A 144,179-nucleotide genomic window follows, 5' to 3' on the forward strand; every position below is an offset into this window, starting at 1 on the left:
CATCCTGGCTAACACGGTGAAACCCCGTCTCTACTAAATAATACAAAAAGCTAGCCGGGCGACGTGGCGGGCGCCTGTAGTCCCAGCTACTTCGGAGGCTGAGGCAGGAGAATGGCGTAAACCTAGGAGGTGGAGTTTGCAGTGAGCTGAGATCCGGCCACTGCACTGCAGCCCGGGCGACAGAGCGAGACTCCGTCTCAAAAAAAAAAAAAAATGCTATATCCCTTTAAAAATTTTTTATCCCTTTAACCTCTTTTATATCTTAAGATACAAAATATATATGTGTATATTTACAGATATAGATACACGCCTATATACACATTTACATGTATACAAAATATGTATGTATGCATATGTGTGTGTGTATATATATAGCACTTTGGGAGGAAATATATATATATTTATATATATATCTCTATACACACACACACACACACGCACACACACACAGTACATAGGCCAGGCATGGTGGCTCACACCTGTGATCCCAGAGCTTTGGGAGGATCACGTGAGGCCAGGAGTTCAAAACCAGCCTGGGCAACATAGTGAAACCCTGTCTGTACAAAAAATAAAAAAATTACTGAGCATGGTGGTGCATGCCTGTAGTCCTAGCTACTTGGGAGTCTGAGGCAGGAGGATTGCTTGGGGCCAGGAGTTTGAGGTTACAGTGAGCTATGATCACACCACTGCACTTCAGTCTGGGTGACAGAGCGGCCAAAATGAAGTTCAATCCCTTTGTGACTTCCGACCGAAGCAAAAATCGCAAAAGGCATTTCAATGCACCTTCCCACATTCACAGGAAGATTATGTCTTCCCCTCTTTCCAAAGAGCTGAGACTGAAGTACAACATGTGATTCATGCCCATCCAAAAGGATGATGAAGTTCAGGTTGTATGAGGACACTAAAGGGTTAGCAAATTGGTAAAGTAGTCCAGGTTTACAGGAAGAAATACGTCATCTACACTGAATGGGTGCAGTGGGAAAAGGCTAATGGCACAACTGTCCACATAGGCATTCACCCCAGAAAGGTTATCACTAGGCTAAAACTCGGCAAAGACCGCGAAAAGATCCTTGAACGGAAAGCCAAATCTCCCCAAGTAGGAAAGGAAAAGGGCAAATACCAGGAAGAAACAACTGATAAGATGCAGGAATGAAGTAATCTTATATACAAGTTTTGATTAAAACTTGAAACAGACAAAAAAAGAAAAGATATAGGCTGGGTACAGTGGCTAACATCTGTAATCTCAGCACTCTGGCAGGCTGAGGTGGACAGATTGCTAGAGTCTAGGGGTTTGAGGTCGGCCTGGGCAACACGGCAAAACCCTGTCTCTATAAAAAATACAAAAATCAGCCCCGTGTGGTGGCACGCAAATGTATTCCCAGCCACTTGCGACACTGAGGTGGGAGGATCGCTTGAGCCCAGGAGGCAGAGGTTGCAGTGAGCTGAGATTGTACTGCTGCACCCCTGCCTGGGTGACATAGCAAGACCCTGTCTCAAAAAAAAAAAAAAAAAATTGTGTGTGTGTATATATATATATACACACACACACATATATATAATGCAGATGTATATATATAAAATGTAGATACATATAATATAAATATATGTAATGTAGATATATACATAGATGCAGATACAGATATACACATAATTTTTAAATCTTATTTCTCTAGTTCTGATGACTTAACCAGCTGAAGATCTTGCAAACTCTCTCAGGAGAGGTATCCAGGGATCAAACCAGTCTCTTCCACGACCCTGAAAGGAGAACTTGCTTAACTGACTCTCTCTCTTCAGTTCAAGGCCTTTCCAGTTACGCCACGGTTTCTTAATCAAGGTTCTTTGGAGTTCTTCATGAATGGGTTTCTTGAGATCTCTGAACCCTTTCGAGTTATCCTCTACATTCTATCTGTGGGTGCATACACAGTGTTTTCCTGGGGAATCTGTTGCTTTTGTTTGCTTCTCAGTGTCTCTGACTAAAAATATTTCTGAAACACTAGCATTCATCACTTGAAGCCTTAGGCCTCCTGGCCACCAGGAACAGCTATAATTTCATTCTGAAGGAAAAGCGAACTAATCTTCTCTCCTAATGACCTGGGGAGAGTTCGCTTCAAGACACCAAAGTAACTTTTAGTAACATACCATGAACACTGAGCAAAAACTAATCCACCTAATCTCCTTTGGCTTCCAACATCACTTGGCACCTCAGCGCATCATCTTGAGGAAAGTCAAACCTGCCATTCTTGGCCACCAGTTCAAATATAAGCCACTAGACTAAATGTAACTACTTGTCTGACATTGACGCCATCAGCAGTACCATCCTCTGCTTCTCCTCTTCACAATCACCGGAGCTCTGAGACTAGGGTGAGGCAATGTAGGTATGAAGGAGCTGCTCCTTTCCCACCCTGCACTTGTACTTGCTCAACCCAAGAGTCGGTGCTTCCTCACTTTTTGCACTCTAGGCACATCCCTTGTCTCACCCTAATCCCAGCTCTGTGTCACCAACTATAATGCATCCATTATGTTCTGATGGAAAGAGCATCAGCCACAGGAGGAGGGAAGAGGTACTAGTAGATTATCTGCAGAGACAGTAACCTAAGAACTAATTAGGGAAAATGAAGGAAGTCATTGCAGAAAAGTGGGATAGCAACGATTTAGTCTGGTGACAGGAAAAGAAGTAAAGGATCAGATATGGGTCTAGGTGAACAGGATGAAGCCAAACAGCTTAGAACATGGTGAATAAAACATGGATTCTGGGGCCTGCTCTTATCAGGTGCTGGTAACTGGCTGGGCAAGACAACAGAACTCTCGACTTTATCTCAGCCTGTTTTCAAAGAATCACGTTATAAAGTGTCCTGGTATGGGGAAGGGAGAGAAAAATCAGAAAATCTCTATAGAACTAAAATCTGTATGTTAATTTTTTCAATTCTGTGAAGGCTTTTTCTTATGAGATTTCTGAAGCTGGGCCAACTAAAATTTAAGGGCCCTTGCATGACTGTTATCTTTGCTGAGAGAGGGTGTATGTTAAATTCCACCAAATTAATAACCTATATTTGCGTAATGTCTTACAGGTTACTACGTTCTCTGACGCTGTCTTTTTAAATCTCAGTCATTTCTCTTTGCTTTTTGCCCATTTCTGTTCCCATTTCCTAAAACTCTTTCTTCTAGCCTGGTTGACACTGATTATTTTTTTAAAAACAGCTTTATTAAGATATAATTCACATACCATGCAATTCACCAATTTAAATTGTACAATTCAATGGTTTTTACTCTATTCAAAGTTGTACAACCATCACGACAATTTTAAAACATTTCCTTCACCCCGAAAGAAATCTTGGACCCATTAGCAGTCTCTCTCCATTTCCCCCACTAATCTCCCTAGCCATAGGCAGCCACAAATCTACATTGGAGGGGGCCCATTCTGGACATTAATTTTTAATTGTTATTCGAAAGTGCCCCTGTAATCTCAGCACTTTGGGAGGCCAAGGCGGGAGGATCACTTGAGACCAGGAGTTCGGGACCAGCGTGGGCAACATGGCAAAACTCCGTCTCTACAAAAAATACAAAAATTAGCCAGGCGTGGTGGTGCGCATCTATAGTCCCAGCTCCTTGGGAGGCTGAGGTGGGAGGATCACTTGGGCCTGGGGAGGTCAAGGCTGCAAGTGAGCTATGATCATGCCACTGCATTCCAGTCTGGGTAACAGAGTGAGACCCTGTTTCAAAAAGGAAAAAAAAAAAAGTGCCCTTGGGGATTAGGAAGTCTTATTTTGGAACTCCTGACCCCTAAATGGTGGACATGTATGATAAATCAGAGAGCTGTGACAGAAATAGCTGGGGAAGGGGAAATAGTATTTATTTAACAACTACTATGTACTAATGTATATCATTACTTTCACAGCCATCCTATGAAAGAGGTATCATTCAGCAGTTGAAGAAGCTGAGGTTTATAGAAATTATGTAACCTGGCCTGGTGTGGTGGCTCGTGCCTATAATCCCAGCACTTTGGGAAGCTGAGGTGGGCAGATAGCTTGAGCTCAGGAGTTCAAGACCAGCCAGGGCACCATGGTGAAACCCTATCTCTACCAAAAGTACAAAAATCAGCCAGTCATGGCGGCTGGTGCCTGTCGTCCCAGCTACTTTGGGGGCTGAGGCGGGAGGACTGCTTGAGCCCAGGAGGCGGAGGTTGCAGTGAGCCAAAATAGCACCACTGCACTATAGCCTGGGCAACAGAGTAAGACTGTCTCAAAAAAAAAAAAAAAAAAAAAAAAAAGAAGAAAAAATAATTATGTAACCTGTCAAAGGTTATAAAGTTAGTAACAAAGCAAGATTATAAATCTTTGTTTTCTGACTAAAACTTATTCATCTTCTTTGCACCAGAACAGGGGTTCTCGCACTTTGGTGGGCATGAGAATCAACTGGAAGGCTTATAAAACACAGAATGTGGAGCTCCACACACAGAGTTTCTGATTTACTAATTCTGGCGTGGTGCTTAAGTGTTTGCATTCCCAGATGCTGCTGCTGCTGGTCTGACACTGCACTCTGTTGTGCTGCCTAACAGTACCTGAGAATGAATTGATTAAGGTCACAGAGCTGGATGTGACTGATTAAGGTCAGAGAGCTTTAACATCATCCAGCCATCTTTTCGTAACAGTGCTTATGATCTGACAAAGCAATTGCTGATTGATAAAAGGTGGAAAGTAATTAGAAAGGTAATACAGAGAACGAAAATGCTTCGGATACATGATGAGGTGTGATAACATCTATTTTTCTGGCTGGGGAATGAGATAAAAAAACAGAGAATTGATCATGGTGCGTGAAGCACCTAGAGTTAGAACACTTCAGTTGGGTGCAAAATGTAACGTTCCTTGTCTAGTTCAGAACCCATGGCTACTTAAGGGGAGAAGGCAGGCAGACAAAGGACTGTCAACAGCAATGTCTCTTATTGTTCTTTGGCTACAGCTGCACTTGCATACTCATGCTGACTTCATCCCCAAATGTTAACTAGGCCAGAACTTGATCAGACTGAAATCTGTAAAAGAAAAAAAAAAATCATCACAGATACCAAGAAAATGTATTTCCTTGGATCTGTTCTAACTCTGAATTTTGTCAAAAATTTCGATTTTTTTTAAGTAGGAGGGGAAGGAGGACAGTTCAAAATCACTTAATTCAGAATCTGCAGTGTAATTGTTATGGTAGGCTCAAATGCGATTTGAACATTCCTAGCTATGGGATTCGGTGACCAAGCTCCCAAGAGAGGATGACACAGCACAGGGAACAGCACAGGCAGCCTGCCTTGCTTTGTAGGGGGCAGAGAAAGTCCTTGTTGAGGTCACTGGAGCTGAGAGTACTCTTCATAATTTAAATGGACACGGGTAATTTCCTTATATGTAGGCAAGCCAGCCCTAGGGATAGGAAAGAGAAAGAAAAACAGGGAGTACAGAGTACAGATGGCTGCCCTCTGCTAATTAGGCCTTACCTTTATATAGAATGCTTTTGATTTTTTCAGACACTTTCATGTATATTAACTCATGCACAGAGGTCAAATATTATAATTATTAAACAAAGTGCAGAGAAGTATGGAGAATTAACTCAGTTAATGAATTAGCTCAACTAGGTAATAGGTGTATCTAATACTAGGATTAGACGGGGACAGTCGCTCTGGAATTCCAGGAAAATGAAACATTCAGAAATAAGTGTAGTATCCACATTAATGCTATCAAGGGAACAAGCCTTTCCTTCCAAAGTGACAGAAATGAAGTTTACTTGTTGGTGTCTTCTTACTTCATATTCATTCATTTGTTCATTCATTTACCATGTACTAAATGCTTCCCACTTGCTTGTCATTCTGCTCAGTGGGCCTGGGAGATGAAGAAATGAGACATTATCTTTTTCCATTTATTGAGGCCCTACAAGGTGCCAGAAACTGTTCTAGGTGTTAGGGCTATAGTTTTATATATATATGTATACACACACACACACACACACACACACACACACATATATAAATGTATAAGCCAGTGTGGAGTTAAGTCAATTAAAATTAACAAAGCAAAAGGAAATAAATCCTATAATAAAAATGCCTTGATGGATAGAGGGATGGGTAGATGACCAGTTATGTTTTAAAGCAAGTATATATATGGTACGATGTTTATAATGATAGAGTCTAGGTGGTGGGTATATTGGTGTTTGCTGTAAAATCTTTCAACTGTGCTTGAAAATTTTTATGATAAAATATTATGGAAGAAACACTATAGGAATGACAAGGAAGGTGCAGATTTGAGAAAAGTTTATGAAAGATATGACATTCTTCCATTTTTTTAAGAGACAATCGATAGAGGAGTGCAATGGCATGATCACAACTGCAACCTCGAACTCCTGGGCTCAAGTGATCCTCCTGCCTCAATATCTGGTGTAGCTGGGACTACAGGTGTGCACCTGTGTTTGAAGAAAAAAGGTCCATGCCCAGCTAATTTTTATACTTTTTGTGGAGATGGGGGTCTCGTTATGTTGCCCAGGCTGGTCTCGAACTCCTAGTCTCAAATGATCCTCACTCTTCTGCCTCCCAAGATGTTGGGATTACAGGCATGAGCCACCCCACTGGGCTTTGGCATTCCTTTATCCTCCTCTTCTTCTCCTTAACTACCTAATATCCCCAAGCTAACCCTCAGTTGTAGGTTCAACTTCCAAATTCCAATGGGTTATAAAGAGTTCTACAAAAGTCCATGACAACTAATAAATCTATCTAGTAGAGAAAAGACCTTTTGGAGAAGAGGCTAACTCTAGGACCACCTAAAACTCACCCACTCCATAGCTATTTGGTAAGGCACACCTTTAGGAAACTTCACCTAAATGCCTGCTTCTGGGTACCAGGTAGTGGCCACTCTCCCCATCTTTGTTTCCTGTCTGAGCTGCTACAGAGTTTGATGTTAGATGGTGACATAAAATACAGTTATCCCTAGATATATGCGGAGGGACTGGTCCCAGGACAGTCTACATGTAACCAAATCCACACATAAAGTCCCACAGTCAGCCCTGGGGAACCTGCACAAATACTGTATTTTCCATATGCCTTTGGTTAAAAAAAAAAAGCTGCATAAAAGTGAACCTCCCAGTTTGAACCTGTGTTGTTCGTCAACTGTAATTTAAAAGTGAAAAAAGGTTTGTGTTTTCTGGTATCCTTTTTTGTTTGTTTGCTTGTTTGTTTTTTGACACAGGCTCTGGCTCTGCTGACCAGGCTGGAGGGCAGTGGGGCAATCATGGCTCACTGCAGCCTCGATTTCCCTGGCTTGAGAGAAAATTATTTTTTTCAAAATAATTTTCAATTTAAGGTAATTTACTAAGTTTCAAAAGATAATGCTATCGACGTAAATTCTGTTTTAGATTGTAGGCCCCATCAGCTCATTGATACCAGTCCCAAGTTCAGATAAGAAGAGACTGGAAGTTACTAGGCTAGTCCTGCCTCTCTCACGTATGTCCCAGCAAAACTTCTCTTTCCAGTTTCAGCCCTTTAGAGACCTTTTTTCTTCAAACACTAATATAGGGCTTAGACTGTACCAGCACTGTTCTGAGAACTTTACATATACGAATTCATTTAATTCTCACAAAAATCCTGGGAGGTATTTGCCATTATTATTCCCATTTAACAGATGAGAGCACTGAAGCACAGAGAGGTTAAGTAACTTGCTCAGGGACCTGGATGTGAATGCAGAAATCTGGCTCCAGAGGTGGAGTCTGAAACTGCCTTTCTAAGTGACTGATTGCCAATCTCTGGAAAATCAGTTCAATTGAAGGTATTAATGGATCAAAATGTCAGTATGTTTTCAGATACCCTAACTCCATAGGAAGCTCAGTGTATGGGATCTGAGATACTGTAGTTTAGAAGGGAATTGCTTTTCCAAGGGAGGGCACCCTTCAGATAAGCCCCTCAAACTGCCCTTCTGTAGAGTCGCACGAGGACAGGCCTGCTAAAAAGGATGGCGCTGGGGGGTTTCCAAGACAGGAAATATCTAAAGCCAGAGGCTGACATATTATCTTGGCGAACGGGAGAAGGGAAAAAGAACCCTCATTTTTTGGAAACACAAGTTTTTAGTCTGGATAATGGGTAAATGACATTAACTCTTTGTTCCACCCTAATCTTCCAAGCTTGCTCAAATTTTGCTTCTCAAACCTGGGCCATTCCTTCTTATTCAATTTGCCTATTAATTCCTTCAAGCTTTTTATCCCTTCTGAAATAGGTGGTAGCATACCAAATTGAAATACAGAACAGCCTGTTTCTTTCCCGCAGGGTCCGCTAGGGCGCGTCGGAGAAAGGGTTAACCGGGCGGGTGGGAGGGAGGGTCCGGCTCACACCTTTCGCAGAGACCTCGGGCGGCGGCGGGGCCCGGGAGGGGCGGAGGCTGGGGCCAGACGCCTCGCCGCCTCCGCCTCGGCGAATAGCAGCGCGCTGCCCGCCCGGATTGGAGCAGCAGCATCACGCTGACCTCTGCCTGGGATGTAAACGGGCCCGGCCGCTGCGGGCAAAGGAAGGCTCTTGGCTCCTCCGGGAAACCCAGCCCCATCACCCGGCTCTGAGCGGCTCGCAGGCGAGCGGCAGCAGCCTCGGCCCCGGCAGCGCCCAGCGGCGGCTGCGGGAAGCGGAGGGAGGCCGACGCGGGCGCGGGCGGGGAGCGTGCGTCCGTTCGCACAGGCAGCGGGAGGAGGGGCGGCGCGAACCATGGCCGGGGACAGCGAGCAGACCCTGCAGAACCACCAGCAGCCCAACGGCGGCGAGCCCTTCCTTATCGGCGTCAGCGGGGGAACGGCCAGCGGCAAGGTACGGCGGGGCCCCAAGCCGCGCTCCCCTCCCGGCTCCGGTCCCGGCGGCGCATGTGGCCGGCGGCCGCGGGCCATGTCAGTTGCTGCAGCCACCGCGTGGCTCGCGCGCCTCCGCTCCCGGCCGCGCTCCAGCGCCAAGTGCGCCCCGCGCGGCCTGGGGGCGCTGCGGCGGGGGCGGGCGAAGACTCGGGCCATGGAGGTTCTGGGGGTACGCGGCTACGATCGCAGGGCTGGAGTGCTCCCCTCGCTTTTCTCCCCCTGCGTTAATAACTCGTGGCCGGGGTCCTATGGGGGAAGGGCAGGGAAGCGGATGCTTATTGTTTTGCAAGTCCAGTGTTGGGGGAGAGGGCTTTCCGCAGGACCCCCTACGAACCCCCGATGGCCCCCCCACCCCCCACCCCAGCCCCGGTCTGGCACAGACGTGTTTGCCCAGCGGCGCAGCCCGGTGCTGAGGGCGGAGCGAGCCGGGAAGCGCGGCCGGGAGGGCGAGGGTGGCGGGAACGCGCGAGGCGGCATCCCGGGGAAGGGGAGCCCCGTTTGGGGCTGCACTCAAGGGCTGGGGATTACAGGGGTTTCCGGCTAAAAGCCTGAGAGCCAAATAGGTGTGCCGTGACATTAATGAAACGGTAATAGTAGGGGCTTCTGTTTTTTAAGGTTATGAGAGGAAACGTGGTCGACTTCAATGAGAAAGTTGTACTGGCTCCATGCTCTTCGGTGTCCGGGACGTACGCGTCTTGGATCCACGGAAGGGGGTCATCGTATGGGCGTCTGACACTCTTAGGAGCCTGTTTCCTTTGTTTTATCAGCAAGGCAAGAAGAGACGAGGGAAATGACTTCCTAGCTTTACCCGGGGCTTTTTCTGCAGGTGGAGAAGGGTGGAGTCCTCCCAGATGCTTCTTTTCTTTGCTCCCCTAACAGCCTTTAAGATGTGGCTACTTGTTTTTCCCACCGTTTAACACCCTCCAACTTCATTTGGAGCACGGGTTCCTCAGGGGACCCTGAGAGCTGGGTGCTGGTGTGCGGGTTTGGAGAGGCGGGATGATGCTTCCCCGGGCTGGGGAGAGCAGAGCAGGAAGGCTGGTTGGCGCCATGAGGAAAGAGCCACGAGGTTTTCGCTCCCGAACCGACGCGTCCGTAGCCCCTCCTCCATTTTGGTTTTACGTTTTTCCCTCCAGGTCTGGACGACTTTAGCGCAAGGAGCCCAGCTAGACACGGCGGCTGGCCCTGGGGAACTTCTTTATTGATGAAGTTAATCTCGTCCCTAGCTCCCAGGGTTAGGAATCGGCCTGCTTTAGGTCCTGAAGTTTCTGTTCTGTGTGCTCCCTGGTTGAAGGCTTTTAAAAAAAATTTGTAATTTTTGAATGTATTCTTTACTGTGACTTATACTGGTAATTCAAAGCAAAACCAGAATGCTAGCCCTTTCAGAAAGCTTTACCTGTTCTTTTAGAATTATTTTTGCCCTTCTGGCATTCGCCTGTTGGATTGAGAGCTTTTGTGTGTGTGTGTGTGTGTGTGTGTGTGTTCGTGGCTGTTTTCCCAGCCCTCCTAGCACAGTGCCTGCCTGGCATGTAGTGGGGTCCAGATTTTAAGCTGAGGTCCAGTCCTCCTAAGGTGGGGAGGAGACGTAAACTTGCATATGAGCTTTTAGAAACAAAATGACCTTGGTAATCGTCTAAATAATTTAGTTACCATCAGGGTGAAAACTGCCACCCTAGAAGGTGAATAACTCTGTTCTTCTTGTTGTGTATTTCTCAGTCGTCACCTGTTCTAACTTGATAATCAGTACAAGCTTTTGGTGTTACTTGGGTAAAGTGTGGAATGGGAATAGTGGTGAGCCAATATGGGAGTAGCTAATTCTCTGCCTCCTAAAGTGCTGGGGTTACGGGTATGAGCCACTACCCGGGCTGGCTTTTTAATCTTTATTTTTTGTAGCGACTAGGTCACCATGTTGCCCAAGCTTGTTTGTACATTTTTGACATACAATTGATTGTTTGTCATCCTTTAAGATTGTTGATATTTTTGTTATTAAAAAAATCCAAGACTGGGCCTGGTGGCTCACGCCTGTAATCCCAGCATTTTGGGAGGTGGAGGCAGGAGGATTGCTTGAGCCCAGGAGTTTGAGACCAGCCTGGGCAACACAGTGAGACCCCGTCTGTATAAAATGAAAAATGTGGTGGGTTGAGAAAGTTATTTTGACCTATGTTAAAAACCAGATTCTCAGCTTGGACAACATAGTGAGACTTGTTCTCTACAAAAATAAAAAAATTATCCAGATGCGGTGTTGCATGTTTAGAGGCTGAGGTGGGAGGATTGGTTGAGCATGGGAGGTCGAGGCTGCAGTGAGCTGTGATTGTGCCACTGCACTCCAGCCTGGGTGACAGAGCAAGACCTGTCTCAAACAAAAACCAAAAAAGATTATGGCTGGGTACAGTGGCTCACACCTCTAGTCCCAGCACTTTGGGAGGCCAAGACAGGAGGATGACTTCAGAACCAGCCTGGGCAACAGAGAGAGACCTTGTCTCTAAAAAAAAAATAAAAATTAGCCATGTATGGTGGTTTGTTCCACCAGCTACTCAGGAGGCTGAGGCAGGAGGATGGCTTGAGCCTAGGACTTGGAGGCTGCAGTGAGCTTTAGTGCCACTGTACTCCAGACTGGGCAATGTAGCAAGACCCCATCTCAAAACCAAATGAAACCAGATTCTCATTTTTCCCCCAAAGGACAGGTGTAGTGACAACACTAAAAGGGGGGAAAAAACCCAGGCTAAACTTCTTTGCCTGCATACATACCTGTGACTTTTAGGTATCGTTCTGTTTCCTTTTTATTGCCTGTTCCTTGTTCCTGTGACCTCTTCATTGGACAACTGAAATAGCCTCTGAATCTGTTCCATTACACTGTCATCAGAATGGTCTTCCTTAGGAATAGCTCTGGTTGTGCCATTTTCCTTTTCGGAAACCTTGGGTAAGTCCCCATTGCTCAGTACAGGTCAAATACATCAGTACAGTACAAATCCCCTTGGCCCCTGAACGTGGTCCCAGGCTATTTATTGTTTTTATTTTTATTTTATTTTTTATTGAGATGGAGTCTCACTCTGTCACTCAGGCTGGAGTGCAGTGGTGCCATCTTGGCTTACTGCATCCTCCACCTCCCGGGTTCAAGCAATTCTCCTGCCTCAGCCTCCCGAGTAGCTGGGATTATAGGCATGTGCCACCACGCCTGGCTAGTTTTTTTGTATTTTTAGTAGAGGTGGGGGGTTTCACCATGTTGGCCAGGCTGGTCTCGAACTCCTGACCTCAGGTGATCTGCCTGCCTCGGCCTCCCAAAGTGTTGGGATTACATGCATGAGCCACCATGCCCGACCTTATTTTTCTATACAGCCAAATGCACACAGACCATATTATTGAACTGCCTTCACTTAACATTTTGCTCAGTCGTCTTCTTTTTGGAATGGCCTTTAGGCTTTTTAAGGCTCAACTCTGTTAATACTTCCTCGAGGGAGCTCTGTTACCTATTTCCTTAATGAGAATTATTTTTTTTTCTTCTGCTTCCATAGACTTACCATATCTTTCTTGGCTTATGCTTATTTGTTGACTGCTTCTTCCATTAGAGTATGTGTTCTGTGAGAGAATACTTTTTCTTAACCTGTTTAAGTGCTTGGGATTGAGGGGAAATAAGGATTTTAAGGAACCATGAGAGAAGGTCTCTGTCCTTAGCAGTTTACTGTTTCTAAATTTCTTCCACTGTTTTTATCACCACGTCACTTTATCATTAAAGCATTTGATTATCTATTCCCTTTGAAGTCAGGCACCAGTCTTCCCTACTGGTAGATGACAATGGAAGATGAGGTTAGGGGAACTTTTGACTTAGTGATAGGACTGGGATTGGGATCTAGGGTTTTATGTTTTATTTTTTATTTATTTTTGGGACAGAGCCTTGCTCTGTCACCCAGGCTGGAGTGCAGGGGTGCGATCTTGGCTCACTGCAACCCCAGCGATTCTCCTGCCTCAGCCTCCCGAGTAGCTGGGATTACAGGTGCCCACCACAATGTCTGGTTAATTTTTGTACTTTTAGTAGAGACGGGGTTTCACCGTGTTGGCCAGGCTGGTCTCGGTCTCCTGACCTCATGATCCGCCTCGGCCTCCCAAAGTGCTGAGATTACAGGTGTGAGCCTCTGCACCCGGCCAGTTTTTTTTTTCCTTCTTAAAATCTGTATCTGTTTTGAACTTTCTCCACAAGCAGTGGCCTCTTCGTGTGAGTATTTTTAGGGAGGTTGGCCTGCGTGTGACCAATATAGGACACGAGAGGAGATGCCGTCCCCTCTGAGGTGTGGACTGCCACCTCAGTGCAGCTTGGCCATGAGTCAGCATCTGCTTTTGGAGTGCTTCAGAATGTGCTCTGGACCCGTGTCGGCTCCCACTGCCCTGTTCTGGAACCTCGGTCGCCATCCCCATCCAGCCAGATCACGTTATTCCACACCCTCCTATCAGGTGTTCCCGGGACTGTGGGGCTGGTTTGTTCCTTCTGCTGTTTTTCTCAGAGCTGGCATTGTGTGTTTTCCATCACCTCAAACTGCTGCCATGGCGGGGAAGGCCTGGTGTGATCTGGCCCTTGGGACCTCCTTCCCTTTCCCCCTCTAGCTAGTACAGCCACACCCACTCTCGGCATGGCAGGCTTTCCCCCAGCCAAGGATGTCCGCACTTGCTGTCTGCTCTGCCTGAAACTCCAGCTTTTTCACCGAGCCATGCCTAGCAGGATATCTGGTAGAATGAAGAAACCCTGGGTCCTGCTGCCTCCAGTAGTTCCTCTCCTGCTGCCTTTCCTCAGGCTGTATTTCTTCTTTGTTCCTTGAGTGTCTTTGAAGTGTGGTTTCTGATGCTCACTCTGTCTGTGGTCACCTACCAGTTCACTACATAGCATTTGCTTTCATGTCATTTCTTTGTCAAATCTTGCTTTTATGAGGTTCTGTGGTGGGGACAGATTGTCTTTGGGAATTTCACTGCTGAAGACCTGACCTTTTTTGCTTGGTAGTGGTGCTGTTGGAACTACTTACGGTCTCTAAATCTTAGACTTGTATTTCAGTGTTTTAAAATCCATAAAAAAGGGTTGAGGGTGTGCTTTTATATGCGAGTGTGTATGCATATGTCTGTATGCTTTCATGTCCCATTAAACCATTTCAGTCATTAAGCTGATTTGTCATGAAAGCATTTGATCTTTTCATCATATATATAAAATATATAAGCATAACCCATATATAATTATGACATACAAAGTAGGAATAAAAAAAGAAAAAGGAAACATTTAGAAACATAATTTCTTTAATAGTATAAAATCTTTCGATTATTACTAAAATATTATTTGTGACTGAAGATTGAAAGATGTTTTGTTTTTAAAAATCTTGTTTAATACTTGGTGATTCTTGGATGGCCTTGGTGGTGGTAGTTTTGGTGATCATTCAAGACTGAAGGTTTTGTTCTAAGTTTAGTCTTCTGAATTTTTATTTAATGATTGTCATATTTGAAAAAGTTACCCCTAAAAACATCCAAGTAGAGGAAAGTTATCATTTTATAGTACTTACTAAATCATGATGTTCCCATCCTCCAATTATGCTATGACTTTTCTTTAAAACGAGCTAGAATATGTTCATCTTGTAGTCCTAGCTACTTGGGAGGCTCAAGTGGGAAGATTGCCTGAGCCCTAGGAGGTTGAGACTGGAGTGAGTCTTAATCCCACCATTGCAATCCAACCTGGGCGACAGAGCGAGACCCTATCTCAGAAAAAACAAAAAAAGTTCCATTAGTACACGATTTAATATAATAACCTGAAAAATATAAAGAACCATATAAAGCCCTCCAGCATTAGACTTTCAGGCCTCATAAGCGGTAATTTGATTAGATGAGGGGGCAATGGTTCTAAATGTATGCTTGAGAATTTTGAACAATGAGAGAAGGTAACAACTCTGAAAACAATTTGCTTTGCCAACTTGCTATGAGCAATACTCTTTCCATAAGATGAGTTTTTTCTTTCTTTTTTTGTTTTTTTTTTAAAGCAGTTGTTTTTACTTGGTTTCTCCCTGTGAAACTATAGGAAAGGTGTCAGTATTTCTGTGAAAGCCCACACTTGACCTTCAGTACCCTATGGGACAGGGGACCAGCAAGCAGTACTTTTTATTCCTGTGATATGTAGTGTTTGGCAAGAATTTTGCCTGACACATACATGGCAGAAACATAAAAATTTTGTGTGGGTTGTAGAGTTGTGCTTCTTTATTTCCTTATTCAGCCCATAAGTATGCTATTTGGTCTGACATTTTTACCCTTTTTTTTGGCTGACTAGCAGGGAGCAAGGGCTGTTTTGTCATCTCAGCTAGCATGCTGTGCTTTCCCTTGCCTGTCTTGTAGAAGTCCAAAGTTCCGTGTCTCTGGGATTGCTTTTCCTTGGGAGTGGAGATGAGTACTGTCTTTGCCTTTCGCAGGCTTCTAGTCTCCTAGGCTGTCTAGATAAATCTTGTGGTAGAATGGGCTGACAACAGTGCTGATTTTGGACTATGGTCTAAAAGACGTTTTTGCATTCATAACCACTAAGAGAATTTTGGAGAATTCTTCATCCCATTTTGCACATATAATACATATATTTTTATATGTTATAAAATATAATATATTTTGTATGTTATAAAATGTTTTTATGTTATAAAATATATATATTTAAAATTAGTTATTATTATTATTGTTTTAGAGACTGTGCCTCACTATGTTGCCCAGGTTGGCATGAACTCCTGGCCTCAAGCAGTCCTCCTGTCTTGGCCTCCCAAAGTGCTGGGACTACAGGCATGAGCCACTGTACTGGGCCCCATCACATATTTTTGACATCAGTTTTTTTCATTGTAAGTAAGGAGTTGAAAAGGAAGTAATTTCTGATATATTGTAAATATACACTTAAAAACAACAATTGTTTCATTTTTTAAAATTATCCGATGAGTTCTAACTACTGTAATAATTTGACCTATTGTCATACATTTTAAAACCTGTAGATGAACAAGCTCTTATTTGAGTCAGAAATGTTCACTTTTCTTTTTTCCTCAATCATTTCAGTTCTGCTTCCCCTGCAAAATATTAATTTAATTTCATTTTTTTATGCTTGAAAATATTTTATTTGTCACTCTATCATATGTGACAAAAGTATACATTAAAATTTTATTTCCTGTTCTCAGAATCTAAGTATTTATTTCTTTTGGATTGCATTACTACTGTACTTATTAGTACAAAATTCACCAAAACAAATGGATACCGCCGGGCGTGGTGGCTCACGCCTGTAATCCCAGTACTTTTGAGAGGCCGAGGCAGGTGGATTACCTAAGGTCAGGAATTTAAGACCAGCCTGGCCAACATGGGGAAACCCCATCTCTACTAAAAATACAAAAATTAGCTGGGCGTGGTGTCGGGTGCCTGTAATCCCAGCTACTTGGGAGGCTGAGGCAACAGACTAGCTTGAACCTAGGAGGCAGAGGTTGCAGTGAGCCGAGATTGCGCCACTGCACTCCAGCCCGGGTGACAAGAGCAAGACTCTGTCTTAAAAAAAAAAAAAAAAAAACCAAATGGATATCTTATACATTTTTTTTTTTGAAGAAAGCATCTTGATGAGATAGAGCCTTCCACCCCGAATTATTTGATGATTCTGTGGATAATTACTATTTAATACTAGAATAAGATTTTTCATTTGTATAGCTCTAAGCTTTAAGGAACCCTGTTGACATAAATAAGTAGATGGAAATGGAAAGAATATTGTTATATCAAGGTCAATCAGACTCAGTTTTTACCTTTGAAATTATATGTCAAAATACAGTGGATTTTTATGAATCAACTAGCTTGCCATTCATCTCCTCTAATTTTGTAGAAAGCAGGAAAACTGGAAACCTCCAGACCTGTAAAAGGAATTGTTATTCCATCATTAAGTCATTCATCTTCCAATATCAGCTTGAGTATTTTAGATCACCCTTTTGCATGGATTCAGAATGGAGGGGTGATGGGCCTTTATTTTGTAAAACGAGAGAAGCCGGATTGTGAAAGGGTGTCCCTGCTTTCACTTGGCTCGGGAAGTTTTCACGTACCCTAGTTTGAAGACAACTGATTTAGGTAGCTTGGTGTCTTAGTCTGTTTTGTGCTGCTGTAGCAGAATACCTGATAATGAACAGAAATGTATTTCTCACAGTTCTGGAGGCTAAGGAGTCCAAGATTGAGGGTCTGACACCTGGCCTTTTTGCTGTGTCATGGTCATCCCATCCTGGAAGGCAGAAGGGCAAGGGGTGGGGGTGGGGAGGAGAGAAAGTGCGTGTCCTCATGCACAAGAGGTTCAAACAAGGTTCCTTTTGTAAGGAACCCGCCCCTGTCATAACGAATCTGCTCACATGATAAGGGCATTAATCCAGTTCATGAGGGTGGTGCCTTCAAGATCCAAACACCTTCCATCAGGCCCCACTTCCTAACACTGCCACATTGAGCATCAAGTTTTCAACACATGAACTTTAGACGACACTTTCAAACCACAGCACTTGTGTTCCAGCCCACTGTTGCCACTTACTTATTAAGTATCTGTATATTCATCTACAGAAGAGGGTCCTTACAGCCCTTGCATTTTCACAGTTCTGTAACTAGCCTTGAGTATCCTATGATTGTTACCACTGGCCACATAAAGTACTTCTTGAATCTGAACCTGTGTAAGTGGTAGACATTTATAAGCTTTCTTTGGTGGGATTCTGAAAGACTGACATCCTCTGCCATTTGCTAACGTTCATCTCAACTGGATACCGGTTAGATTTCCTGAAGGTCCTGGTACCCTGTATGCTTACTGTCACTTGCAAACCTTTGCAGGTGTTGCTGTTTGCTGTTTTTGGGTCCTCCTCTTCTATGTTGCTAAAGCATCCTAAACAGACCTCAGTTACAGAAATTTTTTTCCCTGCCCTGTGTGGTCCTTGCTTGTTTAGTCTATCTTTAGGCTGAGCTCTCAGGATCAGGGACTTTGTTTTACCTCACTATTGCCTGAAGGTAACACATGTCCAAAAACAGGAAGGATGAGGAGGTTCCCAAATGTTTGTTGAATAACCAAATATTAAGTATTTTTTTTCCCAAACTCCGTGTATCATAGGAATTTCAACATGTCCAGTATTGAACTCCTCATCTCACCCCTTAAACATGCTCAATCTTTAACCTTCACCATCTCAGTTGATGACAGCTTCATCTTTCTAGTTGCTCAGGCCTAAAACCTCAGGGTTATCCTTGACTACTCTTTCTTCTGTAGTCTCAGACTGTCTAGAGAGAACTTACAACGAATGGCTGGTAAGAGTGCTGACTTTGGACTGTAGTCTTCAAACATGTTTGCATTCATAATTGCTAAGTCACTTGGATCCAGTCCATTAAGAAATCCTGTTGGCCCTGCCTTCACAACGTATCTGCAGTCTGAGCACTTTTCTACTCCTTTGCTTCTACCCTGGTCCAGGTCATCATTCATCATCTGTCGGTTGCATCATTGCAGTTGTCTCCTGACCCATCTCCCTCTTCCTTCTTTGTATACATGTTGTATTCTCATAACAGCCAGAGTGATCCTGTTAAAATGAAAGTTGGATAATTCCCTGCTCTGATACAACCCTGCAGTGGCTTCCCATTTTACTCCTAGTAAATTAAGTCTACAACAAGATGGGGAGGGCTCTACAAATGGGTCCTTTGCACGGGCTGTTCATTCTGCCAGGGCATCTCTTGATACCAGTGTCATAACCACCTTCCCTCCTTCAAGTGTTGCTCACGTGTCTCCTTCTCATGATCACTATTTAAAATTGTAAACATTACACACTCAAATATCTGTTGAATGGTTGAAGAATGAATTACTTTGCTCAGTTACCGCTTCTAATACTAGTTTTAACATTAAACCTGTTGCTGGGGGATGTGGATAGTTGTCCCTTTGCTGTTCACATTTGTATTTCCTTCTGGGGTACCATCACCTGGATAAGATTGCTGGCACGTTGTCAGTCACTGAGCTTGGTCTTGTAAGTGTGCATGCTAGATGGCTTAGATGCCTGTTTAATGGTGCATTAAAAAAAATCAGGCTGGGTGCGGTGGCTCATGCATGTAATCGCAGCACTTTGGGAGGCCGGGATGGGTAGATCATCTGAGGTCAGGAGTTCCAGACCAGCCTGACCAATGTGGTAAAATCCCATCTCTACTAAAAATACAAAAATTAGCTGGGCATGGTGGCGGGTGCCTGTAATCTCAGCTACTTGGGAGGCTGAGGCAGGAGAATCACTTGAACCAGGGAGGCAGAAGTTGCAGTGAGATCATGCCACTGCACTCCAGCCTGGGTGACAGAGCGAGACTTCGTCTCAAAAAAATAAAAAAATAAAAAAAAAAAAAGAAAAAAAAAATCAGAGAGTGACTTTAACTTAAACTTTTAACCTTAAATTCTTATTGTCATGCTCTTAAAGAACTGTCACCTATTTTGTTTAACTTAATACTTTTAATTGAGGTAAGATACGCTTTTTTTTTATTAGTCGGTGGCTACATTTTTCTCTACCTCCTTTTGTAGAGAAAGGAAACGTTTGAGAGCAGAAAGAATAGAATATTGAGTGATACACAGTGTTTGAAAGAGAGGTAGTGAATACTCTTCAGGAAGGAAATGCAAGCTGAGGGAGTCCTCCTTGTCTGACTACAGAGGGAGGACACAAGCCGAAGTGGGCATGAGATTGGCCATTTGGTTTCTGGAGGAAGGGGTCAGGAGACATCCGTTGTTAAGGTGGAAAAACTTGTGTTTTGGATGTGTCTTCTGGGAAGAACTCAGTCCTAGCCTGCCATGAGGCTCTGCTTGCTAAGTCTTGGTGGAGTATAAGGTGTTTTTTTGGTGTGATAGAATTGAAGCTTTATAATGTCTCCACTTCGGGTTAGGATTGAGAATCCCTGGTTTGTTCAGAAAATGCTTCCTTGAGGTAAGCCCAGGAAGCTTGATGGAGTGGAGAACATGCGTGGGTTTTGGAGTCAGCCAGGCTTGTGTTAACATTCCTGCTTGGCCACTTCTTTTTTTTTTTTTTCTCTTTTTGAGACGAAGTCTCGCTGTGTCGCCCAGGCTGGAGTGCAGTGGCGCAATCTCAGCTCACTGCAAGCTCCGCCTCCCGGGTTCACGCCATTCTTCTGCCTCAGCTTCCGAGTAGCTGGGACTACAGGTGCCCGCCACCACGCCCGGCTAGTTTTTTTTTTTTTTTATATTTTTAGTAGAGACGGGGTTTCACCATGTTAGCCAGGATGGTCTCGATCTCCTGAGCTCTTGATCCACCCGCCTCGGCCTCCCAAAGTGCTGGGATTACAGGCTTGAGCCACCGCGCCCGGCCCCTGCTTGGCTACTTCTAATCTGTTTCTTCTGAACCTATTCCTCCATCTGTGAAAAGGAGATGATGTCTGGTTTGGAGAGGTGTTGGGGTTAAACGATAAAATGTATGTAGAGGTATATGCTTCTGCAGCGGGCCGGTCACTTGCCAGTACCATGATTCATGTTCTGTGCAGGCGTGCTGTCAGAACAGGCTCATTGGCCAACCTTCCCTCCCTACCCCTGCCCCAGACGGAGTCCTGCTGTGTTGTCCAGCCTGGAGTGTGGTGCGATCTCGGCCCACTGCAGCCTCTGCCGGGTTCAAGCAGTTCTCCTGCCTCAGCCTCCCAAATAGCTGGGATTACAGGTGCCTGCCACCACACCCAGCTAATTTTTGTATTTTTGGTAGAGATGGGGTTTCACCATGTTGGCCAGGCTGGTCTCGAACTCCAGACCTCAGGTGATCTACCCACCTCAGCCTCCCAAAGTGCTGGGATTGCAGGCGTGAGCCGCCGCGCCTGGCCCTTATTGCTTCTTTAATCCAGATCACAAATTGCAGTTTTTGAAGCATCCACCCCTTCCTGCTCCTGAAAGAAAAGGTCCATGTCTTTGTTCATTCAGCCATTCATTCAGTAAATATGTGTTGATTACTTACAGTGTGTCAGACACTTGTGAGGTGCTGGGAACACAGCAGTGCATTAGAGAAAGGCCCTGACCTCAGGGAGCTTGTATGTTTAGGTCTGACTCATCTGTGTTAATCCAGTGCCCAGTGTCATGGTAGGTGTTTAAGCGTCTGCCAAACTGCATTAAGTAATACTCCCTTTACTGGTTTCCTGTAGCAGTCATTCTCTTGTGTCATGGTTGGCTGTTTACACCTGACTTCCAGATTCCAGGATCCTGGAGTGTCAGTTATTCCTCTTGTGTCCCCAGTCTGGTGCACAGGAGGGCTTCAGTGTGATTGTTGAAAGTGTGCTAAATGCCAGGTAAATGCTCCAGCGATTAAGTGCTGTCACAGGTCGAGAGGAGTCAGAAAGTGTTAATGACTGTGCTACAGCTTTTCTTGCTAAAGTCACCAGTAATCACCTAGTCTGTAAATCCCGTTCAAGCTGTAGATTCTTTACCTTGACTTTCTGTAACACTTGACAGTGCCCTTGTCCTCTGGGAAACTTTTCTTGGTTTCACTGCTCTTGGCTGGTTGGCTTTCTTCACTCTCACCATTTTTCTCACTCATCCCTGGGCCCTTTTCTGCCTATGGCTGTGTCATGCCTCAGAATCCCCTTCTTGGTTCACTGGTTTTTCCCCCTCCCTATTCTGTATTCTCCATTTGTCAGTGATTTGAAGATTGGCTGTTTCCTGCCTTGAGTCCTTTCCTGGGTTTCTTTCTCATTTATTCAGCTGTCACTGGGCATTTCCACATCATGTTCTTAACCAGCGTTTATCCAGAATGAGACTCCTGACAATACCCTGCCTCCTCCTGTTCCCAGCCACAGACCTGCTGCTCTACCTGTATTTTCTCTCCACACAGATGCACAAGACAGAAACCTTACAGTCATCTCTGTCACTCCTGCACTTCCACATTCTCCCACATCCATCCCGTCTCCTGGTGCAGTCAGTCTTCCTTTCTGAATTTCTCTTGAAATAATTTCTCCTCCCAATCCGCATCCATATTTCCTGCCTGAATGACTCTCCACTGACTGATTTCCCAGCTGCCAATCTGGACCACCTCCAAAACGTTCTCTACATTGCTGCTGGAGTGATCTTTTAAAAGTGCATCTCCGATGCTGCCTGTCCTTCCTGTACATTCTTCAGTAGCTCTTCTTTGCCTTCAGTCTTGCCGTCATCCTTTTCTTCCAGCTAAGCCACAGGAGGCTTAGTCCCTCTAGCCTTGCTTCCTGTCACTCCCTTCTTGCCATATCGGTCCTCCCCCACCCTGAGTTGTCAGCACTTCCAGTTCCCAGCTCTTGAGAGCTCACCTCCAGACTACTGCACGTGTTGATGCTGCTGCTTCTGATGTGCCTCTTTTGTGTGGTCACTTTTACTCATCCTTCAAACACCTCTTCACCTGTCACTTCCCCTAGGAAGTGTTCTGTCAGTTCACTGCAGTCTGAATTGAGGTTTGCATCCTGTGTTTTTCTTTCTCTAACACCCCATGCTTTTCTCTTCTCAGTAGACTGAGTTTAGGGTCACTGTCTTTATCTCTGTCCGTTGTGCCTAGAATATTGTAGCTGCTCACACATACTTGAGTGAATGTATTCAAGTCTTTTTTTTGAAACCACGATTGTGAGATTGGTTTACCTGGGAGTTCATCTGGGTCTTTTTTGTTTCTCATTCTCATATCAGAATTTAAGATTTGAAAACTTAATTTCACATGTATAGTTTTGGGAAAAAAGTCATCTTTAAATGAATGCTACATTTATAGCAAAAATTAGGGACATGACTGAGTTTCAAGAAGTCGTTAGCCACAGATTTTTTGAGGGATGGTACAGGCTTTTAACTTACTAGAAAGGACAACTTTTGGTTGGGCTTGGTGACTCAACGCCTGTAATCCCAGCACTTTGGGAGGTCAAGGTGGGAGGATTACTTGAGGCTGGGAGTTGGAGACCAGCCTGGCAGCAGAGTAGAACCCCCATCTCTACAAAAAATAACTGATTAGCCAGGTGTGGTGGCATGCACCTATAATACGAGCTACTGAGGAGGCTGAGATAGGAGGATCTGTGGAGCCCAGGAGTTTGAGGGCGACAGATGGAGAGACCCTATCTAAAAAAGAGGAGAACAACCTTTATCATGTTTTGCCACTTTTTATTCTTAATCAGAAGTAACATATGTTCTTGTAAAATGTTGATTTAATACTAGTGGAGTGCCTACTGCAACTCTTGATTCCACTGCCTTATTTTTTTCTTATATCACTGATATCATTTGAAATAATTTTGCATGTGTTTATTGTTTATCTCTTTTCAGTGTATTTCTTTTGGTAACAGCTAATACTTCCTGAGCACTAACTATATACTAAGTGCTATTGTAAGTGTTTTATTTGTATTAATGCCTTTATTTCCTCTCACAGCCCCTTCAGGTAAGGTACTCTAATTATCCCCAATTTCAACACAGGAAGACTGCAGCCCCAAGGCGTTAAGTACCCACTGTGCCATAGCAGAGTGCCAGGTGGGGCTGGCATTTAAACTCCTGGCTTCGGAGTCCAAAAAACCTACTCTGCTCCATTGAATCTCAATGCAAGCCTGAAAGGGCACATATGCCTTCTCCTGCAGTGCCTGCACCTAGAATGGCTCCCTCCTCATAGTTGACATTCAGTGTGGATGAACACGAGGTATTCCAAGTAAGAAGTAAAAATAAAATCCTTCAGCACCTGTGGTACTGTGATATAATAAGAAATACGTATTTGGTCTCATTCCTGGCACAGAGCTCCTAAAACCCTTGTGGATAGGGGCATTAGGAGAACCTCTTGTTCTAATGTGTTCCTGACAGCCCCCAAAACTTTTGTAATTTCCTGGGTGATAACAGCTCCTAAATCCCTTAGAATTTCCCACGTGATAGGAGCATCTTTTGTTCTAACAAGATAACTGTGGTGGGCTCCTAGATAGCCAGGATGGTGGCTGGTTGCCAGGGGAACCAGCTATGTGATTACGGTGTTAGAACTTTCAGTTCCATGCCCCTGACCTCTGGGGAGGTGAGAGGGAGAGGGGGGCTAAAGGTCGAGCTGATGACTAATGGCAGCATTGTGATCAATGATGCGTATATAATGAAGTTTTCAGAAAACCCCAAAAGGACAGTTTTTGAATGAGCATCCAGATAGCAGAACAGGTGGGAGTTCCTGGAGGGTGACTGCCTCAAGAGGGTGTGGAAGCTTTGCGCCCTTCCCACATGCCTCGCCCTTTGCGTCTTTTTAATCTGGCTGTTCCTCTGTTTCCTTTGTAATCTTTTTTTTTTTTTTTTTTGAGACGGAGTCTCGCTCTGTCGCCCAGGCTGGAGTGGTGCAGTGGCCGGATCTCAGCTCACTGCAAGCTCCGCCTCCCGGGTTTACGCCATTCTCCTGCCTCAGCCTCCGGAGTAGCTGGGACTACAGGCGCCCGCCACCTCGCCCGGCTAAGTTTTTGTATTTTTAGTAGAGACGGGGTTTCACTGTGTTAGCCAGGATGGTCTCGATCTCCTGACCTCGTGATCCGCCTGTCTCGGCCTCCCAAAGTGCTGGGATTACAGGCTTGAGCCACCGCGCCCGGCCTCCTTTGTAATCTTTATAATAAATTATAAATTGTTCCCTTTATAATAAATGGGTAAACATAAGTATTTCTTTGAGCTCAGTGAGCCACGCTAGCAAATTAATCGAGCCTAAGGAGGGGTCATGAGAACCCTGATTTAAAAGCCTCTGTCAGAAGCACAAGTCACAACCTGGGACCTGCCATTGGCATCTGAAGTACGGGGCAGTCTTGGGGACTGAGCCCTCAGCCTGTGGGATCTGGCGCTCTGTCTAGGTAGATCGTGTCAGAATTGAATTCCAGGACACCCAGCTGGTGTCTGCTGGTGAACTGGTTGGTTGCTGGTGGGGAGAAATCCCCACACATTTTGGTGACCAGAGGTGGAATATTCTCTGCACAGTAGAGGGTAGGAAAGGCACTTTGGTGTTTTTTCTGTATCTTCTTGGCTCACTCTTCCTCAGAGGTTAGTTGCTATAATTTGTTTTCCTCATAAAGCTTTTCCTTTTCAATTACAAATATATATTTATGCACAGATGAAGTACTTATAAAATGAATGTTACCTCTCTTGGGAAACAGACTTTTTTTTCTTCACAACTCTTTGGAGAGCATGTCCCTTGAGATGTGACATTATTTTAGCTTTGTAACAATTAACTGGATCTGAGTTGTTTTACATCAGCTGAATATCAGTCTCCTTGCGATCTGGGAAATATTTAAGTCTCATCAGCAGTATTTTGGGGAAAGGGGTGCTCCTGCAGATGGCAGCTGCTGTTTTCTGTTTGTTTGTTCATTGATTGATTGGTTGGGACAGGGTCTCGCTCTGTTGCCCAGGATGGAGTACAGTGGCATGATCACTGCTCACTGCAGCTTCAACTTGCTGGACCCAAACAATCCTCCTGCCGCCGCCTCCTGAGTAGCTGATACTATAGGAGTGTGCCACCATGCCCAGCTAATTTTAAAATTCTTTTTAGAGATGGAGTGTCACTTTTTTGCCCAGGCTGATCTTGAACTCTACACTCCAGTGATCCTCCCGCCTTGGCCTCCGAAAGTGTTGGGGTTACAAGTGTGAGCCACTGCACCCAGCATTCTGTGCTTTCTCACTGGATGTCATGCCCTGCAAAGAAAGTTGACCAGGTGCAGTGGCTTATGCTTGTAATTCCAGTGCTTTGGGAGGCCGAGGTGGGATGATCACTTGAGCCCAGGAGTTCCAGACCAGCTTGAGCAACACAGTGAGACCTTGTCTCTACAGAAAATTAAGAAAGAAAGTAAAAAAATTAGCTGAGTGTGGCACCTGTAGCCTAGCTAGCCACTCTAGAGACTGAGGTGGGAGGATCACTTGAGCCCAGTAGTTGGAGGTTAGAGTGAGCTATGATTGTGCCACTGTGCTCCAACATTGGCAGTAGGGTGAGACTTTGTCTCTAAAGACACACAACAATTTAAAATTTATTTAATGTCCCTAGATTCCTACAGGTATTGAATTCCTATGGGTATGGGATTTTGACTGTGGTCTTTTCCTAGTTTCTATAACTGTGCTGATAAGGAAAAAGAGACTGCCCTTTTTTAAAAAAACAAAACAAAACAAAATATCTGAAAGTTGGTCAAGTCTTATCTTTCCTTCTGTTTCCCTCTGATGGTAGCAGACAGTTTACCTGTAGGGCAAGAGTTTTTAGATTAGCCTGGGATCCATGGATAGGCTTCAGAAGGGCTATCTATCTTATGAAACTACACATAGAGTTTTGTTAAGTGTGCATTTCACATTTCACTGGGGAGAGTGTTTCATGCCAGATCCCAGGTTGAGGATAAGCACGAATCCTTTTTGATATAGGTGTATTCTTTGTCAAGTTGGCAACAAGGATCCTGGAAGCTGACTTGATTTAGGAATTAGAACGTGTTTTTCCTTTTTATTCCTATTCCCAGAAAATTATACCAGTGGGAATAAAATGAGAGAGGGCAGTTTGGACTGTTCCTCAGTGAAGAACAGGGGTTCATACTCATCAGGTGGATGTATGGGCTCAGCCTGTATATGGGGGCACCTGTTCAGATTAAATCTCATGTTGTCGTATGACAGCAATGTCATGACTGCCTTTGTCCCCTTGTGAGCTTTGTATCATGTAGAGTGGAGATAGCTCACACCCTTATTTAACTGGCCATTTTTATTTTCAGATGCTGCTGCTGTGAAGTGTATGTGTACTTGTATATTGTTAAAAATTTAACATATAAATTATTACTTTGGTAAGAGTTAAAAAAAAAGTATATAGTATAAAAAGACAAATCACACCGTCTAAGTGCTGCCACTTCCTAGTGAAATGATCTTGGGCAAAGTTACTTGCTGTGTGTCAGTTTTCCTCATCAATAAAATGGGTACCAAAGTAGTACCTGCCCATATTGTGAGGATTGTAAAGATTACATACAATAATAAATAATATGGAAAAGGCAATTGAAATGTTTTCTGGTATATGGAAAACAGGCAATAATTATCTCTTTTGATGGTGATGGTATTGATAACAATAATGATACCTAGAAAGGCCTGTAACCAAAAATCAGTAGTCCTTCCTTCTTTACCCCATCCCATGTTTTAGAAACAACCACTTTTAAATCCTCTAGCTATTTCTTTTATCTCCAAATTTGAAAAAATTACATTTTCTTAATTTGCATCACCCCCTCAACCTCGACTATGTTAAGCCTCTTTATTGACTTTCTCTTTTAGAAGATCAGATCAGGTTTTTAGTTTTTTCTAGAGACAGAATCTCACTGTGTTGCCCAGGCTGGAGTGCAGTGGCTATTCACAGACATCATCATAGTGCATCCTTGAACTCCTGGCCTCAAGCACTCCTCCTGCCTCATCCTTCAGAGTAGATAGGGCTACAGGCATATGCCACCATTCCCAGCTTGAAGATTAGGGTTTTTTTGTTTGTTTGTTTTTTGAGACTGAGTCTTGCTCTGTCACCCAGGCTGGAGTGCAGTGGCGTACTCTTGGCCCACTATCTCTGCCTCCTGGGTTCAGAGTTTCACCATGTTGGCCAGGCTGCTCTCGAACTCCTAACCTCAAGTGATCCGCCCACCTTGGCCTCCCAAAGTGCTAGGATTTACAGCCTTGAGCCACTGCACCCGGCCGAAGATAAGGTTTTAAGTGACACCTCCTGCTTCCCTACACTTTTCTTCATCTTCTGACGCAATTATATCAAGTTTTGGTTAAATAGACATTTAGTGTTAACATAATGATCATATGAACATTTAACTGCTAATCTGAGTTGAAAAAGTTGGGGGAAATATTGTTTGTTGATTTTAATTATGAGTGAAGTTAAAGGTTGTCATGTGGTTGTAGCTTATTTAGGTTTATTTTATGACTTGCTCATTTTTCTCCTCAGATACTCAATTTTACCTTATTGGTTTGTACAAGCAGTCTGGACTCAGAAAGTATTGGTGGAGGTTGAACTTCTTGAAGAAACATTGAGCTTTTGCTGGGCGTGGTGGCTCACGCCTGTAATCCTAGCACTTTGGGAGGCCAGTGCAGGAGGACTGCTTGAGGCCAGGAGTTTGAGACCAGCCTGGCCAACATGGTGAAAACCCATCTCTACTAAAAATACAAAAATGAGCCGGGTATGTTGACGTGTATCTGTAGTCCCAGCTACTTGGGAGGCTGAGGCAGGAGAATCGCTTGAATCCGCTGAGGCGGAGGTTGTAGTGAGCTGAGATCGTGCCACTGCCCTCCGGCCTGGATGACAGAGCGAGACTCTTGTCTCCAAAAAAAAAAAAAAAAAAAAAAAAAACCAAAACACACACACCAAAAAAAAACACCTGAGCTTTACATCCATAGATGAGGAGTTTGGAGTAGAAATAGATGACCTCTTATCTGTGTCAGCTTTTGATACTATCTGCCTTTCATGTCTTTATTCTTCTTAGGTTGTCATCTTAGCTAAGGCTTTCTACCCATAGAAATAAGCCCACCATATTTCAGAAAACGTGGTGGGTCATAGGAAAGCACTCAGATGGGACAACCTAGTTGGATTTGGTACAAAATGAGCCAGATGTGGGAAAAGGCAAATTAACATGATTATGAAAAGTAAGAATGGTGGAGCTGGGTGCGGTGGCTCAGGCCTGTAATCCCAGTTTGGGAGGCTGAGGTGAGAGGGTTGCTTGAGGCCTGGAGTTTGAGATCAGCTTGGGCAACAAAGTGAAACCCCATTTTTAAAAAAAGATAGTAGGGAAGAGCAGAGGTTTCTTGAAAGTGCACTCAACAAAAGGATTAGGCTGATCTAATAGTTGGCATGTCAGTATTGATACAGTTTTCCTTGGTACAGTCTACCCAGAGTGGGGGAAGGGGCAGAGCATAAGGATAGAGGGGGGAGTAGTGGTTTTGTGGATGTCAGGTGTTTACCACCAAACTAGATGGAGGTGGTCAGGTGGTGGAGAGCTTCTGCTCTGAGAACCTGACCGAGAAGCAAAACATTGTCTCTGCGTAGAGTGGACTCGGGACCAAAGCAGATTTCTCTGTGGGGCTATAGTGAATGAAACTGTCCTGAAGCCAGCCTGGTCTAGGGTATTCTGGCCTCTAAGATTGAGAGGGATGGTGGGCAGGGCAGTGGGCCAGAGGTGAAGTGAGATGAGGAAGGCCAAGCCCTTTTCTCCTGAGGAAGCCAGTGCTAGGGCACCAATTATAGTTTTACACAATGCCAGCTTCCAGCCTGCATAGAGAAACATGAAATTTCTGCTTAAAACGGAGTTCCTTTTTCCATTTTTGGCTCTAAACTTTTTGTGTTGGGAGTTAGGAACCAATTTTGGAGAGTGATTGTAGTGAGGGAATCTGGAAAACCTGTGAAAATGGAAAAGCTCGTTTTAGACAGGAAAAATCTGTCTCTTGGAATGAGTAGCAGAGGGTTTTCTTGCTCAAGGTAGTTTTCCTTTCTGTTCTTGGTGTGGTGCCTGACTCCACATTTTTCACCCAGCTCTTAAACAGGTTTTGCTGAGTAGCTGCAGGCAAGTCATCTTCTCTGTAAATTAGATGTAGTTAATAACACCTGTTACTCAGAGAGTGACTGGATTAACAGGTAAGAGTTTGGACTGGAGTGACCCAGAAATGGTATGAAATAGTGAGAAGAACCTGAGATCACTAGATGTCCCAGAGAAGACACCTTCCTTAGATCTCAGTTGAGGAGACTGAACTAAACAGCCTTTGTTCATTAAAAAAATTTTTTTTTATTTTTATTTATTCTGAGACAGAATTTTGCTCTTGTTGCCCAGGCTGGAGTGCGTGTTGTGATCTTGGCTCACCACAACCTCCACCTCCTGGGTTCAAGCGATTCTCCTGCCTCAGCCTCCTGAGAAGCTGGGATTACAGGCATGCGCCACCACACCTGGCTAATTTTGTATTTTAAGTAGAGATGGGGTTTCTCCATGTTGGTCAGGCTGGTCTCGAACTCCCGATCTCAGGTGATCCGTCTGCCTCAGCCTCTCAAAGTCCTGGGATTTTAGGCGTGAGCCACCGCACCTAGCCTTATTTTTTAATTTTTAAATTTTTCTTAGAGACAAGGTCTTGCTCTGTTGCTCAGGGTGGAGTGCAGTGGCGTGATCACAGCTCTCTGCAGCCTTGAACTCCTGGGCTGAAACCATCCTCCTGCCTCAACCTCCCAAGTAGCTGGGCCTGCAAGTTGCACATGCCACCACATGTGACTAATTTAAAAAAATTTTTTTTTTTTTTTTGAGACAGAGTCTGGCTCTGTCACTCAGGCTGGAGTGCAGTGGTGCAATCTCGGCTCCCTGCAAGCCCCACCTCCTGGGTTCACGCCATTCTCCTGCCTCAGCCTCCCAAGTCGCTGGGACTACAGGTGCCCACCACCACGCCCGGCTGATTTTTTTTTTTTTTTGTATTTTTAGTAGAGACGGGGTTTCACTGTCTTAGCCAGGATGGTCTCGATCTCCTGACCTCGTGATCCGCCCGCCTTGGCCTCCCAAAGTGCTGGGATTACAAGCGTAAGCCACCGCGACCAGCCTTCAATTTTTTTTTTGTAGAGATTGGGTCTCGCTATGTTGCTTGGACTCCTGGGCTTAAGCAATCCTCCCACTTTGCTCTCCCAGTGCTGGGATTACAGGCGTGAGCCATTGCACCCAGCCTAATCAGCCTGTGAAGTCCCTTCCAGGTCACACAGGGTGAATCTCGGGAAGGCAGACTGGAGATTCTGCTCCTTCTGTTATCTCTGTCTCATCTTTAGAGCTGGTCCAGTGCACCTGGGTGTCTCTGAGATCATGCGCCCCCAGGGGCAGCAGTAGTGAGAAAGACGGTTGTGAAAGGCGCATTGTCATGATAGTTTTTCTTTCTGTGGTTTATCCTTATTTCCTGGCTTCGCCCACAAACACAGATTCTCAGCCTCTTTCTTGCCTTTGTCTTATTTTCTTTTGAAAATTTATTTGGAAGCCCTCATTTTGTGCCCATGTTTTTTTTTCCTGGATCTGGATGTGGTTCATAGGAGTGACCTCAGCCCAACATGAGTACCTTGTGTCGATAGTCTGGCTAATTTAACATTCTGAAAGACCTCCTTATAGCCTAATAAGAATCAAAGTCAAGCTGGTAAAGCTACTGTTGCTACTCTGTGCATGCTGCTCCCCCGCCCCTGCAATATTTATTAAAATGTGACCGTCTCAGAGCCCAAGGCTTGAAGCTGCTTATGGATTTTTTTTCTTCTAAAAAAAAAAAGAAAAAAAACAGGATACATGTGCAGAATGTGCAGGTTTGTTATATAGGTATATGTGTGCCATGGTGGTTTGCTGCACCTATTGACTCGTCCTCTAAGTTCCCTCCCCTCCCACCCCCAACAGGCTCTGGTGTGTGTTCCCCTCCCTGTGTCCATGGGTTCTCATTGTTTAACTTGCACTTACGAGTGAGAACACGCGGTATTTGGATTTCTGTTCCTGTGTTAGTTTACTGAGGATGATGGCTTCCAGCTTCACCCATGTCCCTGCAAAGGACATTATCTCATTCCTTTTTATGGCTGCATAGTATTTCATGGTGTATATGTAACACGTTTTCTTTATCCAGTCTATCATTGATGGGCATCTGGGTTGGTTCCAAGTCTTTGCTATTGTAAATAGTGCTGCACTACACATATGTGTACATGTGTCTATACTAGAATGATTTATATTCCTTTGGGTATATGCACTGTAATGGGATTGCTGGGTCAAATGGTATTTCTGGTTCAAGATCCTTGAAGAATCACCATACTGTCTTCCATAATGATTGAACTAATTACAACAAAAGCCAAAATTGATAAGTGGGATCTAATTAAACTAAAGAGCTTCTGCACAGCAAAAGAAACTATCATCAGAATGAACAGGCAGCCTACAGAATGGGAGAAAATTTTTGCAATCCACCCATCTGACAAAGGTCTAACATAGAATTTATAAGGAACTTAAACAAATTTACAAGAAGAAAGCAACCCCATCAAAAAGTGGAGAAAGGATATGAACAGACACTTCTTGAAAGAAGACATTTATGTGGCCAACAAACATGAGAAAAAGCTCAACATCACTGATCATCAGAGAAATGCAAATCAAAACCACAGTGAGATACCACCTCACACCAGTCAGAATGGCGATTATTAAAAAGTCAGCAGACAGTGGATGCTGGCGAGACTGCGGAGAAGTGGGAATGCTTTTACACTGTTGGTAGGAATGTAAATTAGTGCTTATGGTTTTTAAAAGGCTTCCAGAGCAGGGGACCCATATATTTAGTCCCATAGAACACATCTCTTAACCTACCTCTTAGCATTTCATCTATCCTTCCTTATATAAGTTATTTCTCCTGGAGTTGGGACAGGAGGTGGCTTGTTATTTGGGTAGAAAGGAGAAAGAATGGGTGGGTATGTGGACAAACGGCGTGGGGAAATAGATGGCATGGGAAGTGTTGCCACAGCTCTCTGGAAACTACTTGAGTATTATGATTAATGGATGGTCAAACATCTCTCAAATATTAAAGAGTGGTCTTCCCTTAAAGGTTATTGTTCCCAAGGTTATCTCTCTCTTGGTGCCCTGGCTCTGGTTTCTTTTCTTCTAAGTTGCCCCTTTGATTACTTGTCATGTGAATATCAAGGCCTGATCCTTCTTCTGTGTGAGTTCCAAGGGGCCGCCTTCCCGTGGAGTTTTGCAGAATCATATGTGTCATAGAGAACAGGTTTTAATATTGGGCTGCTGTTAGGCTTTAGGGCTAGTGCCAAGAGGCCCCAGAAAGAGCTGAACCTACTGATGAGGCCCTTCCCAAATCTAATCAGAGATGGGGGAAAATTTGGGTGCTGGGAAGAGCAGATCATCTCAGTGATTTTAATGCCCACCTTTATTTGCAAAGTGAAAGGATAAATATGTTTCCCTCTTGTATTTCCTGCCCTTCACTTGTCAGGCATATTTGATATATTTTTTTGTTTTCATTTAAAAAAATGCCATAAAAACCATGTCAAATATGCCAAATATTTATTTTTTAAAAAGTAGGCCAAGTATTATATCTTTCTGCTAAATCTAGTGGATTCTCTCTCGCCTACCCCCTCTCCAAACAGGTGTTTGCAGAAAGGCTTTTTTTTTTTTCCCCCCCAGAAAGGATCTTTACCCAGAAAGGAATTTTAAACCTCAGAGTTGTTCTGCTTCACATCAGTGCTTTCCTCACTGAATGTCATCCTTAGCCAGAATGTATTTCATAGAGTGTTCCTCCTCTTTACACTTTCCATCCTTTGATGCCTTCTGACCCATGAAAATGATGAAAAGTATTTGTTTCGGGCCCCTAGTATTACCAGGTTTAGGCACTATTGCTATCCTGCATCTTTTTCATTCTTATCTCTGTGCTGTAATTCTATCTCCCTTCTTGAGTATTTCACAACTGGAGACAAGTGAGTTTCTTCCCTAGAACTCTTAACTTACCCTAAGTATAAAGGTCTGGGTAGACACTCAAGGGCTTTTGGAATGTCCACTCATGGGAGCAGCTGTATTTTGTTACTAGAATATAAAGACCTCATCTTTCAAAATTTCTTTCTTAACAGTTTTAGATTCTTGGATGCTGAACGTTCACCAGTTCTTTCAACTAGATCTGTGTAGTCAGAATTTCATGCTCTTTGGGAAGTCTGAGAACGTTTAGGTGCCATTCCTACCTCCTCTCATTTTGGGGTTCAGATTGTGAGTCCGAATGCCTGTTGAGACTTTCTGAGAGCATAGGAAGCACTGGAGCAGCGGGCTCTGGAGTGGGTTCACCAGGCACCTCAGAGCACAGTAGCAGGCTGAGATGTCTGTGTGACCCCACACAAAAAGACTGTCTGGGAGTTGGAAACCGCTTCTCCCCGTGTGTTGCTTCCTGCTGCTGGACGTGTGTCGCCACAGTAGGAGGGGCGATGGAGAACAAATTATGTCTGCTCCTTGGATATTAGTTAACCTCATTCAGATGATTCTAGGTGTCCCATGGGGAAGTAAACTGATTTCCCGGGTTTTGCTGTAGGACCTGATTAGTCACATACTGCAGAGAACCAACATGTAGCATAAGGCGCCATTGCCAGCCTGACCAGTGTAGTAGGAAACTGGGTCCCACTTCCGCAGCCCCCAGCCCTGTCTTCTAGAGTTAGACTGTGCATTGCTCACTAGGCTTCCTTTTTTAAAAATAAATAAATAAATATGTCTTTTGGATCTCTTTAGATTAGAAAAAATCTGTATTTGACTTTCCTATGTTTGTCCTGATTTCATTCAGTCCTTCACTCTGAAGCAGCTCCCCCACCCTCCCCACTTAGCTCCTATCTTACTTCACCGTATCTTTTCTAGTCCTTAAATACTACCTTCCATGCCTTGTTCTGGTCCTCGAAATCTTTCCTTTATTCTCCTGTTTTTCCTACCAATCCCCAACTCGAACAGAACCCTACTGTAGGAGAACATAACTGAGAAGAATTTAACTGGGTTTGAATAATTAAATAAATTCCCGTATGAAGGTATAATAAATAATTTTCTAGATACTTTGTACACATGACACTGAAAAGAGAGGGATAGATTCTATAAAGTAGCTCACTGGGGGAAAATTACCATTGCTACATTTTCAGCCTTAAATTGTAAGGAGTGCAGATGGTTAGCCAGCCTGTGTTTCTCCCACCCACCTTCGTTTTAAACTGTCTTACCCTAGAGAGATGGATGCTTATAAAGTAAATGAAAAAGACTTTACCTTTAGAATGACATAGATTGTGATTGACAGGTCCAGGTAGCTCTTAGTATGTGAAGGGGAATAACAATGTGTTAGGCTTTCTTAATTCATTCCATAAACACCTATTCCTAGTTCTTGTCTGAATCTCCATTTATTTTGCAGCAAAGATGTCCCCAAATAAGATGGTTATATATAGCAACAGATTCTACTTCCTCACATCTTGTTTCAGGACAGCTCACTCAGTTTTTTTAACACATTTCAGTGGGCCCAGAATCCATCGTGGCAGGAAGTCAAACTGTTTTTACATGTATATTCGGTCACTTCCCAGTTTTTTCATTTTTTTTTTTTCTTGCAAGCTCTTTCTGTCCGGGCTGAGACCCACATACATCTCAGCCAGCTGAGTTGGACATTCCCGGGTTTCTGTTGGTGTCTGAACATGTGCAGAGCAGAAGAGTATGTGCTACTTGAATCTTGCTGTGCGTGAGCTGCTGGAAGTTGCTGTGTCTGACTGGTGTGTAGAAGCTGGGGCTACTGTGATGGGGAACATGAATGTTCGAGGAGTACAGGTGGATGTGGGGTGGGGACGAGAGCTTGTGCATCGTTACAGAGCCAGCCTGGCCCTTTGGAGACTTGGAACCGCGTTTCCGTGTCCTGGCCAGTGTGAACCCTTGGGAAAAGTTGCAGAGTAGAGAAATCCAAATACACTGAATCTGTTCTCTGCTTGGCCTTTTTACACCCTGGTGCAAATTGACTAACCTGTGGTTTTTGATAATCTCTGTCCAGTGGTTGGGAATCTGTCCTGTCTATAGCATCTGAGTGTTGTGAGAATAAAATGTGAAAGTAAGTATGAAAATATTTATAAACCATAAAGAACTCCCCCATGATAAAGTGATGTGTGTCTTCCAGTGTAGAAGGTTTTATCTTTTCTTTATCTGTATATATAAAAAACATTTATTACATATTATAAGATACATATGTCTGCACTTAGATGATAAAACTAAGGCCCAGAAATGAAAGTATCTTCCCAAGCTCACACAACTAATCAATGGCATAGTCAGTGCTTGAATATTCTCTTTGAATTCTGATATCTAGTAAGCTCATTGGGGCCCATTGAAGCAGTAGCCAAATTATGGTACTAAGTACTATCTGATACATTAATTTATTCAGCAAACATTAAGTGCCTGTTGTATGTATCCCCAGTTCCTGGTATTTTGGGTGTTAGGTGAATTTTGTTTGTCATTAAAATTTCCTCCCCCCACCCCCACCTCACAAGTAACTTGTAATGAGCTTCAGAGGCATTTAGCTTTTAAAAAAAAAATCTTCATCCCTCTTTTTAACCACACTGCCCTTGGTTCTTACACTACCCTTGGTTCTTAGTCTAAAAATTTAGTTGACATTCCTGTGTGTTTTTATCTTGCAGTTGGTCGGAGGGTTATTTATTAGGAACAGAGATTTCGTATGATTTCAGTAAGTGAACCAGGAGTTGTGATACATGATTATATTAAATTGCTTATGGTTAGTTTTTCAGAAGGTGATTTAATTGTTAACCTTCCTAAGTCTTCAGTCTTCGGCTTATCCAGTGGGAGCTGGAAAGCTTTAATAGGTAAGTTTATTGGAACACACTTCCAGAGTCAAATGTCACTCTTGGCAGCTGCAGATGTCAACTGGGACAAGTATTCAGAGCCTGAGAATTAAGGATATATGTTAAATATGGCCCTCATAGGCGGCCACAGGTTTTTTTTTTTTGCAAACATGTTGACACAGATGAGGCTCAGAAGACAGGCATACATGTGTCTTGCCTTCATTCTCAGCAGAGAGAATGTTTTTAGGGGCTTGGGAAAGTATTTCAACTCCAAGAGAGGACTCATAGTTACTAGAATCTTCACATCTGCTTTCTCAAGTGATCTTGAGTCAACCACAGTCTTGTGGGGTAGATGGTATTATTCACCCCTCCTTTGTTACCTATTAACATGACAAAACTAAGACTCAGAGAGGAAGTGCCTTCCCCCAGCACATGCAGGTAGTCAGTGGCACATCCAGTACTTGAACCCTTTTCTCTCTGAATCATGCTTTGTACTAAGCTGATCAGGGTCCACTGTAGCAGTAGGTGACTTACGGTACTAAGTACCATCTGATACATTAATTTATTCAGCCAACATTGAGTGTCTGTTGTATCGCTAGTACTTGGCATTGCAAAGATGAGTAAGGCAGTAGACAGATAACTGACATAACCCATGACAGTGCAGTTGCGTAAGTGGCATGATACGGAGTGCAAAGTACTGTGGGGATACCCATGAGGGAGCCACAATTGCCTAGGGTGGGGAGTTGGAGGAGGCAGATGACAGGAGGTAATGACTGAGCTGGAGTTGGAGGGATGAGCAGGAGTTAGGCAGATTGCAAAGGGGTGTGCAGGCACACGCAGGGTGGCATTTGCAGACAGAATCGGAGGGCTTGGAACAGCAGTGTGCGCTCACACCCGGTACGTAGCAGGAGCGAGAGGCAGGAACAGCAGTTTGAGGCCAGCTTGACAGCCCTGGGTGTGAAGCGAAGCATTTGAATGATGTCCCATTACCACTGTATACCACATGTCCTTCCCCTGCAGCTCTGGCTGACATCTGTCATTCCACCCTACTCCTGCTGGCCTTACTTTCTCCCTTTTACCTCTCTCAACGTTTGCTTTAGGCTGTCAGTGTTTACTGCACCCCATAAAAGGTTAGATCCTCCCAGCAGGACAGATCTGACTACTAGGAGAGACTGTGTCTGCTGGGGGGATTGAGAGAATTGGTACAGAAGGAGTTTTGTGGATCATGACATCTAGAATTAGCACTCTGGGAAAGAGGGAGTAAGCATGGTAGTAGGATTGGAGAAAGGTGTTTTTCCTTTCAGACCATTACAAAAACTCATGAGTTCAGGATATATCAGATGTGTGAATAAGGCGGATGTTTGAAGACCCCATTAGCATGTAGTGAGTTTATAGCCACTGTGCAAGATGCTTCTTAGAGATTGATAGTTCATGCACTTTTATCCCGAGGTGCGAGGTCCTAGATCTCTGTCATAGTGGAGAGAGTAGAGGCTCAGAAAGGTTAAATAACCTGCCTGAAGTTGCTCAGCCAGCAAGATATGGAACCAAGGATTCGCATGTGGGGCGGCCAACCTCTTCCTCCATACCCTGTGCCTCCTATGTGTGTAGGTGGGTCTGTCAGTACCACCCTGGGTGTTCCACAGAATGGCTGTGGTTCCCAGTCCGCCCCATTGGGAGCCTCGCCTACAATAGCTCGATTTGCTGACAGGTGAACAAACAAGCAGCCAGCTGCTCTGATAGGCCTGGGAACTTGTCCCTGGAGAGAATGCCCAAGTCCAGAAAGGTTATGCCGGGTCATGAAGCAGAAATGTCTGGACATGTCACACAGTCTGCTGAGCCAGCAGTGCCTACTTCATAGCCCTTTCTGTAGGACCCCTGTGTTGACTCCCTGCCTGGTACTTATCCCTTAGCCCAGGAGAGGCCCCGTGGGAGGAGGGAGAGTTGCAGCGACTTCTGGACTCCTGGACTCTGGGAACTTCCCCTTCCCAGTCTCTGAGAAGATGTTCACAGTGACCTGGCCAGGGTCATTGCAAGAAAGAAGATGGAATGCTGATGGGGCAAGGGTGACGGGGAAGCCAGGTATTCCAACTGTGTTCAAAGCAGTGACAATTACTGTGGGAGTGGGTTCTGTTTTATATACTCATCATTCTGAGGCCTTCAGGGACTGTTTTGTTAGCTACATGACTGTTGAAAGGACTGCGTAAACCAGGAATCAAATTCTGTAGATTGGCATCTGCTGGATAAATAATCTGCTGGGATTGCTACAACATGTTTAATAACCGTGTTTTGAAGAATGAAAAAGATAAGACAGTTCACTGAGTTGCAACGTTTATGACACAGGGAATGGAGGACTGTAATTAAATCTACATAAAAAGGCCATGTTTTCCAAGTGTACTTTGAACTTCTTGGGGCAGGTGTTCTGAGTGGTGCATCATCTCATTTTTCCCGGCAGAGGAGGCTGCTGGCAACCTGGGAATGGAGGTTAACAACATCTGTTACCCCTGAAGTTTCTGGATGTCTAGAGGAGGACCCCCTGCCCCCGCCCCAGTCCAGAGCTGTTGTCTCCTTCCTGTGTTGGAGACTTGCTGCCGGTCCTCCACTGATGTCTGAGTTGGTTAACCTTAACTGAACCCCTTAACTTTCCTTTTTATATGTATTCCAGCTGTCAGTGAAGTGACATTCTGCCCTCTGGACCCAGATCCCTGAACCCTCTCCTGCATTTCAGACCTAAATAGCACCCTGTCAGAAAGATCAGTGGGGCCGGGCACCGTGGCTCACGTCTGTAATCCTAGCACTTTGGGAGGCCAAGGCGGGTGGATCAGCTGAGCCCAGGAATTTGAGAACATCCTAGGCAACATGGTAAAACTCTTATCTGTACAAGAAAACCACAAAAAATTAGCAGGGTGTGGTGGTGCATGCCTGTGGTCCTAGCTACTGGGCAGGGAGGAGTGGGGAGAAGCTGAGGTAGAAGAGAATCACTTGAGCCCAGGAGTTGAAGGCTGAAGTAAGTCATGAGTGAGACCTGTCTCAAAAAAGATCAATGGGTTGGAAGTGAAAGTCTCTTCCCAAACTCAACTCTGGGGAAGAAGCTCTTGCCTTCTCTGGCCCTCCCCTGTTCACCTTGTCCACCCTGCCTTGCCCATCACAGCAGGCCTCCCGTTCCACTGCAGTACCCCTCCCCACTAGTCTCCGTGTGCAGGACCAGTCTTTACTCTTCTTTGGGTTGCTGTTTGCGTCAGGGCTCACAGCTTTGAAGGAGGCTCAAGCAAGCATCCTATTTTGCTATAGTCCAGACCGCTGGACGTTGATAAGTCCCCGCCTTAACTCTGTGCACACAGTTGCACTGCGGGGCTGATTCAGGATGCCCAGCCTGTGTCCCACTGCTTGTTTTCAGGCTGTGTTGGTCACACCTGCCTGCTGCCTTTCAGGATCACCTTCTTAGTTCTTTGTATCCACCTTTGTCCCTGCTCTCCACAGCCTTGTCTTGAAGGCCACATGCCACACCTTTGAAGCTGCCCTCTTCCTGTTGAAGCCTTCCTTGCTTTTCCATTTGCTTTTCTACTGTTGACAAAAGTAGAGGGGATTATGACCTAGGGTAATAATTCATCTCCCTGCAGTTGTGCATGATGTTTGTGTGGAGTGAATTCTTTTTTTTTTTTTGAGACAGGGTCCCACTTTTTCAGACAGGAGTGCAGTGGTGCAATCGCAGCTCACTGCAGCTTTGACCTCCCAGGCTCAGGTGATTCTCCCACCTCAGCCTCCCAAGTAGCTGGGACTACAGGTGCACACCACCGCACCTGGCTAATTTTTTGTATTTTTAGTAGAGACAGGGTTTCAACATGTTGGTCAGGCTGGTCTGGAACTCCTGAGCTCAAGTGATTCATACATCTCAGCCTCCTGAAGTTCTGGGATTACAGGTGTGAGCCACAGCGCCCCGCCCCAGAGTGAATTCTTAACCTTATCTCACATCTGTTTGCTATTCTTGACTCCTTTGTTTCTGTTATAATCTTTAGAGCTGTGGTGGTCAACTCCAAGAGAGTAGGGACCAAGTCTACATGATTTGTGATACTTTATTGGGAGGAAGTATAATACTTGAAACTGCTTTGTTGAGAAAAAGAAAAGAAAGCATCTGTCCAGTCTGCTATAATAAAATAGCTTGGACTGGGTAATTTATAAACAACAGGAATTTATAGCTCACGATTCTGGAGTCTATGAAGCCCAAGTTCAAGGCACCAGTAGATTCAGTGTCTGGTGGGGGCCCATTCTCTGCTTCATAGTTAGTGCCTTTTATGGTCCTCACTTGGTGGAAAGGGCAAAAGGGCTCCCCCAAGTCTCTTTTAAAAGGGCGCTAATTCCATTCATGAGGGCCCAGCCTTCATGACCTAATCACCCCCCAGAGGTCCCACCTCTTAACGCTATTGTTTTGTGGATTAAGTTTCAACACGGGCATTTTAGGGGGACACAGGCATGGCAACCTTAGCAGCAACTTGTCATATAGTTTGTATCCTAAAAACAGTAAAACTCAATAGCTCTGGTTTCTTGAGTGTTTATTACATGCCTACTAAGATAGACATTCCCTACCTGGCCATTTTACAGATGAAGGAACTCAGGTTAAAGGAGGGTAACAACCTTGCCCAAGGTCAGACAGCACATCTGGATTCAGACACCAGCTTGTGTGACTCAGGCTTATTTTTCTCTTCACCATGCCAACCCTGCCTCTAGCAAAATACATGCCGATTTCATGATACCACTTTTAATTTCAGCAAATTATGTTATCATTTACAGTTCACTGATAATTAGCTGGAAGGTCCTTGGAAGGTAGAAGGGGTTCTGATCATCATTTTTTATTCTTTCATGACTTCCACTTGAAGGTCCTTGCTTACTGAAATGAAAGCCATAAGTCCTCTCATCACCCTTGGTAGAAGGGTGCTAAATCATCCTTGCTAAATACTTGATTGAAGCTGTTAGTCATCTGGTTTGGCTCTCATCAATCTCTTTGTTCATATGCACAGTCTCTTAATCTCCGTTTTCCCTTTCTTGAGAGTACGGTAGTCTCAGATGAGAAACTTCTCTAAAGCTAATTTCTTCACCCCAGTCCCGGAGTGTCTGTTCATGCTGCATTCTAAACAAGTGAAGAGCAAAGTTGCTCTTGCTAAGGCAGCCAGGGTCAGAACAGTGCTGCTTCCAGATCAGAAAACATCCATAGGGTGTAGTCTGGCCCACTCTTGATGCAGGCACAAGGCAGAGACGAATGGAGATGACGGGAGGTCCTTTGGTGTAAAAACCTCGTCTGCCTGGAGCGTCAGGGTTAGCAGTGTTTCACAGCCCGTCTGAAGTGCCAGCACTTGGGAAGACTTCAGAGAGAGATGTTTGGGAAGTATTTCAAGCACTGCTTTGTGTCCTTAAGGAACAGTGAGTGAATGGCCCGCTGCAGGCTGAGTCTGATGTCAGTTTTTTTTTTTTTTTTTTTTTTTTTTTTTTTTTTTGAGACGGAGTCTCGCTTTGTCGCCCAGGCTGGAGTGCAGTGGCCGGATCTCAGCTCACTGCAAGCTCCGCCTCGCGGGTTTACGCCATTCTCCTGCCTCAGCCTCCCGAGTAGCTGGGACTACAGGCGCCCACCACCTCGCCCGGCTAGTTTTTTGTATTTTTAGTAGAGACGGGGTTTCACCATATTAGCCAGGATGGTCTCGATCTCCTGACCTCGTGATCCGCCCGTCTCGGCCTCCCAAAGTGCTGGGATTACAGGCTTGAGCCACCGCGCCCGGCCTGATGTCAGTTTTTGACTTCCGTATAGTAGCATATCAGGTGGCAGCTGGCTGCAGCCCAGCCCCCACTGACTTTAGGGCCAGCCAAGTGGGTTCTAGTTTCAGCCCACAGGTCTTATGTCGTTGCCGAGGGACCTTTACAAGACACTTAAACCCTTAGTTTCCTCTTGTAAATGAAAATTTTAAAAAGTGCCTGACACAGAGAGAGAGGCCATCAACAAATGCTGGATACCTTCCCTTTCACTTCCCTTTTTATGGTTTTTGAAGTTTGGAAAAGAAGCTTGTTAGATTTGTGTATAGAAATAAAGAATAAATAATAGGACTTCCCTAGGTAGAAAAGAAAAACTATTTTTTTAGGGATTTTGTTAGGCATTTGCCTACTTAGAGATCATTCTGGTGGTCTGGTTCTCAGCTGTCCCCAGCCAGATGGGGAACATCGGAAACATACTATGTGCGAGCCAGTGGGTCCAGAGACAGCTATTGTGATGTCCATCAGAGGACACTGTCTTCTCCAGTGCCAGGTACCAGGTGTACTAAAGATCTGCTTTGCAGATTGACCCTGATAAGGATTTTATGCACTTGAGGGCTCATCTCTGGAGACACACGGAAAATTAGCAAGGCAGAGGTTTGGAGTAAAGAAGTCTGCACAGAGTGAGCAGGTTGTATGTTGGAGAACAAGCCATGTTGGCCATTTGTTGTGAATGGTGTGAGGAAAAATGCTTCAGAAATATAGGCTTTGCTGGATCTGCAAGCACCAGCATTTTTGGTGTTCTTTTTTACTTCAGTTTTAGATTAGAAGCAGTATTGTTTCCTGATTTTGTTAAGCAGATCTTCAATATTTCATCAGCAGTATGGGTTAAGTTGGCATTAGAAACTATGCTGGGAACCACCCGTTTGTCTGGGAAAATGTGTTCCCAGTATTGCACAGTGAGTGAACTTTTCGATGGCAGTGTGTTTGTAAGTTGGGGACTGCCTGTAGGGCATTTTGTAAAGAAGAGAACATTCTTTTCAAACCAAGGGCTTCTGAGAGATAAAGGGAGTTGTCATTGGAACCAGATGCTAAAAAAGCTTGCTTGAAATTAGTTTTGATTTTACCTTACTACAGTTGAGCCAAAATAACCTCCAGCAGGGTGTTCTTGCAATACAAAATATTAGCAGTAGACTCATGGAGGTCACCTAGTGGTTCCTGATTGCGAGTTTACGGACTGATTTGGTTTGTGATGAAAATTACATTCTCTGAAATTTATATAGAAAGCATGTATTATATATCACTTATATAATGTATTTGTTAAATATGGCAGTCACCTTATGTGTTTTACAAAAAGTCATGTAGTTTTTTAATAGTTCCTGCCTTATTTTTTTTTTCCTTTTTTTTTTTTTTTTAAGATGGAGTTTTGCTCTGCAATCTCGGCTCACTGTAACGTCCACCTCCTGGGTTCAAGCTATTCTCCTGCCTCAGCTTTCCAAGTAGCTGGGATTACAGGTGCCTGCCACCATACCTGGCTAATTTTTGTATTTTTAGTAGAGACAGGCTTTTGCCATGTTGGTCAGGCTGGTCTCGAACTCTTGACCTCAGGTGATTCCACCTGCCTTGGCCTCCCAAAGTGCTAGGATTACAGGCATGAGCCAACATGCCCGGCCAGGTCCTGCCTTATTTTTCAATATCCAGGTACATGATTCCACATATCAGGGTCCTAGATCTGCCACCTCTTGTGCATTCTTTGGCTTTTGTGATGGTCACACCCAGGGTGCCAAGTGAGAATAGATTTTTTAAAAATGACATTTCAGAAACAAACGTTTCATTATTTTTTATAGGTGTCAGTATATTGTGTATGGGGTTTAGGATTTCACCTCATTATGCTTCAGCCTGATTATTGGGTATATAAAAAGTAATTAGAATAGAATAGTATAAAGAAGAAAAAACTTTCATGACCCAAACCTAACCATTAACTAACAGTTAACACTGTTACAATTCTTTCTAAACTTTAAAAAATATATGTATGGAACCTATATGTATAAGTAAGGTTTTAGGTAAAAAGGTTTTGGATAAAATTGAGATTTTAGTTTTATTTAATTTTTATTTTTTAGAGACACAGTCTTACTCTTTCACTCAGGCATGATCATAGCTCACTGCAGCCCCGAACTCCTGGACTTAAGTGATCCTCCCACCTCAGCCTCCTGAGTGTCCAGGACTACAGAGGTGAGCCACCATGCCTGGCTAATTTTTATTTTTTCTACTTTTTGTAGAGATGAGGGTCTCACTGTGTTGCCCAGGTTGGTCTTGAACTCCTGACCTCAATTGATCCTCCCATCCTAGCTCCCAGAGTATTGGAATTACAGATGTTAGCCACTGTGCCTGGCCAAAATTGAGATTTTATACACACACACACACACACACACACACACACACACAAACACACTTTTGATAATGTATCCTGAACATCTCCTGTATTACCAAATATTATTCTCAAACATGTCCTTTGGTAGCTGTACACATCACATCATATGTGTAGCGTACTAAAACTTACAGCCCCATTATTGGTGACCATGTAGTTTGTTAATCCACTTTTGTGCAATGACGGGCATCTTCCTAAGTTAATTTTTTGTTCTTTAATTATCTCCTTAGGATAAATTCCTAGAAGTGGAATTCTTTGGTTAAAAGACTAGACGTTTTTTATACTCCTGCCAAACTGGTGTGCAGAATTCTTGGTGCTTGCTGTTGGCAGCACTGTGAGTAGTTTCCCAGATGCAGTGTGTTGCAGGGGTGACAGTACTGAAAGGCCCCCCACCCCCTGCAAAGCATGGCAAGTGCAACAGCAAGATCTGCGATGGCAAACACCAGGAAGACAGTCATTCCCATCATCTTTTGACATTGCTTTTTTCCCCATTTTTTTGGGAGGACAATTGGTGTTCTTTGTCAATTCAGCCATATTTATTTCTTTTTTTTAAAAAATGTACCAAGATAGACTTCCTATATTATATTGCCTTTTTAAACGCCTTTCTCGCACAAAAAAGAGAGCTACCGACAGACTGTCCATTCCGTTTCAGTAGGACGCTCTTCAAACAAAGCCAGTACCATGAGGATACAGTAAAGGAGGTCTGAAATGAGCATGCCCCTGATCACCAGCCAAGCACTCTGATGACAGAGCTTGGAAGCCAGGGTCTGGGGTAAGCTAACTGGGATAACCACAGTCGTTAACGACAGATTACGGAAGAACACTCGCACAATGAGACTTTGCTTTCATCAACAGTGACAGAACTCAGGCCAGTTCTTTTGATTCTAAAAAAGTGTGAGATCAAGCCCAATGCTTACCACCTGCTAAGCAGAAAGATCTGATCCCCTTTCCCAAACCAGTTATTTGATGTGAGGCTGGAAATGGAAGAAGGGCGTCTAAAACTGAGTGGTGGGCTAGGTAGTATGGGGAATAGGGAGAGGAAGAAAGGGAAGAGCAGGGAGCAAAGGTACTTTCAGGGAGCAGTATTTTAAGTCTTCCTGCAAGAGGAAGTTAACTGGGAGATTGGAGTATAGGCTGTGCTCTTAGCATATACCAGGAAGTAAACACCTCTTAGGAGGCTGGCTTGAAGTTGTGAATTAGTAATGCAAGCTATTGATTTTTTTTAAAGTATTTGTTAAGAGTGAATTGATTTCTATAGCTGTGAAAATGGCTGTAGGACAAGGTCTCCCCTGCCCAATTGTGGTTTCAGGTGCTACTTTTCACCACTTTGAACCTGGAGGACATCTTGGTTTTAGAGACTACCTGAAAAATGTGACTTAGGTTCATTGTACTTTTATTGAGGGCTTGGCGCTGGAATAAGTGTACACAGATTGCTAACATAAGATCCCCGCCCTTGATATATTCAGTTTAGTGGCAGTGAGAGGAATAATATAAATAGATAATTTTATTGTTCTGGCAAAATATACATAAAATTTATTTTCAAGTTTAGAGTTCTGTGGTAAGCTCATGTTATGCAACCGTCACCACCATTTATTTCCAAAGCTGTTTCGTCTTCTCTAACTTACACTGTGTATCTGTTAAACAATAATTCCTCCTCATCCCCAGGCCCTGACAACCACCACTCTACTTTCTGACTCAGAATTGGACTATTCTAGATACTTTAGTTAAGTGGAATTGAGAGGTGACAACATGCTAGCAGCACTTGCTCTCGGCACCTCCTCAGCCTAGATGTCTACTCTGGCGGAGCTTGAGGAGCCCTTCCACCCACCACGACACTGTGGGAGCCCCTCTCTGGGCTGGCGGAGGCCAGAGCCAGCTCCCTCTACTTGCTGGGAGGTGTGGAGGGAGAGGCGTGGGTGGGAATCAGGGCTGTGCGTGGCGCTTGTGGGCCGGCCAGCGTGAGTTTCGGGTGGGCGTGGGCTCGGTGGGCCCCGCACTCGGAGCAGCCGCATTGAGGGGCTTAGCACCCGGGCCAGCAGCTGCGGAGGGTGCAGCGGTTCCCCCAGCAGTGCTGCCTCCAGCGCTGCACTCCAATTCTCACCGGGCCGCAGCTGCCTTCCCGTGAGGCAGGGCTTGGGACCTCAGCCCACCTTGCCTGAGCCTCCCCAGAGTGCTGCCCCCTGCTCTGTGGCGCTTGGTCCCATCAACTGCCCAAGGGCTGAGGAGTGCAGGCGCAGGGCAGGGGACTGACTGGCAGCTGCGCCTGCAGCCCTGGACTGGGATCCACTAGGTGAAGCCAGCTGGGCTCCTGAGTCTAGTAGGGACTTGGAGAACCTTTATGTCTAGCTAAGGGATTGTAAATACACCAATCAGCACCTTGTATCTAGCTCAAGGTTTGTAACTATACCAATCAGTACTCTGTATCTAGCTAACCTAGTGGGGACTTGGAGAACTTTTCTGTCTAGCACTCCCTGTCTTGCTGAAGGATTGTAAACACACCAATCAGCACTGTGTGTCTAGCTCAGGGATTTTAAATGCACCAATCAGCACTCTGTCAAAATGGGCCAATCAGCTCTCTGTGAAATAGGCCAATCAGCTCTCTGTAAAATGGACCAATCAGCAGGATGTGGTGGGGCCAGATAAGGGAATAAACGCAGCCTGCCAGAGTCAGCTAGCAACAACTCTCTAGGGCCCTCTTTTTTTCTTTGGGTCTTTGCAATGAATCTTGCTGCTGCTTGCTCTTTGGGTTTGCCCTGCCCTTGTGAGCTGTAACACTCACAGCAAAGGTCTGCAGCTTCACTCCTGAGGCCAGCAAGACTACCAACCCAGGGGGAGAAATGAACAACTCTGGAAGGGAGGAACGGTTCCGCAACAACTCTGGACGTGCTGCCTTCAGAGCTGTAATACTCACCGTGAAGGTGTGCAGCTTCACTCCTGAAGCCAGCCAGACCACGAACCCTCCAGAAGGAAGAAACTCCAAACACGTCCGAACATCAGAAGGGACAAACTCTGGACACACCATCTTTAAGAACTGTAACACTCACTGTGAGGGTCGGCGGCTTCATTCTTGAAGTCAGTGAGACCAAGAACCCAACAGTTCGGAACACAGAATCACACACCATTTGCCTTTTGGTGATTGGCTAATTTTACTTAACATAATTCTTCAAGACTCATCATACTGTATTGTATGTCAGAACTGCCTTTTTGAGGCTACATATCATTGTATGTATATATCAGTTTATTCAGTGGACACTGGATTATTTTCACCTTTTGACTATTGTGAGTAATGCTCTTATGAACATGAGTGTATACAAATACATACCTCGGAGGTATTGTGGGTTCGGTTGCAGACCACGGCAATAAAGTGAATATCGTAAAGTGTCACACAATTTTGTTTTGTTTCTTTTCCAGTGCACATAGAAGTTATGTTTACACTATACTATAGTCAGTTGAGTATGCAGTAGCATTATGTCTAAAAAAATTGCAGAGACCTTAATTTTAAAATGCTTTATTGCTAATGGTCATCTGAGCCTTCAGCAAGTTGTAATCTTTGTGCTGGTGGAGTGTCTTGCCTTGATATTGGTGCCTGCTGACTGATTATGGTGGTTGCTGAAGGCTAGGGTGGCTGTTGCAGTTTCTTAAAGTCAACAATGAAGTTTGCCATGTTGACTCTTCCGTTCATGAAATAGTTCTCTGTTTTGTGTAATGCTGTTTGAGGCATTTTGCCCATGGTCAAACTTCTTTCAAAGTGGGAGTCAATTTTACCATTCAACCAAGCAATCAAAAAATAAAAAATAAAAAAAATAAACATCAGTTCTCTTAAACCCTGCAACTACTTTATCAACTAAGCTTATGGAATATTCTAAATCTTTTGTTAGCATTTCAACAATGCCTACAGCATCTTCAGCATTAGCTTCCATCTCAAGAAACTACTTTCATAAGAAGAAACTTGTTTATCATAAGAAGAAACTCCTTATTTGTTCACATTTTATTATGAGATTGCAACAATTCAGTCACATCTTCAGGTTCCACTTGTAATTCTAGTTCTTTTGCTAATTCCACTACATCTGCAGTGACTTACTACATTGAAGTCTTGAACCCCTCAACATCATCCATGAAGCTTGGAATCTACTTCTTCCAAACTCCTGTTAATGTTGATATTTTCACCTCCTCCCATGAATCACAAATGTTGTTAATGGCATTTAGAATGGTGTATCCTTTCTAGAAGGTTTTCGGTTTACTTTGCCCAGATCCGCCAGAATCATCACTTTGGCAGCTATAGCCTTACAAAATGTATTTCTTTACAACTTGAAAGTCAAAATCACTCTTTGATCCATGGGCTGCAGAAGGGATGTTGTGTAGGCAGGCATGAGAATAACATTAATCTCCTTGTACATTCCCATCAGAGCTCTTGGGTGACTAGGTGCATTGCTGATGAGCAGTAATATTTTGAAAGGAGTCTTTTTTTCTGAGCGATAGGTTTCAACAGTGGGATTCAAATATTCAGTAAATCATGCTGTAATGAGATGTGTTGCCATACTGGCTTTGTTGTTCCATTTACAGAGAGCACAGGCAGAGTAGATAGAGCATACAAGGGCCTTAGGATGTTTGGAATGGTAAATGAGCATTGCCTTCAATTTAAAGTCACCAGCTGTATTAGCCTCTAACAAGAGAGCCATCCTGTTCTTTGAAGCTTTGAAGTCAGGCATTGACTTCTCTAGTTGTGAAAGTCCTAGATGGCATCATATTTTAATAGAAGGCTGTTTCTTCTACATTGAAAAAATCTTTAGCGTAGCTGCCTTCATCAGTTATTTTAGCTAGATCTTCTGGATAACTCGCTATAGCTTCTATATCAGCACTTGCTGCTTCATCTAGCACAATATGTTAGGGATACCGTTTCTTAAGCCTCATGATCCAGCCTCTGTTAGCTTCCAACTTTTCTTGTGTGACTTCCTCCTTTGTCTCAGCCTTCACAGAATTGAAGAGAGTTAGGGCCTTGCTCTGGATTAGGCTTTGGTTCAAGGGAATGTTGTGGCTGGTTTGATCTTCTATCCAGACCAAACTTTCTCCGTATCAGTAATAAGGCTGTTTTGCTTTCTTATCATTCATGTGTTCACCGGAGTGGTACTTTTAATTGCCTTCATGAACTTTTTCTTTGCATTCATATCTTGGCTGACTCCTTGGCATAAGAGGCCTAGCTTTTGACCTATCTTGGCTTTCATCATGCCTTCCTCACTTCTCACTAAGCTTAATTATTTCTAGCCATTGATTTACAGTTAGAGACATGTGAGTCTTACTTGAACACTTAGAGGCCATCGTAGGGTATTAATTGGCCTAACTTCAATATTGTTGTGTTGCAGGAAATCATAGGGAGGCCCGAGAAGAGGGAGATAGACAGTGGAATGCTTCAGTCAGTGGAACAGTCAGAACATATACATTAATGGATCCAATTTGCCATTTTACATGGGCGTGATTGGTGGCACCCCAAAACAATTTCTGTGGGGAAAACAAAGATCAGCCTGTTACTGTGTCTATATAGAAAGAAGTAGACATAAGAGACTCCATTTTGTTCTGTATTTGAGATGCTGTTAATCTGTAACACAACCCCCAACTTTGTCCTTTCAAGACACATGTGCCGTGGTGACTCAAGGTTTAACAGATTTGGGCTGTGCAGGGTGTGCTTTGTTAAACAAGTGCCTGAAGGCAGCCTGCTGGTTAAAAGTCATCACCATTCTCTTATCTCAAGTACCGAGGGACACATACACTGCGGAAGGTCGGAAGGTCGCAGGGACCTCTGCCTAGGAAAACTAGGTATTGTCCAAGGTTTCTCCCCGTGTGATAGTCTGAAATATGGCCTCGTGGGAAGGGAAAGACCTAATCGTCCCCCAGCCTGACACCTGTAAAGGATCTGTGCTGAGGAGGACTAGTATAAGAGGAAAGAAGGCCTCTTGGTAGTTGAGATAGAGAAAAGCATCTGTCTCCTGCCCGTCCCTGGGCAATGGAACATCGCGGTGTAAAACCCAATTGTATGTTCTATTTACTGAGAAAGGAGAAAACCACGTTAGGGTTAGGGCTGAAGGTGGGACATGCTAGCGGCAATGCTGCTGTTTATGCACTAAAAAGGTTTATGGAGATGTTTGCATATGCATATCAAGGCACAGCACTTTTCCTTAAATTATTCATGTCACAGAGATCTTTATTCATATGTCTTATTGCTGACCTTCTCCCTACTCTGATCCTATTATCCTGCCACTTCCTCTTTTCCAAGATGGTAAAGATAACAATCAATAAATACTGAGGGAACTCAGAGACCAGCGTCCTCTGTACGCTGAGCGCCGGTCCCCTGGGCCCACTTTTTCTTTCTCTTTGTCTCTGTGTCTCATTTCTTTTCTCAAGTCTCTCGTTCCACCTAGCAAGAAACGCCCACAGGTGTGGAGGGGCAAGCCACCCCTTCAGTTACAATAGTAATAGCAAAGATCACTGATCACATCACCATAACATATATTATAATAATGAAAATGTGTGAGATACTGTGAAAATTACCAACATGTAACACGGAGATACAAAGTGAGCACATGCTGTTTGAAAAATAGTATTAACAAGACGTGCTCCACACAGGGTTGCCACAAACCTTCAATTTGTTTAAAAAAAAAAAAAGTATCTGTGAAGCACAGTGAAATGAAGTATGCCTGTATCTACTTGAGTTTCTACTTTCAGTTCTTTTGGGTACATCCCCACAACTGGTATTGCTGGGTCATATGGTAATTCTATAGTTTTTTGAGGAGTTCCTATACTGTTTTCTACAGTGGCTGTACCAGTTTACATTCCTGCCAGCAGTACACAAGAATTCCTTTTCTTTGCATGCTTGCTGACACTTGTTATTTCCAGTTTCTTGCTTTAAAAAAAAAAAAAATTAATTGCTATCCTAATGGGTATGAAAGAGAATCTCATCATGGGCCTTTTTTTTTTTTTTTTTAAGAGATAGGGTCTTGCTGTGTCACTCAGGCTGGAGTGCGGTGTCAGCTCGCTGCAGGCCCACGCCTTCCAAAGTGCTGGGATTATAGGCGTGAGCCACCACCAGCTAATTTTTAAAAACTTTTTTGTGGAGGTCTTGCAGTGTTGCCCAGGCTATTCTTGAACTCTCAGCCTTAAGCAATCCTCCTGCCTTGGCCTCCTAAAGCACAGGAATTATATTAATAGGTTGAGCCACTGTGCCTGGCAAAAGATGAAGTCCATCTTACCTATTTTTTTCTTTTGTTGCCTGTGCTTTCAGTATTACATGTAAGAAATCATTGCCAAATCCAATGTCATGATGCTTTATTTCTATTTTTTCTCTTAAGACTTATAGTTTTAGCCCTTAAAACAGGTATTTGATCTGTTTTGAGGTGGTGTTTTTGTTTTTTGTTTTATGTATGGTGTAAAGTAAGGAAAGTTCTAACTTTTTTTTTTTTTTGACATGTGAATGTCCAGTTTTCCCAGTACCATTTGCTGGACAATAATTTTAATATGTGAATGAAGATACTTCTGCTCACAGGAGATTTTGAGCCTAAGTATCTGGCTGCAGGGTTCTGCTTTAATATGTAGGAGGAAGAGATTCAAGCCTCTCGCTCTATCACCGGCAGGCAGCACACTACAGGGAGCTTCCCTGAGGGAACTTTCTGTGTACTGTTTCCTAGAAATCTGTAGGAACCATTTCAAGTGACATGGAAGGAGGTTATTAAGGTAGGACTAGAAACATGTATTTATCGTGCTTTTTAATATCCAGTCTTCAGTTATATATGTGTTATTATTTTACAGAAGGCTTCATTGGACAAAAATTCCTTGTTAGTCTTTTTTTTTTTTTTTTAGAAGGAGTTTCACTCTGTTGCCCCAGCTGGGGTGCAGTGGCGCGATCTTGGCTCACTGCAACCTCCGCCTTCCAGGTTCAAGCCATTCTCCTGCCTCAGCCTCCCAAGTAGCTGAGATTACAGGCATGCACCACCATGCTTGGCTAATTTTTGTATTTTTAGTAGAGTCAGAGTTTCACCATGTTGACCAGGCTGGGCATGACATCCTGACCTCAAGTGATCCGCCAGCCTTGGCCCTCCCAAAGTGCTGGGATTACAGGCGTGAGCCACCTTGCCTGGCCCGTTAGTCTTTAGTATGGTGTTCTTTTTGTGTAGGGGGAGTGAATTTTGTGTGTGTGCGTGCGCGTTTGCTTATTGTAGCTATTTCTCATGGTATGGAAAAAAACAGGATTTCATACTCTTAACAGGATACCCTGCACGAGGTGGGAAAATATACCTTGTGTTTTAAAGAAAAATAGTTTAACAAATGGCTTTCATCTGTGATGTACTCCAGACTTGCTGCCGCTTCATGCTCTTCCAATTGTGCCACAGGCCTGATCCCTTAGCATGTGTGCAGCTGTGGGCTAGAGGGTTGAAAGCGGTCCTGTTTCTCTTTCCTGGTGAACTCCACAGGGACACAGCTGCAGGTCTTTTTGTAACGCTCTGTATATGCACAGGAAGTCCCTTACAACCCACTCTGTTAGATCTCATTTCCTTTTCGGTTATTTGCCCTCTGTGCTCTCTGGGTGTCAGCCTGGCCTGCCTTTTCAGGGTTCAAGGAGTTGCTGGATTGGTGCCCTCTTGTGGTCTGCCTTTGATGTGTTTGGGATTTTGGGAGCTGAAGGCAAAGAAACCGTAAGTGAGCCACCGAGGAGTAAGGAAGACATGACATTGAGATAACATAGGGAAGTTAAAAAAAAAAGTCTTTGGGTGAGGAAATTGTTTCTGAATATAACATGATAAAGTCAGTTTAGGTTAATCAGTTTAACTGTATCAATAAGAAATTTGTTTGCAAAACACTACATAAAAAGACAGCTAACTAGAAAGAATTTGTGATACAAACGAGAAATGGCCAGTTTTCTTAATATATAAAGAGCTTTTATAAATCAATAGGAAATAAAAGACCAATAACTCAACAGACAAGTGCAGATAGGATATCAACAAACCAGTTCCAGAAGAACAGAAGCCTTTTAGGCATATACATAATCTTTTTTTTTTCTCTCTCTCTCTTTTTGCCAGCTGCTCTAGCCAGTTTACTTATTTTTTATTTTTATTTCTTTGAGACAGGGTCTTGCTCTTGTCACAAAGGCTGGAGTATAGTGGTGCAATCTCAGCTCACTGCAAACTCCATCTCCTACGTTCAAGCGATTCTCCTGCTTCAGCCTCCAAAATAGCTGGGATCATAGGTGTGTGCCACTATGCCCAGCTAATTTTTGTAGTTTTAGTAGAGACGGGGTTTTGCCATGTTGGCCAGACTGGTCTTGAATTCCTGACCTCAAGTGATCTGCCCGCCTTGGCCTCTCAAAGTGCTGGGATTACAGGTGTGAGCCACCGTGCCTGGCCATCTTTTAGGCATATAAAAGATGTTTACCCTCACTTAAAATAGGAAGGCAAATTAAACAGACCAAAGGTTAGATATTGTTAAGAGTAAGGGGGAAGTAGTACAGTATATATAAATCGATGGTGGGGGCTAGCTGGGCATATGTATGGAAATTTTGAAAAATGCAGATTCTTTGCCCTAGCAAATCCACTACTGGAAATCTATTCTACAAATATGTATGTATGTCCATACATTAAGTTCATTTTAGAAAAAGTTGAGTCATAATTTATGTCTGTCAATGGAGGACTAGCTACAGTTCCTTCATATAATGGAATACGTTGAAGCCCTTGAAAAGGAAGCAGTCTTAAAAGTATTGACAGGAAAATCTTTGAGATACATAAGTGAATGAAGGTGCAGACAGCATGTATTAGTGTCTGTGTTTGAAAAAATTCATTCACACGTGGTTTTATATGTAGGGACTGTCTCTGAAGGGTTGTACGTGAAACTGAAAACAGTAGCTGCCAGAGAAGTGATCAGCAATCTGGCTGGGAGATAGAGTAGGAAGGAGACAGGCTTTGTGCCTTATACTATTTTGTACCTTGTGAATTTTGCATCATGTTGGAGATGCAGAAACCAACCTCCTTGAAAAGGGCAGTCGAGAGAAGTAGAGTAAGATATTTATTCAGCACAATGTTAATTATAAAAAGTAAAGTAAGTAGAAAGACCAGAGTAGGAACTACCAAAAAACAAACCAACAAACACAGAAAAGAAAACAAAAAAACCCCCCCAGAATTTCATGTCTGGTTTTAGGTTGCCAAGATTTAATAATGAAGAAAGGACAGATTATAGAATTCTGAGATAGAGAATAGAGAGATTAAAAATAAAATATAATTATCTTAAAAGAAGTCAGTATACAATTGACTGAATATACTTCACCCCTTACTAGAGGAATATCTTTCCCACCCAGGGCGGGAAGAAACTGATGGCCACCATCTTGGAGACAAGCTACCATGCATGCATATAAACATGGAAAATTGCTTGCCAGAATGGTAGCTACATTTATTTCTAGCAGTAGGACTTAGCCAATCATTTCTTTCTTTTACTTGTACTTTTTAGAAAGCAATTATTACGTTCATTTTTTAATAATGAGAAAAAGTGAAGCTTTCCATTTCTGTGTAATTCTTTGTATTTTCCTGACCTTCTCTTTTTTCACTTCCTGCAGTGTGAAAACCCTTTCTCCCATTGGGCTGTCTTGGTTCATCATCAGTAAAACTTCCGTATTCTCAACCCTTTCTTTTGAGTGTCCTTTACCTTTTCTGTCAAAAACTTACTCTTTCCTGATTTCCCTGTTTTCCCTGCCAGGCCTTGGAGAAGCTTTTCCCACATGCTGCTTATATTTGGGCCTTAGTGCCTAGAGGTGGGAGGTGGTGCTTCCTTCTTACTTCCTATTTCTTTCAGACCATTCTCCCTCCCTTCCTCCTGCCTAAAACCCCAGCTTTGGATGTCACATTACCAGAGCCACTCACTACTCCTGAGCTCTTTCTCTGTGATTTTATCTCCTACCTTACTGTCTCTTTCTTTCCCGTATCATTCCTTCCTTTAGTTCTTGGCAATTTCAGTGTAAACATAGGTAATCGACTTTAGCCATTATCTCTCTGTACCTTAGACCTTATCATTACCAGTAATTGCAGTCCTCCATAACCTTAATTTAATGCATCCCATCCTCTGAGGACAACCTTCTATTTTATGAATTTACTTCTCTACTACTTTTATTTTAAAAACAAAAGAGACAACGGTAGATGGAAACTTGATTCTGCCTTTATAAGCACTGATTCTCTGTGCTCCACAATAACCTGGGCCATTTCCTGGACCACCCAGCCTGCTTCTTGAGGGAATGCTTTGTGATTTTGATTGTTTATAGATATTATGCTGGACCCCTGTTGACTCCAGTAGGGATGACACCATGTTTGAGAGACTGAAGAAAAGACCTGGAAATACCGAAAGAGACATAGGGTTTATTTGGGGGACTCACATACAGAGCTGTCCAGTGACGATGGGCTTGGCAGGAAGCATGCTGCTACCTTTTGTAAAAAACATGTAGAGTATATAGCATTTTCGTTTAGCATCCTCCACCTGGCAGCCTCCCAAAACAAAGGGTCTTCATCCCCTGCATTAAAAGGGATAGGCCAGGGGTTTGGATGTCTTTAATAGATAAAGAATGAATCTCCAGGTTGGCCACTCTCGGATTTCTCAGCCTGGAACTCCAAACCAACACTCTTCTCATTCTTAGGATATGCTTCAGTTATGGCTATCAGGTGCCTCTGCCACACAACAGAAATATATATATATATTTTTTAAACGTAAGAATTCCTTTTCTTCCATCTATACGTTGTTAAAATGGAAGATTTTTTTTTTTTTCTTTTTTTACCAAGGACATGAAAGGCCTTGCAGTTGCTTGGGCATGCTAGGAGAGGGTGCTGTCCTTTGCCCTGGTGTTTTCTTAGGTGGCCGTGGCAGGAACACCAACTCTAAGGAAATGGGTGCTTTTTCTTTCTTTCCTGGAACATAATGTATAATCACTAATGTGTTGTTTTAATTGTGTAGTGTGGTTTAATAGTATGATAATGTAGTTTTGTGCTGTTTTATAGATGTGAAGAAAATAAAACTAATGGGAATGAATCAGTGATGAAGTTTTCAACTGAGTTACCAAAAAAAAAAAAAAAAAAGCTTCTTAATGGAATTTCCTGGAAAGATTTGTCTAAATGAAAATTTGGTGGATCTTAAAGAAGATAATAATTTTTATTGAACATATAGTTTGTGCTAGCCACTATCTTAGGCATGTAGCTTATTAACACTTACGGCCCATTTCTGGAGTGGATATGGTTACCTACAGTTTAAAACAAGGATGCCAGTGTTCTAAGAGGTTGAGTTGCCCGAGATATCACTAGTGTGGTAGAGTCAAGAATCAAGCCAGGTCCTGTGTGCCCTGCTCAGCCTGACTGTAAAGGACTATGTAGGGAAACTCTCTGAAACCACGTTTTTCCTCTACTCTCACACCACAACAGTTAACACAGAAGACTTCTGTGACCAATTGTGGTGAGAGGGGGGATTTCCTCCCACAGCTAGGCACAGACACCAGTTGAGTGTCCTCCAATTTACTTGCTACACTATTTACCTGGAGAGTGTCAAATCCCACAGGTTGGACACTCAAGTCTCTAAGACTGCCCGTGCCCCCTGTAGACATGCAAACCTGAGCTTCTGGAACTTCTGACTTCAGGTTGGGATTCCCATAACCTACCCCCTCTTTGGGTTTGATTAATTTGCTGGAGTGGCTCACAGAACTCAGGGAAACACGTATGTTTACTGGTTTATTATAAAGGATATTTTGCAAAGGACACAGAGGAAGAGACGCATAGGGCAAGGCCTGGGGAAAGAGGTGTGGAGTTTCCAGCCCCTCCCTGGTGTGCCACCCTCCAGGAACCCCCAGGTGTCCAGCTCTCCGGAAACTCCGTGCACCCAGCCCTCTTGGATTTTTTGAAAGCGTTCCTTCCTACAATGCTCAGCCCTCTCAGGGGAGGGTTTGAGACCCACAATCTGAAAGGTGCGGAAAGATTAGATTCCTGCCTCGTGCCAGGTGAAAGGAAGGCAGGAAAGAGATTCTGTTTCCTGAGGCCTAACACACCCAACAGTATCACAAAAGATTGTAACAAGGGCTGTGGGAGTTATGAACCAGGAACCGTGGCTGAAAACCATTATAAATCATAACACCACAAGGACCTATATTTTGCTTTTTAGAACATTGTAGTAGGTGGGTAGTTTTCATCCGTCTTGCTTCTTGAAATCCATCTTGCCCAGAAGTTTATTGGGCATCTCTATGGAAACACAACACCTCTCTTAAATGGCAATTTCACACATCTGCAGCCTAATAATTGCTACTCATTTTGAAGACCCTGAAGCACACCACTGGATCTGGAAGTGACTTCTTAGTCACCAAGGAAACAGTAGATTAAGTCCTGTGCTCAGTATAGTTTTACTTCTAAGTTGAGTATTTAGTAAGTATGATAAATTATTAACCAGGATATTTGATGAGGTAGACACGCCTATATTCCAGACAGCAGCGGTTTACCATTAGAGCAAACAGAACACACCAGGAAAAATTCTGCAGGACAAGTTTGTAAAATGGAATGATACATCTTTATGACATACATCCTCTGCAAGGAGATAAAAACAGTGTATGTACAGAGTGTACATAAATAAAATTTGAAGAAAGTACTCACATCCTCTGTGATTTAAAAAAAAGAAATTGAATATACCCATTAAAAAAGTGACAGGTGTATTAGTTTTCTATGGCTATAGTAATAAGTTACTACAATCTCGATGACTTAAAATGACAGAAATTCATTCTCTTTTAGTGCTGGAGGCTGTAAGACTGAAATTTAGGTGTGGACAGCATTGACCTCTTCCGGAAGATCTGAAGGAGACACATGCCTCCATCCTGTCTCCCAGCTTCTGCTGCTATTCCTTGCATCACCCCAGTCTCTACTTTCACCTTTACATGGCTTTCCCTCGTGTCACTCTGTCTTCACCTTTACTGTTTCTTAGAAGGACATGTGTCATTGGGTTTAGGGCCCACTCTGATTCAGGATGATCTCATCGCATGATCTTTAACTTAATTACATGTGCAAAGACCTTTTTTCCAAATAAGGTCACATTTTGAGGTTGGGGGAGTTAGAACATGATTGTATATTTTGGGGGGCAACAATGTAACCCTCTTATAGCTCGTCCACTGGCCCCCCAAAATTTGTACTGTGTGCAGAATACGTTCACCTCATCCCAATTAATTATTAACACTGCTTTGTGAGGAAAAATTAAGAATTTTGAAAAGTGAGAGGCTAAATTTCAGGGGTAAATAAAAAGACAAATGGCAGAAGATGGATGGTCGCTAATCTTTTTTTTAGATAAACATTTTGTTTTGAGATAGTTGTAGGTTCACAAACACTTGTAAGAAATAATACAGAGAGATCCCATGTTACAAAAGACACCAGGATGTTGACGTTGACACAGTGAAGATACAGAACATTTCCATCACTGCTGCTGTTTTGCTGTTTATTACCTGCCCTGGATTTCCTGCCCCTCCGCCGCTCCCTGTCCCTAACCCTGGTCCACCACGAATCTGTTCCACAATTTTATATAAATATAGCCATACTGTGTGTAACCTTTTGGAATTGCCTTTTTTTACTCAGCACAGTTCTCTGGAGATTCCTGCAGGTTGTTGTGTATCAGCAGTTGTTCCTTTTTATTGCTGAGTAGTAGTCCCATCGTATGGATATACCATAGTTTAACCATTAGTCTAATGAAGGCCATCTGGGTGGTTTCTAATTTTCGGCTCTAACAAAGCTTATGTGAACATTTGTGTATATATTTTTGTGTGACTGTGTTTTCATCTCTGTGGGATGAGTACAATTGCTGGATCATATGGTAGTTTAGTTGCATGTTTGTTATTTTTTTAATATGCTTTTTTAAAGAGCAGTTTTAAGTTCCTAGCAAAATTGAGTAAAAGATAGAGATTTCTCTGATTCTCCTTGGCCCGACACATGCACAGCCTCCCCCATTATCAACACTCCCCATCAGAGAGGTAGTTAGTCATAGTCATGAACCTACATTGTCACATCCTTATCAACAAGTTCATAGTTGACATTAGGGTTCACTCTTGGTGTTGTACATTCAGTAGGTTTGACACACGTATAATAACATACTATCCACCATTATAGCATCATACAGAATAGTTTCACTGCCCTAAAAAAATCCTCTGTGCTCTGCCTATTCATCCCTGCCTTTCCCCTAACCCCTGGCAACCACTGATCTCATTGTTGTCCTTATAGTTTTGTCTTTTTTAGAATGTCATATACTGTAGTTGAAATCATACAGTATGTGACCTTTTCAGATTAGCTTCTTTCACTTAGCAATATGCATTTAAGGTTTCTCAATGCCTTTTCATGGCTTGCCAGCTCATTTTTTTTTCTTTTTTTTTTTTTTTTTGAGACAGAGTCTCGCTCTGTCACTTGGGCTGGAGTGCAATGGCGCGATCTCGGCTTACTGCAGCCTCCACCTCCTGGGTTCAGCTGATTCTCCTGCCTCAGCCTCCCGAGTAGCTGGGACTACAGGCATGTGCCATTACGCCCACCTAATTTTTGTATTTTTAGTTGAGACAGGGTTTCACCATGTTGGCCAGGGTGTCTCGATTTCCTAACCTCATGATCCGCATGCCTCGGCCTCCCAAAATACTAGGATTACAGGCGTGAGCCACCACGTCCGCTGCCATCTCATTTCTTTTTGGCACTGAATCACATTACATTGTCTAGCTGTACCACAGTTTACTCATTTACCTACTTTAGTACATCTTGGTTGCTTGCTTCCAAGTTTTGGCAATTATGAATAAAGCTTCTTAAATACCATGTGCAGGTTTTTGTGTGAACATACATTTTAAACTCCTTTGGGTAATGCCATGCTGGATTGTATGGTAAGACTGTTTAGTTTTATGGGAAACTGCCAAATTGTCTTCCAAAGTGGCTATACCATTTTGCAGTCCTACCAGCAATGAGTGAGAGTTCCTGTTGCTCCACATCCTTGTCAGCACTTGGTGTTGTCAGTGTTCTACATTTTGGCCATTTTAATAGGTATGTAGTGATACCTTGTTTTAATTTGCATTTCCCTGATGACAATAGATGTGGAACATCTCTTCATATGCTTATATGTCATCTGTATGTCGTCTTTGGTGAAGTGTCTGTTAAGGTCTTTAGACCATTTTTTGTCAGGTTTGTTTCTTACTGTTGAATTTTAACAGTTTTGTGTTTTTATTTTTTGGTATATTTTGGATAACAACCTCTTTCAGGCATGCCTTTTGCAAATTATTCTCCCAGACTGTAGCTTGTTGTCATTCTCTTGGCAGGGTCTTTTGCAGAGCAGACCACCATGCCTGGGTTGAGGTTCATTTTTTTGGTCAATGGATATCCATTCAGTTGCTTCAGCACCATTTCTTGAAAAGGCTGTCCTTCCTCCACTGAATTGCATTTGCATCTTTGTCATATCAGTTACTTATATTTGTGTGGGTCTGAAATAAGAGATTGGCCCATATCTACTGATTATTGTGTCGGTTTCACAAATTAATAAAAGAAAATCATCATATTCATAGGACGTTTGCTTTTTATTATTTAATATTATTATTTTGTCAGTAGTAGATTAGCCCTGAAAATTTATGATGACTTTCAGTATGATGAACTTACTCCTCCTTGTACAGTAACATGGTCTGTGTGGCTTTGGGAGTTCTTTTTTTTTCTCTTTTTTGATTCTTGGAGTTTTGGGGCCCCGGAGATGGTGGTGATGAATGATGAATTCAGCAAAACTTAGAAAGGAACAGTCGAGGGAATTGAGACAGCCAATAGAGGACTTGAACCCCTTTCTTCAAATGCTATGACGAATAAATAATAAGATTGGTTTTCAAAGATGTGAAAGAGACTCTCAAAAAGGAAGGGAAGTGGGTGCTTGGCATTGCTTTCTCTTTCCTTCCCCTGTTGCTCTGTATTTGGGCATTAGATGTGGGTGCTGGAGGAGAAATTAAGAAGAAATTTTTAAAAATCTTGATAACTAGACAGTCTGATTTCTGATTTTCCAGTTTGGATAAGCATTACTGCATGGAAGAATTAACTAAAATATACTTTGTACAACAACGCACTGTTGTGCTGTTACATCCACATTAAATGTTTACTCATGTGTGGCCTGCAATTTGGAAAGATTCAGCGGAGGATCCAACTGGCACATTGTGCTCTCTTGATCTATTCAGTTTTTTAAAGACGGAGGAAAGTCAGCTTTCGTTTTGTGTCTCATACCCAAGGACTTCAGTTCTTTCTTTCAGTCCATAATTTCTGTAATAAGCGTATTATCTTTGCTCAGTAGACCAGTCCCTAGCAAATGGGTGGGTTTTGGCGTGTCACCCAGGATAAGGGGCCCAGTTTGTTGTTTTTCACTATCCCAATTTGCCTCTTAACGCTCAAGTAAAAGGGGAAAGAAATAGACCCAGCCTCACTTGCACCCACAAGTCAGTAATAATTAATCTTCTAGCAGGTCTCCTTTTTGTTTCTACCTCTTGGAGAGGGCATCATAAGCGGCAGTTCACCAAAGTTAGCAACAAGCCTGGATCTATTCAGGTTTTTTTGGCGCGCGCGCGCGCGCGTGTGTGTGTGTGTGTGTGTGTGAGTGAGATGCCTTTTGTGTTTGTCCTGTGGGGACAAGTACAAAGTAGGATCCATAGATTCCATATTCAGCCTTAGCATAAAGACTGAAATTAATTACTATTCTTTATGGAATAATTTTTAATTCAATTGCGAGGGATACATTGCCCCTTGAATCTCAAGCATAGCCCTATTTTGTCTTTGCTTGGTGGTAGCTGTTAACCAGGCTCTGGGTGAGCGTAGAACTTGGTCTCACATAAGCCGTGTAGACACCTCTTTGCCTTTTTGTTTAAGATGATGTAGCAGGCTAGGCGTGCTCCCAGCACTATGGGAGGCCGAGGCGTGTGGATCACTTTGGGTCAGGAGTTTGAGACCAGCCTGGCTAACATGTTGAAACCCCATCTCTACTAAAAATGCAAAAAATTTGCTGGGTGTAGTGGTGCACACCTATAGTCCCAGCTACTCGTTAAGGCAGACGAATTGTTTGAACCTGGGAGGCGGAGGTTGCAGTGAGCTGAGATCACTCCACTATACTCCAGCCTGGGTGACAGAGTGAGACTCCGTCTCAATAAAATTAAAAAAAAAAAAAAAAAGATGATGTAGAAGAACCATAGTTCTCATTTTTGGCCAATTTGTCTTCCAGATTTTCTCCGTCATGTTTACCTATACCTTTTATGTGGTTATAGTCAGAGTATTTGTACTATATTCTCCATTATCTCCTGTCCTCATATTTATTTATTTACTCAGGGTGTTTTTTTATTTTCCCCCTATCTTGATCAATTTCACCGTAAGTTTGTTACTGGGCAAGAGGGTAGACATGTTGATTATTACTCTACTGCTTTTTAAAATGGGTTTACCAGTTCACAGCACAACAGCCGGCATGAGTGTACCAGTTTTGATGTGGTAAAGTTTTAAACAGTTGGTCTCCTCATTTCTGCTCCCGAAAGCACCCACGTGGGCTCATGTGTTTCCCAGAGGATTAATCCCAACCCCCTTAAGCATGGACTTAGACACCATTTTCAACCAAAGGATGAGCTGTAGGGGATCAGAAGTGACCTACCTTTCTCTTTTCTTGATGAAATATTTATCAGAAAAATCAACTTCTAAGAAAGTCCAACAAACATGTGCTTTGCAGAGCCCCTCAGGGAGTAAATTACAGAGCCTTGCTGAGAATGTTTTGCTCCTGGTGGTTCCAGTGTATTCAGTATACACATGTTGGCTTGTGGCTCTTTTCTCATCAGAAGATTTCCATCCCCTTCTGATGAGGTGGCAAGACAAGCCAAAGCAGTTGTGTGGTGGCGAAGAGCACGCATCCTGAAGCCAGCCCACCTGACTTTGAAGACAGGCTCAACTGTTTTTCAGACGTTTGACTTTGGTCTGAGTCACTTAATCTGCTTCTCTGACTCAGTTTCTTCTTATGTAAAATAGGGATAATAAGAATACCCACTTCATAGAGTTGATTTGAGGATTAAATATAACCAAGTATATATGAAGCCCTTAGAATAGTTCCTGGCATATAGCATGTTTTGTGTGTTAGCTATTATTATCATCACTCAGTTAATTTTGAACCACTTAATTTCCAGGTGCTGGTGAGTCTAAAGAGCAGAGCCAAACATGTAATTACATAAACCCAGAAGCGAATTTTTCAAATGTCTTTTCTAGTAATAGAGCTTAATGAGATTGGCACTTTAGGGAAAAGTCCTAGGAACCCGTTTATGTTGGTGACTGTTGATCAACCAGAAGATTTCTCAGACGCAGTCTAACATCTGCGTCTTTCTAGGCTGGACTACCTTTGCTGCACCAGCAGATGGATCAGGAGTTAAAACTGGGAGCTTCTGTTGTGGGGAATCTTCGTCTTCTACTGTTAATAACCTTTTGGGTTTCCCTCTCCTGGGTACTACTTTTCTCTATGGAGAGCTTGGTCTGTGGCACAAACAGGTGCTGAAAGGGGGAAGATACACCTCTGGATAAATATCTGGAGGTAGGCAGGTGACAGAGTGCCCAGTGGTCTGGGGACACTGGTTCAGGTGAATGTTCATCACCTTACCCTTTAAAACTCACATGGAAATGGCTTGGCTGATAAGTTACTTGTGGTTCCTGGGATAATTAAGGCAGCCTGATAGACCAGGACAAAGGATTTCCTCAGCTTTCCAGAGAACGTTTCTACCAAGAGCCATGTACTAAGGAGTGCTGGTTATGTGGGTGTTGACATCAGTATTAGTATCACTTCTGTTGAAAGTGACAGAAAACTTCTAAAACAGGGTGTAAAGATAGTCTACCTCATTCTTTCAGAATGTTTGTGCTGCTGTAACAAAATACCTGATACTGTGTAATTCATGAAGAACAGAAATTTATTTCTCACAATTCCGGAGGCTGGGAAGTCCAACATCAAGGTAGTGGCAGGGTTGGTGTCTGGTGAGGGCTGCTGTCTGCTTCCAAGGATGCACCTGGTTGCTGAATCCTCTGGAGGGGACTAATGCAGTGTCCTCACATGGCAGAAGAGCAGAAGAGAATGAATCCACTCCCTCAAGCCCTTTCATAAGGGGCCTCATCACCTCCTAAAGGCCCACCTTCTAGTACAATCACATCAGCAGTTAAGTTTCAGCATTTCAGCATGTGAATTTTGGGGGGGACACATTTAGACCTTAGCACTCACTCTTTTTTTTTTTTTTTGAGATGGAGTCTCGCTCTGTCACCAGGCTGGAGTGCAGTGGCGCGATCTCAGCTCACTGTAACCTCTGCCTCCCGGGTTCAAGCGATCCTCCTGCCTCGGCCTCCCAAGTAGTTGGGATTACAGGCACATGCCACCACGCCCAGCTAATTTTTTGTATTTTTAGTAGAGATGGGGTTTCACTATGTTGGCCAGGATGGTCTCGATCTCTTGACCTCGTGATCCGCCTGTCTCGGCCTCTCAAAGTGCTGGGATTAGAGGTGTGAAGCACTCACTCTTAATGGCTCTCAGCTCTAATTGTTTGAATCTTGGGCTTTTATTTAGCTGCTCTCCAATCCTTAGCATGATAGCAATGCTGCAAGGTGGCTGCTTGAGCTTCAGCTATCAAGTCTTCATTTGAGTCAACAGGAAAGAATGTCAAAAAAGGCAACAGTTGCATAGTCATGAGGAACTGCAAAGGAGGCTGAAAATGCATTTTGTGTGCCCAGCTAAAATTCAAGGACCGATGGCTTGAGCCCAGGAGTTTGAGGTTGCAGTGAGCTAAGATCACACAACTTCAAAAAAGACTTCTGATAAATTTGGACATTTCTGTTTAACAGACATTTGGGAGACACACCCCCACCCCCCACCCAGGTGCCTGAGAAGAAAAACTTAATCACACTCTTGGTCCTTATGCTCCAAAAGCTCTTCGGTTATTTGATTGACCCATGGCTGCTTTTTGGTACTGGAGAGAGAGCCTTATTAGTAATTTAGTGAGTTTCTAATTTAGATCCTGTATGTGATGGGGTGGGTGGGTGGTGGTGATTATATTGTAGCTAGGAGCTCCTAGTCAGCAATGCATGGGGTCTAGGGCCATCCGTGACTTCAAGAATCGATGGCCTAGGGCAGCCCACTTGGGTCCCCTTACACACTGTGGAAGCTTTGTTCTTTTGCTTTTCACAATAAATCTTTCTGCCGGGGTGGGGGGCGGGGGCGGGGAGGGGGGAAGAATAGATGGCCTTGCAGATATTCTGGGGAAGCATTTGAGTGACATCTCTCTGTTGTGCCACTTAACCAGTTGAATAGGAAGTTGAGCCAGCAGGTTTGAACCTTGTTCTTAGTTTTAAACCAGGGCAAATTACTGGTGCTTTGGTTTTCTAATGCTTGTAAATTAGAGCTTCTGAGCCTTGTGGGGAGCAACCCCTACCCACAAAGGAGTGATGTAATGTCTGGGGGCCGCGATGGTTTCTTCCTTTGAGATGGATACCATATAAGCTAGTGGTGATACTTACTTAATGATAGTGACAGGGAAAGCTACTGCCAAGAGTAATTGATGTGACCCACACATAGTCCCAGAGCCAAGGAGCTAGATGGGGTCTTCCTGCCTGAGGAAGCCAAGCTTCTGGCGTTCGGGCATTCTTCTCTGCTGTGATGTTTCCCATCCTGGAAAGCAGGAAGGAAATGATTAATCAGTGTGCCTCACCTGGAGCTGATTGGCTGTGGTTGCTAAGTTTTCCTCCCTCTGAGCAGCCCTCCCTGTGATTCTGAAGCAGCTCATCCAGAGTGTTACAACAGACATCTTGATGGGATTCAAAAATGTTGGGCAGCATGGTTATCTGGTCTTCTTCTGTAAGGATGACTGTGAGATGTGCCAGCCCATTCCTTTAGGGACACACCCAGCCCGACGCCCTCCCGAGGGCTGCGCTGCTCTGAGCTGTCCAGGCTTGGGCTATGTCAGGTTCTGAGCACTGAAGTGTAGTGGAGGGTATATGACAAAGAGGCGTCAGAGCCGATTGCCCTGCTTGTTTTCTTTTACTCATCCAGTGGTCTTGGAACTGGACAAGAGGATTTTGTGGATTCGATCCTGGAAGACGCACACTAGAACTAGCATAGCAAGATTGTGTCTAGGCTGTCAGAGCCACCTCCAGAGTGAGAACGAGTTTCGAGAACTATCCTTTCTGTAGCAATACAGGAACCTGTGCTGGCTCAACAGCTGCCCTTTTGGAAACTGCCAGCTGAAGGGGCCTGTTGATAAGCTGTTGACTGCTACTGTGGCTTCCCAAATGGGAGGTCTCTGCTAAAGGAGTTCATTGTTCAGCATGTCTAGTGGACCCTGGCTCCTAACAGCTGGATTCTTTTGAACATAATAAACATTTCTAGAACAGGTTTTCTTGGTGGGCTTTTAGCTTCCTTTTAATAGGCACATCACTTGCCTGCCTTTAGTTCTAGAAGTTCAACATAAATGTTGACTTTAATGATGCAGTGGGACAAAACAGTATTATATTTCTCATCAGTTCCCTCCCTGTCTCCCTTCCCCTGTCATTGTTTTCCAGAGTTAGAGTACGTTTATGGAGAACATTGGGGTGGATGCCAAAGCGGCTTATGTTCTAAAATCGTGAAAAGAATTGTGCAGTTGGAGTTAGACCTGTGGTTTGAGACTCAGCTTTGGGACTGAGCAAATCATTTCATGGGATCAGTTTTCTAAGCTTCAATTTCCTCATTAGGAAAAAAGAAGACAAAGTAATATTTCTTTGTAATAGAATTAAATGAGATAATGTCTTCAGAATGCCATATAAGTAAAGAAATTGTGAATCACCTGCACTGATTTCTTCCATAGGTTTTTTTTTTCCTTTCTGAAAATACCTTGTATTGACCTTCGCCTAACTTTGTATTTGGACAACAGGCCACAGTCCTAGCAGACCTTTAACCCTCCTGACTCCAATTTCAGTAATGTGTTAGAAGTGGCAGGGACAGAATATATTCTGGATTCATTACACTAAATATAGAGATATATACAAAACGAGGCTGAACTCACACTCCAGTGGGCGGTGTCAGTTTGCCTGTGAGACAGCGCCATGCAGCTGCAGCCACTAAGTGTCTAGGCACTGGAGACGGACTGCTGGAGTGGGAATCCTGGCTCCATTCGACCTCTCTTTGCCTCCATGTTTGCCATCTGTGGTGTGAGTGTGATAATAATTCCCATCACATAAGCTTGTGGTATGCACATGAGATCATTTTGAAGTACTGAGCCTAGTACCCAGCATATAGAAAGAAATGGGGCTTTTATTATAGTAATACTAATTTTTAATTGTGGTAAAATACACACAACATAAAATTTACCATCGTAACCATCTTTACGTGTACATCTCGGTGGTGTTGAGTATATTCACATTATTGGATGGCCAAATTCCAGAACCCTTTTATTGTGTAAAACAGAATAAGACAAAGTATATCCATTCAACAACTCTTCATTTTCCCCTCCCCTCAGCCCCTGGCAACCGCCATTTAACTTTCTGTTTCTGTGAATTTGACTACTTTACATAGTGGAATCGTATGGTATTTGTCTTTTTGTGACTGTTAGTATAATGATTAAGTCTTAGCCCACTGTAACAGTTGTACCCTTTCATGTTTTAGATTTCTGTAGGCTCAGGATTGCCTGCCTTCTCAAACCCTGGTTATTGGTGGATTATTTCTCTTTCTTTTCTTTTTTCTCTCCTATTTTTTAGAGATAGTCTTGCTTTGTTGCCCAGGCTGAAGTGCAGTGGCATGATCATAGCTCACTGCAGCCTTGATCTCCTGGGCTCAAGCAGTCCTCCTGCTTTAGCCTGCCACACGTAGCTGGGACCACAGGCACAAACATCATGCCTAGATAATTTTTGAATTTTTGTAGAGGTGGGGTCTCACAGTGTTGCCCACCCTGGGCTTGAACTCCTGGGCTCAAGTGATCCTCCTGCCCTAGCCTCTCAAATCACTGGGATTATAGGTGCACGCCACTGTGCCCAGCTGAATTATTCTTAAGGAACAAGATGACACTTCAGAGCTCAATTTCATCCTTTTGAAGAGAGGAGCAGGATTAGGCAAAAGGAGAACACAGAAATGATAGTGAAAGAGATACAGAGGTGAGCATTAAGTAAGCAAAAGAGCATTTATTCAGGGCAGAGTAGAGTCTCTTTGTGGGATTCCTTCTTCCCTCTCTGCCTTCTTCCCTACCAGGTAAAAATTCAAACCTACACAATAATAGAGAGGATGATACAACCAAACCCTAGGGACCTGTCAGCCAGATTCAACAGTTACCAGATTTTTTAGGGCCCATTTGTAACATGGCCCAGGTGGAAGAAAATGCCTAAAAAATCTAGATTAACCTAGAGGCAGGTGTTTCTTTGCTTATTTGTGCAATTTTATTTATGTCCTTCCTGATAAAGGGCTTCTTCTGCCTTGGGACTTCTTACTGTCTTAAGGTTGAGGTAAAGAGCCAGGACTCTATGAAACCGAGTTACTTTAACTTCATCCATGCAGGAGAGCACATGTGGCTTCTAAGGGTGGTCATAATGGAGTGTTTGGCGCAGGGCCTGTTGCCTAGTAAGTAATCATTTATACTGTCAGCAATGGTGGTGTGTTTGTAGAAGGGAAGGGTCACCAGCCAGGTCCTTGAAAACACGGGACTGAGATGTGCAGCTGGGGGTCAACACAGTTATACTGTATCATTGATCAAGGATTGGGATGAACGCTGATTTTCTAGAATTGCACCTACTGTATGTTCATTATCCCATTTTACTGGCCATTGTACAGGTTCTATCCTCGATTGTGCTGAGTTAAGGGAAACAGTTGTTTATCTGCAAAATTAGGTAGTGTAACTTTTTAATATGCTTTTTTGATGGTGATGGGATTGCCATTTACATTAAAAACATTTTATGGGTTTTAAGTATAAATAAAAATACCACAATTTGAATAACTAGAGAATATATATTTGGCTTCATGGATCACTTTGTTGTTTTTGTTCTTTGGAATTCTAGGAGGAATTCTGTCTACTAATAAAGGCTGTAGACTTTACCCTCCTACAACCTTAGTATGTAAGAAACGTCCTAAGATAGATGCCTGGGAGGAAAAGGAAATTGAGGGCCTACAGATGTTTAAAAACTTATAGTTTATAATTGCATAGAGCCTTTGATTTCTCCACCTCCCCCCTCCCCCCGTCCCCATCCATCTGTAGTACCCAGAGAGCCTTTGGTTTTGTTGTAATATTTTCACTTTTGAATCTAGTTTATCATATGAATCTGTTTTCTGTTACATTTTGGGGCATGGGAGGATCTGTGTTCCCAAAATCCAGAGTAGTTTTAAATGTTTTTCTGCGTCAATATGCAAAAGTATCATGAAAGCAAAATAAATTGAAAATAATTGAGTCAAAATATTATTGTTCCTCCAAAGATCCTTACTTAGTCGTGTGTCACAACTTGTATAACAGGACGTATTTTGCAAACCTGTTTAGTTTGCACTGACTTGTGCAACAGGAATGGCCAGTTTTCCTTATGCCCAGGGCAGTCAAACACAACTTTATAAGAATTGTAACTTTAAAAGATTTCATGTTTGTGTGTGTGTGTGTGTGTTGTTGTTAAAATCAGTTGGTGAAATAAATTCAATAGTAAAACTTCTAAGATTGAGTCATTAAACCTCTAAATATGCTGGGGGTTTTTTCTGTTCTATTCTGTTCTTTTTTTTTTTTGGATACAGTCTCACTCTGTTGCCCAGGCTGGAGTACATGGCACGATCTCAGCTGACTGCAACTTCCGTGTATTGGGTTCAGGCGATTTTCCTGGCTCAGCCTTCCGAGTAGCTGGGACTACAGCCATGTGCCACCATGCCCGGCTAATTTTTGTATTTTTAGTAGAGGCAGGGTTTGACCATGTTGGCCAGGCTAGTCTCAAACTCCTGACTTCAGGTGATCCACCCACCTTGGCCTCTTAAACTGTGGGATTATAGGCATGAGCCACCATGCCTAGCCTAAATATGCTGTTTTTCATCTCTATTATCCGGTCAACCAGTTTCTTTCCTCCTTTTTTGGAGACAGGGTCTCACTGTGTTGCCCAGGCCGGTCTCAAATTCCTAACCTCAAGCAATCCACCCCCCTCAGTCTCCCAAAGTTCTGGGATTACAGGCATGAGCCACCGTGCCTAGCAGGTCAACTAGTTTAATTAGAAGACTTGGGTTATGTCTTCTACAGCTTATGTAATATAGACATGTTTATTTTTAAATTAACCTTTGTATGAAATGAAAAAAGAAATCAGTTATTTGATAAATACAATCCTTCACTGCCTCATTCTGTTGAATGCACTTGTTTCATAATTTTCCTTTTATGAAGAGCATATGTTATCGAAGGGAAAAAAGGGGCAGATACATATATTACTATGTTTTTTCTTTTTTTTTTTAATTTTAGGATACATGTATTACTAACAACACACACAAAGCATGTAGGTTTGAGTTCATTTGGAATTGTCTTCTCCACTCTTGGTTGGGATACCCCTAAATTGTTTTAGATGTTGGTGGTGTTTGTGTTCTTTGTCACCCTGTCTATGGTGGCACACATTTGTGAAAAGGCCACCTGGTTTACTGTAGGTGTGGAGAAGTCCATGGCTGTGGACTGGAGCAAAAGTAACCAACAGAAGTAGGATTAACGCTGTGAGCATAGCCTCCTGCTAACTAGCTGAGCTTTCTGGCCGTGGTTTTTGGTTCCATTGATATAAAGAGATGTGCAGGGGCTGAGTGGCGTTCCATGCGTGTGCGGTCACCTTGTGATTCCAAGACACTGTGGCCCCTCAGCACATCCTCACCGTGCCCTCATTCTACTTTCTGCTGCTGCTGCCTTTTTTGTCTGTCTATACCAGGGTGCAAGCAGGCAGGATCAGTTAGCCCTACCTTTATCAGTGGCTTTCGGAAAGGATCTTCTGGAGGAGGAGGAGGTGGTGTGTGCTACCCTCCTTCCCCCACCATCACTGCAAGTACCTGAGAGTAGTAAGTTGTGTTAAGGAAAGGGAGGAAGGGACTTTGGGGATCCTAAGACTTCTCTGTCACAGGCGTGTCAGGTGGACTCTTCTCTATTAGCCTTTTCTTTCTTTCTTTTTTTTTAAATTTAACTTTTAAGTTCAGGGGTTTGTTATATAGGTAAACTTGTGTCATGGGGGTTTGTTGTACAGATTATTTCATCACCCAGGTATTAAGCCTAGTACCCATTAGTTATTTTTTCTTATCCTCTGCCTCCTCCCACCCGCCACCTCCAGCAGGCCCCAGTGTGTATTGTTCCCCTCCCTGTGTCCATGTATTCTCATCATTTAGCTCCCACTTATAAGTGAGAACATGTGGTATTTGGTTTTCTCTTCCTGCGTTAAGTTTGCTGAGGATAGTGTTCTCTAGCTCCGTCCACGTTCCCGCATAACACATGATCTTGTTCTTTTTATGGCTGCATCCCTTAGCCCTTTAACTCATCATGCGTGACAGCTGCCTTTGAATTCTTCCTTCCATAGCCCCTTCTTGTAAGGTGTGCATCAGCTTAGTTACTCCGGGGACTTCCTCTGTACCACACATGCCCTTTCTCTTATTCCTGGGTGCTCTCTTCTCTCCTCACAGTCTTCCGTGTGTGCTAAGATCGTGCAGCTCCTGGGGCAGAATGAGGTGGACTATCGCCAGAAGCAGGTGGTCATCCTGAGCCAGGATAGCTTCTACCGTGTTCTCACCTCGGAACAGAAGGCCAAAGCCCTGAAGGGCCAGTTCAACTTTGACCACCCGGGTGAGTCGGGGTGTTAAAGGGGGTATGTATGTGTATTGGTGTAGGGGGAAATATTTTTATTTTGCTCATGAGGAAGTTGCTTAACCTCTCAGAATCTTACTTCTATCTAGAACGTAGGGACTTGACAAACTACCTTGCAGTGTTATTGTGGGGCTTATGTGAAAGAAGGAATTTTCAGATGCTTCATGTAGTGCTTGGCTCATTAAATACTGATTGAATCTGTATCTGAACAAAGGTGATTTTGTATGAGCCTGGGACTCAAGATGGGCCAGACGTGGGGTCGAACATACAGAGCTGGTCCTTCTGCTGCCTCTGTTCTGAGGCAGCCGTCGTCAGACCCTCCTCCCCACGTGGACATGTGTGTTCAACCCGCTCTGTGGCAGAGAGGGAGGTGGAGGGGCAGGGTGGCTGCCAGAATGGTTTTTGCCCTGCAGCCCTAGATCAGCACACTGCTCCTTTAGCTGGCTTGGGTTTCTTAAAATTGTTAGAAGCAAACCGTGGCATGGTGCCTATTGTGCGCACTCCCCCAGTCACGGGTGTGCTTTCCAGGTTAGTTTAGCATGTGCCAATCCTAGGATGATAACAGCTAAACTTGGAGAGGGGAAAGACCTGTCTGAAGTCAGGGATGGAATGTCAAAGGAGAAAAAAAAGAAATCTGTTTGTCAGAACTCATGTATACACCCTATTTTGAGATACAGGGAGCTTCCATTCTGCTTTGGGTAAAAATCCAGCTTTTTAGGGAGCAGTATGATTACCTTTAAAGTATGATGTGCCCATATACATGTTTATGAGGATGTCCTGTGTATGATTATAGGAGATACTATTTTAAAATTAAGAAACATTTTAACAATTTGATATTTTTCAGATGCCTTTGACAATGAACTCATTCTCAAAACACTCAAAGAAATCACTGAAGGGAAAACAGTCCAGATCCCCGTGTATGACTTCGTCTCCCATTCCCGGTAAGTAAGCTGTTCTGGGCCAGGGATGACACCCGCTGCTCCCCAGAGCATCCCTGGTCTGCACTGAGACCTCCTTCCTTACCTCCTGCACTTCAGACCTCTGTCCTACCCCTGCCTAATGCCATTCCAGCCAGTCAATGGAGTGAGTGGTGGCAGCAGTGTGTGCTGTGGAATTGCAGAGGTTGGGGAGTTCATCTGGGCGCTTCCTGGAACAGTCCTGTTGTCACGATTCCTTAACTCCGAAGGATGGGATCGTGATTTGAGCTTGAGGGACTGTATGTGCGTTCTGATCCACATTCCAGTGCTGTTGTTCCTGGAACAAGATGTAAGGGGAGGGGTAGAGGAAGGGCAGGAAGAAGAACAAAGAAAACTGTTCTTTCTGCTGTCCTGGTTTACTTGGGATTGGACAATGTGGAGAGGCACGAGGTCACCAGACTGTGATCTCAGAATTAACCAAGCCCTCCAGAAAGCTGCTCAGTGGAATCAAAGCAGTCCTTTCCAGTGAAACCTCAGTTTTAGTGCTCCTGATTAGGAATAGAGGAGCGGCCACACTTCCACCTCATCCTCCTTCCCTCTGAGTGGTGGGAATGGGCTTCTAGAGGATTGCACTCCTGCTGGCCAGACCCCAAGCTCCTTCAGAGCTGCACAGAGCGTCTCAGACCTCAATGTAGAATACACACATCTTCCCGTGAGTCTGAACTAGAGAGCGTAGTGAAGATTTGGTTGCAGGAGGAAGATGAGAAAGAGAGAGAGAATGAGCATGCATGTGTGTGCATTGAGGTGTAGAGGGGGCTGTTTTGGTGCTTACCTCCATGCCTCACCAGAATCTTCTGAAACACTTCCTTCTATGGGCCAGGTTCTTCTGTGTAGGAGAGAGAAGAGTAAAGATCAGGATACCATCCTCACGCTTCCCGCGTCAGTCTGTTTTCCTAACCCAACCACTGCAGATCATGGAGGAATGAATGAAGGCATTTAGTATAGGATTTGGAGCTTACATGAACATTGGGGCTGGGAGACTGAAGACCTGGAAGTTTGTAGCCAGAGAATCAGACAAAATAGTCCCCACTGACTCTAGCCTGAGGCACTGGAGCAGAAGCTGGGGTTCATGGAAAAGTCCAAGAAACCCCCACGTCTGGGTTTGCAGCCTCAATCTAGGAGCTTGTGGACTGTTTGCAAAGTTTCCCTGTCTCATTATTACCATCTCCTGAATATCGTGGATTTTGCTTCACTCTCACCTTCTAAGTCTCTTGTTGGCGCAGTAACCCGGAAGCCTGTGGGGAAAGGGATTCTGAGAATTGTAGTTCTCCCTTAGGGGGAAGTGCTGGTGGTGTCAAGAGACATTCCAGCCCACCACTTCCCAGGTGAAGAGTTAAAATGCAGCATGATGGCTAAGGCAAGGGCCTGCAGAAGAATGTAAAGGAGGGAGGAAGAGCAGGGGATTCAGAGCAGGTTGTATGGAGGAAGTGATATTTAAGCTTTAGATAGGAAAGGATAAGAAGTTGTTTGGGAAAAGGATTTCCAAGGTGCTGGGCATTTCAGAGCTGGGCACAGATCAGCTTGGTCAGGGCCTGGCAGAGGAGAGGTTTGGAGGAATGGGAGTGGGTGTGTGGGAAGGCAGGCAGGCTTCAGGTCATGAAAGGCCATAGGCGGCAGGGCCAGGAGCACAAACATTTTGTCAGTAGGGAGCTACAGACGGCTCTACTGTGGTAGTGGAAAGGTCATTGTGGTGGCAGGAGGAGAGAGTATCTGCAATGCCATTTGTGAAGACGCCTTTGGAACAGCCCCAGTGAGAGACGAATAAGGGCCTGAAAGAAGGCAGTGGAACTGAGCGTGGTTGACGGAAGCCAGGGCCTGCCCGGTGCAGTCTAGGAGTGGAGGAGAGAAGTTGAAGACCTCGTGCAGCACGAGTTCCATCAAATTCATAGGCCAACGAGAGAAAATGCTGGTAGAATTCCCAGTGCAGACATATTTCACGTTTCCTCCTGATTTATCTCATACCTTATATTTTAAAACCTTGTTCTTTAGTGGCTTAAAGCTCATGCCCTAGAAACTTTCACTGATCACGCTAGACCCATAGCCACCCCCTTCCCACCTCCCTGCAAATCTTAAGGGCCACTTAATTGGACATCGAGCCATTCAGGGTTAACTGATTCCATCCCACCCATGGACGTTTGGTACAAATAAAAATTTGCTGGGCTAAAATGAAGAAGATGCTTACTTGTTGCCATTACACTTCTCTGAGCATCCTTTTCCCCATAAGCCAAATGAGATGGTTAGACTGGGTTATCTCAAATGTTCTAATCGGCTAGTTTCTTTTTGGGACTTCCCATCCAGACCCTAAATTCCTAAGTGGTATATTAAGCCAGGTATGACTCCTTGCACATTCTGGTCTAGTAGTTGCTCAATAAATTTGTTGTTGTTTTTTAAAAACTCTGAGCTCTTATGACAGTTTTTAGACCTGCATGTGGACTTGGGAAATGATTAATTCTAACTTTCTTAAGGCACCAGCAACAAATGAGGCAGTTCATTTTCTCCTTCTGAAGGAAACCCACTTTTCCTTTTTAGTATTTATCAATTAGGCATCCTAAAATGCTGTTAATATCTAGTGTCAGTACAGATTGAACATCCCTAATCTAAAAATCCAAAATGTGAAATGCTCCAAAATCTGAAACTTTCTGAGTGCCCATGTGATGTTCAAAGGAAATGCTCGTTGGAGCATTTCAGAGTTTGGATTTTCATATTAGGGATGCTCATTGTAGATCCTTTCTCCCCCTGCCATATTAGGGATGCCGTAAATATAATGCAAATATTCCAAAATCTGAAAAAAATTCAAAAATCCTAAACACCTAAGCATTTCATATAAGGGATACTCAACCTGTATATGTAAACTTAGTGCAGCCATTGTGTTCTCTGTTAGTGTGTTCAAGTGGAATCTCGCATGTACATTCACTTCATTTTTAGACAGAGTGCTCCCATCCTCTCCTTGGTGTAGGGCAGTTGCCTAGAGAGCGGCTCACTATTTACCCATTGGTCCTGTTTTCTGAACTCTTCTAGGTTGTCTTCTTATCCGCAATGGGCACACCATTTTCTGGCGGCTGACATTCCTCTAGACTGGTGCTTCTTCACCATGGCCGCATGTTAGAAATATCTTGGGAGCTTCTAAATAGCATTGAAGTTCTAGCTCCACTTCAGACTTGTGAAATCAGAGCTCCTGGGGGGTAGGATCCAGGTAGGGATATTTTTATAAGCTTCCCAGATGGTTCTGATATGCATCTCAGATACACCACAATTCTAGGGCATTTCCTAATCCTAGTCCTTTTCTCCCGTCTTCCTCCTAATCCTAGTTCTTTTCTCCCGTCTTCCCTGCGCTGTTCTGCCACTTGCTAGCTACCCCAACAGTGCCTGCCTTAAAACTCATACACAAGCCCCGTGGTCCAAGCTAATAAGGCATCAGGGAGTGTTTGTGGGAAGGAGTTCCAACGGCACCCTCTTGAGCTGGCCGTTGATAACTGACCTCCTTATGCTCGCCCAGATGGAACTACTGTTTTAAGAGACTTTGTTTTATTTGGTTTGCCAGTGTGCTAGTCAGGGTGATGGAAAAGCTTGCAGTGATGATTATGACTCTATTTTCTGTGAATTTTGAGCAAGAGGCAGTTGGTGACTTGTAAGGTGGGCACAGGACAGAATCAAAAGACAAAATACAGTGAAAGCTGCAGCAAGGCAGAGCTGAGCACAAGCAGGGCCATCTGTGAAAGCCCATCACCGAACCGTTTAGCAATGTTTCACCCTTCTTGCTTTTTGAAAAGGCGTGTTGGCTGGGCTTGGTAGCTCATGCCTGTAATCCTAGCACTTTGGGAGGCTGAGGTGGGTGAGTTGCATGAGTCCAGGAGTTAGAGACCAGCCTGGGCAACATGGTGAAACCCCGTTTCTACTAAAAATACAAAAATTAGCCTGATGTGGTGGTGTGCATCTGTACTCCTAGACACTTAGGGGGCTGAGGCGGGAGGATCGCCTGAGCCTGGGAAGTTGAGGCTGCAGTGAGTCCAAGATTGTGCCACTCTCACTCCAGCCTCCTGGATGACAAAGTGAGACCCTGTCTCCAAAAACAAAAAAGAGAAAGAAAAGTCATGTTTACAATTAGTGCCTGCCCTAGGCTTCCCAACCATGTGGGTTAGGTGGATGAAGTCATGCATATTTCTGCTTTATTGATAAGGAAGAGCAGCTCTAGGGAGCTCAGGATTGACCTGTGGCCACTGCATTGGCTTGGGGTAGAGCCAGACCAGACAGACCTCGGGATTCTGTATTTCCTCACAAATGCTTTCTCGTCTGTATCCTCTTTCCCAAAACTTTTCTTTATTTTCCCTCCTTCCCTTCCTCTCCCCTTCTGTCCTTTCCTCCCTCCTTTTCAGCTGCCTCAGGACTGGCGGGGAGGGGGTGGGGTTGTTGAGAGAAAACTGTAAGTTTCTGTTTTTAAAGTTCAGAGTGTTAGGTTCCATAAATGCCAGGCATGAGAGCATTCTGGAGACGCCTTCAGAGAAAAAAAGAAATCACATCTGTTTTTGTCTGCCTTTATTCTTCATTCAACAGCAGGTTTTTTTGATTCCAAGGAGAAGGATGTCTGCCCTGTATTTCTGTTTCATGGTGAAAGCTCAGAAGAAGTGGTCACAGGAGACCTTTGTCCCAGCCGTGATCACCCTTGGCTCTTTGGTGGTGGTGTAAGGCTGTATTAGCCGAGTCTTGAGCTCCTGCTTGAAGTCTGTGGGGGCAAGGAACTCAGAACCCAGCCCAGCCAGATGTTCTGGCCCTTGTTCTCTGACCCTTGCTAGCCCCTGCCTGGCTTGGCCCATTATCTGCTCTGTGCTTTACAGGAAGGAGGAGACAGTTACTGTCTATCCCGCCGACGTGGTGCTCTTTGAAGGGATCCTGGCCTTCTACTCCCAGGAGGTACGAGACCTGTTCCAGATGAAGCTTTTTGTGGATACAGATGCGGACACCCGGCTCTCCCGCAGAGGTGCGTTCTAAAAGCCCCAGGTGGCCCTGTTGGTGGCCACCTCGAGGGCAGAGGACCTGGGAGCCTATGACAGGACCCCACCCCCCGCCCCCCGAGTCTGAAGCCCATGCCTTCCCTGAGGCAGCTGTGTGTCGCATGGTCCAGCGGCTGCGTCAATCCAGCCCCAGGATATCCTGCTGCCCAGACACTTGGTGACATTTGAGAAGGGATTAGTCACTTACTGTTTGGGATAACGAAAGACTTGTGAGGTCAGAGACTAAATAAGACATTGATGTCTGGTTTTGCTGGGAAAAGTTTGATTAAATGCTTAGTTCCTTGCAATTTGTGCACAAGACATCAAAATGAAGATGCTCTGATTTGGGGAACTAACTGTAGGACCCCTGAGGACAGGATCCCCTGTGCCTAAAGCGCTGGGCAGCTCATCCTGTTAGCCTGCTTCTCTAGCCCTTTATTTTCCAGCAGGCTTTATGGAAGCATTACCACTCTTTCCAGTCAGCTCAGGAGGGAAGTCAGCTGTGCCCTCCGCAGGCCGTGCTGAGGGTGGGCCTGCCCGTGCTAAGTCCGCCATGCCTGCGTGCTGAAGGTACAGCGATGCCCCTTGGTAGAGGAGCCCAGCCTGTGAACTGAGCTCTCTAGGGTATTAAGCAGAGAGTCTGCTTCTACCAGGAAGGAGAGATTGGGAGACCTCATGGAGGGAGAGGGGTTGGGACTTGGATGTGGTGTAGCAGGGTGGCGATATAGGCAACCCATGAAGGTGCACAGCACAGATGTACAGACAGTGGCTTGTTCTGAGAATGGCAGGAACCTGGAATGTTCAGAGCGTTGTACGAAGAGACACGAGAAAGCAGGTTGGGGTCTGGTGTTAGAGACTGAGATCTCTAGTCTGGGTCTCGGTGGGCAAGGGAAAGCTACTCTGAAGTTCTGAGCAAGGCAAGTGAAATGGCCACTGTTCTGTGTTGGACACTGGTGCTGACAGAGGAATTGTAAGTGAAGCCTGTAGCTGGAGCAGCTCTTTGGAGACGGCTCTGCTGATCTAGACACGAGGCAGGGTTGTGGTCCTTAGGTGGGTGGGAGAGGGGAGCAGAGTTGAGATGAGAAGAGTATTAGCAGAGTTAGATGACCAGGACCCAGCAAGGGCAGTGGGTGGGGGTGACTGAATAGAGGAATGAAAGGTGAGAAGGTTTGAGTCTCCGATGTGTGAAAGAGGCAGGGAGACACAGGAAATGATGAGGTTAGCTCCTAGTCACAGGACACATTATTGACAGTTTCAGATTTTATAAGCTCTATCCCAGAGACCTCTGACTTCAAAGTCTGGGTACTTTTCTCCTTTCGGTTCATGAAACAGATCTGTAGTTTATCCCATTTAGCACTGTAATTGTAAGGACTATTAATGAGACCAGTATAACCTATAGAAACAAGTCCTGAGCTTGGCCCTTCTAAGTAGTAATAGATATGCATGCTGTTAAGTCAGTCGGAGCTACATCCTGCTCCCGCGTGGGGTGGGGACAGTTAGTTTTGTGTGATGGAAAAAAGAATGGAATGGGAGGGGCCTTTTAGTTCTAGCAGAGCTCCTCCCAGCTAGCTTTGTGACTAGGCTCTTGCGCCACCCCGGCTTGGGTTTCTTTATGGATAATGCAGGGCAGACAGGCCTGCTTTTAGTGTCACGACTTTGGCTGGGTAAGACTTGCATAGATAATTGAACCCTGAGCCTGACGGCCCCTCATGCTTCTACCCCAGGGCCTGGCTTGTCACCTTAATCCACAAACTCAGGCCCTACTTTGGTTGATCTGCTCAGTGTCCATGTCAGCTTGTCAAATTAGAGAGGTAGCGTGATACACAGGGACAGATAAATTTTGGAGTCAGGTGAGCTGGGCTGAGATCCTGGTTTGACCACTTACTAGATGTGTGACCTTGGGCAGATTGTGTTTAAACTTCTTTGTATCTCATTTTCTTATTAGAATGTGGTCTTAGGGTTGGTACTTCTGCCGTAGTTGTGAAGATGAGAGGTAATGCAGGTAAAATGCCTGGTGATGCATAAGTCGATAAATATCTATGTGGCAGATCAGAAATCTGCTTCTGCCGAAGGGGTTGGTGCTGTTCATTTTCTGAATTTTCTGACAAGACTGGTTAGGTCCTTCAAGGGGATCTGCTCAGGTAATGTCCTCAGGAGCTGGTGATGTCCAGGCTGATGCCATCACTAGTCCAGCAGTGGTACTCAGTGTCAGGGATGCAGTGCTGCTGAGGGAGGCCTCACAGCAGGGAGTGCAAGAACCAGCACAGGAGATTGGAACCAAGTTTTGAGCAGCAGCAATGACGCTGGAAATAAAGTGCATCCTAGTGTCTAATTCAAACAGATCATCACGGTGTGGGTTCAACAGAACATTTTCCCTTCCTTTCTTGCATGGGATTCTTGTGTGAAATGGGAGCAGTTCCTACGGTGGTGCTGGCCCTCTCCTGGGGTTTCTTAGGGCCAGCTCTGCCTCTCCGCCTTCTCTGAACAGGCTGCCTGGGCAAGGCTCTGCTTTCTCATTTCAGATCTGCTGACTTCACATGTCACCTACTGCCGAGTCACTTTCCTGATGGACTCATGGGACTTTTCTGCATGCTATTTCTACAAATTCATTCTCTCTCCACGTAGGACAAAAAATATGCTTGGCATGTGCTTTGTGGAGTGCGGGGGTGCTGGGGTAGGGAGGCTGGTTAGTCAGAAGCAGCTGTTGAGTGAGCTTGAACATTCCTGGAGACTTGAGTTAGCTCCATGATCTTACCCGTCTGTCACATCCTCCTGGGCATGTGACCTCCACATTCTGAGTTGACCCTCATGTGGGAGAAATCTGTATTTGAGTAAAGCAGCTCTAGAGACTACCTCCTTCCTGATGGAAACCCTTGACATTCTAGGGATTGGTTTCTAGCCTCGTTTGCCTTCATCTTCTCTCTCAGCCCTTAATACAGGGACAGGGAAGAAGCGGGGCAGGGAGATTTAGGATGGCTGATCCCTCATCTTCCTCATGCATCATTCTCTGGTTCACATAGAATTAGGGCTGTACTGGGCCTAGGGAGATTCAGCCTGTTCATTTACTATAGAGTAGCACATTTCCTCATCAGATTTTTAAAGTGATTGACTTCACCATTGAGGAATTGTCTTTATTTTGGGTCCTTCTAAGTTTTGTTCTTGGTTTTTGGCTAACCAGAAAGAGCACATCTGGGTTTGGAAGGGCTGACATGGAAGCCCAGCAGGGAATGTGGGCAGACTTGTAGCTTCCTGCCCTGTACCCTGTCCTCCGAAAGGGCCTGTCCTGGCCCAGCAAACGTGCTGGGGTCAGAGCAGTGATGGAGGAGCTGGTTTTTGAGCCCCTGGGGTTTCCAGTTTGTGCCAAGACCTTGTTTTGACTCAGTCCTTGGCGCAGCCCTGTTTCCTGACTCTGCCTGGGGAGCAGGGCCTTTCAGTGCAGGGAGGTGGCTGGCCCTCTGTTGTTCTTGGCTCAGGGAGGCCCAGTCTGCCTGAGGTGATCGTTCTATCGGAGGTTCTTGGGGAGCAGAGGTGGGCAAGGCCTTTTGATGTTGCGTGTTCCCAGTGTCTGGGCAACATTCTGACCCATTCCCCATTTGCTTTTCTAGCATAGAAGCTGTAGTGAGACTCTTCCTTATCTTCCTTCTTCTCCCTCCTCACGTTTGTTGTCCCATGTGCTTGTGGCCTGCTCTCCCTTACTGTGTGGCACCCCGCCCTTCCAGCTGCCCTGCAGGACTCCTTTTTCCCTTTGCTCACCCTGCTCAGCTGGGTCTGACCTGCTTACCTGAATTCGAGGTTCCCGCCCTCCCATGGCGTTGAGCAGCTCTGTCAGGGAGGCACCACCCTCCCAGCGTGCCCTCAGTTTCTGTTGTGGTCGTAATAATCATAGAACACATGCTTATTGAACATGTGCTAAGGCGCCAGCTATGGGTGCTGAAGAATTTTATGCACATCTCTGTATTCCTGAATAGTAATATTTATATTTGTTTATTAAATTAATATTTATGAGGAAGGTACCATTATTGTTCCTGTTTTATAGTTAGGGAACTTAAGATTCACAGAGGTTAAAGTCACTTGTCCAAGGTCACAGAAGTAGGAGTTATTGGGGTCAGGATTCAGGTCCAGGGCAGTTTCCCCCGCCCCGAGCCCACAGAGGTAGAACAAAAAGCAGCTTTTGGGCTGTAGAAGCTTCACTGTGATTTACCTCCTCTTCCTACTTTCTGCATGACCAGCTTCCTCTCGCCAATGACAAAACAACTGAAGCCACCAGGTCTATAGAAGGAAGGGGGCTGAAGGCCCAGGCTGAGGGCAGTAGGAGGACTACGTGACAGGGTGTGGACGTGCACTGTGTGTGCGTGCGTGTGTGCACGTGTGTTTGTATGTGTGCACGTGTGTGTGCGCGCGTGTGCTGGGAGAAGGACAAAGCTTCCTTCAGTGCTACAGCCTTCGGCAATTGTCTGAAAAGCATGTGTTGCGAAACAATCCTAGCATCAGGCGTTTGCAGAGCTTTAAGTAAAAGCTGCCCAAGCACGCACAGAGTGCTTGTGTGTTTGTTTTTTCCTAGCTGTGATACCTTTTTGATCTGATTTCCTTTTTTCTTTGGGCTTTATCTGGAGATGTGTGAAGAATTGGAGGCCGTGCTGGCTGTGTGTTTTGGCAGTGCTACTCTGGTTAGCCACGTGTGCCCGAGCTCTGGGGACTTTTGGGGGGTGAGCCACGTGGCAGCTCCTCAGGGCTCCTTCTTGGCGAGTCTCCCAGCAGATCTGCCAGAGCAGCAGGTCGGCAGCAGGAGCCCAGGGCCAGCGTTGCAGGGGTGGGGAAAACCATTTCCTGGCTGGAGAAGGCTGCTGCCGGGCTGGGTGGGCAAGTCCTGACACATTAGCGACCAACCAACTGTTTTATTACCAGGTCTCCCATGGAGAAAACACTTCGTAAATCGGGGAGCTGTTACAAAAGTCAAATGGCAGCATCATTAGTGCCCGGCTTTCTGGAAATGTGGATTTCCTGGCAATTTTCTAGCCTTCTCATCTTCTAGACTTCCTGTCAGCCTGGATCATAGCCATGACAGCCTCCCAGTTCCCTGCCCTCTCTGTGCGTGCATCTGTGCATGTGTGTATAAAGACAGAACTATTTAGACACATGGCTTTCAGAAGTTCCGTCACAGATATACCCCATGTTCGTTTACAGTGAGTTTCACCCCACCCTTGAGTCTGTTCACTGAGAAGTGGTTGGGAAAGAGCTGAAGAGCCACTACAAATGATTGTAGATGGATGCGGTAACTTTTTGGGGTGAAAGATTTAGCAGCTCAGATGATAAGATTAAATTAAGATAACATTTACAAATGACATCTGCAAAGGGAGGCAGTTTTAATTAAGAGAATCTCCTTCCAAACTCCCCACTCATGGGGAAACTAAGGCTCATGTGCAGCGGCAGAACCAGGGTGATCAGTCTTCTATTTATTGACAGAAGATTCTATTTAATAAAGAGTGTATGGGCTGCCTGTAATTCCAGCACTTTGGGAGGCCGAGGCAGAAGGATCACTTGAGCCCAAGAATTCAAGACTAGCCTGGGCAACAAAGCAAGACGCTGTGTCTACAGAAAAAAAAAAAAAAATGGCTCACACCTGTAATTCCCAGCACATTGGGAGGCTGAGGCAGGCAGATCATGAGGTCAGGAGATCGAGATCATCCTGGCTAACACAGTGAAACCCTGTCTCTACTAAAAATGTAAAATAAATCAGCCAGGTGTGCTGGCAGGTGCCTGTAGTCCCAGCTACTCAGGAGGCTGAGGCAGAAGAATTGCTTGAACCTGGGAGGCAGAGGTTGCAGTGAGCCAAGATTGCGGCACTGCACTCCAGCCTGGGCGACAGAGTGATGAGACTCTGTCTCAAAAACAAACAACAACAACAAAAAACCGTTAGTCCATTGAGGTTGTGTGTGCCTGTAGTGCCAGCTACTTGGGAGGTTGAGGTGGGAGGATCGCTTGCTAGAGCCCAGGAGGTTGAGGCTGTAGTGAGCTATGACTGTGCTACTGCACTCCAGCCTGTGTGACAGAGCGAGACACCTTGTCTTAAAAGAAAAAACACTTTTAAAGAAAAAAAAAAGGAATGGTAAAAGCCCCTGGGTAAAACTGAGCAGGGGGAAGAAGGTAGAAGACAGAAGATGGTGAGTTTGTTGTCAGTTTGGGCTTCATCAGCGCCAGCCCACCATTCTCTAGACCATGGTTTTCTTATCTTTCACTGAGTGATTTTTTTTTTTTTTTTTTTTTTTTTTTTTTTTTTTGTGGCAAACCTCTGTGTTTGAGGTAGGTGGAAATGGTTAACCATGGCTGGGTCCTCTGCCTGGCCTGGGCTCCATGCTGCAGAGGGAGCATGGGTGGGAGCTGGGAGCAGTGAGCTGAGCAGCGGGTCGCTGGACTTCTGAACACAGGTAAGTGCATGCAAGGAGGCAGCGTGCAACCCAGCCCTCCGTGAGCCCAGATTGCTTCCTGTTAACAGTGAGCTCTCCAGGGCTGCCCTGCTTTTTTTTTTTTTTAAATTCACACTGAAATTTTGTTTGGATCAAATGTTGCTTAAAACAAGAAGGCTGTTGGCCTCCATGGACAACCTTTTGTTTCAAAGAGCATTGTTATCATTGCCACGTTTGACCATTGTAAGATGTCAGAATGTAACTTGTCTTTTTCGAAGCCGCTGCTGATCTGCTCTTGGTCAGGCCTCTCAGGATTCCAGCTTGAGAATCATCTAGAGTAATTGTGGAGCCTGTGGGAGCTAGGTCCACCCCATGAAGGGCGGGTGTGCGCTGGCTCCTACACCGTTTTTTGATTCTTCTTTTCCCTTCTCTTACAGTATTAAGGGACATCAGCGAGAGAGGCAGGGATCTTGAACAGATTTTATCTCAGTACATTACATTCGTCAAGCCTGCCTTTGAGGAATTCTGCTTGCCAGTGAGTTGTGTTCTCGGTTTGTTTTTGTTGCATGTAGAATTTAAAATGCGATGATACAAATGAAGGTATGCAAGTTGGTGGAGCTCCCCTGCCCGAATCTCACTCCTCTCTCTGAGTGATCCTCTGTCCCGAAGTCCTAAGAGAGGGCAGCCCTTGGCCCTTGTGTCCTCTGTGTTCTCCAGGAGCCCTGTCCTGCTGTTCTTTCTTTGGGTAGCCCTGTAGGGTCCTGCCAGTCCTTAGGCAGGTCATTTAATTCCCAGCTAGTTCTAGACTTCTTGCTTGGTGGGATCATGGTATGAGACTCTTTACTGAGGGTGTGTCATATCCAAGGAGAGTCCTCAGCCATTTGGATCTCTGAAGGGCCTGCAGTGGGTGAAGTATGGATGCACTGGGTCCTATGCCCCGAGGTGTTCCCCTCTGAGCCTCTCCCGCCATCACTGGTGAGCCCTGCTTTGAGCTTGTCTTTAGCTCCCATTTGGGGACTGTCACGCCTTACTGGAATAAGCTTCCTTCCCTTCACCCTTGCAGACGCACCAGTCCTTCCTGTGGCAGCTAGGAATTCTCTAGTGAGGTGGCTTTCAGAGAAGGAAGAACGGAGGGAGTTGGCCCTCAGCCCAGGAAAGACAGGAAGGGGCATGTTGAGGGAAGGATACCAGAGACAAGAGGTGTGGTGTGGTGGGGCTGCAGAAGGAGAAGTATTTAACTCAGGAGAATCCTACTGAGTCACTGAGTCTTCTCCAGCTTGGCCAAACCATGGTCTGGCTCCTTAATTATTTATAGTTAAGCTCTGAGATGAGGAGGAAGGGTAGGAAGAGGTTGGGACTTAACCTGGTCTTGGTTGAGATATACTGGGAAGGCTGGAATCTCTGAAGACAATGAGAATAGATTTAGAGTAAGACTGGGTATTGGAATTTCCCTGTTTATTCTAATAAACTTCATTCTTTTTCTTCTGGGAAAATATGATCCTCAAACTCTTTGTTTCTTCAAGGATATTAGTAGCTTTTACAATAACCCATACTTGACTTTGGTTTTAGATGCGGGACAGGTGGACTTTTTGAGCCAACTGAGTAAGGTTGATGCCCTATCCATTATCCTGGAGACTACTGGGTTACAAGAGTAGGTTACTGGGAAGAGACCAGAGAGGGCTAAGGAGCGATGAACTTCTTTCCACCCATTTATCTATCTGAGGACCCCTCCTGTTATTTTTGACTTAATAAGAATACAAGATGAATTTATTATTGGAAATCAATTATAGTTAACTGTCAGTTTTCTGCTGTTTAACTTAGTTGTAACAAAGCTAAAATTTCTGCATAGACATTTTCTGAGTTATTTCTGCTTGCTCCCACTGTCCAGCCACTGTTTGCTCAGGGAAGATCAGCTCATTCCCGTGTAAGCCAGGAACTTGGACCTGATCAGTGTCTGCTCAGTTTGACTTGGGTTTGGGGCTGACACCGTTGCCTTTCAGCAATCCTAGGGTGGAAGCTGCGCAGAGTAAGAAGCCCACACGCTTGAGGTGTGGTTTATGTGGTCTTATGCTAGACTGAGTTTATATACCAGGATGCAGTTATTTGTAGAATGGTCTACAAGATCTCAGTAAATTTGGAGCAACAAAAAAGAAATATGCCTCTTTGTGGCCTTTCTTTTTTAAAAAATTTGGGTAATAACAGAACCTATGAACTGGTCGTCAGTGAAGAATACTTTTTCTGGTTTTACCCTGTGCTAGGAGTGAACATTGTCATGTTTTAGACTATGCGTAAAAGTCTGAGGTGAACCAGTCCCCTGGAAAGTTTGGATTTTTCTAGTTCATATTTGTCCTAGTGGAATAGAGGCAATTAAGTGTTTGGCTTCAAAGACCATGTTCTCTGCGTAGGTCGTAAGCTGAAACAGTGTTAAGCGTTAGAAATGAGAACTTGGTTGGGAGCAGTGGCTCACGCCTGTAATCCTGAGACTTTAGGAGGCCCAGGTGGGTGGATCGCTGGAGCCCAGGAGTTTGAGACCAGCCTGGGCAACATGGTAATACCCCCTCTCTATAAAAAATAACAAAAAGTAGCTGGGTGTGGTGATGGGTGCCTGTAGTCCCAGCTACTCAGAGGCTGAGGTGGGACGATCTACCCAACTCAGGAGGTCAAGGCTGCAGTGAGCTGTGATGATGCCACTGCACTCCAGCCTGGGTGACAGAGTGAGACACTGTCTTAAAAAAATAGAAAAAGAGTGAGAGAGAACTTGAATAAAAGCTAAATTCTTGTAATGTAGATAAAGTGGATAAAAATCCATTGTAGATAATTATAAATTGAATTATGAATTGGTTTTGGATTAACCACTCAGTCTAGACCATTTTTCCCTCACTGATACATAAAAGTCTTCAGTCCTTTGTTCTTATTTTCCTCATTCCCTGCTTATCTTCTTTCATTCACAATTCAGCTAAACAAGGCACTTCCTTAGGTTTCCCCAAATTTCTATTAATAGATGCATTCACTGTGAAGTTGTAAACAATATTATATTTGAAGCCTTAAAAGCTGCCCCTCTCAGCTCGCTAGTATGAAGGCTGCCCTTTCTTCATGTTCCCTTGGAGAGGGGCTTGCGCCAGTTGTCTCTGAACTGTGTTAATGCATTTTAACTGTCTTTCTCCACAGACAAAGAAGTATGCTGATGTGATCATCCCTAGAGGTGCAGACAATCTAGGTGAGTCCCGGCGGAGTGTCATCCTGGAGTATAACGTCTGCCCTTTGTCAGTCATAATTTGGGGCAGGACGTGGTGACCATACAGGGCTCTGCAGACCTGGCTGCCCTGCTTGTCTGTGATTGTGAGCCAGCAGAACCTTTCCACCTACATGTCTGGCCTCGGGAACAGATCGCTGGGTGTAGGCACCCTCGTGTTATGGGGACAGACAGGTACTTGTGCTTCTCTGGCAGAAATAGAGGGCTGTAGATTACCTTTTACTATCACTTCCCAATGATGACACTTGGATACTTTGCTTCTGAGGCCACCTTTTAGCAAAAGTAGATTCCCTCGATCTAATTTAGAGTGACCTGCCATCACGGTAGCTCTTTCTAAAGGGAGCTCATTGCTACCGTTATTGTACTTATTTTTCATTTTATTGTATTTTACTTTAGAGACAAGGTCTTGCTCTGTCACCCAGACTGAAGTGCAGTAGCACAGTCACAGCTCATTTGCAGCCTCCAGCTCCTGAGCTCAAGTGATTCTCCTGCCACAGCCTCCCGGTAGCTGGGACTACAGGCGTGCACCACCATGCTCTGCTAATTTTAAAAAAATGTTTTTGTAGAGATGGTTTTATTATGTTGCCTAAGCTGGTCTAAAACTCCTACCTCAAGCGACTGTCCCACCTCAGCCTCCCAAAGTGTTAGGATTATAGGCATGAGCCATAGCACCTGGCCCCATTGTTTTATTTTTTTGGCTTGTCTAGGAAGTATGAATGTCTCTGGACTAGGCATAGTGTGGCAGAGTTGATCTGTAAGATGGGACCTGGTTTCTTCATTCTCTTTAGAATTTATTTAATTTTCCCTTCTTTTGAAAAGATTATTTATTGAGCTGTTTGGAGTAAGTTATAGCAGTAAATATTTAACCCTGTATTTTTTAAGAACAAAGGCATTCTTTTTCATCACCACAATGCAGTCATTAAATCCAAGACACTTACCATTGATACGACCTCTTTTAACCTGGAGATGTTCCCTATCTTTTGTTTTTTTTAACACATTTTTGAAGCATACAGGCCCATTGTTTGGTAGAATGGTCCTCAATTTGAGTGTGTCTTTTGCTTTCTTATGATTGGATTCATGAGCTTATGTAATCTGAAGGAATTATCCCCGGAGAGAGATGGCGTGGTCCTCTTTGTTTATCACATCAGAGAGCATTTGATGTGTATTCCATTTTTGGTGATGTTAGGTTGACCTCTTGGTTGAGGTATATAATTTATTTCTAATGCTAAGAAAAGATAGCTCTCTCTGTTATGTGGTTTGGAGGGACAGAGGGCCTTCCATGGGGATGCTCTGTCTTAGGATGGAAAACTGGAAGGTTTCCTGGTGGAAAGGTCTCATAGCTAATTGATGTGGCAGAACCATGGCTGGTTAGCACGTCTGCAGAATTTGGCCCAAGTGCTTCATCCAGTGGTGACTGATCATCTCCTGATAAGATACCTATTCCTTAAGGGCTTACTCTGTGCTAAGCATTGTCTGTCTTAGCCCTCCTGCAAAGGAGAGGGATCATATTAGCCCAGGCAGAGCCACTGGGAAGTTGGATGACTTGCCTGCAAGTGGCAGAGCCACTTCCCTGGAAGTCTTTCAGCTGTGGTTCCTGCGTGCCCTTTCCCCAGACAGACTCCCTGCACCCGTGCCTGCACCCATAACGCTCTGCTGGTCTCTGCCCCACAGTGGCCATCAACCTCATCGTGCAGCACATCCAGGACATCCTGAATGGAGGGCCCTCCAAACGGCAGACCAATGGCTGTCTCAACGGCTACACCCCTTCACGCAAGAGGCAGGCATCGGAGTCCAGCAGCAGGCCGCATTGACCCGTCTCCATCGGACCCCAGCCCCTATCTCCAGGAGACAGAGGAGGGGTCAGGAGGCATTGCTCATCTGTACATACTGTTTCCTATGACATTACTGTATTTAAGAAAACACCATGGAGATGAAATGCCTTTGATTTTTTTTTTTTTCTTTTTGTACTTCGGAACGACAAAATGAAACGGAACTTGACCCTGAGCTTAAATAACAAAACTGTGCCAACTACTACTGGTGATGCCTAATTATGAATCCAACGTGTAACCAGTTATAAATACATATATATATAAAAGGATCTATTTTTGTGTAAATGTACAAATACTGTAAAGCTGTTTGCCATAAGTATTTTGCAGGAGGGTCTGTACTTGAGTCTTTTAGGACTGGAGCTGGAATTTCACCAAGGGGAAATTGCCTGTTGTGTCCCAGGGCGGGGAGGCTCGGGCATCTGTGAGAGACGGGGAGGGTGGCTAAGGTCCCATTGCTCTTGAGTGCCCCGTGGAACTCGATGGGAGTGGGTTTGGAAAACCTTGATTGCCTCCTCTGTCACATACCACTCTTGGAGCTGGAACTTAGTGATATGACAATGAGAGATACTCTTGTCTTTTTTCTTTTCTTTTCTTTTTTTTTTTTTTTTGAGTTGAAATTAGGTAAAACCTCAACTCAAAAATCAAACTCAGGGAAGAGGCCCACTGAGGAGAACAAGTCTTCTGCACTTGCTTCCTGCCCGGCTCCCACCCTCTCGCCTCTGGCTGCTTGGATAGCTTGGTGACTCCTTCCTCACCCTCCTGCTTCTCCGTCTCTCCAAGAAGCCAGAGCTGCCTCTTTCCTTCCCTGGAAGAGATTTTATGGGATCGCTTCCTGATAGAAGATGAAAAGGAGAGGGCAGAACTGTGCCTGCTGTCATATCTGAAGAATCACTGGTTCTTTCTGCTTCCCAGGGACGTAACTGATCTGACTCCTTGGGCTTTTTCCTGTATTGTGGAATATAGAGTGCCCCATTGCAGGCTGGGCGTGGGTGAGGGCTTCGGTAACTGACGCCGGCAGCAGCGCCTCACAAGCTGGCAGGGGAGCTCTGTAGTTTCTGTTTCCTGGAGGTTTGCAGTGAGGTGAGGAGAGTAACTTCGGTCAGGGATTCTCGCTAGCAGCATCACGGCCAGGATGATTTACTTACTTGCAATACCACCTAGTGGATATGGCAGCTGCAGAGCATAAAAGGGGCTCGGAAAAGCAGTTTTTAAAAAGTATTTAAAAGGAGAGTATTTAAATCATAGGTACCTAGGTTGGAGTCTGAGGTTGAAATATTTGGGGTGGAGTTTTCTAGCTTTCCTGAGAGCCGCTGCTTGGTGGCAGTGTTTTCTCTGGAAGTACAGATTCCTGACATTCTGGGTGGAGGGGAGCCCAAGTGAGCCTAAAGGAGGTCTGATTATAGAGTCCCGAGCCTCAGTTTCTGACCACAGAAGAGCCAGAGATTTTCATTTCATTGTTGACCACCCTAGTGCTTGGTGGACTGTGCCCTTAGCTGTCCCACTGTGGCTGCCATTGCCAGAAACATTTTGGAGAACCTTCTCTTTACATTGCTCTCAGAGCCTGTGCGAGCCATTCAGGTAAATTGGTCTCCGTTACTACCTGGTCACACCAAATTTCCCCCTCAGATTCAGCACCATCCAGTCTGATTCCCCTTCTCTGGGTTCAGTTTGACTCTAAATCTGTTTTGCTATTTTAGAAGAGTCAAACCTAGTCTCCAACAGAGCTTGCCACCCGGAGACTTTCAGGAGACCATGCAGGCTCTGAAAGGAGCTCCCAGTCACAGCAGCTGCCTACTTGGAGCAAAGGAAGGCCCCCAAGATGCCTCCTTTGAAAGCCAGAGCTCAACAGGATGGCTGAGTTCTGGAGTGTGTGTTCAGGATCAATCATTATTATCCTTGTAGTCATGGCTTGATCTGTTCTGAGATGAAGCAGGGAATGCAGGCCTGGGTTAGCATCCTGAGGACACAGGGCCCCTGGCCTTGACGGCACTGGGCCGTGCTCAGGTGAAGCCCACCCCTGTCTGGGAGAGCCTTGGCCTTTCAGTGGGCAGCATGCTCAACTTTACTTGAAGCTCCCAGGTGCCAAACCATTTAGTGCCTTGGCTGTTTATCCCACTGCCTTGGAAGATGGACTTGTCTCATCTCTGAGCCTTTACCTAGCTGCTTCCTCATTTACCTGTGGTGTTGGGACCAAGCCTCCAGTATCTCTGAGTAGGCCACTCCTAGCTTGGAAACAGCTATAAGGGCTGCCCTGCCCCTTGTCAAATGATCACCAATTCTTGGTGGCTTGGCTGGGGACACAGAACAGTGTCTGCTGGGGTCTGTGACACCATGTCTGGAACAAGGAAGGGATAGAAGGCTCTACCCCTCTGTGGCAGCCCAGCATTTAGCCAACTCTGTATCTGAACTTGAGCTTTCTAGGAACAAACAATGGTCTTAGTTTTTTAAGAGCCTCTGGGTCTCTGATTCCATGGAGAGTTAGGAGTAGAATTATTAGACCAGAAACCATGACATTTGCCATCAAGGTACTCTTTGCTGTTCAGGTGGAGGCACAGATGAGCAGAGTGGGGTGATGTGGGTTGTATGTGCATGCAAGTCCCCTGGCTCCAGAGCCATCCAGTGGTGCTCGGTTCTCTCTTCCTGCCCAGGTATTGTGTGTGGACCAAGTGTTTAGGAAACAAGCCCAGAAGCATTATGTCACAGGAAGGCCTGGCCTCACACTCCTTCACACTAATGAGCCGTCTACTGACCCAAGTTTCTTATTCTTGGGCAACCTGGGACCACTGAGCAGAGAGATGGGAGTCTATGTAAGAAGGATGCAAGTGTCCTTTGATTTGGAGCGGACAGAGCAGGTCCTTGCAAAGGCAGTGGGTTAAACAACGGGATGTCTGTGCGACAGGCCAGGGGAGGAGGGCAGAGACAGGGTCTCCAGTTCACCTTGCCGCAGAACTAGCCTAATCATCCCTGCTTCTGGTCTTGGCCACTTGGCCATCATGGGGAAGTTGACTCCCCGCCTTACTTGGACTTGGAGCTGGATACTTGTGGGCACACCCTGGGTGGGTTGCCAGCATTTCATTAGGCCGCTGGCTCGGGCCGGAGGCTTGTGTACACTTCAGAGCAGTCGGGCAGCAGGAGGGCCGGAAGCCTGGTTGGTTTGTATATGATCTCTCTTGCTGCTCTCGTGCACTTCCCTTGATTTAGCAACCTTGACCTGCACTGGCCCCCATGGCTGTTGGAGGGAAGTAGCCTCTTGCAGGGAAATACTTTCCTCTGCCCTGGAATCTCCTATGTGCCTGTTAAAGATTCCAGGGCCAAGAACTGGGCAGGCTGAGGAGCAGCTAGGTAGGTGGGTTATGGGGTTCAGGACTGCTTCTGGAAGGGACCGCCTGTACTTCTGTACCACCGTTGTCCTTTACACTTTGCTCAGGGTGGGGTGGGGGAAGCATTCAAACAAAACAAGGAAGGGAACTGTCTGGCAAAGGCATAAGTGGATGCATCCAGAGCTCAGTCCCCTTTCATCTTTTGTCTCTGGACGTTCTGCTGCCCTCCTCATACTGGGGACTGGCATTCCAGGTCAGCTTGGCTGTGGTCTTAGAGGCAGGGAGTGCCTACCCAGTCCTGCCTCAGGAGCAGGGTGAGTAGCTAAATACAGACTTAGGCTTCCCCCCCCCCCCCCCCCTTTAAGATGCTTGCTCCTCTCCCTTTTCTTTTTACCATCCAACCTTTATTGTTAGTGGTTACAAAGTGACCACATATTATGTACTTTGCTGTAAATAAAGACAAACAAAAAGGATCCGGCTCTCGCCTTCTGTGTGATGCTTGGCCCAGAGCAGCGACCGAATCCTGGCTGTGAAGCCCGAGTGGCTCCAGAAGGGCCATGCTGTGCATATGCGGTATAGATGTCACTGGGCCTGCTGTCATGAAGCCCTCATGATCCTAGGGTGTATGTGGGGCAGACCCCAGGCCTCACCTGGGCTCAGATACCGGTTCAGGTAGTGGACTTGCAGTTCTTGTCAAGTGGGAAGCCCGGGCCAGGGTTTCTGGAAGCCTTTGGTTCTTAGGACATTCTGGCGCTGTGTTCCCCCTATGCTATCCAGTTTACCTGGCCTCTGCCCCATTGCCTTCCTTAGGCTGGTGACCCAGCCCCTTCCTTGCTCAAACAAACCCATTTAAAGTAAACTTTTTTGAGGGAGGTGGGTGGAAGATGAGGAAAGTTTACATTATAACAACACAAAACAGTTGCATGTTGCCCACACGCTGTGAATGGATGTATATGTATGTTCATCCCTGTTTTTCAAAGACCTAGGCCGCCCACCAAAAATAGAAAAATGATTGGCTTTTGTCAGGGTGTGGTGGCTCATGCCTGTAATCCCAGCACTTTGAGAGGCTGGGGAAGGAGGACTGCTTGAGGCCAGGAGTTCGAGACCAGCCTGGGCAAGAGGGTGAAACCCCATCTCTACTAAACAAAAATTAGCTAGGTGTGGTGATGCATGCCTGTAATCCTAGCTACTCGGGAGGCTGAAGCACAAGGATCACTTGAACTCAGGAGGCAGAAATTGCAGTAAGCCGAGATCGCACCACCGCACACCAATGCAACAGAGCAAGACTGTCAAAAAAAAAAAAAAAAAAAAAAATGGCTTTTATGCTCTTTGTGGCGCCCTATCCCCTATCAACTTGCCACCTTTCGTAGCTTCTCATTCATCTCTTCCACCACTGCCTGCCAGGCACCCAATGACTGTCATTGATGGGCAGAGCCATTTTCTTTCTAGCCACTAGTTCCACTCTGACAGGTACAACCCCATCTGTGAATTTAGCAGGTTTTTAACAGGATCTGTCCTCAGAAGGTGGCTATTTTAAGCAACACTCAGGTGCTCCTGCAAGAGGTAATGTAAGCATTGTCAGCTTCTGGCAAGTGAAGACGTTGTGAGTCACAGTAAGTGGCTTGCCTGATGTCACACAGGCAGTGGTCATGCAAGGCGGTGCTTAGCTGTGGTTCAGTTTCCCTCTGCACTGCTCGCAATCTCACCTGTCCCAAGCCGACCACCTCTGGACTTTGATGCTTTGCTTGGGATGCCACTTGGTTCTCACTGTGTGTTTCTGCACCTTTGTTGTAGTTGGAGGGGACTGTGGTGCAGGCCAGTAATGCCCCGGAGTCGATTTTTTATTTTTGTCTCCCTACCCTTATGTCACAACATCCTCTGAGCCATCCTTCAGCTCCATAGCTAGGAGGAGATGCCTGTTTGACTAGTGCTGCTTTAATCAGACCCTTAATTGGGGCAGATTAAAAGAAACCTGTTAGGACCTGCTGAAAGATTTTAAATAAGGGGTGGAGAAGGAGACTTGAGATGTGGGAAAGTGCTTTGAGAGGATGGAACCAGAGATGGAGTTCTGTTATTTGGTGCTGGGGGGGATGTTTAGATTTCTATTTTAAAGCAGACCATAATCAGATCACTTTCTAAACCCAGAATGAAGTAAAGCTACTTGCTAGATTTTGGATTTTGTGTGGGTGTGTGTGTTTGCATGTATATATATACACACACACATACATATGCTTATAATTTGTTCATGAACTAAAATAACAAAATACCAAGTAAAAAATTTGAATTAGAACTAAACCCAAGATATATATTCTCAATTAAATGAATGGAGGTGAGGGGCAGGAGAATATGAAGTTGTGCCTTATACATACTCCCTTTTCATACAGTCATATCCATGCTTAGCATTGCCTTTTCTTACTGAGGATGTGTTTGGACTAGATCCAATGGTGCCTATGACATGGTGCCTAGAATGAAAATGGTGCAGGGTTTAATGCAGTGTTCACTGAATTCTGACTGTTCTGGTCCAGGGAAAACCACCAGGGCCTCTGCCTAAATTGCTCACATGTGATGGTGGAATTCTGTGCTGAAAAGCCCAGGAGTTTTTCACCCAAGATAATTGTAGTTGTGGATGTTCTCAAGATTTCTCTTTATAATGGCATATTCTTTCTCTTCTGTTTCTGAAATTTCCAGCTTGCATTGTAATGTTCACATTCAACGTATCCAGCTCTCGTTACACTTTCATTTTATCCTTAAAACAGTCCTGCGAAATATATAAGGAATGTGGTCATGCTCCAGTTTTACTGAGAAGGCAATGATTTAAACCCAAAGCAACTGCTGGGAAGTAGGACACGCTGTATAGTCAGGTTGTCTGGTGTGTGCCTGCCATCTAATGGTGGGATTCAGATTGCCACAGGAAGGTTGTTTTGGGTTGCTGAACTTGGCATATGCTTGGCTACCATGGTTTGTAAGAGAGTTGTTGGAGTGTCCCTAGAAGTCTTTGTTGTTTTTTTTTTTTTTTTCTGAAAAAAATTGCAGGTCTATGCTGTTCCCCAGGTGGGTCTTGAACTTCTGGGCTCAAGGGATGGATCCTCCTGCCTCAGCCTCCCAAGTAGCTGGGACTATAGGCATGCACCACGGCACCTGGCTTTTGGAAAATCTTAAAGTCTTCACTAGGGGAGATGGAAGCTGACCCTCTTAATTCTCTATTGCTACCATCTGTTGCAGTGGTGCCGCAAGATGGCCATCGTAATCAGTGGGTGAGCTTGTTTAAAAACTTGAATGGGATCCATTCCTGAGAATTCTAGGGAGGGAATGTGTTTTTTAGACAGGGTCTCACTCTTGCCCAGGCTGGAGTGCAGTGGCATGGTCATGGCTCATTGCAACCTCAGATTCCTGGTCTCAAGTGATCCTCCCACCTAAACCTCCTGAGTAGCTGTGACTACAGGTGTGCACCACCATGCCCAACTATTTTTTGATTTTTGTAGAGATGGGGTTTCGCCATGTTGGGGAGGGAATCTTTTATAACAAACTGGACAGGTGAATCGGATGGACAGGCAGGGTTGGAAACGAGGGGCCTTGTGTATTTAACCATATAGACCATTAAAATCTGTGGTGTTCGTTGCGTTGGGGATCCCATTTCTCCCAGAAATGTCCTATGTGTTGCTTAAGGACCTCCCCTGCCTGCATGGAGACTGGAAAGAGGGTTTCGAGGCTGCCCCTAAGCCCATTCAAAGTCAGCACCGTTCTGTAAGGTTGTCAGACCCCAGGAGGCTCTGGGCTGGAATTTTCCTGGGAATGTTCCTTAGGACATCTGCTAGAGCTGGGGTGCTTTTAGAAGTTAGCGAGCCCAGTGGTCTTCAAACATGTTTTGGCTGTGGATCCCTTCAGGAAGTCTTACCTGAAGTTTCAATGTGGAAATCAGAGGGAAGCAAAGCTGTGTGGTTGAAACTGGCAAGGAGGGGTCTGGAGCCTCCCCTTAGCCTCTCCCTTGATCTTGGAAACCATTTAAACCCAGGCTTCTCTTTTCACAGATGATGAAATAGACCCAGAAACAAAGTGACTGGGTCAAGATCCCATCGTTGGGCTGTAGGTCTGCAGTGGATTGGATTAGGACAGAGTTGGCTTGGGAAAGAATACCTAAACTAGACTTCTCAGTGGCCACTGCTAGAGCCCTGCCCCTAGGCTGAACTCAGCTGTTGCAGAGAACATTTTAGTAAAACCAAAGCAGGATATTTTGATCAGACATCAAATGGGTTTTAGAGCTTAGCCTACCCCTGGAGCTCTGTGCCTCGCAGGCTGAGATGCACCCATTTCTGGGCCTTTTGCCATCCCGATGCCCACTTTGGGGTGAGGCCGTGATATGGAAGTTGGGTTCGAGGATGGTGTAAGGAAGGATATTTGTTGCCCATATTATTTAGTAATTTTAAAGGGATCCTACAATTTAATGGTGTGTGTTTCACCATTTCTTCAAAATAGTGAAAGTCAAAAAGTCCTGGCATCAAAACGAAAGGGTCTGATATTGTGTTCTCTGATTCCTCAGCTAAAGGGGCTACCTAGGGGGTCAGACAAACTGAGGGACACTTGGCATCTTTAGCAGGACAGTCTGCATCGTACCTGGAACCCCTTTAGGCCCAGTGTCCGCTTCTACTCAGGATGTTCTGGTACCCTGGCTGATGAAAATACCCCATCTTTGTCAGTTGGGGTTTATATACATACATTTTGTGGGGGAGCGCCAGGAACCCCTCTAGCAGGCTACAGAAGGACCCCTTCTCCGAATGTTTTTACATACATGAAATAACACCCCACAAATATCAAAGGAAATAAATTGCAATGCGGTTACCAAAACATAAAGACAAATCTGGGATGTAGTAAGATATGTGTTGCTTTATTAACATATCAAATAACAAGATCTAGCAGCAGATCTAATATCTACCAAAACTGTGTGGTAGTGATGCACCTGAGTGATATTTTGCAATTCTGTAACAATATGTTATGAAAGTAAGTGATTTCTGTGGTTGACAAGCAAATACAGTCAATATTTCTATGATGCCTACAAATTGCCTTCATAATGGAAGGGCATGATAAATTTCAGTTAGAGACTAGAGAAAAGATAGATGTCATTTTTCAAGTTCATGGATTACCTGAATTCTGCTCAGTGCTTTATCCTCAGATTATGAAGCCCTGTCCAGATCCAATCATCCTGGTCACCTGGAGACTAAGGCAGACCGAAGGTTTTCCTCTTTACCCCGCATGTGGAATGAGCTAAGCCTCAGTCAGTGGTGCTAGGCTTCTTGTGAGATGATTGTACTGGCTCTGGCCTGTAGAAATGAAATGAGCATTCCACATTTAAAATGTTCTTGAAATCACATTTAAAAGAGTAAAAAACAGGACTGGGTGCAGTGGCTCATGCCTGTAATCAGTGCTTTGGGAGGCCAAGGTGGGAGGATGGTTTGAGGCCAGGACTTTGAGACCAGCTTGGGCAACATAGTAAGACTCCTGGCATCGTGGTGCGCACCTATAGTCCTACTCGGGTGGCTCATGTGGGACGATCACTTGAGCCCAAGAGTTTGAGACTGAGGGAGCTTTGATCACACCACTGTACTCCTGCCTGAGTGACAGAGTGAGACCCTGTCACACACACACAAAAACAAAACAAAAAACCCAAAACAGGTGAAATTTATTTTTGCGTTATATTTTATTTATATAAACTATCCAAAATATTATTTTAATATGTAATTAATGTAAAATTATTCATGAGATTTTTACATGCTTTTTTTGGTACGGCGTCTTTGGCGTGTCTATTTTGCATTCACGGCACATCTCAATCTGGACTAACCACATATCAAGGGGCTCAATGGCCACATGGCTAGTGGCCATACCATTGGGCAGCACTGGTCAATATAGTTAGAATGATACCATGTCAGGGCTGGGCAAGGCTGCAGTTGAATCCTATTTTTTTTTACCTAAGGGGAAATTGGGGTTCAGAGAAAGAAGGTGATTTGTCCAAGGTCATGGTTAGCTAGAGAGCAAGGCTTTGGTTAGGCCCTGGTCTAGTGGATGTTCTACCATCACGCTGCCTTTTGGTAAAGGTTATGTTTTTCTAGCCCTGAGTCTGATGGAAGGCCTGAGTCTTTCAGGAGAAGCCCAGGCTTTGGGGGTTCCGCCTCTGAAAGCCCAGTGATGAAAGATGCCACAAAGACAGTTAACCAGAGCTGAGGAGAGGAAAGCCTGGAACATGAAAGGCTTCAGGGGATATAGTAATGGGAGATGGGGTCACCTCATAGCAGGAAGAGTAAATGCTGGTTAAGGAATGGGTGAAGAGAAAGTGAATCTTTCTCAAAGAAATCCAGGGTGGAGAGAAGTAAACAGTAAGTTGTCAAAAAGAAATATGATAAACTGGCAAAATATTTGCAATGATATTGAATAGATGGGAACACTAACATTAAAGTCCCTTTATTCCACAGAGGCCAAGAGGAGATGATTGGAATGAGTGGAAGGTGGAAATGACTGGTAATCAAAGGAAAAGAGGAGGAAATGGCAGAATGCTCTAGTTCTTACCTAAAAACAGATAAGGGAAGACGCCAGGGAATTGTCCTTTTGCTTGCATCTCCATCATCTACCCCGAGACTCCACTCTGACAGCTCGCTTGTCCATGGCACTGTGGGTGTGTATGGCGAGTGGCCTCTTCTGCACTGGCGGCTCCTCGAGAGCCCGGAGCATGTCTGGCTCCTCTTAGCGTCCCCAACACGTGGGATGGCAGGTTCCTGCTGCAGAGGAGGTGCTTGGCAAGCATTTGAAAGACAAATGGGAATAAAGGAGTGAGTGACTGAGGGAGAGCTGTTCTGCAGCCGGGACCGGCACAGGGTCGGGCCCTCGCTCTACTCTCAATGCCCCACTGTTTCCTGGGGACATTTGTAGATTGCTCGCTTCTGTCAGTCCTCTTCATCTGAGAAATGAGAGCGTCACCTCTGCCCTCCTCAATTTAGTGGTTTTGAAGACCATGTGAAATAGTCGGTATAACATGCATTGGAGGCAAAAAAAACTATAACACCAACATATACTGTGTTACTTATTTTCAGTACAAAGTGCAACTGGGCCAAAGTGGTATTAAGAATTGATCGAGTTCAGCCTCGACCAATGTATTTGTAAGGAAAATAAGATGTCCACACACAAAGCCAGAAAGCAGATTAGAGCAGATGAGGACAGCAAAGTGGATTCAGGGAATCAAAGCCTGTGTCAGCCAGGCTTGGGGCAATGTCTGCGAGCTAGCAGGAAGCATGAAGACAATGTTCACTCAAGGCGTCAGCTTGTCATAAGACCTAAGCGCCCCAGTGTCAGAGAAGTAGCCCCACCATACTGAGCATCACTGAGGGAGGCTCTTTCAGTGAGGATTAGGTTCAATGGCACATAATAGAAAAACAAAAGAACCAAAACAACTGGCTTAGGCAAGGTAGAAGTTGACTTTACTCACAGAAGTCTAGGGTTTGGAAGTCCGGAACTAATACGGCGGTTTCATCATATCGTAAGGGACTCAGGCTCCCGTTCCTATCATCAGCGCTTGGTTGATGTTTTCAAAGTCACTTTTTGGTCTGAAAAGGCTGCTGGAGTCACAGTCAGCAGCTCTTCATTCTATACAGAAGGAGGAAGAGATGAGGGGCATGCTTTATTCCTGTTAAGGAAGACTTCCCAGAAACACCACATGACACTTCTGCTTACATCTCTTTGGCCGGAACTTAGTCTAGGTCTACACCTACCTCCTAGGGAGGTTGGGAAATGTGATTCTTTTAGTTGACTGCATTCCTACCCTGAATAAAAGAAGAAATGTGCAAAGATAATATAAGCAAAAAGAAACAGTCAAGCATGACAAGCACTCAGTCAATGACATCTGTTAATATAATTTTATTTTATTTTTACATTTATTATTTTAAAAAACAGCTTTATTGAGGTATAGAGGGCATAAAATAAACTACACATATTTAAAGTGTTTAATTTGATAAATTTGACGTATGTATCCACCTGTGAAACCATCACCATAATCAAGATAATGAACGTATCCATCGCCTCCTAAAGTTTCCGCATGCTCCTTCGTCATCCTCCCTCCTACACCAGGGAACCACTGACCTGCCTTCTTCTCACTAGAGATTACTTTGTGTTCTATAGAATTTTATATAAGTGGAATCATATAGTGTGTACTCATTTTCTTTTTGTTTGGCTTTTTTTTTACTCAGCACAATTTTGTGATTCATCCATGTTGTGTGTATCAACGTTTCTCTCATTGTTTTGGAGGAGGGTTGTTTGTTTTCTTATTGAGTTTTTTTTTTTTTTTTTTTTTTTTTTTCCATTAAGAGAGATGTGGTTTTGCCCTATTGCCCAGGCTGGTTTTGAACTCCTGGCCTCAAGTGATCCTCCTGCCTCAGCTTCCCAAAGTGCTGGGATTACAGATATGAGCCACCATACCTGGACTTCCTTACTGAGTTCTGAGAGTTCTTTATGTATTCTGGATACAAGTCATTTTCAAATTTATACTTTGCAAATATTTTCTCTTATTCTGTGGCTTGTCTTTCTTTTCTTAAATGACATTGTCTTTTAGAAAGCTCTTGTTTTAAATTTTGATGAAGTCTGACTTACCAATTTTGGTTTGGTGCCATAGCTAATAAATCTTTGCTTAATTTAATGTTACTTTTTTTCTTCTGAGATGGAGTCTCGCTCTGTTGCCCAGGCTGGAGTGCAGTGGCGCGATCTTGGCTCACTGCAGCCTCCACTTCCCAGGTTCAAGCGATTCTTCTGCCTCAGCCTCCTGAGTAGCTGGGACTACAGGTGCACGCCACCACACCCGGCTAATAATTTTGTATTTTTAGTAGAGACGGGGTTTCACCATGTTGGTCAGGTGGGTCTTGAACTCCTGACCTCGTGATCTGCTCACCTGGGCCTTCCAAAGTGCTGGGATTACAAGCGTGAACCACCACGCCCAGCCAGTGGTTTTTGCTTGTTTGTTTGTTTGTTTGTTTGTTTTGATGGAATTTCGCTCTGTTGCCCCGGCTAGAGTGCGGTAGCATGATCTCAGGTTACTGCAACCTCCACCTCCTAGGTTCAAGCCATTCTGCTGCCTCAGCCTCCTGAGTAGCTGGGATTACAGGCGCCCACCACCACTACTAATTTTTGTAGTTTTAGTAGAAACAGGTTTCACTATGTTGGCTAGGCTGGTCTTGAACTCCTGACGTCAAGTGATCTGCTTGCCTTTGCCTCCCAAAGTGCTGGGATTACAGGTGTGAGCCACCACTCCTAGCCACAAAAATTTTTCTCTTGTGTTGTCTTCTGAAAGTTTTATAGTTTTAGGTGGTTTTTTTTTTTTTTTTTTTTTGAGTTAATTTTTTTTTTTTTTTCATTCTGTCACCCAGGCTGGAGTACAGTGATGCAATTATGGCTCACTACAGCCTTGATCTCCTGGGTTCAAGTGATTCTCCTGCTTCAGCCTCCTGAGTAGCTGGGATTGCAGCTGTGCAACACAATGCCTGGCTAAGTTTTTGATTTTTTGATACAAGGTCTTACTATGTTGTCTAGGCTGGTCTCAAACTCCTGAGCTAAAGCAATCCTTCTGCCTCAGCTTCCTGAAGTGCTGAGATTACTGGCCTGAAACACTGCTCCTGGTAAGTTAATTTTTTAAGATGGTGTGAGGTAATAGATGGAAGTTCATTTTTTACATGTGATATCCATGTGTTTTAGCACCATAATTGAAGACTGTCCTTTCTCTTTTGAATTGCCTTTGCACCTTTGTGAAAAAGTCATTTGTCCATATATGTGGGTCTGTTTCTGGACTCTGTTCCATTGTTTTGTCTGTCTTGACATCTATACCACACTGTCTTAATTACTGTAGCTTTATAATAAATCTTGAAATCTAGTAGTGTCAGCTCTCCAACTTTATTCTTTGTCAAAATCGTTTTGGCTGTTCTGCGTTCTTTGCAATTCTATATAAATTTTAAAGAATCAGCTTGTCGATTTCTACAAAAAATGCTGGGACTTTAATTGGGATGATGTCGAATTCATAGATCAATTTGGGGACAGCTGACATTTTAACAGTGTTATGTCTTTTGATTTATGAACAAGATATATCTGTCCATTTATTTTAGTCTTTAAAAGTGTCAGCAATGTTTTATTGTTTTCAATGTATAAGTCTTATATGTCTTTTATCAGATGTATCCCTACATAGTTTATATTTTATGATGCTGTTGTAAATAGTGTTTTTTTTAAAAGTCCAACTTACGATTGTTTGTTGCAAGTATATAAAAATACAATTGATTTTTATATATTGGTCTTTTATTCTGCGATCTTGCTAAATTCACTGTTTTTAGAGTGGTGTTAGAAGAGAGCAGAGAGAAAACAGTGGTTCAACCTACCATGTTTAACCAAAAGTTGAGATTTTTATGTTCACTTTTATCCTCTTTTTAGGTGTGAAAATTACACAATATATTTTTCTTACTTTAGTGGCCGTCTTTTAAAATTGACATGTATAGTTGACAAAATCTGAATGTAATCAGTATTTCTCTCCTCTTCCTAAACAACATGAAAGCTTTGAAAGCTTAAACTCTGACCTCTCTGTCTATCTTACATGTTATTGGTGTTAAGTATTATAGTTCCACCTTGCTTTTATATTCCTGACATTAGTTACGATTACGGTTTTATCCTGTCAGTGCTCATTTAGATTTTCCCAGATTATTACTAATGACTTTGTTCACTACGTTATTTTGCATTGTCAATCTTGGTGATGGATTCAGTTTTCTTCATAACACACATTTTCCCATCATTCTTTGGCAGAAGTATTAGTGGGACACTCTTTGTTGGAAAATACCTTTATGTTACCCTCATTCTTGAGTTATAACTTAGCTGTTTCTCTCAACATTTTGAATAGATTGGTCTTCTGTTTTCTGTCTTTTAAAAAGACTTCTCTTTGATGTATTGCAATTTCTTATGATGTGTTGAGATGTGGATTTATTTTTATTTATCCTACTTAGGACTTGTTCTTCCTGAAGGCAAGATCTATGTGTTTCATCTATTCTAGAAATTTTATAGCTATTATCTTTTCTAGTGTTGCCTTCTCACCTTTCTCTCTATTTTCTATCTTTTGATCTGTGGTTCCATGTACATAGGACCTTTTGTTCTTTCCTCTAAATCTCTTATTCTCTTATTTTATTTTTAATCTGTTTTTTGTTTGTTTGTTTAAGACGGGGTCTCACTCTATTGCCCAGGCTGAAATGCAGCAGAGTGATCACGGCTTGCTCTAGCCTCAACCTCCTGGGCTCAAGTGATCCTCCCACCTCAGCCTCCTAAGTAGCTGGGACCACAGGTGTGAGCCACCATGCCCAGTTAATTTTTGTATTTTTTTGTAGAGGTAGGGTTTCACTATGTTGCCCAGGCTGGTCTTGCACTCCTGGACTCAAGTGATTTACCTGTCTTGTCCTTGCAAAGTGATGGGATTATTGGTATGTACCACTGTGCCCTGCCTTATTTTTAATCTTTTTATGTCTCAAGCTACATTGTAGCTAAGCTCCTTAGATCATTTCCAATTTAGTTACTCTCTTCAGCCATGTTTAGTTTGCTGTTTAAAACTTACCAACTTTTTAATTTCAATGACCATATTTTTAGCTTTTAGAAAAACCATTTCATTATAGTCCAAATCAGCTTGTTGATTTTTGTTTTAAATTGCTATTCTTGGCCCTTGTCTAATGTCATTTTCTTGTATGCTCAGCTATGCATTAAGCAGGACTTCATTATTATTATTTTTTGTATTTTATCTAGAACTTCTAGGTATTTTGTAGCAGGAAGGTTTTTTTTTTTTTTTTTTTTTTTTTTTTTGAGACGGAGTCTCGCTCTGTCGCCGGGGCTGGAGCGCAGTGGCCGGATCTCAGCTCACTGCAAGCTCCGCCTCCCGGGTTTACGCCATTCTCCTGCCTCAGCCTCCTGTGTAGCTGGGACTACAGGCGCCCACCACCTCGCCCGGCTAGTTTTTTGTATTTTTTTAGTAGAGACGGGGTTTCACCGTGTTCGCCAGGATGGTCTCGATCTCCTGACCTCGTGATCCGCCCGTCTCGGCCTCCCAAAGTGCTGGGATTACAGGCTTGAGCCACCGCGCCCGGCCAACAGGAAGGTTTTCTGGTTATCTGAACCATGATGATGAAAAAAAAAAGTGTCTCATTGGTTTTTTCAAACTTTCTCCTCCAGAGAAATTCTGCTTTGTTCACAGCGTCAAATGTTCCTTGGAATTCTAAAACTTCCATTGTTCTGTGTATGTGAAGCATGCTGGGATGCCTGGGTGGTGGAGTGTGGTTACTTCACATTAAACTGTGGGCTTCTTTAAGGTCAGGAACTGTGAAATGTGTTTTTCCTGTATCTCACGTGTCCTGGCAGGGTACTTGCCACGTAGTCAGTGCCTGATAAACAGTTGGCTGATTTCCTTATTTAACTTTTGCTTTAGAGCCAGACACCTCGCTAGCTGAGATGCACATGTTTTTTGTTTTGTTTTGTTTTTTGAGATGGAGTCTCGCTCTGTCGCCAGGCTGGAGTGCAGTGGTGCAGTCTCGGCTCACGGCAACCTCCGCCTCCCGGGTGCAAGCGATTCTCGTGCCTCAGCCTCCTGAGCAGCTGGGATTACAGGCATCTGCAACCACGCCCAGCTAATTTTTGTATTTTTAGTAGAAACGGGGTTTCACCATGTAGGCCAGGATGGTCTGGATCTCTTGACCTCGTGATCCACTCGCCTCGGCCTCCCAAAGTCCTGGGATTACAGGCGTGAGACACCGCGGCCGGCCTGAGTTGCACATGTATTTTTAAAGAGTTCCATTGATAACTGAGTTTTTCCGGACCAGAACGTGGACTGTGGCCTAGGCATGGCAGTGCCTCCTGATTGGCTTTGGAAACTCAGGTTCATCTGTAGGCTGTTATTCTTAAAACTGGCCACTAGAGGGTGAGAATGAGCCACAGCACAGCAAAGTCCTGTTTCAACCTTCAGAACAGCTGGAGGACAGTCAATTCAAACACACTAGAGAGCACCTATCATGTGCCAGGTACTGTGCCAAACCCCCCCTGCCTTCCAGGACCTCATAAATGGCCAGTGGCCCCTCACATATAGACACAACTCTTGTACAAGGCAGAATGGAACGTGCACGAAGAGGTACAATCCCAACTCCTAGATCTAGGGGGGTCTCAAGAAGGAGGACTTGTGGGTGTCTCTCCTGTAGAACTCAGATTGGTCAATCTGTGAGAAGGAAGCTTACAGGACCTGCACCATCCACCCTCTCAGTCTCAGTCTCACCCACCTCTTCATACACCTGTTTCATGTGCATATGGCTTTACTGCTGCCTGCTAGAGACCACCCAGGTTTTGCAGTAGACTATTTGCATGACCCTGGACTAACCACTCTCTAATCTTGAATCTCTTTATTTAGGGATGATAATACCAAGTCCTTTCTACTTCATAGGATTGTGTCAGATTTAAGCGAAGTAATGAAGATCAAAGTAATTTTGAAAATTCATCAGTGCCATATATTTATGAAGCTTTAAAATAATTGTTAATATACATTTCCCTAAACTGCCCTCAGAGCTTAGGAAGTTTGGGTCCACCATGGGCATTTACCGAATTAATCAGAATGTAAACTCTTGCAGAAGAGGAGACGCACAGTAAGCCGAGATATACCAGGCAGGTTCGGACAAATGTCAGAGCCAGGAAACAGCAGTGTCATTAAAGTGTGAGCTGAACACTGTGCTCTGACGCTCTCTGGGGAGGTGTCAGCCTGGCATCCAAGAAGGGTGGCCCTGTGGGAGGGTTATGCTCCAGCCTGTGGAGAGAGGCACTTTCCTTTCCCAGGCAGGGACCCTGAGGAAGAGGAGATTAAGAATGGGTGGGGCATGATGCTGCCCTAATCCCTGACATAAGCTCCCAAGAAGAAGAGCCACGGTCACTTTTCAGGACCAATAAAGGAACTGAATGGTAGAGAGAACTTTGCCATCCTCTCTCATGCTTGAGGAAAGGAGACTGACCCCTTCTCAAGCTGGTGGGAGATTTAAAGCGCCTGTTCATGATCCGTGGGATGAGCGGGGAGGAGGAAAGACTGGAAATGTCAGTCACCGTGCTCATCGCCTGCTGCACCGAAGAGCACCCCAGTGAGATCCTCACGGCCGTTTTCTTTCAGAGTCTATTTTAAAAAAGTCTTTATTGATTTGATCAAACTGGTGTTTTTAAAACTTCAGTTAAGGTGAGCTTTCCATGCACACACATTGGTGTGTGTGTGTATGTGTGTGTGTCAGGGGGCTGCTGGGGTGGGAATGGGGACCAAAGAGAGACTATTTTAGAAGAGCATCCCTCTGAGAGGGTTTTAACTTGTTCTCTGCTATTTTGTGTTAGAGATTTATTTGATCATGCAGTCAACAACAGCACCAACAGTACCATCTGGTTTGCTGATAGACATTTTTTTTTTTCTTTCTCAGCTTTTATTTTGGAATTGGGGGTGCATGTGCAGGTTTGTTACAAAGGTATATTGTGTGATGCTGAGGTTTGGGGTATGACTGAATCCATCACCCAGGTAGAGAGCATAGTACCCAATGTGTAGTTTTTCAGCCCCTGTGCCCCTCCCTCCATCCCTCCTCTAATATTCCCCAGTGTCTGTTGTTGCCATTTTTATGTCCATGTATGTGCAATGTTTAGCTCCCACTTATAAGTGAGAACATGTGGTATTTGGTTTTCTGTATCACTTAGGATAATGGCCTCTAGCTGCATCTATGTTGATGCAAAGGACATGATTTTTTTTTTTTTTTTTTTCTGAGACAGAGTCTTGCTCTGCCCCCCAGGCTGGAGTGCAGTGGCGCCATCTCGGCACACTGCAAGCTCCTTCTCCCAGGTTCACACCATTCTCCTGCCTCAGCCTCCTGAATAACTGGGACTATGGGCACCCACCACCATGCCCGGTTAATTTTTTGTATTTTTAGTAGAGACAGGGTTTCACCATGTTAGCCAGGATGGTCTCAATCTCCTGACCTCATGATCCATCTGCCTTGGCCTCCCAAAGTGCTGGGATTAAGGCGTGATCCACTGCACCTGGCCAATTTTGTTCTTTTTTATGGCTGTGTAGTATTCCATGGTGCATATGTACCACATTTTCTTTATCCAGTCCACTGTTGATGGGCACCTGGGTTGATTCCATGTTTTTGCTATTGTAAATAGCACCGCAGTGAACACATGGGTGCATGTGTCCTTTTGGTAGAATGGTTTATTTTCCTTTGGGCATATATCCAGTAATGGGATTGCTGGGTCAAATAGTAGCTCAGCCTAACTTCTTTGAGAAATCTACAAACTGCTCTCTGCAGTGGCTGGACTAATATGCCAGCAGCATGTAAGTGTTCCCTTTTCTCCGCAGCCTTACTAGCATCTGTTATTTTTTGACTTTTTAACAAAAGTCACTCTGACAGACGAGAGATAATATCTCACTGTGGTTTTGATTTGCATTGCTCTGATGATTGGTGGTGTTGTGCATTTTGTCATATGTTTGTTGGCTGCTTGTATGTCTTCTTTTTAGAAGTGTTTGTCCATGTCCTCTCTCCACTTTTAATGAGGTTATTTGCTTTTTGCTTGTTGATTTAAGTTTTGTATAAATTTTGGGTCTTAGACCTTTGTTGGATGCATAGTTTGGGAATATTTTGTTCCATTCTGTAGGTTGTCTGTTTACTTCCTTGATGGTTTCTCTTGCCGTGCAGAAGCTCTTTAGTTTAATTAGGTCCCTCTTGTCAATTTTTGTTTTTGTTGCAGTTGCTTTTGAGGACTTAGTCATAAATTCTTTGCCAAGGCCAATATTGAGAAGGGTATTACCTAGGCTTTCTTCTAGGATTCTTATAGCTGGAGGTCTTAGATTTAAGTCATTGATCCATCTTGAGTTATTTTTTGTATGTTGTGATAGGTAGGGGTCCATTCTTTTACATATGAATAGCCAGTCATCCCAGCACCATTTATTGAATAGGGAGTGTTTTCTCCATCATTTATTTTTGTTGAGTTTGCTAATAGACATTTGATAATACAGAACTTGGATACGACTTTTGGACACACTTAGATGTGGAGATTTTTCTCTTGGTTGCATTCGTGTGTGTGTGAGAATAAGGAGAAAGGACTAATACATGGTCACCTCTGCTGCTGTAGTAGCAAGGAGAATCTGGCAGAGGTAGACTCTGTGTGTGTGTGTGTGTGTGTGTGTGTGTGTGTGTGTGTAAGTGTTGGCCATGACATATTGACACATCCTGTAATGACACTAACCTCCCATGTGCTTGTCATTCTCCAATGTGCTAGGCTTCAAAACTTCACCAGGGGGCGCAATTGTAATTTCTCCCATTCATTTCATTCATCAGCCATTTATCTAGTTAGCCTCTACTGTATGCCTGTCACTGAAATGCATTGTTTTGTTTTAAACCTCATTTGAATCCTGTGAGGTAGATTGAATTACCCCTCTTTCCATAAAGGGAATTGAGCTTTAGGAGAGGTTAAGTAAATGACGTCGTCAGCAATACATGGAGAAGCCGGAATTTGAACCCGTGTTTTTCTGCCTGCAGAATGTAAACCCAATACCCTTACACCCTGCTGCCTCTCCCATGTCATGCTATCTCAAAGATTGAGTTCTGTTCTCCAACCCTCTCCCTCTTGGATATCTTTACAGTACTTGGCTCCCCACTGAGCTAGCCCATGGAAGTCCCTGTTCACCTGACAAGCAGGTGAGCACCTCGGCCCTTAGCCTGGGTTTGTGTTTCCTTATAATATCCCCATTTGAGACCTTGTCATTCACATCTGCATTTTATTTATCATTATTATTTTTGAGATAGAGTTTCACTGTGTTGCCCACGCTAGAGTGCAGTGGTGTGATCTTGGCTCACTGCCACCTCTACCTCCCAAGTTCAAGCAATTCTCCTGCCTCAGCCTCCTGAGTAGCTGGGATTACAGGCACTCTCCACCATGCCCAGCTAATTTTTGTATTTCAGTAGAAACGGGTTAAACCCTGTTGGCCAGGTTGGTCTCAAACTCTTGGCCTTAGGTGATTTGCCTGCCTCAGCTTCCCAAAGTGCTGGGATTACAGATGTGAGCCATCACGCCCAGCTGATATCTGCATTTTAAAGGCACTTTTCCAACTTAGATGTTATGGAAGCATCCACTTTTCATTTTACCTGTCTCTGTGGCTTGTCCTAAGTCTCCCTTAAGGTGGCTGTTCCCTAAACTTAGAGTGACTTTTGAGAGGAGGGATGCTGCCTCTGAGAGGGACAACCCTTTAAGCTATTTCCAATTAGCATTACAGCACCCCAGTCAGGACTGTCTGGCGAGAAGAGCAGAGTCTTGCTGGAGGCCACTTGAGGAAGTTAGAAGTCCATCTTGACCTGAATGATGGGACAGAGGAAAGAGAAGGCTTCCTGAGAGGAGAGTGGTCAGCAAAGGCTGGGACCATGGAATTCTGTATGAAGATTTGGCTAAAATATGGGGTGAAGGCAAGTGGCAGATGGGCTGAGGCTTATGTGACTTAGGGCTTCAAAGGAGCCCAAGTTAATCATTTTCTCAGCACAATTTATGCTTATGTTTTGCTTTTGTTTCGGACCACGAGCCAGGAGTGGGATAGAGGGGTGGGAGTGAGTCTTGAGTCTTATTATCCAGTTGACAAACTGAAGTCTGTTTTTTTTTTTTTTTTGGTAATGACTATAGAGTTTTCTTCACATTTCACAGATTGAAACCCTTTACTTTGAGAATATGGCTAAATCTGCTCAAAGATACTGCCCAGAGCTATTGATTTGCTCTCTCCAAAAGGACATTCTTGTCATTAAATCATATTTTCCTAAAGATGGGATGTAGCAAACCTCGTTGACTGCAGCCTAGTGCATAGCCAGCTCCTTGAGCTCAGGAAGGGCCTCTCCCACACTGGACACAGGTGGCTCCCTCGCTTGTTTCCAGAGGTCCTCTTTAGAGCTAGCACCTGTCTCCCATAAGCCCCCCAAGGAGATTCAAGGAGAACAGCACAGAATGGGATGCAGCTGGGGAAAACAAGCTTGGCAATCCTGCACAGACCGTATCAGACTGCAGCCATCCACCTATTACTGTCTGTACTACAGATCCTGGCCACAGACCTGGATGCAAAGCTAAACTCCAAAAACTAGTCTATGGAGTTAAAAGTCAGGATAGTGCTTACTGCAGGGAGAAGGGAAGGGAAGGGGTTGGGGAGGGGCATGAGAGGAGCTTCAGAATGGTAAGATTCTGTTTCTTGATCTGGGTGGTAGTGACTGGGTGTGTTCTCTTTGTGATACTCTCTCGAGCTGTACACTTAGGATTTGCGATCTTTTCTGTAAAATATTTCAATAAAAGACATTTATTTTTTAAAAATCCAAGTTTCACTGCTTACTAATTGTATAATCTTGGACCAGTCACTTAGGCTGTCTGAGCCTCAGTTTCTTCATCCCACATGATGGGGCTGTGATAATGCCTGCCTCACAGTGTGGTGAGGAACACGTGAGTGAATGCCTACAGGCTCTCAGTGCAGGGCTTGGCACATTGCTCAGTAAACACTAGTTGTGTCTGCTGTAGCTTCTGTTGCTCAGGATGCACTAGACTGCTCCCTGCATGGGTCTACTCTGCTTCCATGCCCTTTCCCATCTCCAGGTCTCTGCTCACACACTGCCCTACCTGATCTTCTCCCCCTGGACCCCCATCACCAAATTGCATTCAGGGCACACACTGAAGACTCTTTTCCTCACCCTGGGTTTATCCTTTGCTTTAGCCTTTGTTTATCCTGTGTCCCCGCAGCCCCTGGTGAACAATCTACTGGACCCTTAATTTATCCCCATCTCTCTCTACCACCAGGCTAGGAGCACAGCCTTCTGTAGTATATAGCTTGGTATTGCAGCAAGCACCTGGCAAGCTCTTGCTCAGGGATATTGATTGAAATGCAGCATCACCGGCTTCTCTGTGGGATATGTGGTGTGGTTCCCTGAATGGGAGGATTTGAGATGCCTCCCCCCAGAGTTGTTCCTTTGTTCCACCATCTTGCGTTAAAGTGCCATGTTGTGTTTTCACTACTGGGAAAATATCATTTGAAAAATACACAGCAAGTGTTAGATGGTGCATCTGGCCTGCCATCTTGACAGGAGAAGGGTGAGGAATCAGGGATGGATCCGTGGCTGGGGCTAGGTCCTGGCTTGGACGTTTGGTAGTGTTTGGTGCATCCAATGTAGAGATCCCAGGCCAGGGTCAGGGAGCTGCTTCCAGAGTGGGTTCAGGTCTTGTTAACTGGATACACTACACCTGGTGCATTCATCCTCCCTTCCTACTTCTGGGCTCTGGGCTTCCTTTTTTTTTTTTTTCTGGGGACAATAACTATCCTGCTGCCTTCACAATACATCCAGAATCCAACCACCTCTCAACATTTCCACTGCTTACCCTTTGGTGCAAACCACCATTATGTGCCAGATGAAATTCTGTAATAGCTTCATAACTGGACTAGGCTCCCTGTTTCCATTATTGCCCTTTGTAGCCTGTTCTCCCCATAACAGCCATAGCCATATTTAAAAAATGTAAATTTGATCAAGTTACTCACTGGTTTGATAATCCCCCAGTTTCTGACACACTGAAGAATAAAACCCAGTGTTTTTTGTGATCAACTAGACTATGTATCACCACTATCCATGCCCCATAACTCCCTACTAACTCTAAGACCTCACCTCCTACCCTTCTCCTTCTTGCTGTTTTTTAGTCGCAATGCCTTACTTGACAGGACTTGGCTGGTACTTGATGACTGCATTGCTTCCTTCTTGGGAACTTTGCATTGGCCGTTCCCTCTGCCTGGAATGTTCTTCCCCTGATAGTCACACTTGCTCACTGTACTGGGTCTCTGCTGGATGTGACACTCACAGCAGCCATCCTTGAATGGTCTATCCCTTAACCCTGATTTAGTTTTTCATTGAATTTATCTGTTTTAGTCTCTATCTGTGTACTTGCCTTTCCTCTATGGATAGTTCTTCTGGGTCTGTCTCTTTGCCAGAATGTAAGCAGGGACTTATGTCATTTCCTACTGCGTCCTGAGGATCTAGAAGATGGTCTAGCACAGCGCAGTGCTCGATAGAAGTTTACTGAGTGGATAAGTGAATGTAGTGAGATAGTGAAGTGAAGAGTATAAGCATGGCCCCTTGGTTGAGATAGTTGCTGTCCCATACCTCTGCCTCCAACCGCAGCAAAGTCACTTGTCTTTTAGCCAGGCCCTGGTATTCCCCAGACTAGTGATGACAGCCTGGAATCAACTAATTGGCTTCAGATCCCAGCTCTGCAGTTTATTGGGTGTGTGGGCTTAGGTAAGTTGCTTCATCTCTTTGAGCCTTAGTGCCCTCTTCTGTAATAAGTAATAGCCACAGCTCTTGTACATGTATATTGGAGATAAAAATGGTATACTCCATGATACCAGGCAGGGCTTGGAGGAGTGATGCCCAGAGGCCCAGCTGTCCTGCATCAGGGTTTGACCTTCTGACTTGCAGGTAGACTTGCTACCTGGATCTGGACTGTGATTTTTGTCAGGGCACCCCTGAACTATTTTCATTCCTGCATGGACACAGACGGTGCCTTACTGCTGGACCTCTTTCTCCAATTGCTGTAGCTACACTCTACAGGCTAGGGCTTTGCAGGGCCAGAAGGCCTGTGATGCCTTCTGCTTTCACATGTGCATTCAGGAGAGACATACCAGGAAGCCCCCTTGGCCCCAAATCTAATCCATGTTCTTCAGTTTGGCTCTATTAATAAGACTGATCTTCCTTCCTTCCTTCCTTCCTTCCTTCCTTCCTTCCTTCCTTCCTTCCTTCCTTCCTTCCTTCCCTCCTTCCCTCCTTCCCTCCTTCCCTCCTTCCCTCCTTCCCTCCTTCCCTCCTTCCCTCCTTCCCTCCTTCCCTCCTTCCCTCCTTCCCTCCTTCCCTCCTTCCTTCCTTCCTTCCTTCCTTCCTTCCTTCCTTCCTTCCTTCCTTCCTTCCTTCCTTCCTTCCTTCCTTCCTTCCTTCCTTCCTTTTGTTTCTTTTCTTTCTTCACGAACTCTCGCTCTGTCGCCCAGGCTGGAGTACAGTGGCGTGATCTCTGTTCACTGCAAACTCCACCTTCTGGGTTCACGCCATTCTCCTGCCTCAGCCTCCCGAGTAGCTGGACTAATTTTTTTTTTTTGTATTTTTGGTAGATTTCACTGTGTTAGCCAGGATGGTCTCTCGGTCTCCTGACCTTGTGATCTGTCCACCTCAGCCTCCCAAAATGCTGGGATTACAGGCGTGAGCCATCACACCCGGCCAAGACTGATTGATTTTAAAAAACGTACTCTGTCTCAATTTAGTCTTTTTATTTTTATTTTTTAAAATCATGTTTCTCCTCTCAGAACTCGGGAGGAGAAGACAGGAGTATTATTTACTGGGCTCCTGAATGCATAATCTTATTCGACCTTCATAACAACTCTGTGAAGTAGGTGGGTATTGGTTGCCTTCCCATTTTTCAGCTGAGTCAACTGAGGCTTAGAGATGACATGTCCTGAATAAGGTCACCCGTACAAGTGGCAGAGCTGGGAGTCACACCTGAATCACCAAGCACCAAACCCAGGGCCTCTCCAATTTTACTACGGGTGTGTAAGGGTGTGGAGGGCTTGATTCGGTCATCACTTAGTTCAGGGGAGGGGGCAGTGGAGGCCTTGATCAGCAGTCAGTCCTGGAGCTGGCAGGGGTGTAGTAGTCAAAGGCACTGGATCTGAGACACGGGAATCCAAGGCCGGCTTGGGGAGGTGTGTGGTGGGGTTGGGGTGGAGGAGAGTGGCACAGTGTCAGGGATGCAGAGAAAGGGCGGGAGGGAGCCCTCCCAGCTGCCCTGAGGGAGAGCTGAGGGAACGCATTAGCCCGAGCCCTTGCTTAATTGGGAGCCCCAGCTGAGGCTAAGCTGCCTCGCCAGAGAGAAGACAGGCAGGGGGCCCTGAAAGCTGTGAGCCCTTCCTGCTGCAGTAGAAAGGAAGCAAGGAGCAGCCTAGGGGGAAAAAGGCTTGAGTAGGAAATAGAAAAATAGCTCTTGGGAAATCAAAAACGTTTCCAGGTCTAGGAAAGGCCACCCTTTTCTCTCAAGCACATCATCCCCATCCCGCTCACCCCCGCCCTGCAACTGTTGCTTCCCAGGGGGGCAACATGAAGGTGGCTGTTAAAATGCAAATGTGACCCGGGAGGGCAGACACATGAAGGCACTATACCAGCTGTTAGCCGGAAACTGGCTTCAGTTGGCCAGCTTAGCTTCAGCGAGCCCCGCTTCCCCAGGCAGGGCTTGGAGAAGTGATGCTGAGGGCCCGCTGTCCTGCATCAGGGTCTGGCCTTCGGACTCGCAGATAGAGTTGACCTGGGTCTGGACTGTGATTCCTGTCAGGGGACACCTGAACAGTTTTCATTCCTGTGTGGGCACAGGCTGCGCCTTGCTGCTGGACCTCTTTCTCCAATTGCTGTAGCTATACTCACAGGCTGGGGCTTTGAGGGGCAAGGAGGGAAAGTGAGGGAGTAGGTTCAGCACAGGTATTAGAGGAGGCCTCACTTGTCTGGGCTTCCTAACCCCAAAGTTTATCAGGAGGCCATCACATGGGGGCAAAGAGCTGGCTTCTCATGGATGATGGGGCATGTGATTTTAGGAAAATCCTGGGTCTTTTGCTAGCTGTGTGACACTTAGGAAAGTCCCTTAAAGCTCTCTTGTCCACAGATTCCTTATTTGCAAAAATCTGCCTAAATAATACCTACCTCTTATGGTTATTGCGACCTTAGCAGCCTATTGTGGCAGGAAACAAATGTTTTCCTCCCCGTATCTGACCTTTTGTCCCCTCAGTTGTTCCCTGGTGCTGCAACTTTCTGCATCCATCATTCCCTGGGGTTAAAAAATAGCCTCCAGAAGACCTATACGAAAAATGTGAATATATGTTTACCGAATCAATGTTTCAGAGGAATGCCACCAGCAAATCAGTCTCGTCTGATCCCAGCCCTGGGGAAGAGTGTGTCACATTTAATCAGACATGGGAGTGGGTCCAGGGAGAAAGTGACAAAGGCGGGGTAATCTCTGAAAAGACCACGAATGCTGGGGGTTCCCTTGGGAGAAGGGGCAACAGGGAGAGGAAGTCCAGGGGACTGGGGTGCTGGAAGAAAGGAGGCAGACTAGGGCAGGCTGGCTCATGGCTGCTGGCCCCCTGACAGAACCCATGATGTGGGGCCTGTAGAGGCTCAGACTGACCTGCCATGTTGACCAGCCAGAGCTCACAGCCATTGTCTAAATGGAGCCTTCACCAGAAAGTCCTCTTTGGCCCTTGGGAGTCCTGAGCCTGGGTCTGGCAGTCTGCTGCAGAGCCAATCACTCGACACCTGTGCCCAGAGAGCTGCTGTGTCCCCTCTGCCCTGCACAGTCCCTGGCACAAATGGGGCCTGCTCCATATATCCACTGATGAATGAGATACATCCTGCCCTCCCCTCTACCAGCTGGGAGTTCTCAGCTGACTGTGGTTCACCAGCTCCCAGTTCCCTGCCCACCCAACAGGATTGGGCATCTGACACCAGCCAGCCTCACCTCCTTTTTTAGTCACACTGAGTAACTTTGTCTTCTGCAATGTACTGCTCAGAGTAATGAAATAGTCATAATAAAACCCTTAATATTTAAAGCTCAGGGAGCTGCGGCCCACACCATATTAAGCAAAAAATAATTCATCCTGAAGAAGGCCTCACTGACTCCATTTCCTCTGCTTTGGGCTGCCTGGCTTGTTGGAGCTTTTCTTTGTGAGTGGATTGGAGGCTGCAGTTGACTGATCTCTTAGGAAGGGGGAGCACTTATTAATTTATCTAAGGTAAATTCAACAAGAAATGTTGAGGTCAGGCCAGGCGTGGTGGCTCACACCTGTAATCCCAGCACTTTGGGAGGCTGAGGCGGATAGATCATCAGAGGTCAAGAGTTCAAGACCAGCCTGACCAACATGGTGAAACCCTGTCTCTACTAAATATACAAAATTAGCCAGGTGTGGTGGCGCATGCCTGTAATCTCAGCAACTTGGGAGGCTGAAGCAGGAGAATCACTTGAACTCAGGAGGTGGAGGTTGCAATGAGCCAAGATTGCACCATTGCCCTCCAGCCTGGACAACAAGAGCGAAACTCCATCTTGAAAAAAAAAAAAGTTGAGGTCCTACCATGAACCAGCAGGGCAGGGATTATGGTCTGTTCTCTTCACTGCAATAGCCCCGGTGCTTAACATGGTGCTGGTCCATAGTTGGGGTCAATAACATAGGCTGCCTCATGCATCAAGCCTCACAGCAACCTGTGAAGTACTTGTATCATTCTCATTTACAGATTGTAAACCAAGGCTTCCAGAGGTGAAGTGACTTCCCCAGCGTCACTCAGAGAAGTGGGCAAGCTGGGAGGTGAGGGTGCGTGTATTCACTCCCTAGGTCGCCTGGATTAATAGGGACAGTTTTTCTGTGCTGTTTCGTGTGAGAAGAATGGAGGGGTTGGGTGAGGAGTCTCATTGTGTGCCATCTCATGGGCCCGCCAACATGTCATCCTAGAAAGACAGCTGTTTTTCTTTGCCTGGTAGCTGTTTCCTTGTACATGGTTCTGACATTTAATGGGTCATTTGTGGGGAACAAAAATGGAGGGCCGGGGGGGCAACAAAACTGGGTGTAAACTGTCCTTCCATTGCTTTGCTTTTAGCCTCAGGAGAAGAAGGGCTGTTAGTTTTATTTAAAAGTGGATCCACCTACACACAGGGCCAGGTGTACCGGGAATGTTCTTTAAGATGGAGTTGATTTCCCCATCGATTTTTGCCTCATCTCAAGATCTAAAGCTGTCACAGGGGAAATACGCCAGTTCCTACCTTGGAACCAACAAGTTCTGGCTGTGTTGGGTGTTTTAGAATGAGGAGTCATGGCCTCCGGTGTGTGGGCAGTGGGAGAGGCAAGGCGTGCTGTAACTGCAAGGATCTGAGTCATGAAGACCAGCGGTTCTCCAAGTGCATCCTGGGAACGTGCTAGCAATGCAAAGGCACAGGCCCCATCCAGACTCACTGATGCAGAAACTCTGGGGAGGGGCCTTGCAATCAGTGCTTTAGCAGATCCTCCAGGTGATTCTGATGCATGCTCAAGTTTGAGAACGACTGATCTAGACTAAGGTTTCTCAGCAGCAGTGCTATTGATATTTTGGACCAGGTAATTCTTTGTTGTGGTGACTGGCCTGTGCATTGTAGGATGTTAGCAGCTTCCCTGGCCTCTACCCACTAGATGCCAGTAGATCTGCCTTCCAGTTGTAACAACCAAAACTGTCTACAGACATTGCCTAATGTCCGCCTGTGGGTCAAAATCGTCCCTGTTTTGAGAACCAAGGATCCAGACCCGTGCTTCTCAAAATACAGTCCGTGGTCCAGTAAGCGTCTGCCTCATCTAGAACTTTGTTAGAAGTGAAGACTCTTGAGGCCCACTGCAAATCTACTGACTCAGAAACTGCATTTTAACAAGGTCCTCAGGTGATTCATATGCAGTTAGAATTGACAAGCGCTGACCTAAACCAACTTCTTCAGTTTACAAGTGAGGAGATGGCTTTCCAGAGGGCAGATCACCTACTCAAGGTCATGTCTCCTGAATCCTGCACATGTAAGTCTTTGCATTCATTTATGGTGGTTATTTGTGAAATTAGGAGAGCTACCCACATGGATCCTGAGGCTAAGATTTGCAGAGGGCTTTGTGGTAGGGGCCAGCGTAGGCAGGAGCCAGAGCTTTTACACACTATGGAAATAGCAATCGCTGTAGTTGCCAATCCTTACAGTAGTTTTGAGGAGAACTGGTCAGTTATTTTGTAGGATGCCCTCAACTGGGATTTATCTGATTTTTTCCTCATGATTAGACTAGGGTATGGGTTTTTGGGAGGAAGACCAGAGGACAAAGTATTGTTTTCATCATATCATAGGTCAATTTTTGTATTTTCCCCAAGTAATTGATTACATTTTCTTGAAAACAAAATGGTCAGGTACCTCAGCACCCAACCACCAGCACAGTAACTTTACTTTGCCTTGTTGAATGCAAAGTAAATCTTATATAATACAGCGCTTTTGAACTGTCCCAGAATTTCCTGCTTAGAGCCTCTCATGGCCAATAAAAACCAGCCAGGCAATATTAGAGCTGAGATTTCATGCAAAGTCCCACCTTTCTTTTATTAATGGGGAGTGATAGGCATAGCCCTTCTCTAATGGGCAGCCAACCGCTCAGCAATTTTCCTTTTATGGCTCCCATTCCTGATCATTGCCCCCACCTAATTAGTCAGGTTGACAACAGGCTCCTGGAGAACAAAAATGCAGCCACTGATTCCAGGATAAAGGCAGTGAGAGGGATGTAAAACCGTAGTAGGAGGGAGGTCTCTGAGTGGTGCATTCTGACCAGGTTACTTTTTTTGTTTGAGATGGAGTTTTGCTCTTGTCACCCATGCTGGAGTGCGATGGCGTGATCTCGGCTCACTGCAACCTCTGCCTACCAGGTTCAAGCAATTCTCCTGCCTCAATCTGCTGAGTAGTGGGATTACAGGCACCTGCCAAACGCCCAGCTAATTTTTGTATTTTTAGCAGAGACGGGGTTTTGCCATGTTGGCCAGGCTGGTCTTAAACTCCTGACCTCAGGTGATCCACCTGCCTCGGCCTAGAATTACAGGTGTGAGCCACCACACCCAGCCTTGACCAGGTTTCTTTAGGTACTTTGGTCAGAATCTTATTCCAGGTGTGGCATTGACTGCTTGGGGAATTCTCTCCATTAGAACAGATTGTTTGACATTATTATGAATTTCCAAACACTCCAACAGCTACTTCTTACAACACCCTCTCACGCATACACTGCAAGACAGACAGACACACACACACACACACACACAGATGTCTCCCCTACTGGCCTGCCAGATTTTGCAAAATTTCCTTTGTTTGAAGAAACGGCATTGAGTTAAGGTAGTAAAAGTCTCTGCTAAAGTGCAAGTGTTGTGTAAACCCAGGGTATACTTTTTCTACTGCTGTTGTAACAAATTACCACAAACTTAGGAACTTAAAATTACACAAATTTATTATCCTACAGTCTAGAGTCAAAAGTCTGAAATGGGTCTTACAGGCTATAATCAAGATGTTTGGCAGGGATGTGTTCCTTCTGGAAGCTCTGGGAAGAATTGAATTTCTTGCCTTTCCTAGCTTCTGGAGGCTGCCTGCCTTCCTTGGCTTCCACCTTCCTCCATCTTCAGGTGCATGACTCTTAATTGTGTGATTCTGCTTCCATCATCACATCTTCCCTTTGACTTTGACGCTTCTACTTCTCTCTTACAAGGACCCTTGTGATTACATTGACCCACACAGTGAATCTGGGATCATCTCCCATCTCAAGATCCTTAACTTATTCAGATCTGCAAAATGCCATTGTAATTTTTTTTTTTTGAGACGGAGTCTCACTCTGTTGCCCAGACTGGAGTGCAGGGGCGCAATCTCCACTCACTGCAAGCTCTGCCTCCCAGGTTCAGGCCATTCTTCTGCCTCAGCCTCTCAAGTAGCTGGGACTACAGGTGCCTGCCACCACATCCAACTAATTTTTTTTGTATTTTTTTCAGTAGAGACAGGGTTTCACCATGTTAGCCAGGATGGTCTCCATCTCCTGACCTCGTGATCCGCCTGCCTTGGCCTCTGAAAGTGCTGGAATTACAGGTGTGAGCCACCATGCCAGCAACATATTTCAACATGTAAGATAACATATTCATAAGTTCTAAGCATTAGGATGTGGATATTTTTTGGGGGAGGCAGGAGCATTATTTGGCCTACCGTACCTAATTCGCTCTTCTGTTAAATGCAGATGATAATAACTATTATTAAGTGCTAAACTGTGAGTACTAAAATAGACGTTACATGTCATTTGTTTGGCACAGGCTCTGGCACACAGTAAGCCCTGAGCACTGGTTGACTAATTAGTGGGGAGAGGGACTGAGCAGGTTGAGAATATGGGAGTTGTCTAGGGCAGGAGAGATACAAGTGGGGTGTTGCTCTGAACAGGTGCTGGGTGATATTGGTGGGAAAGTAAGTGTGCAGAGTTGTGTAAGTTGCACCAAGAGGAGGGAAGAGGGAGAGGCCACTGAAAAGCATTGCTTTCTTAGCTGTTTTGACGGCAACATTTTTTCTCCAGACTCCCTCATCTCTTGATTGAGGATAGCTGGTCTCTAATGTCCCTGAAAATCGCCCCTCCGCCCAATTGTCTTTACTCCGCACCCCTCTGTGGCCCCATTTAAGTCCTGCTCTTCTTCAAGGTCTGGCGCAAACGCTACCTCCTCCAAGAAGTTTTCCCTAGTCATTTAGTAATCACGGTCATTTCTGCTCCTCCATTGCCAATCGTGCCTAATTCTAAGACTGGTGTGCAGTGCCCTAGTCTAGTTTTCCCAATTAGATCATAAAACACTTTGTTGTACTACTATGTTACTTGCAGTGCCATTTCAAAAACTGAACTCCTCTCCACTCCCCTTTGCAATTCCACCGTCAACCTACAAATTCTTTTTCTGCTTAAAGGCTCCTCCTTTTACCATCTCCTAAGCATGAAACTTTGTTGTTGTTGTTGGCAAAAAAACCCATTATTTTCTTTTAAAATAAAATGTACAACCAAAAAAGCTCAGGGCCTGGAGCAGTAGGGAAGATAGGGGTATACAAGGGAGCCCATTTCAGGGGAGGGACCTGGGGATATGATCCCTCCACCCCATACCTTTTAAAAGAGGGGAAGTCTATAAGCCAGAAACTTTAGAAGGGAAGGGAAATACATGCTGTGCTGGTGCTTTTTCTGGAATGGGTCATCCTTTAGGTACAGAACACCACCTCCATCGGTGACATCAGAACCACAGACTGGCAGAGCCCTTGGAAATCACATAACACACCCATTCCCCATTACACACATGGACACACTGAGGCTCAGATAGGGAAGGGTATGCACCCTACGGCACACTCCAAATCAAAGAGGCGAGGTCAGGACTAGACCACCTGAGCAGCTTTGGCAGGGGACTGTGGCCCCAGGCCTGGATATGCACAGTAGATCATGAGATACATCAGCCATGTGAATGATCTTGTGAAGAGAAATGGCTGTGATTGTCAGGGAGCAGCCACTGCCCAGGGGTGCCTGACCTCAGCAAAAGGCGGCTATATAAAGGCCAAAAACTGGATGGTGGTCATGAGCCTCTCGACTCTTTTCAGTACCAAATGGTGGAGGTCTCTGCTAGCTCAGCTTCTTGGGGCCTCTCAGGTAGGGTTGCTGTTGCTTGAGGGCCGGGGATAGGCCAGCAGCACTGGAGTCAGCCTTGGCTTCTGCCCTTCTGTCTCACCCCACCTGTGTCTTCAGTAGGGACGAGAGAGGACGCCGGGTGGGGAAGAAGTAGAGTAGTATCTTGGTTCTGACTTCCCGGCAGTGGGCTGCCTCCTTCCAAGCAGGATTGAAGGGTTCAGAATAGCTTTCCCTCAGGTCAAGAGGGTCTGCTCTTCGCCCCGGAAGTCCCACCAGGCCGCTATGTGGGATCCTATGTTGGTTAGGAGATAGCATACTCCAGGCTGGCAAAGACGGTGCACACCCCAGCCTAGCAATACACGTGCCCAAAGTAGACGGCCAGTGCCCAGAAGGGGACGTGTTGACCATGCAGAGCCACTGTTCCAGCCTGGGACTTGCCTCCGTGTGCTTCTCGGTCAGCCGGAGAACGCGGGTGAGACGCATGAGACCAAGGAGCACAATGAAAGCATTTTCGGGACCGTGAGGTCCTCGGAGGAGATTTGAGCGAGCAAGGGCCAGCACGAGCTCTCCACGCCGCCGAGGCCGAAGTCGAAGGGGTAGAGCGGGAGGTAGCAGGAACACTGGGAGGGGCAGCCGGGTCAGTGGCTGCAGGAGGCTCAGGCCACCGGGCAGACCGGTGGAAACGCCACGCGCAGCGCTGGGGCGCATCCGCGCCCATGGCCCAACTCCGCGAGGGCAGCAGATGGGCACCCAAGCAGTGGCAGCCAGGACGCAGGGGGAACCCGGGCCAGGCTGAGGGGCGGGAACGTCTAAGCATAAAACTTGCCACTTATTTAGCCTGTATTGCTTGTCTCTGATAATCCCGCAGAACAAAGTCTTCATGATTCTTTCTTCTTAGCAAAAACACCAGGTGATTTGCATACTGAGGCGGATTTGGGAAAACACTGACGTAATTAATGGTAGAGCAGCCTTGAGAATCAGGCCTCCATCTAGTGCTACCTTTAAGGAAACACATAACCTTGGGCAAGTGGCCGCCTTCTTCCGTCTGCATTTTTCTTGTGTGTATTACCGCAATTGCTTTTGCAGCAACCTAATAAAATGAGAGTATTGGGCTGGATAGTCAGGAAGGGTCCTTTGAGCTCTTGAGCCTTCCTGTCTGTATGTTAAACTCACTTAGTGTTAAGGCCTCATTCTCAGGCCTGCTTATCGCCCTCTTATCCCTGTTGGAGGTGGGAGAGGACAGAACTGTCTTTCAGACATCTTAAGTTAAGCCCAGGCTCTGTGCAGAGGATGAAATTACTGATTACAGAGCAATTTGTTCAGGAGACCCTGAAGATAATTAGCAAGAGAAGAGTCAGTGCGTCTTGAATGGAGTTCTTCTAGTCCCTTAGGCATTGATCAGTCAATTCCGTGAGCACTACACTAGCTGGTTAGGACTTCGACTTGGGGAACTAAATGCAAGAGCTTCACAGGCACTAAATAAGCACTTGCAAGAAGACAAATTTAGTTTCACTTGGGGGATGCTTGATGCCCAAGAGAAATGACTGCCATGCCATTTAATTCTCTTCTCATTTAACATTCATTCGGGTGAACATTTTTGAACCCCGGGACATAGGAGATACTGTCAGTAGCAAAAGTGACTATGCCACCTTCCCTCCCCTCAGGAAAGTTTCAACACAGTGGAAGAGACAGACCGATCAAAACTGCAATACAAAGCGAAATGTAAAACGGAGTAAGCGAGGCACCCCCAAAGTGCTACGGGATTGAGAAGAAGGTGAGCTCTGAGTTGGTTGGGGTCGTGCTGACTCCAGAAGGATGGCTGGGTGTACGGTCACCACAACGGGATGAGAGGACACTTGAATTGGATGGGATGGCATGAGCAAAATCACAAAAGAGGGACAGTCTGGGGCAAAAGAGAAAGCGGATGACGGTCGATTTGCCTAGATCACAGCACTCTACACACTACAATATAGAATTAGAAAAATATATCAGGTTCAGCTTGTTTGAAACTTGAAAAGATGTTGGGCTTAATTTACTGGCAGTGAGGAGACACTCGGGGTTTCTTTTTGGCACAGGAATAGCATGATGTGCATTATGTATGTAGAGTTGCACATTAACAAAATATTAACAAATGAAAGGAATGCATTCCCATCTGGTTCTTCTGAGATGAAACCAAGAAGCTATACAAAAGAAAAAGAAGGGTTGCAGAGTTTCACGCTCCCCGTAGTTCTGTGAAAAGTAAGAATTGGCAACGCCTAGCTCCATGCCACTGTTCTGGATTCTCCAATGATTCCCTGGGCTGGTGGAATCAGAGAGGTGTGACAAGAAGCTGTTTTCCCCAAACGACTCAGCTGCCAGGTGTTACATGCATCTGGCTTAGGAAAAACAACCACATGGAGATCTGTTTGTTACTCAGAGTTCCCTCTAGGTGGCCAGAAACATTCCCTAAAGTAGTTAAATGAAAGAAAGAGAGAAGGTCAGAAAAAGCATTCACAAATACTGAGCTGCTTAGCTGTGCATGTGGAAGCGTGTTCAGGGGGAGAAAAGCCTAATCCTTCAGGTCCCTATCTGTTGAGGGTCTGGTGAAGATTCTGGGAAGTGGGAGTAAGTAACATTCACATTGATTAAGATAAAAATAAGACAATCACAAAACCAAACATGTTTGCTAATAAGTAGTCCTTGGTATTGTGGATGTGCTTGCTGCAATTCCCTCTGTGTATTGCTTGTCGTAAGAGAAAAATGATGGAAGGACACAGAAAGACTGAAGAGAGGTATGCTTAAAATTGGGCAGCAGAAGCTGGGCGCGGTAACACCTGTAATCCCAGCACTTTGGGAGGCTGAGGCGGGCAGATCACGAGGTCAGGAGATCGAGACCATCCTGGCTAACACGGTGAAATCCCGTCTCTACTAAAAAAAAAACCAAAATATTATCCGGGTGTGGTGGCAGGCACCTGCAGTCCCAACTACTCAGGAGGCTGAGGCAGGAGAATGGCTTGAACCCGGGAGGCGGAGCTTGCAGTGAGCCGAGATGGTGCCACTGCACTCCAGCCTGGGCGACAGAGCAAGACTCTGTCTCAGGAAAAAAAAAAAAAAAAAAAAAAAAAAAAAAAAAATGGGCAGGAGAAATACCAGCACCCATCCACTGAGTCTTGGTGGGCTCTCTGAAATGCCTCATCATTTCTGGATGCTCCAGAACTGGCTGACACAAGCTGCCCTGATGGACACAGGCATATGAGGTGCCTGGAGGCTTCAGAGACACTTATGAAATGTCATTCTAGAGCTGGTTAACTCTAAAGATGACAGGGAGTGTAAGTTAAAATTGCTCAAATCAATAGCCAGGCACAGCGAAACATGCCTATAGTCCTAGCTACTCAGGAGGAGACTTAAGTCCAGAAATTCAAGACCAGTCTGGGCAACATAGCAAGACTAGTCTCTTAAAAAAGGCTACTTAAATCACAAGGAGAGCCAGAGTTCATTTAAACTAGTGATTTTAAAAACTTTGATAAGGGCAAATGATTGTTACCAGAATTACGTGGGGCATTTATAAAACTTTTCACTACAGAAGAATTGAAACACATACAGAATAAACAAGAGTGATGTCACTGAAAATGACTAAGTAGGGAACTTAGAAAATCTGTTTCCATTAAAGCAGTGATTTAACTGGCAAAAACTGTCAGAATCAAATTTTTCAGAACTCTGGAATCTAATTTTAAAAAGTTACAACAAGCAGGCGAATGCTGGTTGAATGAATGAAGAAAGAAGCTGCTGAATTTTGGGAAGAGAGCACTGGGTTGTTTTAACTTACTCACCAAGCCCTACTCCGTTCTGTAGCAGCTGTGAAGACAGTGATCTATATTCCTGGAAAAGGTTGCTGGTACTAGCAGGAGCAGTGCTCTTCTTATTTTCAAAGAATTGTGGTTATGTGTTTTAAGCTGCCTGGCGGCTCCCTGAAAGATAGGCTCAGGGCTTCCCTTTGTTTCTCTTGACTTGGATCTTTCTCAGGGCTGAAGTGGCTCATTGAAAGCATTTAAAAGCTGCAGCCACCTGTGGCAGGGGATAAAAGTCAGGGGGAGCAGTAGATGGGAAATCCTGGGAAGGAAGAGGCAGCTAGGGAAGGAGATACTTGGGGGAGTAAGGGCTTTGAAAAGCTCCTGTGCATACTGAGGAATCTAGAAGGCCACCATGTGCTCAGGGCTGGACACATGCCCAAGGAAGACCTGAGGAGACCCCATGCTTTCACTTCTGGCTGACCTGTAGGTTCCCTGAAAGCAGGAAGTGAAGGCTAAGGCAGAATCAATCGTAAATGGCCTGTGTTTGAAGAAGTGCCCCATCACAGAACCAATATACAAAGACCGGGAGGATAGTTTTTCATTTTTCCTTTTTCTTTGGCTCCAGGTGTTTAAGGACACCTCTGTCATCTCACTAGCTGACCACTGAACTAACAGAATAGAGACTTCAGTGGCCATGCATGACAAAGCATACAGTCTTTACACACACACTGAACAATAAACACAATGGTATATGAATCCATCATCCTGCTCCCACAATTATCAACATTTGGCCAATTCTTGTTTCATGTATCCTGTGACTCCACTTGATTTTATTGTTATCTTTTTACAGTTTCTTTAAAGGTAATATTTGTATACATTGAAGATAAATAATACCTTTTAATAAATGAATACAAAATGTATTTATATATATTTTAAGTAGTCAGTTTTGACAAATGAATATGTATGCTTCTATAATCCCCATTTCTACCAGGATATAGAACTTTTCCTTCTTCTTGGAAAGTTTCCTCATGACCTTTCCAGTAACTCCCCTAGGATTTATTATTTTTCATACTGCCTATGTTCCAATCCCTTGCTTGCCTTATTGGCCCTCCCTCCTGAGACTGTCAATCACTGCCTTAGGGAGCCACTGTTATTCGTGGGAACATGGGAGGCCTCTTATGCATCTGCCTGGCCAATCCACTGTTCCATGTAACAAGTAGAGCAAATACTCATGAAAGCTTTGGGGGAAAGGCCAGAGGTGAGTAGTACCCCTAACAGATGTGGAGGTTCCTAGATGATGTCATTGTAGAGTGTGGCTGCTGATGGTGGTGGGAACAGCAACAGTAGCAGCAGCAAGAGGCTTCTGAACGAGGAACCCTCCATGGAATGTTTGGCAGGAGCTTTCAGAATGGTTTGATTCCTCAAGACTCTGCACATGCCAGTCCCTTGTCCTGTATCACCGGATATTATCAGGTTGCTTCTTACACATTCTTTTAGAAATCTCAGCTAGACTCCTGATTAGACCAGATACCCTCCTTTTTGTTCCCACTTTGCATTTCTATTATGATGCCATGTCATATTAAAACTGTGAGCATGTTGGTGCCCTGGAATAGATGTAAACTTTTTGAAGTCAGAACTGGGGGCTTATGTATCTGTGGATTTTCAGCCTCTAGACTGCTTATATGTAGTAAGCACAGAATATGTGTTTTGAAAATAGATTTCGGTTACAAATGAGGCCTTTCACCTTACACCTCAGAGCACCGGCCATTTTGTGGACTAACACTTTTCCCTATCTATTGGAGAGTTGTGTTGTAAGAGCATGTCATTTACCACAAGGGGAGCTTGACCTGACTATGGGTCTGAATTAGTTTTGATGAGGTTTGGGATGTGTGTGCCAAAAATAGCTATTTTTTTTTTTTTTACAAGAATAACCACTTATTAAAGTAGATACAGAACACTTGTTTGGCCAAATTTTAATACTGCTTTACATGTTTTCTCTTTGTGAAACGATTCTTATTACATTTATAACCAAAAATGTCAACTGATAACGGATTTAATTTTCAATGTCAAGCACACAGTTGATAATCTTGAGGGGAAAATACATCAAAGGCATATATATAATTATAGAAGTTCTTATTGTACATGTAGCATGAAAGATATATTTTATTACTTTTTTACATATTCTAGAAGACATTCCAATGAAGGTAAATAAATTGAAACTGTTCTGGTGCTTTCAGGTCCTTCACTTTCTTTTTTGTGATAAGAAAATCCAAAATTAATTAATGCTGAATTTCTCATCGTACATTTATCTAAAAACAGTAAAAAAAAAAAAAAACAAAAAAACTTGGAAGACTGTAGATTTGTTAATTTAGTCGTGTTATAGTGGCTCATCATTAATTGACTGCTGGGGATACCTGCTAGAGAAGGGAAAAAAATTGGAGAAAATTCCTCTAGTTATTTAAATCTGGTAAAGAAATAAAAGAAATACAAAGATAGTTGCAAAGCCACATGATGCTAAAAATAGCTAATTCTGAAGCCTGATGCTTAGTCACTTTTATACCTTCTGCAAAGTGCCAAGCATGTCAGAAGCACCACCAAGGCCAGCACTGCCCCATCCAAGGCCAACTGGGCTCATGGTGCTCTACCCTGAAGGAGACCTCATGGTTTCCCCATCTTCTCCCCCACATAAACCATCATCCCTGGGGAATGTGTCTGTGTAAGCCCCAGCTTGGGGCATGCTTCTGCTCATCAGTGAGGAGCCTGGTCCTTCAGGCTGATAAAGGATCTCATTGCATTTATCAAAGAGTGACCTTTGTTCACCTTCCATTCTGATTCCTTTTGAAAAGTTCCTGGCTTCCTCTTCCAGCCTGTAGCAGGGAGCTGGCTGCCAGGCAATGTCTGAGTAGGCTTGAGGAGACTGGCCGAGCAGGGTAAATAGAAGGTTGTGGGGAAGTTATTTTTGGTCATTTATGGTTGAGAGGTGTCTTAGCCTGAATTTCTTAGGAAACAGAACCTGAAGCAAAGCTCATGAGCTCATGCTCTATAGAGGTGCAGGAGTACGATTCCAGGGAAGTGAGAGTGAGGGAAGAGGGGAAATGAGATGGGAATGAGAAAAAGCAAATACAAAGAGTTGTGTTACCAAACTGGCTACAGTTTAACCAAGAAGCCCAGCTATTGCTCCATCAAATGGTGGGTCTCGGGAGAGGCTGAACAGAAACACTGTGTTTGGGAGCAGTCTGTTGGGAGGAGGGGAGAACTGATCCACTGTCTCCTCCCTATCTTCCCACTCTGATCAGCCAAGGTTCTTCCCCATGGGGCCTTAGCCCCTTCGTATTTCTAGGTTGTGTTACGTGGACCCTCTGGGCAGCCGCTGGGGAAGGCAGAACTCATAAGGTAGACCATGGTGAGCTAGTGGCACACCCTTCCTGCCTGCCTGTAGCAGAAGCCTCAGGGGCCCTCCAGTGTGTGTGCCTAGGAGATTGGGGCGGGGGGTGTTCCATGGATCCTGCAGTGTGGGGAATGGGATGCACAAAGTCTGACATGTGAGGTGTGAGGTGACCGACCACGTTGTGTCTTGAGTGACATGGGAGACTGGAAGCAGCTGCAGGAGCAAGCCCAGCAGAAAGCCCAGCAGACTGTGCAGGTGAAGAACTACAATGATATGGCCTCTGCTATGACGATAATATGGAAGCTCCATGAATCTTTATATAACCAACCAAATCCTCCTCTCTGTGGCCTAAAAGAATGTGGTAGTGCCAGGCAAGCCTTCTGGAAGATCACCAGTAACACCGACCAGGAATAAGTGGCTAAAGTCATCTCAGGACACATACAAACTAGATCCTTTATAAGAAGTATGAGCATAGGGAGTGTGGTGGTTAGCAGAAGACAGAAGGAAGGGGGAACCTGTGCACAGTGGCGTATGCCTGTAATCCCAGCACTTTGGAAGGCCTAGGTGGGAAGATTAGTTGAGGTCAGGAGTTTGAGGCTACAGTGAGCTATGATTCACCACTGCTCTCCAGCCTGGGTGACAGAGCCAGACCCTGTCTCTAAAAATGAATGAATGAATGAATAAAAAAGCAAATAAATAAATGAATAGAGACACACACACACACACACACACACAAAGTGGGGTCTGGCTCCTTCAGAGAGCAAAGGATGCTATTGTGTTTGTACTCTGCCACTTACATATATTTTGTGAGCTCCCACAAGTCTGGCACCATTTTCAGGTCGTGGCACTGAGTGCAGCATCTGGCATACACTAGAAACTGTGCAAATGAAATGGGCAAGAGACAAAATGAGTCTACCTAGGAAAAAGCCCTCCACAGTATCTAAGCAGGGTAAATGACCCCGGTGCAGATGGAGACCAGCCTTGCTTTCCAGAGCCATGAAGGGAAGGCTCATCCCAGTGCTGGTGGCTGCCTGTGCGAAGTTGTGATTTAGAGAATTTTATAGCCCTGTTTTCAGATGTTCACTCACTGTTTACTGCTCTGCTGCTAATAAACATCTTGTCATAATGATAAACGGGGCAACTCGAGGGGGACGTGGGAGCCATGTTTAAAGAGCCTTGTGTTCTGCAGAATACCAACCCTGCCTGTGGATCAGAGAGCCCCACATTTATTTTTAAAAATCTATCTTTATTGTTGATGTGACTGAAATCCAAGAGAGGCAAACCCTGTAACTTTGTTGGAAACCTCCAAAGGGAGGGGCCCCAGGGGCTGCAGGGAGCTGTCCAGGGTTCTGTGGCTGGGGAGAGAATGGCACAGCGGCCTCTGGACACTGTGGGGCATTCTTCCAGAGTTTGTGGTAAGCGTTGGTTATCAGGAAACAGGAAGCCTCCTTGGGGACAGATTTCCCAAGGTTCCCAAACTGAGATGCCACACTCCTCAGTGCCCAGGTATGTGGTCAGAATATGAGTTAAGACAACTGGGGAAAGCCTGGCCCTCATGGTGCAGTAAAAGATGCTTCAGGCAATGATAAAGATTTCCCCTAGTACCAATGCTTTTGTGTTGCAGAGATGGTGCCACATGCCACCACCCTGTGGGTTCAGTCTTCTGTTGACACCCTCTTAGCCCTTCTTCAGGTTCCCCTCCTTCTCCTTCCTCCTCTCTTTTCCTCCCCTCCTCATGTCCTTCCCATCCTTCTCCTTTCCTTTCTACCACACCCTCGCTTCACACCCGCTGCACAGTGGAAGGCTGAGATGGGACAAGGGCCAGGATACAGAGGCCACTTGCAGGTGGGCATTGTGTTGTTTATGATAGGAGGAAAGAAAGCATCCACAGGAAAGTGAAAAGCTTCAAAGTGACTGGCTGTTGGGAAGAGGCCAGTTTGGGCTTGCCAACTTTGAATTCAGGCAGCTGGTGAACTGCCTGTTGCCCATGACATTGGCATTTCGAGTAATGAGGAAAATGTAGAGAGATGTCAGTCCACTTTATATTAGAGAGGCAATAGGCCTCAATTCTTTGAATTGAGGGTTTCATTTGAAAATGAGAAGAGATACGTTTTATTCTGATACTCACATCCAAGATGAAAAGAGAAAGCTATATGTTCTCAGCAGGAACTCGGTGCTTCAGGTGGCAGAATTCTTTGGTTCAGGAAACCTCTCGGCATCCCTGTGTGTAGGGTTAAGTCTTGTCTGAGTCCAGAGAGACAGTCAGCTTGTACAGTCATAACTCAGGGGCCTGGGTTCTTTCTTCAAGTCTCACGCAGCAACACGTAGCTCCTGGGCAGGGTCAGCACACTTCTAGAGGCAGAGGCCAATGTTCTAGCTATCTTCTAGCACTACAATGATGTGGCTGTGCTGTGCAGGTGAAGAACTACAATGATGTGGCAAAAACTTGGAGACAAGAGAAACTATCTTCTAGCACTACAAACACAGTTCAACTAATAGTAGACTCAGCTGGGTTAAAAAACATATTTTTTTGGATACTTAAATATTCCTGGGAAGGACTAAGACTCACACTGAAATGCAGAGTTCCTTGGCATTTTTTATGCAGAGAAGCTGAGACTCTGGGGCCTCCTTCCAGTTGGAATGGCACAGGGGATGCAGGGAAGGAGGCAGCTGCTTTCCTCTGGCACCAAGACTTTTGAGATGCTGGCAAGCTCTAGGTCCTACCTTGATCCCAGAGGCAGGCTGAAATTTCCATAGCTCTGGAGCTACCGGAAAGAAGAATTGCTGGCAACCTCTGGCTTTACCTTTTAATGTTTTGGCAACATGGTGTAAGAACACAGGCTTTTATGTTCAAATCTCAGCTTCCCTACTTCATAGGTAGGAAAGTGACTCATCTTTGTCTATCAAATAAGAAGAAGGTGTGACACCCTAATGTGTCATGGAATTCAGTGAAGTAGCATATTGTAAACAGCAGGGACACAGTAGCCCCATGTCCAGTTTAGATTCTCAGCAGAGAAATAAATCAAACCCTCTATCAATAATGATAATTTTCTTCTCTCCAAACTGATGCTTCTTATTTATGTCTTACATCTTATTGAATTGTCTAGAATTTTATAAACAAAATAATAAACCACGATAGAAATAATGGGGATCTTTGTTTGGGGCCTCTTGTATTTTACAGCTAAAAATAAAGTCAGTTGGAAAGAGAATCTCTTCATCATATTGAGAAATGACTCATCTATTCTAGCATTTAAAAATGTTTATTTAGAATGCATTTGAATCTTATTAAATGCTCTATTGAAATAATCATATGCCTTTTTTGTTTTTGTTTTTTTTTTTTTAGACAGAGTCTCGTTCTGTCACTCAGCTGGAGTGCAGTGGTGCAATCTTGGCTCACTGCAACCTCTGCCCCCTGGGTTCGAGGTTCTGATGCCTCAGCCTCCCAAGTAGCTGGGATTATAGGCATGCACCACCATGCCCAGCTAATTTTTCTATTTTTCTTAGAGACAGGATTTTACCATGTTGGCCAAGCTGGTCTCAAATGCCTGACCTCAAGTGATCTGCCCACCTCAGCCTCCCAAAGTGCTGGGATTACAGGCATGAGCCACTGTGCCCGGCCAGTCATATACTTTTGTCATACACAGTTATATGCTGCAAAATGATGTTTCAGTCAAGGGCAGACCACATATACTATAGTGGTCTCATAAGATTATAATATTTTAGCAGTCCTTTTTCTGTGTTTAGATAGGTTTAGGTATACAAGTACCTACCATTGTGTTACAGTTGCCTACAGTATTCAGTATAGTAATATGCTGTACAGGTTTGTAGCCTGGGAACATCAGGCTCTACAATATACCCAAGGTGTGTAGTAGGCTTTACCATCTAAGTTTGTGTAAGCACATTCTATGATGATTGCATAATGACAAAATCGCCTAATGATACATTTCTTTTTTGTTTGTTTGAGATGGATTCTCACTCTGTTGCCTAGGCTGGAGATTAAAGACATGATCTGAGCTCACTGCAATCTCCGCCTCCTGGGTTCAAGTGATTCTCCCACCTCAGCCTCCCAAGTAGCAGGGACTAAAGGTGCACATCACCATACCTAGCTAATTTTTGTATTTTTAGTAGAGACGGGGTTTTGCCATGTTGGCCAGGTTGGTCTTGAACTCCTGACCTCAAGTGATCTGCCCACCTCAGCCTCCCAAGGTGCATTACACGTATGAGCCACCACGCTTGCCCCCTAACGATATATTTCTCAGAACGTATTCCTGTCATTAAGTGATATGTGACTGATAAGTGGTGATAAGGTATATTCACAGATTTCTTAGTGTTGGACTAGCCTTATATTTATGGGATAAACTTTGCTGTATCACAGGAGATTATTTTTTTAATGTACCGAACCCATTCGTAATATTTCAACTTGTTCTTCTGTCTCTACTCTTTTAGTCCAAACTCTACACAGCGGCCAGACTTATTTCTAAAGTGTAAATCAGATCAAGTCACTCCCTTGCCTAAACACCTTCAATGATTTACCATTGTAATGGGAATAAAAGAACTTCCTATCATAGCCTGTAAGATCTTTTATTCTCTGACTCCCACCCAACTCTCTTTCCACACTCCCCCTGGTTCCATCCAATGGCACTGGCTTTAAGCATGCCAGCCTTACTCTGTCACAGAGCAATGTTCTTCTCCAAGACTTTTTCTGGACTATTACTTTCTCATTATTTGTAACCCAACTCAAACGCTGCCCTCTTAGAGAGGCTTTTCCTGAGCTTTCTAGTTAGGCAGCTTTGTAATACCTTTTGATTGTATTATCCTATCTTATTTTCTTAGAATTTTCCCATACCTGAGCTTATATTACTTTGTTTATGCCCTAATTGTCTGTCTCCTCCCACTAGGATGTATGTGCCTTGAGAGCATGGATTTCTGGTCTGTCGGGCTCATTGCTCCTCAGAAATTCTGCCTAGTGAATGATGGGTGCTTAATAAATATATTTACAATAAGAATGACCTATTATATTCCCTTTTAATTTTTGGTCCTTTGTCTGGTTTTCCAAGAACTTCAAAGCCTTAATTGGATACCTTCTTATCCTTTTCTGTGCCTGGGATCAGCTTACATGACACAGGACCCTCAGAGTGGAAATGGGACCTTATGGATTAGTTTCCTGACTTGTTCAGTGCAGGAAGCCTTCTGTCCCATCCTGGCAGATGACTCTCCAGTCTCTGAAGATTTTTCTTGTTTTTTTTGAGATGAGGTTTTGCTCTTGTTGCCCAGGCTGGAGTGCAATGGTGTGATCTTGGCTCACTGCAACCTCCACCTCCTGTGTTCAAGCAGTTCTCCTGCCTCAGCCTCCTGAGTAGCTGGGATTACAGGCTACCACCACCACGCCTGGCATAATTTTTTGTATGTTTTTAGTAGAGATGGGATTTCACCATGTTGGCCAGGCTGGTCTCAAACTCCTGACCTCGGGTGATCCACCTGTCTCGGCCTCCCAAAGTGCTGGGATCACCCAGCATCTGAAGATTTTTCTAGGAGCTGGTATGTGTATGGAATTGCTCTCCTTCCAGTTTTAGCCCTAAGATCTTCTCTTTACTTTTCTGGGGGAAAATCATTGCAATGGGAGACCTGATGACTTTTCGAGACCAAGGGTATGAAGACATAAAGAGAGCCATAGGGAGATGTCTAATTGGAGTGATCTCTTGTCCACCATAAACGTCTCTGGGCCGTGAAAGGAAGCCCTGGAGGTAGCCAACCTCCCCAAGACCGAATGAAGTCCCTATAGTGTGCCCTTTGTTTAGTTCGGAGATTCTTGTTCTAAAAATTCTTGTTCTAAAAATATATACTGAACTTCCCTTTTCTTTTCTGCACTTATTAAGTCTTTCTTTCTTTCTCTCAAAAACATTTTGCTATGTATCCATGGCCTTTGAGGTCCTGGGGACAATAGAAAGGAAGTAAACAACAACAATAAAAATGATCTAGGTGACTACCCACCTCTGCAAAGGAATTTCCCATTTGGTGGCATAATTCTTACTGATGTCTCTGCTTTGTTTTTCCTCTTGATTTTGAGCCCCTGGATGAGGGCTGGTGGCTTATTGTCTTTGAATGTCACTGTCTATCAGAGAGCAGGGACTGGATTCATATTGGTTAAAGGACCCCTGTTTTGGATCACCAGTGACATCAAGGGTATGTGTGTGGCACACCAGGAGAAATCATAGGCTCCTGAGTCATTTGAACTAAGGTTTGAACCTTGAAGCTGTTATCTACTGCCTGAGTGATCTTGGGTGTGTTGCTTTTATATTTTCTAAGCTTTAGGGCTTTTTTTCATGCAAAATGGAGATCATAAAACCTATATCTTATAGGCTTGTAGGGAGGATTAACCAAAAAATGGTTTGTAAAGTGCCTGCACTTAGTAGGTGCCCCGTGACCCATAGTCACTAATATTAATCTTCCATGTTCTCCCAAGACCTCCAAGCAGGGCTCAGTTTATTTATCCTGTTAATTATCATCAGCAAGGAGGCCTCCCAACCTCCTCATTGGGCGTAATTACCCAAGTGAAGTCATCCACAGGGAGTGGAGCTGCCATCTGCTCTAAGGCCTCCCAGGCTGGGCCTCCCCTCCCACTTCTGGAGCCCAGGAACAGATGTGGGAGGCTGAGCAGGCAAGACTTCCGTTGCTGTGGTTAGCAGCTGAATTTCTGGAATCTCCGCTAACAGCTCAAATCAGAAAGCTAGAGCAGCTGTACATTTCCCTGGAGCCTGCCAGGGCTTTATACATGTGTGTAGGAAGCCCCTTTTCTTCTTCCTCCCCTCCTCACCAACTTTTTTTTTTCTTTAATTACTGAAATTTTATGTCAATGGTGATGATATAGGAAAGTGCAGAGGGAGAGGGTGACAGTGAGGGTGCAGCAGGTTGGGACCCAGCAAAATGATCTTTGGGGTCTAATACCCTTTGTCTCCAGGAGATCCATGGTGTAGAAGGAGCAGCAGTAAACAGGGAATCAGGAGGTCTGGAGTTGGGAACCAGCATTTTTGTTAATGCATCTGGGGCTGCGGCAAGTCACTTCACATATCTTGGGCTCTGCATTCTCATACATGTGATAAGGACTGGACCTAGATGAGTTCCAAGATCTTTTCTGTAAAGATCCAAGTTCTCTTTCTGTATTTCTGGGTCTCTTTCTGTAAAGGTCCATGTTCTCTTTCTGTATTTCTGGGTCTCTTCCTACATTATGCCAACAATGGGACAGTGTCCCTGAGCCTATGCTCCATTTCCTGGATTGGCCTCTGGTTACTGAATCTTCTATGATGTGTTAGATGATGGAAGTTGTCACATAAACTTATTTTCATTGTCCTAAGGGCCTTTCTTGGACAGATATAGTATTTTCAAACATACAAGATAGGTTTTCTAACATTGGAAATTCAAACAGTGTACAGAGCGTTGGGGGAGACTATGTATGTGTGACAGGTCGAGCCAGGGCTGGAGGGGCGTGGTGAGAAGAGCGAAGCCCTGCCAGCCAACCCTTAGATCTTCTACGGCCATTATGTTCAGACATACGTGTTACCATGTGTGGCCTGACTGACGCTTTGTTCTAACACAATGGCTGTCACTCATTGAATACCTGTTGTGTATCAGGCATTGCTCCGGCTAGTCTCTAATCCTCATAGGAACCCTGCAAGGAGGGAGTTACAGTATTTATCACTTACAGCTTCAGATATTCTCAAGTACCCCAGAGGTCCATGTGTGGTGCAGCAACCTGCAATGTTGAGTTTGCTCCATTTGCTGAGAGGCTGGGTGCAGAGGGAAATTACCTGCCTGGTGAGGGAGGCTTGCTCACTGCTCAATGCCTGCACCTCGACCCCTCAGAACTCATGACTCTTGAAATAATAGTTTAGTTCTTTGGTGGAAAATGGCCTCTGAAAAAAAGCCAGTTACTAGTGTTGAGGATGTAGATGAAAAGAAAATAATGAAGGCCAAGAAGGTGGACCAGAAAATAGAAATTTGAGATAAAAACTGGAAGGTCAGATTTAGCAGTGGCTCAGATTCATAATGCAACTGAGAGAGCTCACCACCTTTTCTATATAGAAATGAGACAAAGTGATTCAAAGGCGCTGTAAGGAACGTTCCAGCCTGTGCAAATGATAACCTTTGACTACCATGTGGAAGGCACTCAAAATGCAGGTTACATGAAGGGTGGGTTACAGAGGTCAATGAGCCCCAAAGCCCTGTTCTCAAGGAGTTTATGTCTAGCAGAAACACAGACAAATAAATGGCCAAATATTCTAGAAAATTCTATAAGATAAATACCCATGACTGGGATGCTTAAAGGGCTACCAGAATTCACAGGATTCATTTCTAACTTAGGTCATTCAGGAAGGCCTCTTGGAGGAGGGATTTGTTAAGCTAGATTTTATAAGGTTAGCAGGATTTAGACGGGAGGAGGGCATTTTGGGCAAAGGGACTAGCATGAGACAAGGTCTGCTTGTTAGATGATCTGGATATGGCTGGCGCATGGTAGACAGACCAATTTGGCTTTAGTGTAGAATTCATGGAAGTATTATTAAAGAAAAGCCTAGAGGAATAAGTGCTCTGCTTTATAGGAAAGTCTCAAGTGCCAGCCTAGGGAGTTTGGGTGGGCTATATTATGCTGTAAAAACAAATAAGTCTAAAACCTCAGAAGCTTAAATCGACTAAGTTCAATTTTTGCTCATGCTACAAGTCCATCCCAGGTCAGCAGGAAGCCTGCTTCCTGTCCTCTTCACTCCAGGGTCATGCCGATGGAGCTCACACCTTCTGAAATGTACTTTGAGACAGTTGGAGGGAGAAGACATGGAAATTTGCACATCAGTACTTAAAGGCTTCCACTTAAAAGTAGCGTGTCAGCCGGGTGCGGTGGCTCACGTCTGTAATCCCAGCACTTTGGGAGGCTAAGGCGGGTGGACCTCTTGAGGTCAAGAGTTTGAGACCAGTCTGGCCAACATGGTGAAACCCCGTCGCTACTAAAAATACAAAAATTAGCTAGGCATGGTGGCATGTGCCTATGATGTCAGCTACTCAGGAGGGTGAGATGTGAGAATTACTTGAACCTGGGAGATGGAGGTTGCAGTGAGCAGAAATCACATGGGAAAGACATTCCCACCATGGGCCTGGAACAAAGAGGACTGGGATATCGGGGAAAATCATTGATTGCCACAAGTAGAGAGGGTGTGGGTGGGCTTCTAAGCTTTTGTATCTGGCAGTGACATGTGACCCCTCGAGCTTCCTGCTTCATAGGTACATCATCGTTCATACTGAACGCACTGAAATGGCTTGCTCCGTGTTGGTCTCCCAGGGATCAGGTCTTATTCATCTTTGTTCTTCAGTGGTCCATGGATTGGGTGCTTAAGCGAGATTTGTGATATAGATAAATGAATTTATTTTTTGAAGGATGGATTTGGAGAGAGGATAGATTGGAGCCTGAGGAAGTCAATTATTATATTTCTCCCAGTTAAGTCTGAAGAAAGATACTCTCTGCAGAGCTGTTTTGGCCTTTTTATTGGGAAACATTTTGTCACTCAAAGCTAATAATTAGAAATAAAGCAAAATACTTATTTTGTTAATAATTAGAAATAAAGCAATCAGTGCTAATAATTACAAATAAAGCAAAATACTTACTTCTTGGAAACCTGAGAATTGCCTCTTGCCGTGCTCTTCTCTAAGGGGCCTGTGCCCAATTTCCCCATAGAGTGAAACATTTGGAAATTGTTCCAATCAGTTTGGTGTGTCTGGAGTGCTGGCCTTTTTCCTGTCCCTTGTCTAATGGGTACATGAGTCTGGTAGCTTCTGGCTCCAGAAGGATTGATGTGGTCAGCTTTGGCAGTGACAACTCATAAGATCAAAGTGTCTTTTGAAAACAGCATTGCTACTGACAGCCCCAAGCTTGATTAGATTGTGACTGGATTAGAGGGCCCCAGTGCAATTAGCTGCTTCTCTAGCTTCCCCTCCTTCCATGGTGGGCAGAGGCTGCCATGCAGAGCCAGATGCAGTCAGGGGTATAAATCCCCTCTTCTTGTGTGGGGGGATAATTTGATTTCTGTCTAGTCAAAGGCCCTGCTTGGGCTGCCTGTGTCACAGTCTGTGTTACTCTCTGTTTTTTTGGCAGCCCCAGCAGCATAATATTTCTGCCTGCCACAGAGAAGCTTTGGTTAAGAGCAAGGGCAGGGGCAATGCAACCTGGGGTTGGGGTCCAGCCTCAGGGGAGAAGACGGATGAGGGGGAAGATGGCAGGGAAGGGATGTAAGGGAAAGTAAGGCTGAAGAGAGCCTAGCTCATTCCAGTGGAGCTGTTAAAAACCTCTGTACCTGAGATTCCTGCATCAGGTCTACTAGATATAAAACTCAAAGATGTAGAACTTGTACTGGGGAGGAGAAAAGACAATATATATATTTTTTGGTACAATTGTGAGTGGTAGAAGTCACATACCTCAGGAGTAAGGGACTCACAGCTCTAGTCTTACCTCTGCTTCTTACTAGCTGTCTGGTCCCAGGAGAGTCATTTCACATCTCTGACATTTGTTTTCATCATCTGTAAGACCAGACAGTTGGACTAGATGAGCTCTAAAGTCCTTTTGGGACTGGTATTCCATGAGTCTGTTTGGTAAGTATTAGTAGGGCCTGTAATGCCCTATTTAAAATTTTATAAAGGCAGGCATGGTGGCTCACACCTGTAATCCCATCACTTTGGGAGGCCAAGGTGGGTGGATCACTTGAGGTCAGGAGTTCGAGATCAGCCTGGCCAACATGGTGAAACTTTGTCTCCACTAAAAATATAAAACAAAAACAAGCCAGTCATGGTGACGCACGCCTATAGTCCCAGCTACTCAGGAGGCCGAGGTGGGAGGATCGCTTGAACTTGGGAGGTCAAGGCTGCAGACAGCCGAGATTGCTCCACTGCACTCCAGCATGGGTGAGAGAGTGAGACTCTATCTCAAAAAAAAAATAACCAATTTATTGGTTAAAAGTTAACCAATAAATTTGAGTTAAAAATAGCCATTTATTGGTTAAAAGTTAACCAATAAATTTGAGTTAAGGCTAAATTTCCCCATCTATAAAGTAGGAATAAATATAGTACCTATTTCATAGAGTTATTGAGAAATTTAAATTAGGTAATACATAGAAAGTACTTACATAGGACTTGTTCTGTAGTAACTGCTTAAATACAATAGCTATTGTTGTTGTTATTAGTATTATGAGACTGTCCACATATATGCCCATTTGACCAAATGACAAGTAGAAAAATATACATTGAATTCTTACTGAACATGTGCAGCATGCCCAGCACTCTAGTGGCTCTAGGGGATTGCAATATGTAAGAGCTACCCTGTTCTTGCTGGGCAGATAAGATAAAAAAAAAAATCTGGAACTCTTAAATAGCACTGAGAGGCTGTGTGTACTCAATGACTAGGCTCAGTAATGCAGAAGTTCAGAGAAGATTTGGAGAATTTGGAGAGGGCTTCACAGAAGGAGTGAGACTTGAAGGAGAAGCAGATTTTAGGGGAGGGGATGGAGTGGACATTTCGAGCGAAGAGAAAGGCAATGACATGAATGCAGTGAACGTGGTGGGTGAGATGCAGTCCTTTCCACCCTATATGTGTGTGAAGAGTCTTCTTTCATTCCTGATGTATTAGTCGAGCCTGCTCACTATTAGCTTGCTCATAACCTTCCTGGAGCTGGGACTTGTGTGTGTGTGAACATATTTGTGTTCTTGTGTGTTGCTGTTTTAGAATCTGTCAAAAATATGGATGACTCCCTTCCTAGGGCCAAGTCTTATTTAATTCTTTGAATTTCAACAAGATAGGCATTTCAGGAAGTCAAGAGATTGTTAGAAGGTTCACACTGTTCCTTTATTCCTTTTCCAACCCAGCATCGAGCAATAGTCAGATATTATTTGTACTTCTTCCAGGCTTTCGTTAAAGGTGGAATTTTCTCAAGTGTCTGAACAGTCTGGGGCTCTTGAAGGCAAATCCAGGCAGATCTGCTCACAGTTCACAGTCAGGCTTTGTGGGCACAATTAGCACTGGTGGAGGTGGTGGTGACAGTGGGAAGGGGTCATGACACCACTTATTGCCTTCCCTGGGGCAGAAATCATGGGCTTGTCATGCATTGAATTATAACTCTCTTGCCTCAATTGGGATGCTAATAGAAGCATAAAGATCAAGCCAGCCTGGTTTCTAAATAAAGAGGCTCATAAGACATTCTGTCATTGTTACATTTTCTTCCTTTTCAGACAGCCTGTCTTCAGGGAAATGGGCACCTGATGCTGGTTAATTTACTTAAGAACAATAGACAGGATCATCTTCAATTTCATCTGTTTCCTAAGAGAAAGGAAAAAAGTCACTTTTTTGTAATATCAGAAATTCTGAGGATCTTCCTTAATGTTCTGTCACTTTTTGGATGCCAGCCAGTCAGAGTAGGAGGCGAGGGTGGTTCAGTGCCAGGTGTCACGCTGTGTGTGGGGCTCTGTGCTAGGTGCTGAGGGTGGGTGGATCTTAAGAGGATCTTGTGTATCCCCAAAGCCCTAGTGGAGTAGGTGTTGAGACTGGGAATGGACTGAGAACGGAGGTGTCTCTGGTAGGTGACTCAACAATGACTTCAAGTAGTGCAACCTCCACTTAGGAGTTTTAAAATTCTCTAATAATTATTGATTACTGAATACACTCGTGTTTATTCATCCAGTTTTCAGCTAATATTTTTTCAGGATGTAATGTGTGCTGGGCACTCTGTTAGGCATTGACTCTAACTGTGAACCAGGCAGGCCTGCTTCCTGCCCCTCATGGAGCCTGCATTTTAATAGGGCAGGCAGATGATAAATGAGTAAACGGAAAATAAACAAAATACTTAAAGATTGTAATAACTGCCACAAAGGAACCAAGTGGAGTGTTGTAATGTAGAGGAAAGGGAATACTACTTCATGCCTTCCCTCCACCCCCAGCTACTTATAGCTCCTTTTCCCCTAACCCTTAGGTTATCATCAAATTTCTGACTGTAATGAGAAATTAGAAGCTTTCAGAGGTGAACTCCTTCATCTTCCTGCCACTAAATCTGAAAACATTAATACATTTTCTTCCCCTTGTTAACAATAGAGGATGTATTCCTTTTCTACTAAATGCCAATCTTTCCATTATCTTCTGGATCTCATCTCTTCTTATCCTCTCAAAGATTGCACTTATTTGATGATTTGCATTCTCTCCAGCATTATTAACATCCCTTCCTCTGCTGGGTCATCCCTATACTATACAAGAACACCCTGATATCTCCAAATCTCAAAAACCCCTTTATTGATCCCACTTCTCTAGCCAGGTACATTTCTCTGTCCCATTTCATACCCAACTGACATGAACACATCTCACACACCTTCTCTACTTCCTTCTCTCCCATTTAATTAAACATTCACTTGCATCCATAAAAAAGAATGAGATCATGTCCTTTGCAGGGACATGGATGGGGCTGGTGGCCATTATCCTTAGCAAACTTACACAGGCACAGAAAACTAAATACCACAGGTTCTCACTTACAAGTGGGAGCTAAATAATGAGAACACATGAACACATAGAAGGGAACAGCACATATTGGGGCCTTTTGGAGGATGGAAGTTGGGAGGAAGAAGAGGATCAGGAAAAATAACTAATGGGTACTGGGCTTAATACCTGGGTAATGAAATAATCTGTACAACAAACCCCCATGACACAAGTTTATCTATGTAACAAACCTGCATCTATACCCCTGAACTTAAAATAAAAGTTAAAACAAACAAAAAAATAAGTGATATCTCATTTGGGGTTTGATTTGCATTTCATTAATGATTAGTTTTGTTGAGCAGCTTTTCATGCGCTTATTGGCCATTTTACATCTTCTTTAGGGAAATGTCTATTCAAGTTTTTTGCCCATTTTTAAATCAAGTGTTTGTTTTGTTGTCGTTGAATTGTTCTTTGTATATTCTGGGTATTAATCCCTTAACAAAGATGTGATTTGCAAGTATTTTTTTTTTTGAGGCGGAGTCTCGCTCTGTCACCCAGGCTGGAGTGCAGTGGCCAGATCTCAGCTCACTGCAAGCTCCGCCTCCCGGGTTTATGCCATTCTCCTGCCTCAGCCTCCCGAGGAGCTGGGACTACAGGCGCCCGCCACCTCGCCTGGCTAGTTTTTTGTATTTTTTAGTAGAGATGGGGTTTCACCGGGTTAGCCAGGATGGTCTCGATCTCCTGACCTCGTGATCCGCCCGCCTCGGCCTCCCAAAGTGCTGGGATTACAGGCTTGAGCCACCGCGCCTGGCCAGATTTGCAAGTATTTTATCCCATTCTGTGGGTTGCCTTTTGACTTGGTTAATAGTATCCTTTACCGTGCAAAACTTTAAAAAAATTAATCCACAAAAAACGCTAAACACTCACCATACTTCTTCCAATAAACCCCTGTCAAGGTTGTACTTGTTTCTGGCCCCATCATACCTGACCTCTTAGTGCACTAAAATAATTTTTGAAAACTCTCCCCTCTTGGACCTGGTGACCCTGATCCTCTTCTCTCTTTCTCTAAACTTCCTTGTTCTCTGCTTGTCTGTTTGATGGCTCCTCCTGCTCTACCTGATCTCTAAAAGCCAGTGTGTTTTAGGACTTGCCTTGAGCCTCCCCCTAATCTTTCTCTAAATTCTTTTCCTAAATAATTTTATCCAATTCCATGAATTTAAAAGACATCTCTATGCTGATACTGTCCAAATTGTCCTCTTCAGCTTGGAACTTTATTTAAAACTATAAAATTGCCCATTGCTTACCTTCTTGATGGGCTCACAAGCTTCTCAAATTTAGCATATCAAAATAGGACACTTGACTTGTTTCTCATCCACCCTACTGATCTAAGCTTTTCCATCTCATTTAGTA

At 44.6% G+C, this 144,179-nt stretch overlaps 1 protein-coding gene and 2 pseudogenes across 2 annotated transcripts; all 3 read left to right on the top strand.

Moving 5' to 3' along the window:
* The first annotated feature begins 719 nt into the window (after positions 1–719).
* On the top strand, positions 720–1,207 carry LOC102141073 (large ribosomal subunit protein uL24-like; annotated as a pseudogene).
* A 7,283-nt stretch (positions 1,208–8,490) lies between these two features.
* Positions 8,491–93,311, top strand: UCK2 (uridine-cytidine kinase 2). Of its 2 annotated transcripts, XM_005539852.4 has the most exons (7): positions 8,491–8,809; positions 71,890–72,049; positions 72,915–73,011; positions 77,880–78,022; positions 84,877–84,974; positions 87,608–87,656; positions 89,364–93,311. In XM_005539852.4, the coding sequence occupies exons 1-7, from the start codon at positions 8,711–8,713 to the stop codon at positions 89,501–89,503; spliced, it is 786 nt and encodes a 261-aa protein (XP_005539909.1). In that variant the 5' UTR covers positions 8,491–8,710; the 3' UTR covers positions 89,504–93,311. The 2 variants fall into 2 exon arrangements, with proteins under 2 accessions (XP_005539909.1, XP_073857946.1); XM_074001845.1 differs by lacking the exon at positions 84,877–84,974.
* Positions 93,312–100,915: 7,604 nt separating this feature from the next.
* LOC135969458 (protein GVQW1-like) lies at positions 100,916–105,685 on the top strand (annotated as a pseudogene).
* The last annotated feature ends 38,494 nt before the right edge of the window (positions 105,686–144,179 follow it).

The sequence above is a fragment of the Macaca fascicularis genome, chromosome 1 (assembly GCF_037993035.2).
Source record: "Macaca fascicularis isolate 582-1 chromosome 1, T2T-MFA8v1.1".
Taxonomy (NCBI): domain Eukaryota; kingdom Metazoa; phylum Chordata; class Mammalia; order Primates; family Cercopithecidae; genus Macaca; species Macaca fascicularis.

Coding starts and splice junctions, on each gene's coding strand:
- UCK2 (XM_005539852.4), top strand. CDS start 8,711: ATGGCCGGGGACAGCGAGCAGACCCTGCAGAACCACCAGCAGCCCAAC. Junction 72,050..72,914: donor GTTCAACTTTGACCACCCGG/GTGAGTCGGGGT, acceptor GATATTTTTCAG/ATGCCTTTGACAATGAACTC. Junction 78,023..84,876: donor CACCCGGCTCTCCCGCAGAG/GTGCGTTCTAAA, acceptor CTTCTCTTACAG/TATTAAGGGACATCAGCGAG.